Source organism: Diadema antillarum, unplaced genomic scaffold, assembly GCF_040938485.1.
Source record: "Diadema antillarum isolate AM-2024a unplaced genomic scaffold, OU_Dant_1.0 seq00001423_RagTag, whole genome shotgun sequence".
Lineage (NCBI taxonomy): Eukaryota > Metazoa > Echinodermata > Echinoidea > Diadematoida > Diadematidae > Diadema > Diadema antillarum.
In genome coordinates this window covers 351289-495467 of record NW_027272175.1, presented here as the reverse complement: position 1 = coordinate 495467, position 144179 = coordinate 351289, and the positions used below count along the sequence as shown (strand labels likewise).

The 144179-nt window shown below is 39.0% G+C and overlaps 3 protein-coding genes across 3 annotated transcripts; 2 read left to right on the top strand and 1 right to left on the bottom strand.

The window, feature by feature from the left end:
- Positions 1-25411: 25411 nt before the first annotated feature.
- LOC139709273 (uncharacterized) lies at positions 25412-31120 on the top strand. The gene has a single exon (XM_071621222.1). It carries the CDS (start codon positions 25412-25414, stop codon positions 31118-31120), a length of 5709 nt encoding a protein of 1902 aa, XP_071477323.1.
- Positions 31121-39409: 8289 nt separating this feature from the next.
- On the top strand, positions 39410-110973 carry LOC139709272 (A.superbus venom factor 1-like). Its single transcript, XM_071621221.1, has 40 exons — positions 39410-39574; positions 47940-48106; positions 49447-49647; positions 50452-50504; positions 56779-56931; positions 57453-57495; positions 58433-58520; positions 60936-61038; positions 63721-63957; positions 67556-67738; positions 68183-68308; positions 69760-69831; positions 70134-70334; positions 71133-71282; positions 73731-73805; positions 74993-75047; positions 76494-76541; positions 78265-78413; positions 79104-79246; positions 80703-80931; positions 82654-82866; positions 83966-84074; positions 85541-85645; positions 89079-89267; positions 90239-90257; positions 90390-90552; positions 94430-94516; positions 96757-96976; positions 97480-97691; positions 98657-98815; positions 99890-99955; positions 101274-101398; positions 103370-103457; positions 103910-103981; positions 105203-105308; positions 105943-106032; positions 106267-106344; positions 108071-108154; positions 109667-109808; positions 110572-110973. The coding sequence occupies exons 1-40, from the start codon at positions 39504-39506 to the stop codon at positions 110690-110692; spliced, it is 4995 nt and encodes a 1664-aa protein (XP_071477322.1). The 5' UTR covers positions 39410-39503; the 3' UTR covers positions 110693-110973.
- A 21821-nt stretch (positions 110974-132794) lies between these two features.
- Positions 132795-136113, bottom strand: LOC139709271 (cytochrome P450 2D17-like). The gene is given in 4 exon segments (XM_071621220.1): positions 132795-132985; positions 133355-133583; positions 134780-135013; positions 136027-136113. Coding segments are annotated over 4 exon segments (741 nt in total).
- Between the last annotated feature and the right edge of the window lie 8066 nt (positions 136114-144179).

The following is a 144179-nucleotide window of genomic DNA, read 5'->3' as shown; positions in this document are numbered from 1 at the left end:
CCGATCTCTGAATGTCCCCAAACCTCAAATGCACACACACACACACACACACACACAGATAGACATGAACAACAACGAAAAGAACGTAAAGAATTTCTATTTGAAAAGACAATTTTACATCGATTTGGACAACTGAATTAATCTCTTGTGAACAAAAATCACTGTTATTTTGATAATCTTAAAAAAGAACTAAAGATGATAAAAACACTTTCCAATCAAGTTGCATGTGAAAGGGACATTTAAACCAATACTCTGAATACCAAAAACATATAACATTGAACAAGGATGATGACATAGGAGGCTCAAATATTGCAGTAATGTAGCGATGTAATTCCACATCTTCACTGCCTGTCGCCATTTTTATTCATCATCCCAATTAAAACGTATGAAATTCTGTACCCAGGAATACCAATTCAGAAATGTCAAAATGCTTAAGCCTAAAAATTATCTGGAAGTCTCCTTTAATAAATGGAAGATGATATCCAAATCGTATCGACTCAATGTAACATATAAGACTGACAAAAAAAAAATCCGAATATAGTGTATAATTCGACTTTTAACCAGCCACCTGAGAGCTGTGGAGTCAGGATCGAGTCATGTGACAGGTTTCAAGTAATTTTTGCTTGTTTGTGACGATGCTCTTTGTTGGACTCAGGTTTAAAACATTCCTAAGTGAGATAATGAGAAGCCTTTTATCAAACATGAAATGGCATGTAATTTTAAGAAGGATTGAACGTTTATTTGATGAAAATTGGTATTCAAATGGCTGAGATATCCCCCAAAAAGTGGTAAAGGCGACAGGCCACGCCTCTTATTAGGATCTCTTTGTTTCACCTTGTTTTTTGATATCTTAGCCATTTCGAAACCGATTTTTATCAAATAAACTTTTGATTCCCCTTAGAATTGCATGCTCTTTGACATCACATAGAGTGGTCCATCAAATCCTTTTATTTCAGTTTTAAAAATGCGCGAAGCTTCGTCAAATGGGAGGGGCATCCCCCTCTTATACATCCCCTTCCCTCCCACCTCCATAAAATTAGTATATAGTGGCGAATCACACGTAGAACAATAGGTGGGAGATAGGACATCCACATTTTCCATTTTGTATTTATTATGTCTTCCTTTTTATCAGGAAAACTCCTAATCTTTCACGAAAAGTGTGCACCCTTCTGACAATTCAAAAGCTCCCATGTATACTACACACTAGTGGTACACTTACGAGTTGAAGGACACGATGAGAATTCAGGAGACTGTGGAGCAGATAGGCAAAGGTCGACAGGCGACTGAGAAGAATGGTCTTCCAGGTAAACTTAAACGCTGGTGCCTTCAACTTGGTCTGGTGTCATGCATCATAATGTGACCGTCAACCGTCTACGATGTTTATTGTCCCATGCTGGAGCTATGGAACGGAAGACTAATTGATGGCTATAGTCAAGAGGTGACTGAATGCAGTTCCCGATTGCCTGACTAATGTTGCCCTTCAAAGCAGTCAGATGAAGCTGAACTTTCAAGTCAATTTCTTGGTTGATAAGTTCAAAGTTGCAAAGGTTAGTTGGTTCATGGTGTTCCGAAAGTCTCACGATCTGGTCATCAAGAATTATCAGCCAATTAAGGTGAAGTCGGGTAGAAGGTGGCGTGCTCAGGATAGCAGTAGAGTAAGCTAAGTCAAGGCTGATGCATAAAGAAATGGCTTGTGCGACCCAAACAGGTCGTGTGAGTCTATGGTGTGGTGTGGACCTCATAACCAAGAAGTGGTCAAGAGCTTCAGTCAAGGATAGAGCAACGTGGCCTTGTTTTGCAAGAGATTCGTGAGGCTATAAGGAGAAGAGATTGCCCACAGCAGTAGGCCAGGTTCAACAGTGTTCCTGGACAGAATGAGAAGGAGTAGAAACTAGGAACCTGACATGATCTGTATTATGGCAAATGGAGCCAGTCCGAATCTCTTTCCTTGTTGGATCAGCATACGACCTTCTGTCAACGTACTGTTATCCTTAATAAGTGGTACAATGAGCCTGATAATTACAGTGTGAAGAAAGAGGAACCCTCCAGGACACTCTGAGTGCCTGTGAGATCAGTCTTGGATGTGTAATGTACACATGGAGACGCAATCAACTCTTGAAGATCATCGTAGAGGCTGTAGAGAAGAGGGTACCCTGCCACAATTCCACGAGTGGTACCTCCGATGTTGGTTGGTTCCAGTAAGATTTTGTTGAGCAGGGGACAGAGCCAAAGCATTTTGTCATAAACTCACGACTAGCAGGTGAAGTGTGATCTGGACAGGAAGGCTTTTTTGTTTGTTTGTTTTTTCTACAACATGTGGCGCTCACCTACCTGTGTCCAGACAGAGTACTGGTGTGGGCTGACTCGATCAAAGAGATTATCTTTGGAGTGTTGACTGTCCCACGGTAGGACAACATCGTTAACGCCAATCAGCGTAAGCTTAAAAGAGATATTCTGATTTGGCAGAAGAGTGCTCGGACAAAAAGTGGAAGGTTTTTCATGTGAGGGTGGCTATCGCGGGTTTATGGCTCGCTCGTTGAAGAAGTGGTTTTGGGATTAGCATTAATTCTTCAAACAGAGAAACTGTTAGTCCATGGTCCAAGACCCGAAAAATGGGTTATTGGTACCACCTGAGGTGGCAAACCCTTTTCGGTGTCATTTTGTTTGTCGGGCATAGATATGCTTATCAAGCTATGGTAGCATATCCAAATGAGTAGCTTAGTCATAATCAATGAATTTTTAACCATTTGCTCTCGTTGTTATATCCTCAACTTCTGAATCGAGACTAACCGCTATACAAAGAAAAGCAGTGTCCTCTGTATGTCCACAGGTGTTCTGTTGTAAACGCCGTGCGCTTAGTGTTTATTCAAGGCAGCGAAGGTAATATCCAAAGGGTTATGATGTCCACAGGTGTTCTGTTTTATAAATCGCAGGACGCTTAAGTCTTTATTCAAGACGGCGAAGGGAATATCCAATGCTAATGATACAGACTGTATGTCCCTTTATCTAAAAAAAAGGGCAATTCCTCGTGGATTTTGCCGTGTTTTTCAATTATTCATCCTTTTCCGGTGAAAACGCTACGGTGAAAATGCTATTGCCACGCCAATGTCACTTTATTTCCGTCCAACAATGAAAGATAATGCAAAAACAATGTACTGGTACACTACACTACATTCTAATAAATAATATTGTAAATGAACAGAGTGATATTTGTTTAAAACTGATGTATTTGTTGAGAGGGTAGTATAAAAACAGTATAGATGATCCCTTTTATTAGGAACTTTAGATATGATTACGGTACATTGTTTTGTTTTGTTTTTCTTTTTAGCAGTGTCTACCAGAATATTGTTGGTAATTAGGCCAAACACACACACACACACACACACACAGAGATACGGAACAACTTATGTCACATAATTAGTCCATGGGCCAAGACCCGAAAATGGGTTATTGGTACCACCTGAGGTGGCAAGTTGTAGTTGTGCATTTTCATAAGCTTTGGATATTCCCTTCGCCGTCTTGAATAAAGACTGAGCGCTGTGGACATCATAACCTTTGGATATTCCCTTCGCTGCCTTGAATACAGACTAAGCGCACCGCGTTTACAACCAAAAAAACATTAAACCAAAAAAAAAAAAAAAAAAAAAACAGTGAGACAATTTTTGCACTGCTTAAGAATGGATAATATTGGCTTAAATTATAATCTTTTTATTGCAGAAGCATGATACCGGGCTATGTGAAAGATGTGGAGTATCAGAAACCACGAAACATTTTCTAATCGAATGCCCTAGATTTATAATAGAAAGATCAATGTTGTTAGCTGAAACAAATTGTAAGGAAGTAAAGAACATTTTGAGACTTCTAAATTCATCAGAATATTTAAACCAAAAAGCATTGGTGGCCTTCGTAAGAAGGACACAGAGATTCTCCTTCCTATAATTATTATACAATAAATCGTTGAAGATAACAATTATGTACGTATGTATTTTATATGTAAGTGCACGTATGTGTATGTATGTAAAACAAAAATGTACGTAAGAAGTATATTATGATCATCTGCACCTCGAGAAGCCCAGAATGTCTGCTTTGATTTTATGTTATAATGGTTTCAAAATTATTATATTTTGTTTTTTGGTTTCAGTGATTCAACCGGAAAAGGAGACATTCACATTAACAGACATCATCCCAGTCTTGGCCGGTATTGGAGGGGCCTAGGCTTGCACGCGCGCATGCGCAAGCTGAGAAGCCTGTTCACGACGAACCGGGCTGACCAGAAAATACACAAAAACGGCCAATGATGGGTGGGTGACAGTCTGTTTATAAAATCTCCACAATTGCAGCAATAATGTAGCGGATAATTTTTGAATTTGTGTTGAATAATAATAATCACAAAGATATTTGTTTAAATTTTAACAGGCATTAGGCGTAAATATTCATAAATGAATGATACACGCCAAAAAATTGAAATAACAACAACAACAACAACAAACAACAAAGCGCACCACGTTTACAAATGGCGTGATTCACGCCATTAAAACCAAAATAATAACAACAACAACAACAACAACAGAACACCTGGGGGCATTTCATGAAGGAACTTGTCGGATAAAATATCTGACAAGTCAATTATATCCGACAAGTTTTGAGAAATTCTTTAGTCTGATTGGCTGATTTCTCTGAACTTGTCGGATATAATTGACTTGTCGGACATTTTATCCGACAAGTTCCTTTATGAAATGCCCTCCTGTGGACATGCAGAAGACAGTGCTCTTTTTATATAGCGGTTAGTCTCGATTCAGAAGTTGAGGATACAAAAACGAGACCAAAATGGTTAGAAATTCATTTATCATGACTAAGCTACTCATTTGCAAATGCTATCATAGCTTGATAAGCATATCTATGCCCGACAAACAAAATGACACCAAAAGGTTTTGCCACCTCAGGTGGTATACCAATATCTGGCCTGGCCCATGGACTATGTAGGCATGCATGCAGAGCTGCATCTGAGCAGGGAACTTACCTCCCTGATCTGAGGCAGCGGATAAAGGTGTGTGTGGATTTGTACCAAGTATACGTCCCAAAGCTAAAAGTGACCAGCATTTATACTTTCCTTTCTTTTCTGTTATTAGTGGGGAAGGTGGTGCATTGGACTGCTGACCTACCACCAAGAGGGAGTATCGTTGATCCGGGTGCACGTCACAAGACCGACACCCACAAGTCATACAGCCCACGAGTCATACAGCTCACAAGTCATACAGCCCATGAGTTATACAGCTCACGAGTCATACGGCCCATGAGTTCGACACTAAGTTAACAAGGCCCGCGAGACCGACACATTAAGTCCCGTGTTGTATCTGTCCAACCCGTGGGCTGTTTTTACCTAGTGTCGAACTCATATGGGTTTTATTTTCTTAAGCCCCTTTTACACTTTCACGGATCGCATCACGGATGAACACGGATCGTCGAACCGGGTTCATCCGTACTGTTTCCGGCATAACCTTGTTGACACCTTGAAGTCATCCGGCATTATCCTTGATCATTCGTAATGTCCGAGGAAAAAATTAAGCTTGCTTAATTTTTCATCCCGGACATCACGGATAAAAATCAATACGAACTCTTCCTTGCTGGCGCCGTCTACTCCGTGTTGCTTCCGTATTCCTTCCTTGTAGGCACCGGCTATTCCGTGTTGCCTCCGTACTCATTCCGGGACAATCCGTGAAGACATCGGGACGTCCGTATTAATAGCATCGGCTCCATCCGGGATGAAAAATACGTGTATTTTGCCAATACAAGCTCATAAAGCCCATGAAATGTGCTCACATCTTACCCCATCAGTGCAGACAGCAACCCCTCATACTGTTTGTATAATGGTCGTCTGAGAAGCTTCAGTGACCCACACACATTTCTTTGATGTTGTTTTTTTTTTGAGGGGGGTGTTTTGATTTATTTTGTTTTGTTTTGTATTGTTTTGCTTTGTTTATGTCATGATGTGAATGAGACTTTGCAACAAGAGATTTGCCTGATGTCGACAAGCCGAGGCGTATAGGCTGCTGTAGATTTTCTGGTGTGCTTGTTATTATTTCTAGAGGCATTTTGCCCGAGAATGATAAAAGTATCAAATGCAAATGTAAATGTCATCTGTCAACATTTTTGAGATATCCGTGTAGAGACCGAGAAGGGACCCAGTTGCATCCGTGCTCTTCCGTAATATCCGTGTTAGCTCCGTATCGTTTCTGCTGTGGTCCGCGTTCGTTCCTTGTCTGTCCGTGTAGGCACCGTACATGTCCGTGTAGCCTCCGTACTTCTCCGTGTAGACACCCAGTTAGGATCGTATTCACACCGGCGTAGAGAGGAAAATCGATATTTTGCATGCCGGAACACCACGGATGACGATCCGTGGTCATCCGTGAAGCAATCCGTGAAAGTGTAAAAGGGGCTTTAGTGTCGAACTCATGGGCTACAATGTATGACTCGTGAGCTGTATGACTCATGGATCTATTTTCAATTTCGAACTAGTGGTCTGTATGACTTGTGGGTTCGGTGTAAAAATGGCAGAGGTAAAAATGGCAGGGGTAAAAATGGCAGGGGTAAAAATGGCAGGGGTAAAAATGGCAGGGGTAAAAATGGCAGGGGTAAAAATGGCAGGGGTAAAAATGGCAGGGGTAAAAATGGCAGGGGTAAAAATGGCAGGGGTAAAAATGGCAGGGGTAAAAATGGCAGGGGTAAAAATGGCAGGGGTAAAAGTGGCAGGGGTAAAAATGGCAGGGGTAAAAATGGCAGGGGTAAAAATGGCAGGGGTAAAAATGGCAGAGGTAAAAATGGCAGAGGTAAAAATGGCAGAGGTAAAAATGGCAGGGGTAAAAATGGCAGGGGTAAAAATGGCAGAGGTAAAAATGGCAGAGGTAAAAATGGCAGGGGTAAAAATGGCAGAGGTAAAAATGGCAGAGGTAAAAATGGCAGAGGTAAATAATTATGTGGTAAAAATGTCATAGGTAAAGTTGTCAGTGGTCGAAATGTCAGTGGTCAAAATGCTAGAGATAAAAATGCCATTGATAAGAATTTAGTCGTTGAAATGCAAGAGGACAAGGTAAAAGTGACAGAGATTTTTTTCTTCATGTTTCTGACACCTTTCTCGCAATACGCGCGAAATGATACGCCTGAAATAAAGCACGGGGGAGACCGGGGAGAAATGGGACACGGGAAGAAATATGGGACACTCATGTAACTTGAAAAATGCTCGGCCAGTCAACAATCCAATTATATCAGTAAAATGATAAGCCTCGGTACACCTGAAAATGGACATATTAAACACTAAACAGCTCGACATGTATCTTGTCAGTAAAATATCAAACTTACTTTAGATCTGGTAGGGCCTATACTATGTTAATAAGTATTTCAAAAAGTGTGCAAGCTTCTGAAAATACAATTGCTTGATAACAGACATGCAGGTATGACAAATTGGCAGGGATCTTTTATTGTTTCTGTTACCACTGGGAGAAATCTAAAAGGGCAGTGTTACATTTCTCCCCGCGGCACATGTAAAGAGAGTCTTGCAGAGCTTCAGCGATCCTTGTGTAAATTGAATCGCGATCATTATGGTAGTCATGGACGGTGATTTCAATCTACATGGATGGGATTGGATTGGATTTTCTTACTGTTGTTGTATAACGAGGGAACAACGTTATTTTCGGTGGCTGAATCTATCAATCTTTAGCAACACACCATGTTGATAACATAATTGAATCTGACTTTGGAGCAACAGCTAAGTTTGAAAGGCATCAAACATTTACATTTTTTCGCCTGCGAATTCGTTGAACAATGGTTGAAAGAAATCCCAAGCAAACTATCAGTTTTTACTCTCACTAGTAGAACCGTTTATTGCTCTAAAGTTCGTCTCCAGTTTTAATAGGCATAAGTTGGTAAAGTGACCATAAAGTGTTCATTAAACTTCGAGATATTTGTTTTTGCGCCATGTGATACTTGAACAATGTAATACAATATTTCGCAAGAGCTTACTTATGTCTGCCGATACATCTGCTGTAGTTTGTTTTCTGTGTTTTGTATTTCTACTTCTACATTATGTCGTGATCAGGCCTTGTGAGATAAATAGGCTCCTACGAAACCTGAATGTGAGAAAATAATATTGAACAGGTGAAAAATTAGCGGTTTGCTTCGACTATGTCTCCTTCAGTTCTTTACACTAAACAGTTCAAAAATATGAAAAGTAATGACAATATACTAGCCTGGACGTGAGCGGAATTCGTTTGTGCAAGACTGTGTATGTGAGAGTATGTATAATTTGCGTATATGTTTATACCCAAAGTGGGTTCGTGAGTGTGTGTATGTGTGTGTGTGTGTGTGTGTGTGATAACTTCATTGGGCGAAACAACGTAAGATTATACTGTTTAAGGGCTTTGCAGCATTGTTGGAACCGCCTTATAATGATAGATAATAATAATAATAATAATAATAATGATAATAATAATAATAATAATAATAATAATAATGATAATAATAATAATAATAATAATAATAATACTGGATAATAAAAATAATTTCCCATAGGCCTACTAGGCTCTTAGCTGGTTTATTATTTCTCTGCACACAGACAGATTACGCCACTGCACTTGAATCAAACTCAGAATAATGAGAGAGCTCTAATCTTTTTAAAACATAATTAAATCAATATTCTTCAAATCTGCAATTTGGATTTGATAATTCCATAAATGCAGTTTGTTCTGACTAGGTTATCATTCAAAACCTCTTCATACGATTATATCTGACGAAACCGCTCTCATTACTTCTGACATTTTACTTCTGCCATTTTTACCTCTGCCATTATTACCTCTGCCATTTTTACCCCTGCCATTTTTACCTCTGCCATCATACCTCTGCCATTTTTACCCCTGCCATTTTTACCCCTGCCATTTTTACCTCTGCCATTTTTACCCCTGCCATTTTTACCTCTGCCATTTTTACCTCTGCCATTTTTACCCCTGCCATTTTAACCTCTGCCATTTTTACTTCTGCCATTTTTACCTCTGCCATTTTTACCCCTGCCATTTTTACCCCTGCCATTTTTACCCCTGCCATTTTTACCTCTGCCATTTTTACCTCTGCCATTTTTACCTCTGCCATTTTTATCTCTGCCATTTTTACCCCTGCCATTTTTACCTCTGCCATTTTTACCTCTGCCATTTTTACCTCTGCCATTTTTACCTCTGCCATTTTTACCTGGCACCGACTTGTGGGGGTCGGTCTTGTGGGATGACCCCGTTCATCCGGGCCGAAACTCCCGGCAAATGGTGGAGAACAACTGATGGTACCCCGGCAATGCATGTGGTTTTGGACACCCTACTAGCATCTCGTATTTACCTTAAAGGGTGTGTAGGGCCTACAGTTCTGGTCGAGGTGAGGATTTAGCTTTTAACGTTTTGCGAGATATTCAGAAACCACTCTATGAGATGTCAAAGAACATGCAATTCTAAGGGGTATCAAAAGTTTATTGATTTTGAGAAGGCCAAGATATCCAAAAACAAGGTGAAACAAAGAGATCCTAATAAAGTTGTGGCCTGTAGTCTTTTATTATTATCACTTTTTTTTTGGATATCTCAGGCATTTGAAAACCAATTTTCATCAAATAAACGTTGAACCCTTCTTAACATTGCATGCTCTTTCATATTTCATATGAGGTTTCTCATTATCTCACCTAGGAATGTAAAAAACATGAATCCCCACCTCTACCAGTACTGTACAGCCCCTTTAACAATCTTTATCCCTACACTCTATGTGGGGACTGTGTGATTCACCCTCACGTGCGCCCGCTCACACATACACACACGCAGTCATTGTCCGAGACAGGAAATGCAAACCTACCCGCACAACTACAGGCACGCACCAACAAACATCCTGTATTGTAAACAAGTGATGGGATATCGTACCCTGGGACATTGCTAAAACGAAAGTGTATGGTAGATGTTATACTCATCTCTGATATTACCTTACTTAAATTAAGGTATACTCACCTCGGGAAACACATATCCCTCGCATTTATTGTTACGGAAAAAAGCTATTCGTATCATTTGCAATGAATCATGGAGCAGTCACACTGATGTCTTATTTCATGAAAATAGAATTTTAAAGAGAAGGATTTGTATTTTTGACGTTTCGGACAATTATGTACAAACTTATCAACGATCCTCTCCCATCCAACTCATTTAATAGATGGGGCTATTTTTCCTAATCTATATTTTCTTTACCGGCCCTAAATTTTGGAATTCTCTTGATAATAGTATGAAAGAAAGCTTTAAGTTTAAACACATTTACATTCTTATTGAGGAACTTGTTCATAAATTCTTATATAGCGGAATGAGTTACTTTTTAGTTAGTTTTAACTTTGAGCTCTCTTTCATATTCGTCATACTCATTATTTTTTATCTATTTCTTATATTCATATCAGTGATCCATCGCTTCTTGTTCCTTGCGCGTGTTGGTATAGACCTTTCATCTCCTCTTTCTTCTCGCCTTTACGCCTTTCCCTGCTCTCATGTCTCCTTCTGTTCCTTCTTCCCAGAGATTCCTTCTTTTCTTTTATTTTTGTTGGTTTTCTCTCTCTCTCTTTTTCTCTTTAACAGGTGCGCTTACTTGTGTTTGACTGTCCGTCTGTTTGTTTATTTGTATAAGTAGGCCTATGTATCAATATGTGCGTACGTGTTTCTTTTTTTATCTAAAGCAACTGATCTCTTGGTGTTATTAGCTTTGTTCAGAATTTAGTTATATCGTCCACGAGGAGACTGCAAAATACAAGCTTGGCTTTTGAGTACGTCTCCTCCATTTCCTGCAATTTTAATTTTATGTCGATATCATGTGACAGCGATGCATAGTATTATCAACTTCACGTATTTTTCGTCGTTACTACGTTGTATTGATTTTGTGTATATAAATATTTTTTGCATTGTTGGAAATGATATAAAATAAAATTAAATTAAATCATCAAAGATTACATATATACACAATACGTATATCTTTATATTCTGTCCGTCAGCCGTAATAGTAGGGTGGTAATTTATGCAGATTTGTATATTAGCACTTGTTACATTGGCTCATTTCTAAATTTGTGAATGTATTTTGAACGATATTTTCCTGATGTACGGGATATTTGGAAGAGCAGTTTCGTTTTACAGTAGTTTATCGCATTTCTCTTGTTTGTTTGTTTGTTTGTTTGTTTGTTTTTTGATAAAAATGAAGGCGTCTGGCATTGGACGATAGCCAGATGGAACTGTAATTTAATGTACAATGTAGATTGCCAGATGGGGATACTTTCTGAACTGCCCGCGTCTCCTGCTGATCTATTAAAAAAAAAAACACTTAAAACATTTGGATCCGGATTGTGTTCCAGACAAATACTTACAATTTTAATTCCTTCGCCCATTTGTGACTTTTGTGTCAAAAATTCGCGATATTTTTTTTTTCTTCTTCTTCTTTTTTTTTTTTTTTTTTGGGGGGGGGGGAATGATTTTCTCATCACCCATAACGTATTACAGAAAAAAAATAACCTTTAGTAGTATGACAGTAGCTGTTTTTTTTCTCTTACATAGAATTATCTCGCTGTTAGAAAACCTCTTTTCCATGCACTGTATTTTGTTAGCCGTATAACTGACACAAAAACAATGTGAAAGTTATGCTCAGTCTCTTATTGAGAAAGGACCATTCAAAGGAGTCATCCCATGAGACCGACAACCACGAGTCATGCATAGAAACTAGGCCCATGAGTCATACAGCCCACGAGTTATTCAGCCCACGAGTCATTCAGCCGCTTAAGTTCGACCGAGGCAAATAAATCCCATGAGTTAATTAGACATCCGGCAAAAAGAAAAAAAGGCTCATGAGACCGACACTATATGCAAAGAAGGCTCACGAGACCGACACTACGCAAACAAAGCTCACGTATATATAATAGGCCTAACATATTGTAGGGCTACATAATGCTAATTACGTGATTGTGCTAATTAGGCCAATTACAAAATAAAGCTGTCCAAGGTTGCCAAGGTATAGCAACCAGGCTAAATTTATTTCAATACTCATCTAGTACAAACAAAAACAAAAACAACACCAACCACAAGAACAGTAACAAGAACAACAAAAACAATAACAAAAACAACAATACCTTGTACATGTACTTAACAGCCTTTCCGGGTCTGAAAAGTCTTTATATTGATTGTTAGGTATCATGGAAGTTCATGTTAACTTTGTGTATAAATAATTATTTTAAAAATGGTGGTATTATTTATAAGTTAAAGCAGTTTTTCCTAAGCATATTTTGCATTCATTGTACTATTCTTTTTTATTTGCCTTATATAAATTATGGAATTCCGGCCTAGGAAAACTGCGGTACATTACAAGACTAAATTTTTATCACTGATGCAGAAAAGACCCATATGGATAATATTGATCTCGCAACCTTCCTGGAACACATTAATGCTTTTTTCAGTTAAACACTTTGAAGGTCCAGTATTTGTTTTATTTCAATATTGGATCATTTATGTTTCAGTTGAATACATGTCAATGATCCCCAGACTTGTTTTCATCGATAAGAATTACCTGAAGAATACCAAAGTAAATTCTTATCTGTATACGAGACAAGAACATGTTTGTATTATTATTTATTGTTATCACTATTATTATTATCATTACTATTATCATTATTATTATTATCATTAACATTACTATTATTATTATTATCATTATTATTATTATTATTATTATTAATATTATTATTATTATTATCATTATTATTATCATTATTATTTTCTCCTGTACGGACTGTATTTGCTCTTGAAACAGTAACCTGTATACCACAGGAGCGTAATTCTGCATTGACCTGGATAGACAAAATTCATTCTCAGTCTCTTGAATCATTTTAGCTTATTTCGCACTATATAGCACACACTGAATCATTGCTCCATGATTTAAAGACACTCAAATCGCCTGATATACTCAATACACATAATATGGAAAATTGCAACATTCATGTGTAAACACACCTAGGTGGCCTATAACAACCTCCCTTCAGTGTTTAAAGATATATCTATCTCAAACTCCAGCATTCACCAATATCCTACCAGTCATGCAGATCAATATCATTTCAAAAATACCAAATTTATTATTGCACAAAAATCCACGAGACATTGTTGACCTGATGTTTGGAACTCATTATCTGTGGATCTTAGACGCAGTGTCTCTCTTTGCAATTTGATAAAATCATCTTACAAAAAGTGTTTCTAAAAGAAGTATTATCGAATAATAATCCCACTTATTAATCTATTGTACATTTCAGTTATTTACCCCCTGTTGTTGCTCATGTTAACATTTGGGCTTGAATGTTCAATACATATAATTTATAGGTAATCAATTTGTTTTCTTGAATACGATTAGAAAGTAGCTCCAATCCTTCAAAAACTGTTCATCTCTTTTCTCCCTTCTCTCTACTCCTGTTATCCCCTTCTTTCTCCTTCGCATTCGTCTTGTTAAAGTCCTTAGTTTAACGTTTAATGCATTCTATTCACTGCACATGTAAAATTGTAGGTTATTTGCAATGATTTTTTTTTTTTTTTGTCGTTCCTCCTTCAACTCAAATTAGAACTCGATTTTCTAATGTATCAAACAATGTCATCCGAGGCCGTCATCCCAGAAAAGCACATTGCTTATTGACTGATGTCGGTCTCGTTCACTCGTACCTCGAAATGTGTAATTTTTCACACGTATAACGTCACTTCCTTTTGTGTATACCTGTATGTCTATGTCACGGGTAACATTAGCAGTTCCAGGTTTTGTCATTTTCATCGTGCATTTTATGTATTTTTCTACAAGTGGACAAATAACATCAAACTGAAACGGAAACGGAAACGGAAACGGAAACTGCACTCAAACTCATTTTTCTGAATTCATACCTGTATTGATCTTTTTTTTTATCTTCCTGGGCTTTCTACGTGCATGTACTTTGTATTTCCGTTATACTATTCGCCCCTCGCTCGGGTGATCACGCCACTATCTGGTAGTCTTGTGTAGCGGACATTGTTACGACCAAAATCACTCTGAGAATGATCGCACAAAAGAAACAATCAACTGATGTTCAGGCGGTTTATTAACAGTGATATTGTGGGTACAGACTGGTAATCGGTTTCACATCAGTACAATAATGATCAATAGAAACAAATATAGTCAGTAATGGAATCACTTACGTACGCATTACACGCAATATCCCTGGAAATGTCCAAATACGATGCTCGATGCACAAACGAATGATCCGCGATGCACCGATGACGTAACTCCAGAGGTACAGGTTACGATAGTCCACGGTATAGATCCGGGGTAAAATCCACGATATACGTCCACGGCGAAACGTGCAGAGTCCAAATGTTGTGACGACCACGTCCAGTTGATGCGTTGAATGATGATTCACTTAATATTGTCCAGCTAGGAATCCAGACCGTCACAGCTTTTCCGTAGCAATGTCCATTGACATAGAAATATGGAGTCTATCTTCAATGTAGGCAAATTAATTATCTGCAGGCAAAATGTCTCCCAGGCCTTATCTCCACAAACATAACAGGTCAGCAGGTAACACAGGACTGACTATAACAAGTCGCTTCAGAGCCAGAAGTGACGTAACTCTCAGAGCAGAGGTGTTGGGTACTCTGCCTACTGCAGAATTTCTCTGGCTTATATACTATCCATTCACCCCCTTCTAGCACATTCTATAACTCTCTCCAACCTACTAGCCAGTCTAAGTTCCAGGAAACCTGGATGACTCACTGCCTAACTATGTACAAAACATCACTGCCAAGAATAACTACCAATCACATTGGGCTACAGGGACAGTGCCTCACTCAGCCAAATATGTTAGCACTTCCCAGAACTTTCTGGAATGGGTGAAATCATTCTAGATTGAGTGAGCTATAATGTATTTCCTGTTACATGCATGTACTGTATAGCTACATTGTATACCACCTAGAAAATTCTCCACTTATCTGGTCAGCCTGTATGTACTATATCTATACCACATAGAATGTTCTCCATTAATCTGGTCAACCTGTGTACATACACATTAAAACAGCCATGCATAGGCCTACAGTACATCATACTGTACATAACTACTACACTCTAAGAAAAAAAGGTTCTCAAATGGTTCTCGTCGGCTCCAAAATGGTTCTCATCAGATGGTTCTTGCAAAATGGTTCCGATGAGCACCTATAAATGGTTCCCAATCGAAATGGTTCCGTTCGTCACCATTTGCTAGTATGCGACCCAGTCCCCGAGTGTTATTTGTGGTACTCCTGCAGGTCAAACAATATCTTTAGGTCCACTTTCATTTTTTCCCTTGCTGTATATATATTCGAATGCCAGATGTAAGAATCACCAAAAATGTGGTATTAGTACAAAAATATTGTATTTGTTTCTACTGCTGTGATAATAAAAAGTACATATTGTTTTTATCGTAGACTAATGACTTCTCTTGGCTGCGTGCCAACTGACATCTGCCACCATCCAATTTTAGCGCTCGATCAGATATGCGTACGCGTAAACGCACACATACTAGTACTGCACTGTTGCACCACCGCATGGGAATCTTGTGTATGTAACCGCCGCGATGTAGCCCTGTGCTGCCTGCCGCCTAGCGCCTGCCTAGCCTATGCAAACCTACCACCACATCAGCGGGCAGAGTGCCAATGCAATACCATGCATGCAGCAGCAAACGGCTAGTATAATACTCGTAGACCAAGACACACATACACAGTGAGACAGTAGAAACGTTCTAGCTCTATGCATCACACCCATGGGAAACGAACGGCACCTGGTAACGTTAGACATTAAATTTGTCAAAGTGGACTGGAAACGTGTCACTGTCAATTCCATTTTCGCCACTTCAGTCATCACAATTTAGGAGAATAGGTAAGATTTTTAGTTTTAATGTGGTTTTATCTCATTTTTAGATGACATTCGTTTGTACAAAATCAAGTTAGATTCATCACTCAGTTTTCGTTTTCAGTCAGTGATTAACCTTTAAGTAACGGTTAATAGATCCTAATGTTAGATCTAAATTATCGAAGCTGCTATCTTGTGTAATGTTTACCAGGTACAGTTGATCCAGATCTAACAATGTTAGGCCTAACGTTAACACTTTACAATTAGAAATTTGGCATAGCAATTAATGGGCTAGCCCGAACAGACGCTGTGCGGAGCATGGCTGTCACGTTTTTACAGCGACTGGGCCGGGCTAAGTTTAATGACTTAGTTAGGCCTGCATGTAACGTTTTATGCCTATCAAAAGTAGAGTCTACTATCTAACTCCGACACACAGCCCGAACGCAAAGATATAACTGTGTACAAGGAGAGCCCCGGGGTATTAAAGGCCTATACCGGTACATGCAATAAGGAAATTCTTTGTTCTATAAGTTTATAACTGTTATAATAGTGTTAACGTTAGAGCCAATAGAGGTCTGTCTACAGCCCAGTAGGCCTACGGTTGTAACATAGGTCAAAATCTCTTCAGTATGTTTTCAGGCTTGTTCTAAGTAAGGAGTCACGTCATGTAATGCTGTGTTCTGTTTATCGAATTATAGCAATGACTTTGTTTTATTAACGTGGTGTAGGTCTATTGTATCTTTCAATTCATATGTCAGGGAAGTGGACGCACCAACATGCACAGAAACCAGGGAACAAGTAACTCCGGCCGGGACGATAACCAGTACGGACGTGTTTGGGTCGCTGGTGCGGTTAGGGAACAAGGTAGACTCTACATTGATCTGAGAGACAGCCCGTGATAGACCGTTGACAACATCGGCCAGAACCGTAGGCTTAACACTAGCCAAGAATGAGCTGGGCGGCCACAAGAATTCATCGATCAGAATGAGAGCCCGGGATAGCCCATCCACAGCATCAGCCAGAACCCTGGGCTAGTCGAGAATGAGCTGTGTGGCTACGACAATACATCGATCAGAATGACAGCCCGTGATAGCCCGTTGACAGCATCAGACAGAACCCTGGGCTAGTCAATGAGCTGGGTGCCCAAAAGAATACATCGATCAGAATGACAATTTTAGCCCGGATAGCCCGTTGACAGCATTGACCAGAAACCTACACTAGCCAAGAATGAGCTGAGTTAAAGAGAAAATCCTGATGCTGCCAGAGACAACCTTTTAGAAATATGTAGATAGGGTAGGTAAGTCCGTTTGCATTGACTTATAGTGTATTTTATAGAGCTCTGCTCTTTCAGAATCTGCCGTCAACCAAAAATTCATGTCTGGCGACTTTTTGTTGGTTTGTGTGATGGAGGGTCACTTATGTTTTGTTATGATCCCAATACAGTATTTGCAACTTACAATGTACCAGTGATAATGTTTCACTATAATTTGCACTTAACAACTTTGAATCAACTGTATGGGGGGGGGGGGGGGGGGGGGGTAGACGTAATGAGATCAGAGCAGATGCCAATCTGAAAAGTGGAGTCATTCATAGTTTTAAACTTTAAAAGCACAAACGGAAAATGCTCTTTATACTTCTCCAGTCATTGTGTGGTCGATTTCTGCACACTTTTAAAGTTTGCACCTAGACTGGTAAAACTTATTGCATTTATACCCACGCAGGAATTACGTATTGTGTAGAGAATCGAAGATTATGTAATTTATTTCAAAGCACTGATGCACCTCTTGTCACCAGTTTATATTGTTTTTGCAGAAATACAAAATGTTTGTATGTACATGTACGTGGTGGTGGTGTTTAAAAGACTGTTGCCAAATTTGGTGAACAAAATGACAAATGCTAACAACATACCATTGTCATAGGCAGGTTATAGGACAAATTCAAACCTCAGCTTTAGGCCTGCATTGTATATAGTTTACTCTATAATGAATTTATGGCTCTGCTTTTAAAAAAGTGTAAATTTTTATTGATTCCCAATGTTATATATCTTAGATCATGGTTGAGGAATTTTGTTCATTCATGCTTGTGAAACTATGTGGGTGTGGTATCCTAGCTCTTTTCCCCTTGGGATTCTTATCCTTCACATTATAAAACAATGTGTTCTTGTGTGTGTGTGTGTGTGTGTGTGTGTTTTCGTAGGACATGCTGTAAATTGTCAGAGGTCATGATTAACCTGAATTGATACTCTTCTTGTATTTGCAGTTGTATAGATGTGTCTATGGTGCTTTCAAATTGCAGAACAACAAAAAAAAAAAAGGTCACTCGTATACAAACAAAGATAAGTTAATTCAAGTACTCGACGTTATAAATGTGAAGTGAAGTGAAGTGGAGAAGTGTAAAGCTTATCCTCTCCCAAGTATCATACCAGCAATATAATGTATGTTTTCTGTGACAATACCAAAGGTCCTGTTTAATGGAATTGTTTTCCTGCCCTTTGTAGTTGCTTTTAGGACAAGTATGCTTTAAAAGAAAAAAACCAACACCAAACAAACTAGCAAATATGTGGAAAAAGTTCCTCATACTACTTAAGTAATGTACTTGACTTCTGCCTATCTTAAGACTGACACAATTACTATATCTCATCCATACAGGAATTATTTCACAGAGAATTAGAAATTTTGTTATGTATTTCAAAAGCCTGATGCACCTCTTGCTATTTCATATCATCTGTACAGAGATGTGTGACAGTGTTTCAAGAACTGCTCGGTACACAAATGACACATTGTGGAGAAAAAAATTAGTGAACAAATGAAAATATTTTGTTTAGAATATTTGACAGATTATAACATGACAAATACAAACCTCACCTTTAGATTGTAAAAGTTTAGGGTGAATAAATACATTTCTGCAAATTTGTGAAAGAGCAAATTTCTATGATTTTCAGTTATTGAGTGATGTTTCATGAAAAAATATTGGTGAATTCCATGTACATGTGAAAGTTTGTTTGCAAAATCCGATAAGTCCTTTTTTGAAGATTTTGAAGTACGGTCTCTGTCATAAAGTACAAAATAATACCTTTTAAATGATATATTGGTCACTGCATATAAAAGGTACATTTTTGAAGTTATGGTCAAAAGGAGCAAAAATTTTCTTATTATTCTCTTTATTTTTCTTGACCTTTAATCGCAAATATCTCCATTTGGCAAATATGGACTTAACGGTTTTTGCGAACAAACTCTTCATGTACACGTTTGTATTCATGCTTGTGAAACTGTGTGTGCATGGGTGTGTTATCCTTGCTTTTTTTTTTCCAGTGTCAACGATAATGTATGACATGCTTATGTATTGCTAATATGTATGTTTTGTACGTACGTTTGACTGATGAGATGAAATTCAGTTCAATTCATTTCATTTCAAATGAGTTTGTGATGCACATTACCAATGCAGATATGTACAAATGTACCTTTAAGAATGGTGCCAGTGAAGCAACTTACCAGCACTGCGTGTGAAACACACCAAAAATACACAGACATCAATTCACATACTACATTCTGCGAAAAAAAGGGTTCTTTTGAGCACCATTAAATGGTTCTCAGCACTGTCACAATAGCGACACCTTTTTTGGAGCCTGTGAGAACCTTTTTAAATGGTGCCTGTCAGCACCTTTTAACATTGGTGCCCATTAGAACCTTTTCCAATGAAATGGTTCTCATGAGCACCTTTTGAAAAGAGTCAAAAAGGTGCCCATCTTTAGTCAAAAAGGTGCCCATGGGCACCTTTCAAATGGTACTCACGAGCACCATTTCATCGGGAAAAAGGTTCTAATGGGCACCTTTTGCAAAAGGTGCCGACAAGCACCATTTAAAAAAGGTTCTCACGAGCACCAAAAAGGGTGTCGCTATTGTGACAGTGCTGAGAACCATTTAATGGTGCTCAAAAGAACCTTTTTTTCTAAGAGTGTAGTGTGTACATTTGTGACACCATCCCCCATGGGAAAAAGAAAGCCTTGCTGTAGCAAGGGTTTCTTTTACCTTCACAATTTCTCATTGTTCTTTACAACGAATGTGAGGTAAAGTCCAAGTCAAGCAACAATAATCACATACTATCACATGCCTTTTGGATAGCTATATTAATTCCATGTTCTCTTTTCATGGATACTATTTACAATGATATTGCTTGGATTCTCGGAGCTTATACAATCATATCAAACTGTTTTGCACACATTAATGAATATGCTTAACACATACACTGGAAATGATATGCGGTGAAAACTTTTCACCTTTGATACTCTCTTCATGTTACACTCTTGACAGAGCGTCGGCAATTACATTGTTTTTGCCTGCCACATGTTTGATTTTGAGTGCATATGGCTGCGTCATCATGCTCCATCTGAACAACCTGTTCTTCTTCATTTTGAACCGGTCTAAAAAGACCAAGGGGTTGTGGTCAGTATAGACTGTGACCTCCCCTTTGCTATTTGTCAAGTACACTTCGTATTGCTGGAGGGCAAGGATGAGACTGAGAGCCTCCTTCTCAATTGTGGAGTACTTCTTCTGGTATGCGTTCAATTTTTTGGAGAAGTAGCTAACTGGTCGTTCAGTGCCTTCTTCATCTTCTTGGAGCAAAACCGCTCCCACTCCTACATCGCTAGCATCTATTGCCACCTTGAATGGCTTTGCGAAGTCAGGAGCTGCCAAAACAGGCTCATTAGCAAGGACTGCCTTTAGTTTCTCGAAGGCTCTTTGACACTCATCAGTCCAGGTGTACTTTGCCTTGCCCTTCAGCAGGTTTGTTAGGGGGGTGACTACAGTGCTGAAATTCGGTACAAATTTCCTGTAGAAACCAGCCATGCCCAGAAATCTGAGCAACTCCTTCTTGGATTGGGGGATGGGAAAGCCTAGTATAGCCTCTACCTTGGCTTCTCTTGGCAATACTTGTCCCTGACCGACTACATGCCCGAGATACACCACTTTGGCCTTTGCAAATTCACTCTTTGCCAGATTAATCACCAATCCGGCCTCCCTGAGTCGATCAAAAAGTTGCCGCAAGTGTGTAATGTGCTCCTCCCACTTGTCACTATACACAAGGATGTCATCAATGTATACTACACAGTGGTCAAGTCTGGCAATGATTTGGTTTGTCAGCCGTTGGAAGGTGGCTGGAGCATTTTTCATGCCGAATGGCATTACTTTGCATTGGAACAAGCCATCTGGTGTAGCAAAGGCAGAAATCTCTCTGGCTTTGTCGGTCAAGGGCACCTGCCAGTATCCCTTTAGAAGGTCTATTTTACTGACATATGCAGAATTTCCGACCCTGTCAATGCAACCTTCTAATCTGGGAATGGGGAAAGAGTCTGTTTTCGTCACGGCATTCACCTTTCTGTAATCTATACAGAATCTTTGAGACCCATCCGGTTTGGGCACCATGACGATTGGGGAGCTCCAACTGCTTTTACTCGGTTCTATTATGTCATTGTCTAGCATGTATTGAACCTCTTCCTTTACTTTTTGCAGTTTGCTCGGGTTTAACCTGTAAGGGTTTTGCTTGATAGGGTCAGCATCTCCTACATCAACATCATGTATAGCCAGAGGGGTGCAACCTGGTTTGTCTTTACACAGTTCTTTGTACTCATGTAACAGACTAGTCACATCTTTCCTCTGATTTTCAGGTAGGTAGTTCAGTGCCTCATCTACTTTCCCTAACATCTCTGAGTTAGACAACCTGGCACTAGAGGGCTCACTTCCATTCTCATCTTGAGCTTCTCCCTCTTCATCTACTTCTTCTACTACCACCTGAGCTACGCCTACCGGCTGACTAGCCTTTCTCTCGTAGTACTCTTTCAGCATGTTTATGTGACACACCCTCTGATCTTTTCGTCTATCTGGCGTACTGATCACATAGTTCACATCATTGAGTTTCTTTTTGACACTGTATGGGCCACTGAACTTGGCTTTCAGTGGTTCACCTTGTATGGGCAGCAGTACAAGAACTTTGTCACCTGGGTTGAAAGTTCGGGCTTTGGCATTTTTGTCTGCCTTTCTCTTCATAGAGTCTTGTGACACTTTCAAGTGTTGCCTAGCTACCTCACAAGCCTTTGAAAGCCTTTCACGAAACTTTGACACATAGTCAAGTAGGTGGACCTCATCATCCTCAGTCATGAATTTCTCTTTGATGAGCTTCAGTGGGCCCCTGACTTCATGACCGTACACCAACTCAAATGGGCTGAAACCCGTTGACTCATTTGGGGAGTCCCTCGTTGCGAACAGTAGGAAAGGGATGCCCTTATCCCAATCCTCGGGATACTCCTCACAGAACGCCCTAATCATTGTCTTTAGGGTCTGGTGGTAGCGCTCCAACGCACCTTGGGATTGGGGATGATAAGCTGATGACTTCAGCTGCCTCACACCCAAACGATACATCACCTCTTGAAATATGCCTGACATGAAATTTGACCCTTGGTCAGACTGCACTTCCTTGGGCAACCCATACCTAGTGAAAAACTGCACTAGAGCATCTACCACTGTCTTAGCAGTGATATTTCGCAAGGGGATAGCCTCTGGAAACCGTGCAGACATATCCATGATTGTCAAGAGGTACTTATGACCCGACCTAGTCCTAGGCAAAGGTCCAACACAGTCAACTAGAACCCGACTGAATGGTTCTTCAAACGCAGGTATCGGAATCAATGGCGCCGGCTTCACTGAATGCTGTGGTTTACCAGCCACCTGACATGTGTGACAAGTCTTGCAAAACTCAGCCACATCCACATTCAACCCCGGCCAATAGAAATGCCTCATGATCCGATCCTTTGTCTTTCTGACGCCTAAATGGCCGCCAACAGGTAACTCGTGAGCAATCCTCAAGATCTCACCGCGGTAACTAGGAGGGACAACAACTTGACGGACCACCGTCCAATCCTCATGAGCTGGCCTATGGGGAGGTCTCCACTTCCTCATCAAAATGCCATCTTTGACATAATAGCACTCAGGGACCTTTTCAGCCTCAGCCTCAGAACACGCCGTCTGAGACAAGCCTTTCAACTCAGAGTCTGCCTGCTGTGCTTCAACCAAGGAAGACTTGCTAAACAGCCCATCACTGTTAGCCTTGGAGCCTAATACAGCAACCCCATCATTCAAATCCTTGAAAAAGGTTTCTGCCAACCAAACACCGGAATTCTCCTCCACATCAACAGAATCCGCATCATCTTGAACAGCTCTACGAGCCTGAGACCTAGTCACAACACAATCTGGGAAAATTCCAGGAAACTCCTCCTGCAACTGCTCAGTTTCAGCAACCACCACTGGTTTATCCGAAACAACTGGAGACGCAACCACCTTGTCCCCAGCCAAGTCATTCCCCAACAGGAAGTCAATGCCTGCCATGGGCAACTCAGGAACAACTCCAACAGTAACAGGACCAGAAACTAGGTCACACTTCAAATCCACTCTATACAGTGGCACTGACATATAACTGCCATCAACAGTCTGAATCAAGACTTTTGCATTCACTGCACTATCTGGTGGAAAAGTCATACCACCACCCACCATCAACGACTGAGAGGCCCCCGTATCCCGCAGGATGACCACTGGCTTACCTGCCTCACCAGAAGTACATGGGGTCACCTCCCCATCGAACAAAAAGCTACGATAGCTCTCATCCACCTGCTTCATCCTATCTTTGAATTTGGGAGATTGACTTTCAATGGCCTGTGTTTCACTGAACGGGACACTGTTTTCGGGTAGGACACTTTTTGACATAACAAATCCCAAGTCCTTCTTTGTTTTGTTTTGCAACTTCCAACACTGTGACTTTACATGCCCTGTCTTATTACAGTGAAAACATTTGATGACATTTGCACTTGTACTGGACCCTTTGTCAGTGTAGCGGCAGTATTGATTTATTCAAGAAATATTTGATTGGAACAATCTAGACTGTTACACCCCCTTTAAGGTGCAGATCGTTACCTTGGATACACCGTCAAGTGCGCATTCCTTCGGTTGCTTGCGCACTGATTTTGCTTTACGTACTAGTATGCTGCATGCGTACTGACATGATAGCTAGCCACGCAAAAGACATGGGCCAAGATGCAAGACACGATCAAAAAAGAATGAGTTCGGATCTGTGATTGATTTACTTTAGGAACCTAAACAGTTTGGTAAGAGAAATTATGATGGAAAACAGACGAATATTTGATTGCTGTAGCTTTGTTTAATTCTTTATGTAGTGATATGTGTTGTGTCGTCAGCTTGTAATTGAGTTCAGAATTTAGGTTGACATAATGATTCGATACGGTGTTCGTATAGAAAGTGATTACATGTAGAACAGTACGGTACGCTGTAGGTATTGATTATCGTACTTGATTCCTGCTTAGCAGGCAGGGAAGAGAAATATTGGAAGTGTGAGTGTATGATTGAAGCTTACAACACTGTGCATGTTTATTTAGGAATAATATAAGACTCCATATTCAGAAGAATATTGTGTCATGGTTATATAGGAATGAGAATCAGATAAAGGGATTCAACTTTTGTCACTTTCACAGAGCTGTACACAGTGTATACTGTTAGATTTACACAAGTACATGTACGTATACCGTACGGTTCATACAGTCCCATACATTACTGCAGTTAGAGGGCTAACTTATTCAATGTTTGTGAAGGGTTAGTTTCTTTTTTGATGTATCATATGGGTGTCGAGGCGTCAAAAGGAAAGACATTCAAGGGTTTAAAGGAAAAGATGACCTTGGATTTATTTTATTGTAAGAAAGGCAGGCTGCATTTCTGGATAGTGTTGTAGGGATGCAATTGCATCATTTGAACTGAATTATGTGAGTGATAGAGATAAAGGTCACTTCATAATATACACTTTGTTTGAATGATCAAAGTAAACAAGTGTGATAGAGTCAGGTCATTTATAGAACAATATCATTATTTCATGGTGCAGTGTATTTGTACACTGAGAAATGCAGTACCATACATCAAGATATTGAGTCAGAATATGTCTTTACAAGACATTGATGTGTTAATGTTTAGGACTGAACACCGAACACTTGCATATTTAGTGCACTGCATATGATTGCATGCATTTGGGTTAACAGTGTAAGGTTGTTACTGTTGTTTATGTTAGTTGCACAAATCGAAAGGTGTTTCGATTATTATAAGTGTTAAGTATATTTGGAAGACACAGAAATAATGACACTTGACAAGCTGTTCAAGGTAGTGATAACTAAGCATTTATTATTTCCTTTCTCTTTTTATAGCGAACCACAAGTTCCGGTTCGACAGCAGTATGCAAGCACACAAGTACACAAGTTGGTGTGTTCCACAAGTTTTGGTTCAACACAAGTTCGTGTTTGTTACAAGTACACGAGTCCAGCTGGTATTGATGTCTTCAATAAATGAACGAACCTGTGCGTTCCAACTGTGACTGACTGAAGTAAACTTTCACCTTTATGTAGTACGTGTCTACATACAGTTCGCAAACTGGATCCAAAATGGAAGGTCCACTGCATGATAGTTCCAGCCCATCTAGTGACGTTGCTGATGAACAACCGGTCGTCAGTGATCCTCCCCAGGAAAGAGCTACCTCAGGATTGGTGGGAAACGCCCAGATTGGTGGTATTCTACCGGAGCAAGCTATCCCGAGCGTACCAAGACGTAACCCTGACGATTCGGATGACGACAGGTCAACCACGCTATCATCAGCATCACGACGAAGCAACAGGTCCACATCATCTAGAGATAGCGGAAGGACCGCAGCGGCTTCCCGACTGCGTGAGGCCAGAATCAAGTTGGAGCTAGCGAAAGCAAGAAAGGAACAACTGAAAAGGAAACAAGAACTAACAAGAGAACAGTTGAGATTGAATGAAAAACTTGCAAATCTTGAGTTAGAACATGAAATTGAAAACGCAAAAATTGAAACACGTGTACTAGCATGTGAAGTTCATGATGTTGTTGGTAAGCCACAGTACGAAGTTAATGAAAAGAAGGATGAAGTGAAGTCCTCAGTGTTAAATCCTGATGCTCGAGTGTGGTCAGGAGCAAAGGGTAATGGTGTCACATCTGACCCGGTAGAACGTAATTGTACCACGCCAAGTAGTCCAGTTGAATATGGCGAAGTTCGTATGTCATCTCATAATTTGTCTCATGCACCTAACGTTGCTGTAGATGATTGTGTGAGAAGCAGTGATGTGTATAATTCTAACATGAATCCAATATTTCATGCCATTAATGTTGCTTTTAGCTTGCCAAAGCCAGATTTGGTTACCTTTGATGGCAATCCGACTGTGTATCGCAGCTTCATTAACAGCTTTGAGGTTAATGTGGAACAGAAGGTGCTGGATGACAGGACCAGACTCACTTATCTCATCCAGTACTGCTCGGGTAAGGCCCGCAACAGCATCGAGAACTGTGTTCTCATGGAACCACGTGAGGGTTATGCTGAAGCGAAGAGGATTTTGAGAGAGCAGTTTGGACAACCGCACGTGGTAGCGAATGCTCACTTGGATAAGATCCTGAAACGTTCACAAGTCAAGCAGAACGACCATGCAGGACTGTGGGATCTTGCGCGAGATATGAAGCGTTGTGGGATGGTTCTAGCCCAGATGGGATATCTTGCTGATGCAAACGGCTCTGAGACACTACTCAAGATTCAACGTCTGTTACCCGTTCACCTTCAAGCAGAATGGGCGAGGAGAGCCCATGCCATGATGGTGAGATGTGTTGTGCCCAACTTCGACTTGATGACAACGTTTGTAGAAGAATCCGCCCAGTTGGCCAGCAACATCTTTGGACGAAACATCGGGAAAGCGATTCCTAAGAATGACAAGTCGATGAAGAAAGAAACACGACCCAGAGGGACAGCGTTTGCAACTCAGAGGGTCGATGAAAACACACCACGTCCCGTCCAAGGCAGTCGAGATCGTCCTGAAAGGAAATGTCCTTGCTGTCAAGGAAGGCACAATCTCACGTCCTGTGAATCCTTCAAGAAGAAAGGGGTTGACGACAGACGAGACGTAGCTAGGAAAGCGAGACTGTGCTTCAATTGCCTACGACCATTTCACTTGGCTGTAGGCTGTCTTTCCAAAGCTCGCTGTGAAGTAACGGACTGTGGTAAGAAGCATCATGCTCTCCTGCACACAACATACAATCCTAGTCGGAACTCTCCTCGGCCAGAGAACCGAGAGGACAGTACAAGGCAAGAAAACCAACAAGGGGTAAAGCAAGATAACCCAAGCTCTTCAAGTGGTAGTCAAGGAGATGAAAGGTTGGGTCGGTCATTCACCGCTCATTCCTCAAGAGGCAAGATCTGTCTGAGAGTCGTACCCGTAAAGGTTGGAGGAAATGGGAGACAAACTACAACCTGGGCCTTGTTAGATGAAGGCAGCGACGTTTCGCTGTGCACCAAGAGTCTTGTCGACAAGCTAGGTCTCACTGGGACGGAAAGAAGCTTCAAGCTGTCTACGGTGGACCAGACAGGAGCAAGCAAACGTGGCCTTGAAGTTTCCATGTCAGTCCAAGGAGTTATGGGCCAGGAAACCTTGACACTGGACAATGTTTGGACTGTAGACAGTCTTCCAGTCGCCGACGAATGTTTCCCCCACTCAGCAGATGTAAAGGAATGGTCACACCTAAATGACATCGCCCTTCCTTCCATGGACCAAGGAGAAGTGGAGCTACTAGTGGGAGCAGATACACCAGAAGCGTTCTGGAATTTGGAACAGAGAGTCGGCAATCCGAAAGAACCCTATGCAGTTCGAACTCCACTAGGATGGACGCTTATGGGTCCCGTGGCCGGGAAGCGACAATCCACGACAAGTTTCCATGCGAATTTTACTCGCCTTCAAGACGACTCCCTCGAACAACAGTTGAAGCAGTTCTGGAGGGTGGACTTTGGCGGGTATCTCAATCAGGACAATGTTGGAGATTCGGTTGAAGATCTTCGAGCACTGAAGGTGATGAAGGAATCTGCAGTGATGGTCGATGGTCACTATCAAGTCGCTCTACCGTGGCGCAGTTATCCACCTGTCCTGCCAAACAATCGTCGTTTGGCCGAGGCGCGACTTGGGTATTTGAAGAAGAGGTTGGAAAGGAACGAAGCCCTACGTGACAAGTACGTAGAGACAGTCAGCGACTACATAGCCAAAGGGTATGCAAAGGAAGTCGAGTGCATACCGTCGGATGTATCAGCTGAGAGCGCCACCCAAGAAGAAGCTTCAAATGAGCCAGTTTGGTATCTCCCACACCACGCTGTAGTTCATCCTCGTAAGAAAGACAAAGTCCGCGTTGTGTTCGATTGTGCGGCGAGATATGGAGGAACTTCACTCAATGAACAATTGCTCCAAGGGCCGGACCTTACCAACAATCTAGTCGGCGTGCTTACGAGGTTTCGTCAGGAACAAGTTGCCATAGTCGCCGATATTCAGTCTATGTTCCACCAAGTGAAGGTTCCGCCCAGGGACAGAAAAGCCATGAGATTCCTTTGGTGGAAGGACGGTGACTTGGCTCAGGAACCAGCCGAATACTGCATGACTGTACACCTATTCGGCGCCACGTCTTCACCTAGTTGTGCCAGTTTTGCTCTACGGAAGACTGCTGAGGATAATCGCGGACACTTCAATGAAGAAGTGATCAACACAGTGAAAAGGAACTTCTATGTGGACGATTGTCTTAAGTCTGTTAAGGATCGAGCTGAAGCAGTGACTCAAGTAGAAGACATTCGTGACCTGCTCAGTCGTGGTGGATTTCGGCTCACGAAATGGTTGAGCAATGACCGCGACGTCTTAGGTTCTATACCTGAGGAAGAGAGGGCAGCATCGGTGTCGAGCCTAGATATCGACGAGCTTCCTGCAGAACGCACTCTAGGAATCCTTTGGGACGTTGAAACAGACTGTTTTGGCTTCAAGGTGCATCTCCGTGAGAAGCCTGCAACGCGACGGGGAATTCTGTCGATAGCCAGTTCCCTCTATGACCCCCTTGGGTTCGTTGCTCCCTTCGTGCTGCCAGCCAAGATTCTCCTTCAAAAGTTGTGTAGAGTAGGATTAGGCTGGGACGAGCCTGTTGGAGCCGAGGATGAGAGAGAATGGCGAAGATGGATGGAAGACATTTCCATGTTGACTGACTTGAAGATAGAGAGATGTTTCAAACCGAATGGTTTCGAAGTCGTGTCAGCTGAAGTGCATCACTTCTGTGATGCCTCCGAAGTTGGATATGCGTCCGTTGCATACCTACGCCTGACTGACAGAACAGGACGGATACATTGTGCCTTTGTTATGGGGAAGTCACGACTTGCTCCAGTGAAAGTAGTATCCATCCCCAGATTGGAGTTAATGGCAGCAGTGTTGGCCGTGTCCATGGATCATTTCATCAAGTCAGAGCTTGACATCCAAGTCAAAGGCAGCGTCTTTTGGACTGACTCAACGTCTGTCCTTCAGTATATCCGCAGTGAAAGCAAGAGATTCAAGACGTTTGTAGCCAATCGTGTGGCAAGGATTCATGATGCCTCAGAGGTGTCTCAGTGGAGATACGTAGACTCAAAGTCTAATCCAAGTGACGACGGATCACGTGGCCTGAAGGCACAGGAACTTTTCCAGAACCAGCGTTGGCTCAAAGGACCAGATTTTCTGTGGAGAGACGATGACTGGCCCATTCAGCCAGAAGTCTTGGAGTTAAGAGGAGACGCTGAAGTGAAGAAAGCAGTACCAGTATATGCGACATCAATGAGAGCTCAAGTCAGCGACCTCTTGCATAGGTACTCTTCGTGGAATCAGTTGAGGAAATCCACAGCGTGGCTTCTTCGTTTCAAGAAGCTTCTCCAAGCCAAGGCTAAGGGGGAATCCACGGATGATCTGAAGAAGCCCACTCTATCTGCCGACGAATTGAAACAAGCAGAGAAAGCAATCGTGACTCTGGTGCAACGCGATGAATTCGGCGCTATCCTCGAAGGAAAGCAGATGAGCGGTACAGTCATGTCCAAGCTGAACCCAATTCTGGTGGATGGCATCATTCGAGTTGGCGGAAGACTAGAGAACGCACCACTGGATGATGAGACGAAACATCCTATCATTTTGCCCTCCGATCACCATGTGACGAAGCTCTTGATCATTCATCACCATCACCTAGTAGGTCATTCGGGGGCCGGGATGACCTGGACAGCCCTCAGAGAGAAGTATTGGGTGTTGAAAGGAGGGGCAACCGTGCGAAAGGTGATAGGCAAGTGTTTCTCATGCAAGCGAAGAAATGCCAAGAAGATGGAACAATTCATGGCAGATCTTCCGAGTAGCAGGGTAACCCCAGACAAACCACCTTTCTCTTATGTGGGAATTGATTACTTTGGACCAATCATGGTGAAGCAAGGTCGTAGCCGGGTCAAACGTTACGGGTGCCTGTTTACCTGTCTGAACTGCAGAGCGGTCCACCTAGAAGTAGCAAACACTTTGGATACAGACTCCTTCATAAACACACTGAGAAGGTTCATCAGCAGGCGAGGTAAACCATCCAAAATCATCAGTGACAATGGGAGCAACTTTAGAGGTGCGGAACGAGAACTTCGTGAGAACCTGGAAAGTTTGAGCCAAACGCGTGTGACTAACTTCCTCGCAGAGCAAGGCATTGACTGGAACTTCAATACTCCCACAGCTAGTCATATGGGCGGAGCCTGGGAACGGATGGTGAGGTCTGTTCGCAAGATACTTACCTGCTTACTTGGACAGCAAATTGTCAATGATGAAGTTCTGTCCACGCTCATGGCTGAAGTAGAGTCAATCTTGAATGCTCGGCCACTCACTCAGTTGAATCTTGACCCAAACGATGACGAACCGTTGACGCCAAACCACTTGTTGATCATGCGAAAAGGCTCTAGTCTCCCTCCAGGTGTCTTTGATCAGAAGGACGCATATGGCAGACGCAGATGGAGACAAGTGCAATATCTCGCTTCTGTCTTTTGGAAGAGGTGGCAGAGGGAATATTTACTTCTGCTGCAAGAAAGGCAGAAGTGGAATGCCCCAAGACGGAACCTAGCTGTCAATGATTTGGTCTTGGTAGCGGATGAAATCACACCTCGCGGACAGTGGCCTTTGGGTAAAGTGGTTGAAGTGTACCCGGGAAAGGATGGACATGTTCGACAGGCTCAAGTGAGGGTTGGAACAAGATTCTTCAAGAGGCCAATAGCAAAGCTCTGTCTGCTCGAAGCCGCTGAAACGTAGTGATATAAGTGGATGACTTAATTGCAGTCATCATACTTGATACTCTAGCTTAAGAGTTGAATCGAATGTTTGATGTTTGCTTATTCGAAGGTTAAGCAATGCCTTTGAGATGTAAGTGCGTGTAAGCCAATTTGATAGTTATTTTAAACCGTAGTTATTTGCATTAAGTACATGCATTTGTTGTTGAATGGTTTGTATGTGTATAGGAAGAATTTCTGCCGCCTAAAGATTGAGGTTAAATGACCATCCTGTAGGTTGCTCATTGGGGGCCGGTATGTAGCGGCAGTATTGATTTATTCAAGAAATATTTGATTGGAACAATCTAGACTGTTACACCCCCTTTAAGGTGCAGATCGTTACCTTGGATACACCGTCAAGTGCGCATTCCTTCGGTTGCTTGCGCACTGATTTTGCTTTACGTACTAGTATGCTGCATGCGTACTGACATGATAGCTAGCCACGCAAAAGACATGGGCCAAGATGCAAGACACGATCAAAAAAGAATGAGTTCGGATCTGTGATTGATTTACTTTAGGAACCTAAACAGTTTGGTAAGAGAAATTATGATGGAAAACAGACGAATATTTGATTGCTGTAGCTTTGTTTAATTCTTTATGTAGTGATATGTGTTGTGTCGTCAGCTTGTAATTGAGTTCAGAATTTAGGTTGACATAATGATTCGATACGGTGTTCGTATAGAAAGTGATTACATGTAGAACAGTACGGTACGCTGTAGGTATTGATTATCGTACTTGATTCCTGCTTAGCAGGCAGGGAAGAGAAATATTGGAAGTGTGAGTGTATGATTGAAGCTTACAACACTGTGCATGTTTATTTAGGAATAATATAAGACTCCATATTCAGAAGAATATTGTGTCATGGTTATATAGGAATGAGAATCAGATAAAGGGATTCAACTTTTGTCACTTTCACAGAGCTGTACACAGTGTATACTGTTAGATTTACACAAGTACATGTACGTATACCGTACGGTTCATACAGTCCCATACATTACTGCAGTTAGAGGGCTAACTTATTCAATGTTTGTGAAGGGTTAGTTTCTTTTTTGATGTATCATATGGGTGTCGAGGCGTCAAAAGGAAAGACATTCAAGGGTTTAAAGGAAAAGATGACCTTGGATTTATTTTATTGTAAGAAAGGCAGGCTGCATTTCTGGATAGTGTTGTAGGGATGCAATTGCATCATTTGAACTGAATTATGTGAGTGATAGAGATAAAGGTCACTTCATAATATACACTTTGTTTGAATGATCAAAGTAAACAAGTGTGATAGAGTCAGGTCATTTATAGAACAATATCATTATTTCATGGTGCAGTGTATTTGTACACTGAGAAATGCAGTACCATACATCAAGATATTGAGTCAGAATATGTCTTTACAAGACATTGATGTGTTAATGTTTATGACCGAACACTTGCATATTTAGTGCACTGCATATGATTGCATGCATTTGGGTTAACAGTGTAAGGTTGTTACTGTTGTTTATGTTAGTTGCACAAATCGAAAGGTGTTTCGATTATTATAAGTGTTAAGTATATTTGGAAGACACAGAAATAATGACACTTGACAAGCTGTTCAAGGTAGTGATAACTAAGCATTTATTATTTCCTTTCTCTTTTTATAGCGAACCACAAGTTCCGGTTCGACAGCAGTATGCAAGCACACAAGTACACAAGTTGGTGTGTTCCACAAGTTTTGGTTCAACACAAGTTCGTGTTTGTTACAAGTACACGAGTCCAGCTGGTATTGATGTCTTCAATAAATGAACGAACCTGTGCGTTCCAACTGTGACTGACTGAAGTAAACTTTCACCTTTATGTAGTACGTGTCTACAGTCAGATTGAGGCTTTGGTGCCAATGAAGTTTCAGAACTCGTGCCTTTTTCAGAACCAACATTCTTTGGACTGCTCGACTGAATTTTGTCTCTCTTATTTCCAAAGAAATTCCTGAAAGGTGGTCTGTTGTCATTTCTGTGGGTCAGCTCATACTCATCAGCCATCAAGGCTGCTTTATGGAAACTTGTCACTTTGTGATCATCCAAATGTGACCTCACACTGAAAGCAACACTCTTTTTTTGAATTCTTCCAAGAGAACAACCTCACATAGGTTATCAAAGTCCTGATCCACTTTCAGGGATCTGTACCACCTATCAAACATCATTTCTTTTTCACGAGCAAACTCAACATGTGTCTGGCCTGGTTTGCGGTACGAATTTCTGAACTTGTGTCTGTACGCCTCTGGCACCAACTCATAAGCATTCAACACTGCCTTCTTGACTGTAGCATAGTCACGTGATTGCTCTTTTGAGAGAGATGAGTACACATCGGCTGCTTTGCCGACAAACACACTTTGAAGGAGCATGGGCCAAAATTCCTGTGGCCAGTTCAAACTGTCAGCCACCTTCTCAAATGACACAAAATATGCATCGACTCTGTTTTCTTCAAACTTTGGCACCAATCGAATGTTCTTGGCCAAATTCAAATTCAGAGGGAGCCCTTTCATGATTTCCAACAGTCTGTGCATGAGTCAATTCCATCTCACGCAATTTCAGTTGTTGCTCCATTTCCTTTTCAATTCTCTTCATTTCTATTCTTTCCTTCATTTCTAATCTCATCTTCTCTTTCTCCATTTCCAATCTAGCAAGTTCAAGCCGTGTTTGATCAGAAATTTGAGCTTGATCTGGAGTGTCAATTTCTTCTTTGAGCTCCATGTGACCAGCTACTAAGTCAAGAATCTCTGCCTTTCTTGCACCTTGTGGAACATCTACATTCAAATGCTGTGCAACAGCAGTCAAATCACATTTGCGTAACCTTTGCAAATCTTTGAGGGACAAATCTGTCCTCTGAACAAATGCCTGAACATCCATTGTACTGATTGACATTGTTACAATGTATAACACACAATATACAATTGAACAATCAACTCAACTGGTATTTTGTCTGTACCAATATTCTGGATTCCGGAACGTTCCAAATTCTAAGTTTTGGCTTAAATTCACTTCCCGGACACAAGCCCCCAATTTTGTTACGACCAAAATCACTCTGAGAATGATCGCACAAAAGAAACAATCAACTGATGTTCAGGCGGTTTATTAACAGTGATATTGTGGGTACAGACTGGTAATCGGTTTCACATCAGTACAATAATGATCAATAGAAACAAATATAGTCAGTAATGGAATCACTTACGTACGCATTACACGCAATATCCCTGGAAATGTCCAAATACGATGCTCGATGCACAAACGAATGATCCGCGATGCACCGATGAATGATTCCTCTGACGTAACTCCAGAGGTACAGGTTACGATAGTCCACGGTATAGATCCGGGGTAAAATCCACGATATACGTCCACGGCGAAACGTGCAGAGTCCAAATGTTGTGACGACCACGTCCAGTTGATGCGTTGAATGATGATTCACTTAATATTGTCCAGCTAGGAATCCAGCCCGTCACAGCTTTTCCGTAGCAATGTCCATGGACATAAAAATATGGAGTCTATCTTCAATGTAGGCAAATTAATTATCTGCAGGCAAAATGTCTCCCAGGCCTTATCTCCACAAACATAACAGGTCAGCAGGTAACACAGGACTGACTATAACAAGTCGCTTCAGAGCCAGAAGTGACGTAACTCTCAGAGCAGAGGTGTTGGGTACTCTGCCTACTGCAGAATTTCTCTGGCTTATATACTATCCATTCACCCCCTTCTAGCACATTCTATAACTCTCTCCAACCTACTAGCCAGTCTAAGTTCCAGGAAACCTGGATGACTCACTGCCTAACTATGTACAAAACATCACTGCCAAGAATAACTACCAATCACATTGGGCTACAGGGACAGTGCCTCACTCAGCCAAATATGTTAGCACTTCCCAGAACTTTCTGGAATGGGTGAAATCATTCTAGATTGAGTGAGCTATAATGTATTTCCTGTTACATGCATGTACTGTATAGCTACATTGTATACCACCTAGAAAATTCTCCACTTATCTGGTCAGCCTGTATGTACTATATCTATACCACATAGAATGTTCTCCATTAATCTGGTCAACCTGTGTACATACACATTAAAACAGCCATGCATACAGTACATCATACTGTACATAACTACTAGTGTGTACATTTGTGACAACATTGATTTCTTTTTTTTTTTCTTTTCTTATATTCCCAGACGTCTTCATTTTCCTCTTTCATACGTCTAATGGTCTTCTTTGCTGTATTCGACGATTCACTCAGGGTTTTTTTTTTTTGATATGTTTATTTTTTATTTTAAAACGCGGAATACATGTTTTTCAATTTCAATTTCAATATATTTTTCATAATTCTCGACGAAAAAGTACATCAAATAAAAAAGAATAACACATTATATCCAGCTAGGAAACAAAATATAACAGAATGAAATAATACATGATATCCAGCTGGGAGCCATAGCAGAGTATTGCAAACATATTATATAGAGGTCGATCTATGAAAGCTGGAAAATGAGAATGAATGCTAAAGAAATGTGATGGAACCTACTTAGAAGCAAGCTTGGAACATAATACATACAAATGGAACATAAAACATTCAAACAACAAACCCACACACACAGACACAGTATAAACACAGACGGACAGACACACACACACATCCACACATCATCATCATCATCATCATCATCATCATCTTTTTCAGGGCTCATTGAAGGCTGTAGACCCCCTTATCATTGTATTCCACACAATGACAAGTAGGCCAAAGTTTCCCTAAACCGACATACTACAATAAACTTATAACGAACACACATCATGTTCGTCAGCTTCTGTATAATATGCCTACACATAGGCAAGCATGAGTTTGGGTGCTTCTGCACCAAAAATTTTATTTTTCACAGAGGTGTTATCTCCTTTCCCCAAAAGTCAAGGGTGCTGCAGCATCCCCAGCACCCACGGCTCTCAGCTGCCTGACCCGCGGGGGAAACGAGAAGAGGGGTCGGCCAAGAAAAAGTGTATTGACTGGGATGATGGCGGAAATATTTGCGATTGTGGTCTCAATAGGGAACTTCCCTAAAAGGACCAGATATGAAAAGAAAAAGAAAACAAAAGAAAAGAAAACAAAGGCAAACATTCCACAGCATCCTTGTTTGGATTCCTAAACTTATATCTTTCTTTCTACGTCTTTCTCATCTACTTCTTATTAAAGGAGAAGGAACTTTAATATACATGTGGATTCCTGAATGTAAAGAGATAACCATTAGAATTACGCAGTTGTCTGAGATTAAAACAGGGCATCCATAATACAGATACGTCCAAAAGTTACTTATTTTTGATACTAATTGCTTTCATCTCCGGATAAAAAGACCGTACCAATTCGTGATGTTACAGTAGGGCAACGGGATATAGGGTAAATCATGTTTATGTCCGATTTCCCTCAAACTTCACAGAACATGTACAAGTCTACATTAAGTTCCTGAATCCCCGCACATAATTTTAGGTAGATTCCCCTTTCAGTTCCCGCGATCACAATCCGGATGTCGTCGCTACCCAGCACTAGTAAAATCTATCGCGAAGTTCGAGGGGGTCATGTGGATACGTCAATGACGTTTGAAAGTCAGCAGTGGATCACATTGCATCTTAAAGGGTGTCAGCATTAACTAGGTTGTGTGACATACACAGGACCAGCTCTAAAGAGAGCACGGTCAATACCTATGATGCTACCCTGGATAAAGAAGATCGTATTACATACCTGTTGAGTTACCTATTAATTCAAACCTATCATTAAATTTTGCACATACAGTGCAGTGCATGAACGGTATAATAAGTCATTCAGTTTCGTTGTTAGGGCAGCCAAAATCGCCTCCAGTCATTCAGGTTTTACAAAAAAAGAAAAAGAAACAAAAGATGCACGTACTCGAGTATCCTTTCACTGTGGTTATTCAAGCATGATTTAAGTAGGGGGAGGGGAAAGAGGGTAAAAATATGTTTAATATGTATCTTTGTGTTGGGGGAAGGGCACGCAAGCGAAGGTATTTTTGCCACAGCAGGGAGCTTTTACATTTTTAGAATTAAAATTCAACGATTTGGTGCACACTTTGATAGAATATTTGCAATTTTTTCAATCAAGTAAAGGAAGAAAAATAAGTATTTGCAGAAAAAGTGAACGGCTGATTCGTGATTTCAGTTATTTCGTCTCTTTCATGCACGTCTGCATCTGCTGGTGGGCTGGTGGGGGGGGGGGGGGGGGGGGGGACTAAACAACCGTCCCCCACCTTCGCATCCATCCCTTTCGGCTTCGCCACTCCACTATTATGATGTTGCAGGTTGGGAAAAACGTACAAAGAATGTATTAATTAAGATCTCACAATCACACAGAACATCAAAAACATAATTGCTAAATCTCAGTATATCAGACATGCCTTGAAATAAACATTTAAGAAACCAGGGCCCTGTTTTATGAAGGGTGAAGTTGATTGTATTGTTGATTTCGACTGTAAGTCTATGACAGCCTACGTGGTAAGGAAATTTAAAAGCGATTTTATCTTTTGATAAAACGGGGCCCCAGAAGGAAGAATTGCGCGTACAGAAATTACAACATTCATAAAGAAAATAATCTTTGAATGAGTGATGTAAAATATAAGTAATAATGATTATCATTGTAAATACTATGTCATACCGTGTACATGTGAAAATAGTGCGTTCCAATGCCCATCACGCTTTTTTGGATGCACGATAACGATTTTGAATAACTATGTCAGGGGCGGATCCAGGAATTCTGTAAAGGGGGAGGGGCGTGACTAATATTTTTGGTGCCACTTCTGGGTTTCATTTCATTTTTTTTCTTTTTATTTCTTTTGTTTTTAACGAAAAATAAAGGGGGGGCGTGCGCCGGTTGCGCCCCCCCCCCCTCTGGATCCGTCACTGTATGTTGATTTGTACTTTTTTTGGCACTTTGGCGATATTGAATCATCGATCTATACTCTTGAATGTCTGTACAGTGTAAGTGTGAAATTTGACGGAAAAACCTCCATTACATCGAAGGGATAGATGGAAGTTATGCTACAGGCCAATTAAGGGGGAAGGCGCATTCCAGTGTTATTTTACAAATTGTTTTTAGTACGTGTACTTTAGCAACAAAAATTGACATATGAGGTCACAAGTGATATTGATGTGGTAGATTATTACTTTTTGGTCGACGTATATATGTCGAAGTATTCTGGAGAAAATTGTGACAAAAAAATATTATACAATATATGAAAGCTGATTAGATTATTACTTGTCCACCAAATAGATGTCGAAAGTATATCACGAATCATCACAAGTCAACATGTGTTCGCATTACACCATTCTTTTTAAGACGGATAAAGACAAACTCTTTTAATAGCATATGGGGTTAACCCAAAAGAAAAAAAGTGGATTGAGTGAAAGCAGCAACGGTAGCAGAACATATCAGTGAAAGTTTGAGGAAAATGGGACAATCGATGCAAAAATGTTGAATTTTTAAAGTTTTGGTGTTGGAACCGCTGGATGAGGAGACCACTAGAGGTTATGGGGTCATGTTTGGACTACAATACCATGAAAATATAAAGGGAATACCCCCCCCCCCCCCCCCAAAAAAAAAAAAAAAAAAAAAAATCATGAAAATTGCTCATTGCATCAACTTGATACTGACATTAAGGGCAGCAATTACTCTTCCTGCTTTCTGAAAGCGGTTTGTCAAGTGCTCTTTCATTACGCTAGAAAAGTGAATTTTTGTGGAATTTTCTTTTTATTTCTGAAGTGTTCTACTAATGTTGCTGCTTTCACTCAATCCACATTGCTCTTTGGGTTTGCGTTTCCTATAACAGTGGATAACCCTGTCGACAGGAGTCTGTGCCAAAAAGCCTACATGAACCACTGGCACGTTGATTGGCCTTGCTGTCCCATGATGGTGCAGCTTCAGCGCAGGAAATATTGTGCATGCAAAGACGCAGTGAGAGGGATCATACTTTGACTGAGATCCCTTTCTACCAACAAGGTTTTTGCTTGCAAACTACTCATTATTATGCGTTGTAGACTTTGAGCTGATTTTTATTTTTTTTTATTTTTTTTTAACTCTTCCAGGCTAAGACTCAAGATTTCTAGGAAAAAAAAAATCATAGTTTACTGCGCAGGACCATTGCACAGATCCGGAAGGAGTAACCAAACATTTTTTTTTTTTTTTTTAGTGAGAGCGGAGCTTGCACTTACTTGAAAGCTGTTATATTGGCAAGCAATGACTGTCAGAAGTCAGTTCTCTTAGAAACCACTAAGAGAACAGAAGGTAAAGTTTTGGCAAGTTGGCACTACTCACCGCTGAGTCAAAAAGTCATCGTCATCCTACTACCACCGACATCACCCCGAGCGGCAGCATGGCGCCCTGGCAGCTTAGTCTAGCTCTGGCTGCTGCGGTAGTACTGATTTCACGGGGAGCTGCAGAACCGTAAGTATACATTTTGAGTGATTTTTATTCATCAACTTCAGATTTTCTTACTGGTTGATCATCATATTCAGAAGTTTTCGAGCATATTGTTTGAAATTTATACCCAGCGTTGCTAATCGGTGCAAAAGATAGGTATCATATACAAGCGCCATCGGCCGTTTTTATGTCAGGTTGAAGTCATATTTTGTTCTGTTCATTACAAATTCAACAGCAGACGATATCGTTACAATGGAGGCAAACATTATTCTAGATAAAAGCAGAGACATAATAACTGAACATTGATATTATAAAACATAAAAGGGGACCATAACAAACTGAAAAGGGATCAACAGGACGAAGCACTGAGCCTAATAAAATGCTGACACCTATAGAATGCTAAGGAAAAATTAGAGAAGAAAGAGAGAGAGAGAGAGAAACAGAGAAGAAAAAGAAAGGCAGATAGGAAGAAAGAAAAATGAATGGATAGGTATAATCAAAGTGCAATTGCTATATTCAGTTCGAATGAGAGTATGAATTTAATAATATAATTGTAAGCATACTTAAGAAAATTCCAAGATTTTTTTATGTATACACTCAGCAAAAAAAAAAAAAGACAGTGAACACTTTCTTGAGTTCAAAATTTTCATAGAAAATTTTCATGAAAATCAATATATTTCATACTACATTAAAGGTAATTTAATTGGCTATCAATCTAGTAGGTCAATATGAAGGAAAACTTTACCCATGAGTGAACGCATTTGTTTTTGTCCTCAAAAGGCACAAAAGTAAAAATCGCAAAAATTGACATATTATTGTCTGTCATTTGCAAATGCCCTTTAAGACAACAATGATAACAAAAGACCAGTTCAACACAATGAAAGGCACAAATAAATGGCAAAAATAAGTTTACATTCTCTTTATCTCTGTAAAACCTCAAACAAAATAAAAGTGGGAAACTTTTTCCCTCAACTCAAACTTCAAGTGACATAGGGAGTAAGGGCACGGAGATGATTAAATGGACAGAATATCTTTATTTCATTTCATTTCATTTTATTGTTTCTGTATGGTACAATATAATCAACTCTGATCACTTTCAGAAATAAACACATGATTCATAATAATTCATGGCTGATTTTGCACATGACAGGTTATCAGATCATTGTGACAAAGAACGAAGACATAATGATAATAAACAAAAAGTCAAGGTACCATACATGAGGATCCCCAGTAAGCCGAGCTTGATATTGGGGCCTCGTACACAGATAAATAACTACAACAAGACAAACTACTTTTACACAACAAAAACAGTTACACAACAAAACATACACGGACATGTACGCAGGTGATGCTAAGAAAGAAAAACAGAGAAGAAGGGATTCTTCATTGATGCAATGTAGTAATAGGAGAATTCATAAGAGAAATTCAAGAACCAAATATAATTTACAATTTTCCTAATTTGAATATTCAATTCAAAATTCTACCATTTTTGTTAATGTTACTTCTTCTCTCATTTCATGTGAATTTGGATTTGACAGAATATTCTTCATTTTCCTCCATTATTTTTAGCCTTCATTGCTCTTTTGGGCTTTAAAGATATTATAGAGATCATAGGTATGTTTTTGCAACTGAACCCATGTTCATTATTGTGTTAAATTTGTCTTTTGTTCTTATTGTTAAATGGAAGAGCATTTACGCATGAATGACAACTTGATCATTTTTGCAATTTTCACTCTTGTGCCTTGGAAGAGAAAAACAAACGTGTTCACTCATGCGTAAAGTTTCCCCTTTTATTGACTTACCAAGTTGATAGATAATTAAATTATCTTTCATAGGGTATATAATACGTTAACATTTCACTGAAAAATCTATGAGAAATTTAAACTTGAAGAAGTGTTTACTTTCTTCTTTTGCTGAGTGACGATATATATATATATATATATATATATTATATATACATAATATCAATGATACGTCGTTCCATAATTTATGAGGACCTGTATTCTTTGAAACATTATATTGTTCTAACACAATCATGTTGGTTAATGGGATTTCGGGCGCTATATACGGTCATGTATTTATATCAGAATTCAATGCATTTAGGGTGAAATTTGAAGGAGGTTAAAGTATCTTTGAGCAATTTAACGTAGAGATATGTTTATAACGGTTTTAAAGGAGAATACCAAACTAGTTTAAAATAATTAAAAAACAAAGAATACGATTCCATGAGCACAAAAGTGAACATTTTTGCTCAACTTTGCATAAAAATTAGTTAAAGTTATGAGATCATGAAGTTTTGCTGATTTTTATTCACAAATATATACTTTTGGCATAATAAATGTGAGCTGATAATGTCATTTCTGTACAATTTTTGTTGATCGTTCGTACAAAAGAATGCAGTAAAATTGTCGTCACACTCGTACACAATTTATTAAATGTAAACGTTTCACATCTTCCAAGAAACAGCTATGCCTTGCAGAAAGTCATGCTTAATGTTAGATATAGGTAATGCGGTGATGTCAAAATAAGAAGAACATGATATTTTTGAATTTTCACCCTTTTGTTTTAAGATTTTTGTGTCATAATTTTTGTGTGTTTTTTTTTTTTGTTTTTTGGTTTTGGATGTTGGGTAAGGGTGAATATTGAAATTAGAAATTAGGAAATCAGTGAACACCGAGGGAAGTTGATTGTAGTTGTATTTGTGCACAAGAATTGCCGTTTGGAAGTCGGAGTTTGGGGTGCACATCACAAGACCGACACCAGCGAGTCATATACAGCCCGCGAGTCATACAGCTCACAAGACATACATCCCATGAGTTTTACAGCTCACGAGTCATACAGCCCATAAGTTCGGCCAACGAGACAGACACATTAAGCCCCGTGTTGTATCTGTCGAACTCGTGGGCTGTTTTCACCTATAAAGTAACTCATGGGCTGTATGACTTGTGAGCTGCATGTATTACTCATGGTCCTGTTTTCAGTGTTGAACTCGTGGGCTGTATGACTCGTGTGTGTCTGTCTAGTGGGATGACCCCGGAGTTTTTAATCAGCCACTTTCCTCGTTTTTGTAAAAGCAACATTGAGTTTGTTTTAGATGTACCACAATTTCTCCATACGATGTTACAATACATAATATCAAAACATTACACAAAATAAACAAAGGTATCTGACAACCAAGTTTCTCAGGTGGTATAAAATTCCGATGCGTCAAGAAACTGAAGTAGTAACATTGTGTTAATGATCATTTCAAGACAAATGCGAATTAATAATAATACCTAAGATTTAAGTAGATATCTTTTTTCAAAAATTAGCTGTCCCTCAATATAAATACAATAATCAGTGTAGTCCATATTTTTATGAGGAATTATGGATCTTAAATCTGACAAAATTTGTCTCAGAAATACTTGGTGACAACTTATTGCATATAACCCATTGGTATACTTTTCTTATCTCCGAATTGAATGTGGTAATAAGACTTTCAAATACTTTATGAGAGTTGAAAAAAAATGTTTGTATCAGAAGCAAAAAAAAAAGTATAAAACTGAGGATGAATATGATATCATTAGTATGAATCAGAAAAAGCAGTGGACTCAGTATGGATCCTTGGGCGTGTTGGGGGACACCACAAGTAATAGGGAGCTTTAGATCTTGACGCGCGGACGTTTGAGACGACGTCACGACGAGTGCGCTGGACGTTCTCCTCCCCCCTGCGTCGTGCTGAAAAGTAGCTTTAGATTACGCTGGGACGCAACGTATAAAAAATAAAATCGCGCCCCCACATGATCAGTGCATGAAGTAGCTCTCTACGTTGCAAACTGTGCGGACGTAAAAATTGCCCAGTACGCGTAGTGAAAAACTCAGGCGACGCAAGCTAAAAATAGATCGACTTGACGCGTGCTTCTGCGCACGTTCAGAACATATTTTTTTCCCTCTGAACGTCCGCGCGTCTAAAATCTAAAGCTCCCTAATATTTGGAGGACTCTGATTAGTGAGATACTGCAAATTATTTTCTGTTGAATAAACAATCACTCATCCCTGATAAGGCTATACCTCGGACGATATATCTCATCAGTTTATCAGTCAAAATGCAAAGATTGATGGTATCAAATGCCTTTGATAAATCAATGAAAACGCCAATCAGATACCCCTTATTCGTAAGACATTCTGTCACCTTGTTCAATAACTGGACAATAGCATAATCAGCGGAGTGTGTTTTTACTAAATCCGAATTGGTTAGCGACAAGCAAATGATTAATATGTAAAATAAAGAAATAGACAACCGTTTACGAATAACTTTCTCCAGAATTGTAGACATACGGGGTGATATGGAAATCGGTCGATAATTTGTCAAAAGTGAAGGATCGTCTTTTTGAAAAAGTAGAAACACTTTCGCTATTTTAAGGACGTTTCTCAGTTAAAGTAAAGTGCATGTCATTTTCTTCAAACTTTCTTTACCGTAACTTTGACCCACCCGAAGCCCAAATTTATCAATAATACCACACGTTCATGTGCTTGTTTTTCTTCTACGGGACTTTGAAGAAAATGACATTCTACCGTCCAGTACCAAAAAGATAGCGTTACAGGATCAAGATCATGATTGGGAACAAAATCTGCAATGATAAACTTAAATCCCCATAATTCTTTCGAAATCCAAGGTATTTTCTCCAAATTTGCAAGAATTGTAAAGAAAGGTACCCAAAACGAGGAAAAGGTTAAAAAATTGGGGTTCACACTCTCATTCTTGAGCAAGCAGCGCCCTCAAGCGGCAGAAAACACCGAAATCTCTCAAATCTTTGTCAGGGACGTTTTCTGTTAGGGGTGAGCTAAAGGACAGGGTTCATAAAACTTATGCAGTACATTCAAAACCCATGCCATTTTCACGAAACTTGACCAAATTGTAGAGGGAGACTTACCGACTCCAGAAAAATAGTCAAAAGTGGGGATTCAAGTGCTCATTTTTGAGCTGACAGCGCCCCCATGCGACATATATTATCGAAAGACCCCAGTATCTGGTCAGGAACCAATGCAGAGATGCCCTGACAGGGTGGGTCCATCAATCTCACACTTTACATTCAAAACCCATGTCATTTTCACTAAACTTGACCAAAGTGTAGAAGGAGGCTTACTTATTCCAGAAAAAACAATCAAAAGTGGGGGTTCATGTACTCGTTTTTGTGCTAGCAGCGCCCACATGCGACCATTGTCATCGTAAATCCCCCAATTCTGGTCAGGAACGTATGCAGGGATGCCCTGATAGGGCGGGTTCATAAACCTTATGCTGTACATTCAAAACCCATGTCATTTTCGCGAAACTTGACCAAATTGAAGAAGAAGGCATACTAATTCCAGAAAAATGATAAAAAGTAGAGGTCATGTTCTCGTTTTTGTGCTGGCGGCACCCTCATATGATAGAAATCATCCTAGGACCCCAAAATCTGGTTATAAACCTATCGTGGGCATGGTGGGTGCCCTGATTAGGTGGTTCATGAATGTCATGCTGTACATTCAAAACCCATGTCATTTTTAACGAAACTTTATCGAATTGTAGAACTAGAAAAGCACTCTGAGAGTGCAGACCCCCGCCAAGCATCTACTTTCCACATTGATCTTGCTCTTCCATAGAGATAGTGAGCAAGTGATAGAGAGTAAGTGTGGAAAACTCCACAATGGCATGTTTGTTTGTTTGTTTGTTTTGTAATCATGTGCAGAAAGTGATAATGGGGAAGAAGAAAGAATATAAGGAAATGGGAGTTTTGGCATTAGTGTGACGGTCCTCCAAAGGAAAAACAAATATTAACTGAATGACGTTGATTGTAGATTGCATGTGTTGGTTGTTGCAGCGGTTGGTAAAGTGCATGTTGTAAACTATGGAGATGTACCTTGAGTACCCCCCCCCCCCCCCCAAAAAAAAAAAAAAAAAAACACGAAATAATTCTTTGATTCTCCTTTTGTTACACCATATTTGGTAATAAAAAATTACTATCTGAATGGTGAAAGTGACAAATACTCTATTGTTTGATATTACTTTCGTGTCCTTTTTTTTGTAACCAAAATTTAAAATAAAAATTGTATTAGTAATGACATGTTTAGATTTAATTTAGATTTTAACTGAGACACTCAGATTATTTTAGTTGTTACACCTTAAGATGAACTGTATATCATATGTTTGTTTTGTTGTTGTTGTTGTTGCTGCTGCTGCTGCTGTTGTTTTTAACACCTAGTCTAGTGGACTAGTAGTCCCCGACTATAGGGCCTATTGGCACGGCTAGGTACCTTAGCACTCGACTTGACCATGTTGATGAACAGATAGTGAACTGCATGTCACAAAACAGATCTATGGATTGAAAATGTAAACAGCTCAGTTCCACGTCCAAGCTTCCCGATTCCGTCGATCAGTGTTCTGCTACCATGACCATGCGGCTCGGACGGCTTAATTTTGCGTAGTGTAGGGCCCAGTGCACTGGTAGGGCCTACAGATTGTAACGGTGGGGAGCTGTCGGGTTTCCGTACGTACCACACTCTAGCTCGATCTACTAGTAGCTGCTCAGCTAGCTCAGCTCATCACTCGTGAGTGCGTTTCTACGCTCTTTGTTACGTCACTGCCATCATGCGCAACTAGGATGCGCACAAACTCAACTGAGGAACGTTAAAAGAACTGGAAAATTTACCCGTACATATAGATAAATTCAAAAAAATAAAGGCCTACGTAAGAGGTTTAACTATACTCGAAATAATTTTCTTCAGTAGACGCACGCTAAGTCCGTCATGGCCGGGTGACCTGCTATAAAGGGTTCTAACAATCTGAAAATTTTCTTCCTCTTCTGCTGGAGTAAGAAAAAAGTGTCATTAGGTAAATATGTCGATATGTATAAAGCTTTAATTTTGATGATGAAACATAGACTCACGTTAAGGTAAAGCATAAAGTGAAAGAGGGAAAATCGGGGAAAAATCGAGTTTGGAAGGGAGAATAAGATCTCACTAAAGAAAAAGGAAAAGTCGGGAGGAGGTACCTTGTCATACCCAGGAAAAAAAAGATATGTTCTGCGGTTCTAGGGCAATGGACTTTTGAACAATTACCCCAAACCCTTCCCCTGACCCATACCCTAATCCTTGTAACAAACCTTTTCCTAAACCTTACCCCAACTCTACCTCTAACCGCCAACCCAACCCCAAGCCTAATCTGTTAATAATACCTCATCATTAACCGGTATTTAGCCGGAGGGTAAATTGTCCTCAGGTGTAATTGTCCTGATACGAGGTTCTGCACATAAACCACGGAGATGTCTCCCTCCAACGCTTCCCTTCATACACGATTGTTCCCTATATCGAAATCCAAACTAATGTTTGACATGATCCTGACATTCAATTGAAAAACTGAGAACACACTCATACAGCCCATTAAAAGTGTCAGCTATGAACAACATTATCAATATCTGGGAGAAATTAACCTAAGGACAAATTATCAGCGGCTATAGTCTGGGTGCCAAAGACAGGTTTAGGGGTAACCTTGTTTTGCCGTCTGCCCGATGTTTTTGATGGTTGTATCCTATCTCGGGGGTGCTGAACCCGAATCTAGATGACGGAACTTTTGTTATCATTGAGTATTTTTAGCTATTCAAGATGGCCGCCAAAAACGGAAAGTCCAAAGTATTTCCTTCTAAATGGTTAAAAGATAAAGATAATTCGTGGTTCTACACTATTTCGACGGTGATAAATCTTAATCGGCAAGATGCAAATCTTGATCATTGCTAAAATAGCCATTAAAACGGATGTCCTAATGTATTTCCTCTAAAATGGTAAAAAAAAATAAGAACACGGTTTTGCCCTTTTTCGAGGGTCCTGCAGCCGGATCGGGCTGAAGCAACTTTTGCATTCTTGAGGATTTTGAGTTGTTCCAGAGTGGGATCCCCCCCCCCCCCAAAAAAAAAAAAAAAGAAGAGAAGGGATTCATATTTAGCGCCCTCGAAATAGGGTAAAACCAGCAATTGTTTCAGATTTTCACGAATAACATGTAAATACTAACAGGAATTTCAGTATTTGGCTGCCATCTTGAATATCTCAAAACTCTCAAGGATACAAGAGCTGCATAATATTGATTCGGTTTCAGACTCGAAATAGGGTAAAACCTTCATTTTTTTCATTTTTCACCCCTTAAAAGGAAACAAATAGGAATTTCCATTTTGGGCGACCATTTTGGCGGCCATCTCAAAACCTTCAAGTATGCAAGAGTTGAATCATTCAGATTCGGTTTCAGTGCCAGCGAAATCGAGAAAAACGATTCTGTTTCACTATTGAAAGCCATCCATCCAGGTGAACACTACTGTAGATCGCTGTTAAAGGTCAAAGTAGAAATGCCAATAAATTATGTCACTTCCCACTTTATTGTCAGAGTTTTCTTCGCCACTGCACCCGAAGTGTTTCGGGTCGGCGTGGACGAGACCGTGTTCTTGAGCGTGGATGGAAACGTGGCTGATGATGTCCCGATGTTGGTGTATCTGACTCTGCCGAATTCAAACAGGCAACTTACGAACACGACGGCTGTCATTCCTCGATCAGGTAAGATGCTGTACTGGCAAATAATACTACTTACTGCCTAGGTTACAACGCTATGTATCTGGGTTGTTTTTGTGTGTGTGTGTGTGTTGTTTTTTTTGATGCATATGAAGACCTACATATTATTTATACTTACAAGTCGCATCATGATAGAAAAATAAGGGGGTGCAAGAAATGCGATTTATACTTTTCGTATGGATATTCTGAGTCTATCAGTTTTGTCAATGTATTTTATTCGTTTTTATGTTTGGTGAGCCGGTTCATGGTCCGGATGTAGGAAGCTTTTATAGGACGCGTGCGCAGCTGTAGGGCGGTAGCCTTTGGACAAGGCCTCCGCTGTCTTGAATGTAGACTAGGCGTGTCCTCCTGAGTTGGCGTTTGCAACAGTGTTCTACGGCGCGAGCTGCGTCATCCTGAAGTCCTGCGTCGCGAGGAAAGTCCCACACCGCACTAATAGGGAGCTTAAGATTTTCGGCGTGGATGTTTGACGTTCTCCTCTCCCTAGATTGCGTCGTGCTGAAAAGCAGCTTTAGATTACGCTGGGACGCAACGTATAAGATCTAAAATTGCTCCCCCATTTTATGATCGGTGCATGAAGAATCTCTCTACATCGTGAATTGAGCGGACGTAAAAATAGCCCAGAACGCGTTGTGAAAAACTTAAGAAGCTACAAATAGATCGATTTTGATAGGCGATTTTGCGCATGCTCACAACATGTGTTTTTTTTCCCCTCTGGACGTCCCCGTCGCGAAAATCTAAAACTCCCTTGTATGCCTCGTGAACGCCGCGCAATTGCCCCCACAGCTCGGAGACAGGTGGTGGTAGTGTTGACGGTTAATCGTGTAGTATCACCACTAGATTTCTCCTAACTGTTCCATAGTATAGTCTGAACATGGGTTATACTAAGAAGCATCGTTGCTAGGTCATCCTTGATTAAGACTTTAATTCGAAGAATGCAACTTTAAATTGTATTATCTGTGAAAAACAAGAAGATCTCTAGAAAGGTCTACATGCGAGACTTGTCAAATTAATGAAGACATAAACTCCTCTAGTTACTTGCTAGTTTTGACGTATGTAATGCATATGTTGTATCACAATTTCGGGAAAACGTTTGTGTTTGTGTTTTTTTTTTTCCTTTTGTTAGTGTTGCCCCGGTATCTATAAAACCTCTACTCTTCTGTTTAACATTTTTTAAATCTAAGCCAAATTGAACATGATATTGTATTGCTCTCAATATACCAGTGCATGAGTAATCACCCTCTTCTTAAGAAATTTTGACGTGAATTCAAGAAATAAGGGACAGTGAGTTCATTCGAATTTCCAACATGGCCTCTTCTGACCAGGTTCACAGGCGGTGACAACGACCATCAGGGTTGAGCCCAGGTACCTCCCTGCCCATGTGGCCCAGCACCATGTGAAGCTGGGAGTTAGGTCTCAGAGTCCGAGCTACCCATTTCAAGATGAGCAGAGAGTGCTAGTCACGTTCAAGTCTGGATTCGTGTTCATACGGACAGACAAGCCTATCTACGTACCGAACTCAGAAGGTACTCTTTAACCTTTATATGACGCTGATACGAAAGTTGGAAACGTGCCTGTCACGTATGCTTAGGTTGTTAAGAAGCACCAAAAAAGTATTGTTAACCTTGAAAAGCACAAACTATATCCGGTCTTATGAGAGTTAATTGAAAATGGTGATAATAAACACGGTAATTTATGTTCGTATTTCATAGTATTTACTCCGGGATGTTGATGGATGAATGTCAGTGATTGTCCGCAAAACCTTTTGATAATGGGATCCCCACATATTCTGTGATGAATCATTTCAGAGTTTTCGACGAGCGACAGCTCACTGTACTCAAGGCTTAATTGAAAACAATGGAATGAATCAACTATTCTGTCGGACGCCAAAGAAGTATCTTTCATCCACATACATGTATCTTTTGTTTGTAGGGATGCGAGCACATCAAGCACTACTTTGCTTGTAGCTTGTATTTGTATGTTTGTGCAAATGTTTTCAGTATGCTCTTCGTTTGTTTCCCACTCTTTTTGTATACACAGATGTCACATTTCTTGCGACTTTCTGTGTAATATTTTTGACTTTCTACAAGTAGGCTTCTGCGAAGTAATGAAACAGGGGAACCACGGAAGAAGTGGAAAAGCTAACTATAATTTGGCAAAGAAATGAATGCACTCGAACGCATGCCAGAACATTATTTATCATGTTTTCTGTTTAATCTGGAAAAATTGTGACAAGACACGATTAGTGTTACGATTTGCATATTCAAAACGTTTAGATTCATCATACACTATTATTATTATTAAGATACCTTGCTCACATTCATTTCCAGTTAAAACCCATGTGATTTCCTTGGATCAGAATATGCAGCCGTCCTCCCGTAAGGTAAGTGGTCAGATTACAGATACAGTGGCATCACAATACTACTTTTTATAAGTGGATTAGGCCCTATATATTGGAGTATTTAAAGATTAGCTTAAATAAATGAATAGCATCTATCCTATAGTCAAGAAGCTGGTTGTATCCCCCAAGGTATCAACCATTGTCTGGTGACTGTCCGACTGTCATTGCCTAGAAAGTGTAGGGATTATGCCACAATGATCAACGCCTACGCACCCACAATGACCAGCCCCGATGGTGTCAAGGAAAGGTTCTATGAGGATCATGCAAGGGACCATTTCTGCAGTGCCCACAGCAGATAAACTCATCATCCTTGGTGACTTCAACGATAGGGTCGGCACCAACTACGCATTCTGAAAAGTAATCCTAGGGAAGAATGGACTTGGCAAATGCAAATGCAATGGTTACTGCTACTAGAAACCTGCACTGCACACTAGGAACTAATTACTAACGGTCTTTCGTCTCATTCAACCGTAATAAGACGTCATGAATGCATCCTCGCTCCAACCACTGGCACTTCCTAGATTACTGGAAATCATCGTCAGACAAGGGGACAGAAAAGACCTTAGAAGCTCCAAAGTCATGTGCGGTGCAGAGTGCTGGACAGATCACTGCTTGTTGATTTCAAAACTCAGTATCAGGATTCAACTACTCAGACGCCCGCAAGGAAAGACAGCAGCATTGAAAAGTCTAGATGTCGACTCAAAACTGGAGAGGGAGAGGGAGAGGGAGAGAGAGAGAGAGACAATAAGCTGCAGCAAGAGAGTTCAACTCCCTGGAGGTTCAGTCCAGCTGGACTCTCTCTCGCAGCATTGTTTATAGCGTTGCCTCAAAGGCGGTAGATCTCACGAAGGCACTAGGACTGGTTCGATGACAACAACGACGAACGCATCCAGTCTTTGCTGGAAGAGAAACGTCACCTTTACCGACCGCACCTCAACGACCTCATCGTCCAAGAAAGCTCCTTTTTACATCATCATCAGAAGAGTACAGGGGAGCTACGCCAAATGCAGGAAGCGTAACTGAACGATAAAGCCGATGAGATCCATTCTTATGCTAACCACAACGACATGAGAGACTTCCACAAAGTGCTCAAGACTACGGACAAACATCGTCGGGATTGTTTCCCCTACTCATTGCAGAAGAAAACATTCTGACCACGGACAAGAAAAAGGTTTTTGAACTCTGGGCAGGACACTTAAGAAATGTCCTCAACCATATATTTTCCATATCATCACAAGGCTAGCTGCCCCAGGTTCCAGCCAATCACTCTCTTTCTGACATCCGTATTGAAACTGCAGTGTAAAATACAGTGAAGCATTATGTCCTGTGGAAAAGCACCTGGTGCTGACTCCATCCTTAGAGAAAACTACGCCTCTGATGGCCAAACCCTCACTAGAAAGTTTCTGAGCTAATCCAGTCCATTTGGAACCAAGAGAAAACCCCAAAGGAACTTAAAGATGCTTCTAGAGTTCACTTGTACAAGGGGCAAAGGAAATCGAAAGGCGTACGACAGCCACCGCGGCATCTCGCTACTTTCTGTTGCCGGAAAGATTTTGGACAGAGACTTGCTGAACTGCCTGAATGACCATTCGGAGGAAGGTTTTCTACCAGAACGTAAATACGGCTTCTGCAGGGTTCTGCAGCGCGTAAACTCCAGGAAAAATGCCAGGAGCAAAATGTCGGTCTACACAATCTTCGTAGACATGACCAAGACTTTCGACACCGCCTGGCGAGAAGGGCTCTGGAAGATCATGGCGAAGTTCGGGTACCCTGCAAAGTTCATTTCACTGACCAGTCAGTTTAATGGCGGCATGCAGGATAGCCTGCAAGTTATACGGAAACCACTCAGCGCCATTCCCTGTCACTACGCTGCCCCACACCTCGCCCCAACCCTGTTCACAGCCATATCGACATATGCTTTCCATGGTGACATCAGAGTCTGCTTCAGAAATTCAGAACTGATGGAAAGCTCTACAACCTAATAGAGACAGCAGGCAAAATCGAGAGTGCAGAAAGACATCCCCGTGACATTCTCTTTCCTTTCGACAGTGAACTGTATATGAGTATAGCCCCTACCTAGTCAGACATGCAGGAAAGCTTTGACCAATTCGCCAAAGCCTACGACGACTTCGGTCTAACGATAAGCACAAAGAAGACTGAGGTCATACATTGAATAGCCAGCTCTTGCAATTCTCTGCACGGAGCCGACCATCACGGTCAACGGCGAGAAATCTAAAGTGGCCGACAAATTAATTTGTGTACCTTGGCAGCACATTGTCACGAAATATCAGCATCGACGAAGAAGTCTCCTGCAGAATTGCCAGGGCCTGCTAAGCTTTCGACAGACTCAGAGATGGGGTGTGGGAGAGAAGAGGAATAAGTCTTCAAACCAAACTTAAGGTGTACCGCGCAGTCAACCTGCCCTATGCGAGATCTCTACATGTACCCCTGAGAAACATGGACAGTGTACAACCGGTATACCAGGCAGCTGTACTCTTTTCTCATAAAATGCCTGATCGCTGCACATCAAAAGGCAGGACAAAGTGCCAGACACAGACGTACTTCGGAGAGCCCGAATGGACAGTATTCATTATATGCGATGCTCAAGCGCTCCCAGCTCAGAGGGGAAGAACATTTACTCCGACTGTCCGACGATCGAACCTTTGTCAAAGAGACTGCTCGACGGTGAAGCGCTCTCACGGAGGTGAGAGGAAGCGCTACAAGGACACACTAAAAGCTTTCAAGTACAAAATACCGCAGCATCCGCTCTTACGAGTGGGAAGCAACGGCTGTATACGCGTGTAATACGGAACCGCCTTGCCATCAGTAGTCATCTCTGCTGTGTCAGGCTGCGAAGTGAGACCTGCGGAGGAACAGGGACAGAGATGTCAACGTCGAAAAAAACCCCAACAACAACAACAGAGCAAGCACCACCTGCGCTAGCCTGGCTAATGCCTATACGGCATTTGCACGTCCACATTGCACTATATAGTAGTGAGGATCGGACTGACAGAACCATCTTGGCACTCACGTAATAAGAAATATGAGAAGTTGTGTGTGTGTGTGTGTGTGTGTGCGCGCGCGCGCGCGTATGTATATATATGTATATATATATATTACTATATATATACATATTACTAAATATATATATATATATTACTAAATATATATATATATATATATATATATAACTAGGTGTTTCAAAAAACATTTCCCACTTTTGATCGTTAATAGTTCAATAACTATTCATTCAATAAAACTGTCATTAATAGGAGTAATAGCTGAATAGTGTACAATTTTGTTGAAGGTAATTAAAATGTGAAAGCATAAGTCAGTATCATTAAATCTAAGATTGATATTGAAGTAAGGTTTCAGATTTTGGTCAAATTTTAACCCTCTGTACAAAAATGAACTTTGCACAGGAACCAATGATGTGTATGTGAGTGTGTGCTGACAATGGCCCTGAACAATGGACATGCCTGAACCACCTGTTGACTAGGCGTCAGTCTCGCGCTCCCAGGCACATGAATGCCTAATCAATAATTCATGTGGATTGCCCTCGGCACTGCTAGTCTGAATTAATGCTCGGTAAAGGGTAATATGCATGCACATGGAAAAAGTAAGCACATGGAAACTTGCAAACACCACATTTCATTCCAGCTGGCAATCATTTTCAAATTTTGCTTCACATATCACTAAATTTAGGATATAAATAAGCATAAATGATCGAAAATTCCTAATTTTAGTACAACTGTCTCCTAATTAAATAGTCTGACAAATTTGTCGCTATTTCGATAAAAAGAGATCATTTTTGGTAAAGAGTTCAGCAGCATTTATCAATGGGGCGATTTGTTTCACAGTAGATTAAGGCTCCATATACACAAGTGTATACTCTAATTGATTCTCTTCGCTTCCTGTCACCATGTTTACGATAGAACAGAAGTTATTCATTGTAATTTCGTTTTCCAGAAGTAGAGAGAGCACTGTCGCGACTCAGTGACGGTATATCGGCAGGTGTTTGACTTTACACAGATACTGCCAGAGGCTGAATAAAGACTAGTTGTGATAGTGGAATTTCTCATGAATAAATAATGAAGCATTCAAACCCTGGCCATTGTTCAGGACCATTGTCAGGCTGTTAACCACACACTCCCATACACACCCATTGACCCCTGTGCAGAGTGAAATTTTGTACAGAGGGTTGAAAATGGAGCAAAATCTGGAACCTAACTGTAAAATTAATCATTGATTTCATGAAACTGATATATTCTTTCATATTTAAACCGCCTTCAACTAAATTGTACACTATTCAGCTATCACTCATATCAATTACAGTGTTATCCAATGTATACTTTTCGTATTATTAAGAAACAAAAGTGGAAAATGTTTTTTGAAACACCTAGTATATATATATAAAACTACATTGTATATATATATATATATATATATATATATAAACTATATATATATATATATATATATATATATATATATATATATAATTATAATTATATACAGGGTGTCCAAAAAAAAACCAAACAACTATACACTTTTGAAATGGCTGCCGAATAAGAAATATATGATTCTGGGGGAAAATGTTTATATGTATGAATAGCTTATGGACTCAACTTTCATATGACACCAAAAAGTCTACAAATAAATCATGCTTGAATGAGCACAGCTCACTTTTGTAAAGGGTATGAAATTTAGGCTGCGCAGGAATTAGCCTTTTAAATTTTGCGACAGGTGAGTCCGTTGGAGCTTACAAAACTGAAGTTGATATAATAAATTTATGATCAAGTGCGATCAGTTTGGGTTTGCTGAATGAATTTGATGGCTTTTTAAACCAAACCATTTTGCATGAGTGAACCGCAGTTGCAAATTGTTTTATTGTAGCATTGAAAATTTCCCTGGTAGACTCAGTAATGTGTTCATGTGAGTCAGGATGAGGTGATGATACATTTTGCAATTTCCATGTTACACACTCTTATTTGTTCAATGTGGGGTGGAGGTTTTTATTAAAAGTCAGTGATGTTAAAAAACTAACAGTGTGTAACAGTGTGTCACTTGATCATGATACATTAAGAATGAATTAAGAGCTGTAAGTTGTTAGTCAGCCCTCATTCATCTTGGAGTCTTGGACTGACAACCAAAGATGGAGAGGCCTCAGTTCACACCGCAGCAGCGTTCTTTTATGGTAACAGAATACCACTTAGGTGTCATATGAAAGATGAAACCATATTGTAACTATCCTTACAAATACATCTTTTCCCACAGATTGCAATTGATCGTAAATTTAGGCCTATCATATCAACTTCAGTTTTGTAAGCTCCAACGGACTCACCTCTCGCAAAATTGGAAGGCTATTTCCCGCGCAGCCTAATTTTCATACCCTTTACAAAAGAGAGCAGTACTCATTCAAGCATGAATTATTTTTAAACTTTTTGGTGTCATATAAAAGTTGAGTCCCTAAGCTATCAATACGTATAAACATTTTCCCCCAGAATCATATATTTCTTATTTGGCAGCCATTTTAAAAGTGTATAGTGTTTTTTTTTAGACACACGGTATATATGTAAATATGAATATATGATATATGTATATAGGGACGAATCTAGGAATTCCGTAAATTGATAGCCCCTTCACAAAATCAAGGGGGGGCGCACGCACCTCCTTTTTTTCTTTTTATTTCTTTGCTTTTAACAAAAAAATAAAGGGGGCGCGTCCCCTCTGGATATGCCTCTATTTATATAAAATTCTTCGTTTTCATCTCTTTACCTATAATTGTTTGTAATCTATAATGTCATATTTTCTAGAAATGCTCAGCATCATACGTACTTGAAAATTGAAAAAGCCACCTTTACTGAACGTATTATCTGTTTCGTTACATCATTCTGTTTCTATATATTTCAAGACTTGGTAGTATAATGCATCTATTTTTGCTGGTGGTCAAAAGAGTTGGACATGTTACAAGTTGATAGACACTCCCTGCTGGAAAGAATACAGTGTCACTAAGTGTGAAACACAGTGTGAAATCTCTTCACACTGGTTTATAAGAACGTTTTCACAAAGTTAACTACAGATGTGTATGAACAAACTTGTGAACACCACTGTGGGACACTATGTTCTTTGCGCCAGGGAGCTGCGACGCGTAGGAATTGATATCATGTTTGTTACTGAAAGTACATTGTGACGTCACGCGATGTATCATCATCTGTTAAAATGTGACTGATATGCCCCATTTTTCTTGGTATAGCTTCACGTTGAAATAAAAAATCCAGAAGGAATCAGTGTGAAGAGATTCATGGATACAAAAGCCAGGCCCAATGGGTTTATTCAAGATACATTCACCCTTTCAGCGAGGCCAATGCTCGGCATCTGGACTATCATGGCTTTTTACGGACATAATGTAAGCACATGTTTCCAATTCGCTGAGGATATTAACAATTTATTTGTTGTTGTTTCTGCTACCGATATCAGAATTACCAATGACACTTCGTCATTGACACATCATTCGATATTACAATTATGTTGAGGGAAGCTTAAGAGGATATAAAATAAATATCAAAAAAAAATCGTTTCCACTATAATATGAAAATCGACTATTCACTGCTATTGGTATAACTTTTTCAAATGACCTTTTCTTTGCTTATACATTTTGTCAACAGTTAGAGATTTGTTAGTTGTCCAAGCAGATGGAGAGTGAATGCATTTGTACGGCTACTTACACAGATAATGTTATTTTGAAAAATGTTTTGCTGAAAATCAGGCTTACAATTGCGTGGAAAAGAGACTCCTGAAAAGATAATTACAAGTTATTTTAACAACCGAAAGGATTTTATTATGATTTCAAGCTTTTCTGTGCCCCTACCATGAGAGCATTGAAAGCCAACTGTTTCTATTATGCTTTTTACCAAAACAATGACACAGCTTCAGCTGACGACTAACGTGACCTTTGAAGTCAGAGAGTATGGTAAGTGTGCAAAAGACCTGAAATATTTGTCTTTATCCACTGTGAACCCAAACTGCATAAACTACGGGCATGGTATCATCAATAACATGAGAACCAGTGTCTCAAAATATGCAACTTGATTCTTCCTTTCTCTTTGCAACTTCAACGCAAAATACGACTTTATAAGAATCAAAATCTTGCCATCAACAATACCAATTTCTCTTATCTCGAGAAATGCATGTTAGCCAGTTTGCGTAGACAGCGTTTGATTTAATGTATTTCTGCGTTCAATCTAATACATATGTGACCCGCTACAACAAAATGGTCCTAAAGTCGCGCACGGTCGAAGCCGTGAAAATCGAGTTTGAAGTCAGAGCATCAAAATTGGTCAAAACTTACGATTTTCTGAATTTGACATATTATTAGAATCTGACATGTCTTCTATAATCTGTCGAAATTTTGAAGCAAAATGATGAAAGGAAAGACCAAAAAATAGCGTTTTTCTGGGCCATGTTTTTTTGGCGTTTCAACGAAGCAGAAACTGGTTCGAACATTAATTATTGAATACAAGTTTCAAAAAGACAAAGACAAAGAATAACAAGGGCATTGAAATAAAACGATAACAGTACACAAATACAAACACATAATTGCATTGATAATTATACATACACAGAAACATGAAATGAAATATACAGTACTTTTTATCACATAACAGAGATAACTGAATAAGTGAAGTTTTCAAAGAATAAATAGTTGAACAAGATTTTATGTTGTCCTGGAGATTATTCCAATTGTCCGGACCCGAATGTCTGATAGATTTGTGTGTCACTAATAATTTGGAATTGGAAAGATGGAAATTTCTACATTATATACGAGTATAACAGAACAGAAGTATCAAACCTAACCATGTTATGAAAGATAGTAGAAGTTGACCATGAATGCATTTAAACATTTACAGTGTTGCCGACGTTCTCCGTGACTGTACATCCAAAAAAGGGATACATTCTGCAGGATTCCCAAAGTCTCGAAGTAGACATTGAGGCAAAGTGAGTATGTTTTACACTCTTAAAACATCCGAGTCAGAACTGAAGAGTCATGAATTGGGTCAGGGTGACCCCTTTCGGGGTCGTCATGACCAGATTCCAAGTCATTTTTGACCCGGAACGGTGTGTGACCCCAACGGACCCAGTTCCGGGTCAGTTCTGACTCGGATGTTTTAAGAGTGTATACTTTAAATATCGTTTTGATGTTGTTGTTTTTAAAGCTGTGGCGGAAGAGCATTTGCCTGAATACCATCCATTACTTTGGCGGCATAATGAAGTAATGTGAGGCAATTATGCATTTTTTTTTTTTTTGCTTCTGTATTTGAGTATTATCAAAATGTATTTAACTTAAACCTCGTTTGTGATTGTAGGTCTGTGCAAAAGCAATCTTCGACATAGCTCTTCCTCCCGCTTTTCCTGACCATTCTGACTACTACGACAGTCATTTGCAAATTTGTAGAGTAGAGGACCTGCACGTGCAAATGAAAATCGGTCGCGACAGTGGCAGTGATGTTCCAATTTGGCACCTGGGGTGGTTGCAGGATGCGATAATTAAACTAAATCAAATTAAACTAAATCTGTTTCATACTTCTCGTACATTACAATATTATATCAAAAGTAATAGCACAAGTTCTTGTACCTTGTCCATAGTGTACAAAAAAACAAACGAATATACAATGTACATAGCCTACATGGTATAAACAGTAGCTATTATGATAACTGGTCGAAATTTCGGTTTAGGTTGTACAAAGAGATATATGACGGGAGCCACATGAAAGCAAGCTTTGTTTGGCTATGAGCCCTGAGTAATCAGTGTTTATGAAAGATAAACCAAGATCACATAAACATTAAGACCAATTGATTTAATTATACCCAGTAAGGAAACTGGGAAATGCTTATATGACTTTAAAAAGGCTCCAAGGTTTAAAAACAATGTGAAGCGAATAATGGTGAAACAAAATTTGCCAAATCTCGTTTCACAAACCCCAAAATATAGCTGTTGTGACCCTTGATTTTGCAAATTTCATTTTTATACAATGATATTAATGATAACAATATTGATAATTCTTAATTCGATAATGATAATAATAATAATGGCAATATAATAATTTGAATTTCATATTGCGCGAAATCCACTCAGTAAGAGTGCTCAGCGTGCATACATACTACCATTACCTCTGGATACATTTTTCCCCGCCAGCACTGACAGTGCACACTCTCCACTCCGTTGGGTGCATCTCAGCTAGCCAGTCGCCATTTTACAGGCGAGCATATATGCTGCACTGCAAAAAGTCCCGTGTTAAATAGTGAACACCGAGCTGGTGTTAAATTTTCGGTGCTCATTTATGGTGTTAAACTAAAACCTCCGGGTGTCATTTCCAAATACAAAACTGTTTTTTGAAGAGTTTCTTAGTAACTGCACTTCTTCAAGAATTTTACATTAAAATACTAGATTTTTGAAAAAAATGTGAAAATAAATTTACACCACAGTAACACCAGCTGGTGTGGTCTCTTATTGAAGCTGGAAGGGTGTTAAACCATTGATATTAACACCAACAAATATCAAATCAACACCATGTGGTGTCATTTTGTAATTAACACCAGTACAGTGTCAAAATATCACCAGGTACAGTGTCAAATTAATACCACGAAGTGTCAGGTGAACACTTTTCAACACAATCACAGTGCATTTTCTACACCTGTGGGTGTGGTACTCTATTGAAGTTTGATCGGTGTTAGATTTTACACCCATGGTGTTAAATCTAATACCGATGTTTTTACAGTGTGATAGACTAATTATATAAACACTGTCACACTATCGGGTACCCATTTGTACTTCTCGATTGGGAGCAGCAATGTTTTGTGGATAAAGCGCCTTGCTGAAACACAAACCTGTTGGACTCCGTGGGGCTCGAACCCACGATCCCAAACCACGCTCATGTGATTCAGAAACATGCGCTCTTACCAACTCGGCCACTACATCTGCGGCAGATACGGACTAACAAATTTGATAATTGAAATGTTTGTGAGGGTCTTAAAAAGGCAATTACAATGCAGCGATAACATATAAATGTAAGAGAAAGAGTCTGTACACTAAAATGAAATCAGGTGTGTATTGTCCAACTTTATACAATTGCTAGATCTAGCGAGCACGAACATATAATCTCTCTGTGTTTTTTAATAGTATGGGGATACTCCAGGAGAGCAGCGCTAAATTGTAACATTGGTATAGGGGAGATTACTTGGTAACTGAAATGATTCACATGTCATTATTGTCCATCCCTTCTCCCAAATTAACCTCAACTAAAAATAACAACATCAACAACACCAAGAGTGGAGACCCAGTTTACTGTTTGATTATGTTCACTGTTTCCTCTAGGCTACGTTTGAAATAAACTTTAAACCATTACGTTTCAGGTACGTGTATGGAAAGTCAGTTAACGGGCGATATGTCTTCAAGTACGGCTTCGTTAGAAGTAACGGGACGATCGAAATGATGGCAGAAATGAAGCGGGGAAACGTAAGTTCAGAGTAGTAGTCCAACCTATTGGAATTTACGTGGTTTTTTCTTAACTGCTAGTGCTGCATTTCTCTCAGATGCACCTTGAAACTTAAGAAACTGATTATTAAGATTACGATTAAAAAAAAAGCACACGAACATTTCATATTCAACATTCAAATTAATCACTTGAACCCATCCAGCTTATATCGCCAAGTTCGTTCTTTAATGAAAGTAACTTAGATTCATTTCGATTCGTTCAGAGGTTCAGATATGATTGTGTGTGTGTGTGTGACAGTGCGTGTGCGTTTTGATCAAAGCATCTATGATTATATCGACAAAGAAATTCGAGATCCTTAGACTAGGAGCCCAACGTAGAGGGTTTCAATTTATGTAGTTTACAAGGTGAAGTTTACACCTAAGACCGTCAACCGGTTTCTGATTTTTGTTTTTTAATAGACAACCTGTTCTTTTACCGACAAGAACCTGAAAATCATCTTTATTTATTCTTACATTGTACAAAGGTACAATCATTATTTTTGACATTTTCAAATGTTTGGATTAAGACTTATGGATTTAAAAGATATTTTCGATGGATTTTTAAGAAATAAACAGTTTTCGTATCTAAAACATAAAAAGGCTGCAGTCAGCTGGATTTTTCTCTGAGTTTTTCTTTGAGTGGTTCACAATATACAAGCTTGCTTTTTAGTGGACCTCTCCATTTTTTTCTTTCAACTGAATCATAACTTTGTGTTTGTTTGTTTGTTTTTTGCCATTTTGCATGCAAACCTTTACCTTTATCATTTATCCTTTGCAAAGTTGAATGTATACGTTTATGATATAATTCCTGATTAATTTTGTGTTATGTTTTGTTGGAAAAAGAAGAAAGAAAATAAATGAATTGAATTGAATTGAATTTATTTTATTTTAAGAAAATTTACAATTTTTGGACCTAATAACAAGAAATGGTAAGAAATTATTTTTTTTTTTGTCTAACAGATGAGGAAGAGAGTTGCATTTACATTTCCCAGAATGGGAAGTTTCTGTTGAATGAACCAATATAAAATTCTACTTAATTTCAAATTCAAATTCAAATTCATATTAATATTCAAATGATGTTATATCCGTATAAAGTAATACAAAGCATTATACTAGTACATAACGCTTATACTTGAGTATATAATATTTCAAGGAACTTTGAATCACATATCTTCAACAAAAACATGGATAAAATTGTAATGATATAAACTTTGTTTTTAGATAAACAAGTGAGCAAATACAATTTCATTTTCCAACTCTATATGGAAAAGAGGAATTTACAAGAGAAGCACAACTTGTACATTTTGTGAATCACTCTGGGAAGTGAGGGCATCTCAAGATCCGTCAAGGACTCCATGTATGAAAATTTTTATATCAAGACGAGAGGCGAAACAAACAGGAAAACAAACCACAGATAGGCGTAACAAAGGAGAAAGGGAAACAAAAACAAGTGGTCTACAATTCGGCTTTTAGGGAGGGTCGCTAAGGCATAGGTAGAAACTTGAAGATCAATAAGAAAAATTGTCAAATGATGATATACTCACTCTTAATATCTAAGAGAAAATTCTTATCAATTATCTACTTATTTCGTTATTTGTCTCTTTTTTGAGGATTAAAATAACAAATATACAGTGGGATCACAAGCGGTGACTGTGACCTCAGTTACAAAATTGGTGTGGGAATAGTTGGGGTATCCAATTTTTTACTAAGAGTATAATGCTTACTGCTTTTCTTGTTTGTTCATTTCTATATGTCGCTTCTCCTCATACGCCTTCTCCTCTTTCTCCCTATTTCTCCTTTCGTTCGTCTTTTTTTTTTCTTGGCGCTCCACTATCTGGAGGAATGACTTTTAAGATTTGAAAATCTATGTTGGCAGACTGATATTAGCGTGGGCGTTAGCAATAAACCTATTTGTAATAAAATGCAATCAGGTATGTGTATACGTAAGTGTGAGTGTGTGTGTGTGTGTGTGTGTGTGTGTGTGTTTTGTATGTAGGGGATTGACAGGCGTAAGGAAGGAAAAAGACAGGGAATGTGGGGTACCACAGAATGATGCAGAGAAATCAGGGTTACGAGGGGCAGTTTCGGAGCGCTGCAGTGATTGGGGTGGAGAGGGGAAATAAGGGCTAGATAAGTCTGTTATAATTAAATATGCAATATGTTTGCATTGTGTTTACTGTACCACTACACTTTTATTTTAGCGGTCACACTATGAATGAATTAAATTCATGGGTTTTTAGTTTTACGATTAATTTCTACTTTTACTGCTTAAGAAAAACTCCACTTCAAGGGATATTTATAGTCAATTGTTTCAAGATCAGTGAGTATTCTGTTATTTTGTTCAGAAAGAATAGGGAAGATTACAATAATTAGGACCTACATTATTCTAATGAAACGAAACCATGGACAGAACCAAAAATGATAAACGTCTGTTTATAATAACCAGTTATTTTACCCTGGAAATGAACATGACACTTATTTAGATACGCTTGAATCAAATTATAAATTATATGCAACTTACACAGTTCCACACGAAATAATAAAAAAGTATCAATGTATCAAGTGCAATCTCCAAGAAAAATTGAACTTACTTAAAAATAGCATTGATAATTATCTTAATTGTGGAAGAAAAATGAGATCCAATGAATGGTTTTCATATTTCAGTTGCAAGAAGGAAGAGCAACAGTGGTCATAGATTCCCTGGATACCGCCTTTGGTGAGGACTGGTTTGAGGAATTCTACGATTGCCGCTTGCACGCTGAGGCTATTGTGGAGGAGAGAACAACGGGCCACACTGAAGCAGCTATCGACACTACAGCCATGGTTGTGTCCACGCCCTTTAAGTTTTCCCACAAACACAATAGGAACTTCTTCAAGAAAGGTCTCAACATTCATGTCAGGGTACGTCACTTTTCTTTTCCGCCGTTTTGCAAGTTACACTGCATTTAGTGGAAAGAAATACTCAAGAAAAGATAAAATGAATCTTCTGTAAAAAAAAAAATAAAAAAAAGATATATATATATAATATATATAATATATATGATATATATATATATATATATATATATATATATATATATATATTGATAATTGTCGTCTCAAATGTCTGACTCTGACCTGATAGTCGACCAACACATGTCGGACCAATCGGACTGCGATTCGATTTCAATAAACTTCGGTGGGTGGCCGGGGAAGTGATTAACTTGAGTGAGTGAGTGATTCATGAGTGACCGATGAGAGAAAATCTCTGTGGAAAGGCAACTTCTTTTTCTTGCGCCCAATATCCCGTTGTCTTTATACAAATTTCCTCAAAAGTAGGAACAACACCTCCGACCTTAATGATTAATATTTCGGAATGAAAGTTATTGTATCACAACTTTTGTCAATGTCCTGTGGTTCTAGATCACAAGACATTGGATCTAGAACCACAGCTAGGTTCTAGGAGGAGTGTCTAGGAGGAGGTTTGGAGACAGTCGCAACTCCGTACACATAGATGATCACTCATATTACGCATATCCATATTCCAATATGGATATCGTTCCACTCTGCATTCCGAATGTCTATCATTTTCTGCCACAAAGGCTTAACGTGATGTTTTTATAATTGTACCATATTTTGATTACAAAAGAAGCAAAGATTATTTATTAAAAACTAAACTTGAAATGAGGTGCGTTTCTATGAATAACTCCATAAAATCATGATTTATTCTGAAAATCACTGACTTTGGTTAAAAACGTTATACTTCTTGGTGTAAAGAAAATACTTATATTTTTTACACACACACACACACACAGACACACGCATATATATGAATATGATCTAGATACATATGTATATATATATATATATATATGTATATATATATATTATATATATACACATATATATACATATATAAGTTCCTATTGTAACTTGTATGATTACTGTAGATTTGGTATAAAAATTTCATACCCCTTTCTGGATGGGACGTAAAACTTAAAATGAAATTATATTCTGGATAGATTGTCGAAACACTAAAATCCTCTTTGTCAACAGAAAAATAAATAAACTCATGTATTCCCCTCATATTTTTTTATAGTTCTTAAAAACTGCATTTCATTTTTTTTTCAAATGTTAACTTTCGCGTTACCTATCTAGTCCTAAATAAGGAAGGCGTGTGACTGCTCCTAATGATCCCAAATTTGCTCCACTTCATAGATATTTTTTTCCTATAACAATCCTAGTATAAAAAAAGAAAATTCCTTCGCGCGAATAATTTTTGGGATTAATAGGATTAATCTTCCCTTTTTTAACATTTCTACTATTCTAGATTTTTTTTTTAAATAAAACACCGATAATCTAAACCTTAATTATCTGGTTTCATAGTTACCCAGAAAAAAAAAATCTCCCCCTTCTTTCATATAAATATAATAAAAACAAGTGTCTATCCCATTTTCTTCATGAAAAAGCCTTTTGACCCACATATGTCTGGTTTTGTTGTCCCCGCCGAACGAGTTCGAGCAGGGGACTATGAAACGGGCTCCGTGCGTGTGTGTGTCCGTGTGTCCGTCCGTCTGTGCGTCCGTGTGTGATCAAAATGTTCAATTTGCTACTTCTCTGTCATTTATGAGCCAATTTTGATTCTGTTTGCTTTATATGATAGCACTACATGGGAGCTTTGAAACTTCTCCACAGAATTTCAGTTGTGACCTTTGACCTTGACCTTTGACCTATATTGTACATTTTGCTTCAAAATGCTACTCCTTCGCCATTTCTAACCCGATTTCGATTCCGTTTGCTTTATGTGATGGCACTAGGTGAGGGCTTCAAAACTTCTACACAGAATTTTGACCTTTGACTTCTTTGACCTTTGACCTTGATTTTTGAACTGTATTGTACATTTTGCTGCAAAATGCTACTCCATCGCCATTTCTAACCCGATTTCGATTCCGTTTGCTGTATATGATGACACTAGGTGAGGGCTTCAAAACTTCTACACAGAATTTTGACCTTTGACTTCTTTGACCTTTGACCTTGATTTTTGACCTATATTGTACATTTTGCTACAAAATGCTACTCCTTCGCCATTTCTAACCCGATTTCAATTTCGTTTGCTTTATGTGATGGCACTAGGTGAGGGCTTCAAAACTTCTACACAGAATTTTGACCTTTGACTTCTTTGACCTTTGACCTTGATTTTTGACCTATATTGTACATTGGCTACAAAATGCTACTCCTTCGCCATTTCTGACCCGATTTCGATTCCGTTTGCTTTATGTGATGGCACTAAGTGAGGGCTTCAAAACTTGTACACAGAATTTTGACCTTTGACTTCTTTGACCTTTGACCTTGATTTTTTGACCTGTATTGTACATTTTGCTCCAAAATGCTACTCCTTCGCCATTTCTAACCCGATTTCGATTCCGTTTGCTTTATGTGATGGCACTAGGTGAGGGCTTCAAAACTTCTACACAGAATTTTGACCTTTGACTTCTTTGACTTTTGACCTTGAGTTTTTACCTATATTGTACATTTTGCTACTAAATGCTACTTCCGGCGGGGACATATATTACGCACTGCGTAATTTCTACTTTTCCTTGTTTTGTTTTGTTTTGTTTTGTTATTTAGTTTTAGTGAACAATTCAAAATCTTTTATCTTGGGACCACAACCACGTATATTCCTGATTGCAATAACCCTTTCAGTTCATTCTTAATCGTTTTACATAAGTTCGAAAGAAATCATCCCTCTCTGCAAATTTATACCCACTTTGGAATAGCTAGAAACGAAGAAACATAGTTCAGTTTATAGGTCCTATTTACCATTGGGAGTAGTGATCATAAAAGATTTTAAGATATCACTTTTGATGCATATGTGTAGGTCAGTTGTATCACAAAACACCCTACAACAAGACTAGTGTAGGCCTACAACATAAAATTTTTGCTATAAAGCCTAAAATATAAGGAGATATTATTTTTTTCATTAAACCATAGCTGTAGAAGTTTTAGACAGGAAACATTTTTGTTATAACTATTGTTCACATTTCGTATCTTTAACAATACTTAACATTGATTATACTGGTTCAAATTTTTGCATTGGATTTTTCTAGCCGTAACTCACATTTTAGAACTATTTTGAAGCACTATTACTGGGTTTTTGTTTCATCTGCAAATGGTGAATTATGCCTCTAAGCAAAGGGTATGTTTTTAGCAAAACTCCGTGCGCTCCCCCCATGGCAAAAGTCTTTTTTACTATTAAGTACACACCATACACGCACACACACACACATACACACACATCACTCAAAATGTCTTAATAAAGAGAAAGATGAATTTGTCAGTGCTGAGGTGGTTTAGCAAGGGATGAGGTTCTAAGTGCATTAAGTGCAATCCTTAAGATCAGATGGACACTTTTATAATTTTAGAACTTTTTAAAACTTTAATTGATGTAATAAACCCGAATTATAGAGAGTTTTGACAGACTACTTTTCATAAAGCCGATTTTTCTTTGCACACCAAACAGATTGATCTACATTACGCGAATAGAAGCATCGCATCAGAAGTGCCCGTCACAATTAAACTAGAAGCATCACGTGCAGACGGATCGAAATATGTTTTCTACGACGAACCACGGGAAACCGATACGGAAGGTCGGGTAGCATTGACAAAAGATACTTCTTTTAACTACACGTCAATTGAAGTTCTGGTAAGTACGTCGTCAAGACATCACATCAAGAAACCCACCCGTGAAGACTGTGAAATCATTTTACCTACATTGTGATTGTGTGCTGCTTCAAATTGGAACTTCCCCTTCATGCAGTGTCATGCACGCTTGGGAATACCTGGGTGTAAAATCCTCTTATCATCAAGTTTCCACAGTCATTCATAGTTATGGTCTTCTTTGTTTTTATTCCTTTCCTTCTTTTTTTTCAAAGGGTGGGGAAAATAAGAGAATATATGTATAAATGTTTAAAACGTTTGCAGTTTTTCATTGCGCATGACCGTTTCCATGCAGAAGACATTTTGTATAGTAATAAGTGTGTAATCGAGATAATATCATATCTGCTTGGAATGAAGCGACATCAGCGTTGCGATCTACATGGACTAAGAACTCTCTCTCTCTCTCTCTCTCTCTCTCTCTGTTTTTCAGTGTCAAACTAATGTCGAGGAGTTCGGTGAGAACCAAGCTCTACTAAGATTTGAACTGATGCCCTACGAACCCAGCGTTGGAAATGAAGTAGTCACCATCATCAAAGACGACTTGGGGCCTTTGCAAGTACTATCATAAAACAAGAAAAATACCATGTCAGTGAAACCATACCAGTGAGAGTTCTTATATTTCATTGCAAGTTTGTTTGTTGCTAAAAGTGGTTATAACCAAAACATAAAGAATGAAATAAAGAAATTTTGTCCATTTATTCACCTTTATGGCCGTATGTCACCCAAAGTTTGAATTGACAAAAAAAATCCCCCTTTAGTTTCCAAATTTCATTTCATTTCATTTCATTTTATTGTTTCGACAAGTACCTTTAATCAACTCTGATCACTTTCAGAAATATACTCATGGTTCATCATAATTCGTGGCTAATTTTGCACATGAAAGGTATGCAGATCATTGTGACAGAGAACGGAGACATAATAAAAGAAAAAAAAATGGTACCATACAGGAAGATCCCCAGTAAGCCGAGTTTAATATTGGGGCGTCATTGGATGCACATAGAAATAAATAAACAGTTTTAACTAACTATCGACTTACTTGACTACAACAACAACAACAAAAACTATTTCACACAACAAAACATACACGGTCGTGTAAATCTGTTTTTTTTTTTGAGGCTATAAAGAGATGCAGAATAACGAAGGCTTACTTTTGCTATTTAATCATGTCTCTCATTGTGTTAGAGTAGTATTTTGTTATCACTGTCATCTTCAAGGGCATACACATGAGTGACAACATGTCAATTTTTGCAATTTTTTTAATTTTGTTCTTCGGAGGACAAAACCGCATCTGTTCACTCATGCATAAAGTTTCTGTCAACCTGTCAGGTTGATGGCCAATTGACCCTGAGTTACCTTTAATAATTATGGTATATAAGACATTGATTTGTATCTGAATTTTCAATGAAAATATGAACTTGAAAAAACATTTATCCTTTCTTTTTTGCTGAGTATTGGTTGTGATTGCTACTATATAGATGACAATTGAAAGTGTTAGTGATCATCAGAATTATTGAATTAATCAAGTTTGCATACTGCACAATCCAAATTTCAATAGCAAATTGTCCATCTCGTTACGCTTATATTCTTTGTTGTTAAAAATGGAAATGAATGAAATGAAAAGAAATGAAATTGAATGAAATTAAATTGAATTAGATGAAAGCTGTGTGTATGGTTTTCGTTGCCCCTTTTTTTCAGGAGGCTGCCATCGTTATATTATTTCAAGCATTGCTTCAGATGGCAGACTTCTACATTTTTCTCCCTCCACAAATGGAAAAAGATTTCTTGATTTCATGGTATTTGTTAAAATACTTTAAACGTTATGGTGACTATTATTGTGATACTGTGAATTTATTATGCCCATTTATGTTCTAAATACAGTGCACTTGTAACGTCATGTATGGTTTTTATGAAAAAATGCAGAAATAAGATCAAACTGAAACTGAAGAACAGGGTTAGTTCGAAGCAGCCTTATCGATTGCTATCAAATCATAATCTTTCCTGACTCAGGTTAGTGCAACACGAGAATCTCTGAACATCCACAGATCAGGGTCTTCTCAGGTCAGGGCTTTGCATTATATGGTAAGTACTTTACTTCACGATGTACAAACTGTGTATGATTAATCCCAAGGAAATCTAAATTGTTTGGCGAACTGATGTAATGTATCGCACTCCAATGCGCCGTGAATCCGAAGTGATAATACACAAAACAGAAAGAGGGATGCTGTTGATAACACATCTCTTCAAAGCGTGTAAAGGAAAGAGAAGATTGGAAATGGAGACATTTAGAGTCGACATGTTTTCACTCTTTTGCAGATAGATCCACGTGCTAAAAATGTCATCGTTTGCTGTTTTTTTTTTTCTCCTCTTTATTTTTCACATAGTGCGTGACAGCCGGTCGTATCGTACAATCAGATACACTTCGTAACGTTGGCACCACCCCAGTTCTGCACATAACCGTTACACGAGACATGGTGCCGAGTACACGGATCATTGTATATTACTTCACTAAAACACCAGCGGGTGAGACCTACGTCACAGCGGACTCTTTGCTGGTGGACGTGGAGGAAAACTGTGGCGACGATGTGAGTTTTTGTATTCGAAGGGATTGTGTGGTGGATTCATTGGTGAACGCACAATGTATGGATTTTTTTTTTGATCAACCTTTTGACTGCTCAAAGATCATTTATTTTGTGTGGTTTGTGCTGCCGATCAAACTCAAGGTATATAGGTTGACGGTGTTGATGTTAGTATTGATGGCAAGAAACTCGATTAAATGGTGTTCAAGCAACTTAAAATCGCTTTAAAGGATATTTAAAAGGGTACTTCAAACGATGTGCCAATTTCTCCGGTTGAATGGGGAAGGGGATGAGATAAAGCTTCCATTTGATAATAGTAATGATGATTATAATAACGATGATAATAATAATATTAATAATGATAATAATAATGATAACGTCTTCTTTGTCCAGGATATGGTCTTTTCAGTGTTGCCACTGTTCTACCAGAGGGTCCCGCCATTATTATTACACTGGTGTTGCCAATTACCCATTTATACACCTTGGTCGAGAGGGGCGTTGCGGGTAAAAACATCTCGTCCAAGGACGATTTGTGTGACCAAGGCCCTGTTTTATGAAGAGTTAAAATTGATTATTAAATTGATTTCAATTGTAGGTTTATGGCAGACTGTGTTGTAAGGAAATTTAGAATCGATTTTATGTTTTGATCAAACGAGGCCCAGGTAACTACGATCACACCTAAGATGCATGGCAAGCATCATCTCCTGCATTATCATGTATTGGCTGGTTTAGGTGAAAGGGACAGGATGAATTAAAAAAAGAAGTGAAACCAAATCACGTGTGTTTTTCTTCTAAACACGTTAGGTGACCATTACTAGTGGCAACAGTCAGTACTTGCCCCATGCTGCAGTGAACGTAAGGATTAGAGCACCAAGGAATGCTACCGTAGCATTCATGGCTGTTGATACGGCTGTCTATCTCCTAAGAGACAAGGACCGCTTGACCAGACGGAAGGTATGTATCACCACTTCATTCAGTTTTCATTATCCATTTTGTTAAAGGACAAGTAGTTCAACCACGTGTGGATTTAGTGAGGGCAACAATTTTAGACAAGCACATCAATGAAAGTTTAAGGATAATCGGAGGACATTTCGTTCAAAAGCTATGAATTCTTAAGTTTAAGTGTCGTCATCGTAGGATAAGAAGACTCCAAACAGTTTGTGACGTCACTGCGGGACAATGATGTAAAGAAAATATTTACACGATTCTTCATATTTTCCGGTAAAGTGAAAGAGCGCTTGCCGTAGGCCTACATCTTTCAAGAAGCAGTGAGAACAATTCTATCACCTTTTACTAGTGTCAGTAACGAGTCGAGGGAATGCGTTCTTTTCATTAAAACAAAAAGTGAAATTCTGTGGAATCCTATTGATATTTCATTTTCATCGTTGCCGTATTACCAGTGGTGTCACATGCCGTTGTAGTTTTCTTATTCAGCAACGGTGGCTCTGAAACTTTACAACATTCATCACTTTTGAACAGGATGTCCCATTATCCTAAAACTTCCACTGATGGGTTCAACTAATATTGCTGCATTTATTCAGTCCAAATATGTGTGTATAAATGTACATACATGTATATATATATATATATATATATATATATATATAATTGTGTGTGTATATACATATAAATATATATAATACGTATATAATATATATGTATATAATATATATTATGTCATATATATATGTATATATAATATATATTATGGACAAACTTATCCTTAACTTTAAATCACATTCTAAACATACTTCCACAGATCAAACAACATTACCAGACATGTGAAAATCCTAAGATGGTATAACAAAAGGATCTTTTCATATTTACATTTACAGAATGCACTTGACTCAGCTTAGAGTAAAGTAAAATAAAGATAATGTCTAAAAGGAGAGCCTACAGAAAAGTATAGATACTTGTGAAGGTAGGTCCCCGGAAGTGAAAACACGTCATACATGCACATAGTTAATATACGCCTAGCAAATAGCATGCGTGCACACACAAACACACTTTAGAAAGAAATAAACAAGAAGTTAATTCTCTGTTAAATCCCTCTCAGTCACAATGTCTATCGATTTTGCTTTTCCACCATTATCGTTACTTTAATTTTGACGGCATTTTGAATGCACTGTACACTTTTTCTTTTGGAACAGCCGCATGAGATCTGAGGTCGAAAATTTGGTTTCAGATTTCAGGAAAGAATACTAATGGGAAAATTACAATGTATTTTACTTCTCATATACAGCCCCGTGAGCTATAATGTTGAATTCATATAAATTAAATTCCGTTAAACTCAATTCTATGCGATTCAATTCAATTTGATTCGATTCAATTTTAATGTCCGTTTCTTGTAATTTGTTTTGATTGCATGCATACACAGTACATCCGTATACTAGACTGCATAAATAGTACAGAGCATAGCAGGACCGCGGAACCACCATACATCACTTTTTTATATATATAATACATAAGAATAGGAATACATAGGATCTTACCATTTACCCCCCCCCCCCCCCCCCCCTCACTTACTTTTGGCTCAGAAATACCATCAGAAAAAAAAAAAAAGTGGTTTAGATTTTTTGTGTGTTGTATCACAGGGCGTAGCCAGGAGTGCGGGGAAGGCTTATTTGTTTTGTTTTGCTTTGTTTTGTTTTGTTTTTTGCTTGTTAGGTGATGACAACCGGAAGTGGCACCAGAAATAAAAACTGCCCCCCCCCCCCTCCCCACACACACACACACACTTGTCAAAACGTGGCGCCGGCCGTGCACAGGCCATGCAGGCAGCCGTCAGGCATAATATAATATGTAGGCCTACATAGACAGGATAGACATGTGAGAGATATACAAGACAATATCAATATCTATATCAGCGATACATTAAATTACATAGCATTGGAGGAAATATCAATGTATTTAGTGTATGAGTCAACATGAACATGGTGTTTGGTTTGATGTGCATGTTTTCACGTATGTAGGCCTAAATGTGCATCAAATGATAATGACTGTATAAGAGTCATACATGATAAAAGTGAGTGTGAATGTGAGTTTGCATAAAAATAAACGTTGTGTATGTGTGTGTGTGTGTGTGTGTGTGTGTGTGTGTGTAAAAGAAGTTGGACGTATACATTTTAACAAATGTATGTCACATCACGGTTGTACTCATTCTCCTGAGTCAAAATACAAAATGATCATATCCGACTTTCAAAACAATAGTATCAATATGCAAATAATGATGTTATAATGCTATATCGGGTAGAATTCATACTCTATGGCAACGTGTGCTGGTGGACAGCATTATGATTCATATGTCATATCGGACCATCGTGGCGCCCCATGCACGAGAACATAACCCATCATCCATTATCTTTAAATTGTAGTCTTATTTCTGTCCTTATCCCCGTGTAGATGTTAAACCGAATGAAGGGGTATGACGTTGGCTGCGGACCGGGTGGAGGACGTACGGTGTCAATGGTCTTTGAGGTGAGTTTATATAACAACTTTGATGACATAACGATCACCCACCCCCTCTCTTCGGTTCATTTTATACGACAATTGGGTAAGAAAGCACACACGCCAGAAGCCTAATTGTCTGAAATATTCTCAAGCACCTTGACGTCTTGTAAGTGTCCAAGATGTCACCTGTAGCGCATTCAATACTAGCGCTGAAAACCAACTTCAACAGTTCGATCAAGTCCCTATGTATTCTACTTCCTCTGGTCATGTAGGATCCATGCTCTGACAGAGGGTATCCCCCTCCCCTGATCCTAAAAGGTTTGCATCGAGACCAGTACTTCCTCCTGCATAGCGTATACCAAAGAGGCTCTGTGATTTAGTGTTCTTGTGTGACGTTATGCAGACTCTATACTGAATTTTACTCCTATAGCTGTATTTTGAAGGAGTTCAATATGACAATCTTGATAGATCAGTATTTAACCAACTTTGTGGACCAAAAGGCGCATTTGAATTCCTCCGATATGGGACACACTATAAGGGTTCTGTTTTATCATAGGTGTGAAGACAGCCGTTCTTGGTTGAATATAACAACTTCCCGTATAGCACAGCCAATCAGAAAGATAAATACCATAATATTTGCCGCACCAACAAGAGCTGCTATCGTATTTTTATTTATTTATTTATTTACGAAGTAGGACCCTTTTCCTCTGTAGATCATGACATGCCCGTACACACGAAGAGTAGGTGTACACAGGGAGATCAGAAGAATTTGTCTCACCACCCTCCCCCCCCCCCATACAGCACCACCACAAGCATGACAAGCTGATCAGTTCAAAATTGCTATCACACATTGTCACACTAGAAATTACAAGGAGATGAAAATGTAATGCTATTGCAGATATACCACAGATTATATTACCGACGGTGTATTGATCGTTTAAGTTTCTCTGCAAAGACAGATTTTAATCTTTATTTTTTAGGCAATGGAAATCGTGTAATTGACTGCTGGTATAGGGGCCAAGCTCCTCATACCATGCACACATGCTTACACTTTACAAATGAGATGAATTAGGATTGAACGTTTTGAACGATTTAACCAGTGTATACGGACTTTATCAGGAAATTGGCTCCTCACTGATTGAGTGACAAAATCTTTTTTAGAAGCATCCACATTTTACTCCAACACATGTCAGCTTTGATTGTTTTGATAACAGGACTCAGGAATGACGGTACTTACAAACGCGCAACTCGATGTCAACCCACGCGAAGGTTAGTAAACATAACCAAAGGAAATTCTCCCCTTGTAATATTTAAAGTAAGGCGATTAACACTTTGTCAAAGGTCATCCAAGTTTGGAATCTGACGGACAAAAAAAAAATTGTAATTATTTCTACCGACAAACTTCCGAAAACCGTTCTGTTAATGCACAATATGCATTATTCTAGTTCAACATTTTTTTTTCCTTAAAATATGGCGGCCAACAAAATCAGCAAGGCATTTTCGATGTCAAAAAGCGTTTAATGTTGTTCATTTTTTATCTTCACTGTCTAATAACATTCCCAAATACTGTTGTATAGTGTATTTACTTAAATTAAACTTTCTTTTCTTTGGAAAAGGTATTTCAATGACCGCACTTGCGGCATTGCTTTCCATTTTTATAACATCCCATGCCTATGTCTGTACGGTATGTGTTCATAGAACATAATATAGGCCTAATAAGTCAATATGCCTTATTATTACCCGTATCAGGCATCTGAGCTGTGATTCTTCGAAATTGTATTCCCCTCCCCAGCAGCGAGAAGAGGAGCAATTGTCCATATTCCCCGCTTTGACGAACGCCAATGGGATTTGCGTGTTAAAAACGAGGGGAATATAGGATCCGGGCACTTGAGCTTCCAGTGAGGAAAATTTGCTGTTGATGACATTAAAGTTTCTCGCGGAGTGATTTTGCGACGATGGGAGAATTGCCATAGGTTAACACGTAAAACTAAACGACGATCGCTTTTACTGTGTTAGCTTGCTGTTTTGTACGCGCGCCGCATACCCAAGTTTCGCGACAGAAGGCAAATTTCCATAGGTTAACTCGTAAAGATAGGGGACGATTCCTGTGCCTGTGTGAGTTAGCTGCTTTGGTTAGCTGTTATACGCGCGCCGCGTACCTGAGCTGTGTATAGGGATGCAGCGCGCAGTGTGGTGTAGAGCTCGAGCTGGTGCCGAGTGGAAAATTGTTAATTTTACATTGTAGTGTTTTATTTTGCTGCGCTCAAGATGCCTGAAATGGGTAATTATAATGACATGGACTGTCTGTTTTCGGGGGATACGACATTACTTGCCCTCACTAGATATTGTATTGCCCTCGTCTTCGACTCGGGCAATACAATTCTAGTTCAGGCAATAAATGTTGTATCCCCCTCAAGGCCAGTCCATATTATATTAATGGATGTACATGTTCATGAAAAGATCGATCCACGACGCTGGAAAATTGATCAAATGTAGTGGCCTATACGGTTAGTTCTCTAGTTGAGTGTGTCGTGTAATTTTATTAAAAAGTATCTATCCATATAAACGGTTTTGGTAATTATTGTTAATTCCAAGTGTCGCGCAGTCACGGCAATGCGGATTATCGTTTTCTTTCCTTCTTTGTCTAATTCCATGTATCTTCCTCTTGGCAAAATGACGCGAGAAAGTGAATAAGTGTTTCTATCATCTTTTTAGAGCCTCAATGCAGACGAGAACCTTCGCGAAAGCGTCGAAATGTTGCAAGTAAGCATTTTTCCTCCCTCTACCACTACGAGCCATTTCTTTCATTAAATGGTTGTTTGTATCTCTGTTTATTGTACTATACATTTCTACAAGCTTTTCTTTTACCTGTGTCTCTCTTTTCCAACAATAGAATTATTTCGACCATTAGTTTCATATGTATATGTACATATCTATTGTTGTATACTTTGTATTTTTTCCATTGAAATTGTATAAAAATGTACTATTGGAAGTAAAATCTCATTTCATATTGAAATTGAAATTGATATCGAAAATTGTATTGGTTACCGAACCTCCGGAATAACGCCACAAATGTTCGGATTAACGAACCCTTTTTCATTAACGAACCTCAATGTATAGGGAATTTGTGTGTTTAGGATTGACGAACCTTTGGAATAACAAACCTTTGGAATAACAAACATCACCCGAAATTCTCAAGGCCAACACATGAAAGACTTATTTTCGTTACAATATAAAGGAATGAGACTTATATGATGTATTGTTTGGGATAGGTACATTGGTATCACATTTCATATTTATATAATATTGGAATTTTGAGTTAGTAGATAGATAATATTATAATCAATGATTAAAAAATGATACTACAGGTATAACTTGGGTGAAACATTCAGATTGACACGAAATAAAAAGGGGAAAGGTTCTGCAAAATACTGCATTTTCATTAGCTCTGTAATGTATCCATTGTTTGATGCTTATGTTTGAGTCTGAGCTTATCTAAAACAACAACATATGTAATACAAGACAGTTTGAATACATGTTTATACATAAACATTAATACATAGCACACATAACTGTCTAAACGATCTAAAAACATATTGAATATAATTTATAATATAAAATGGATAAATTATTAGGTAATCTAAAACTATTAGAAAAAGAGATACAGTATGGCAATGATGTACACAATGAGGTTACTAAAAGAACCGAGAGGTAGAACAGGTGCAAGTAGGTGTTGGTCCTTTAACATGTATTACATAATGAACTAATAAAATACAAATGAAATACTGTTATAACGTTATTGATTGTAATACTATAATTGTCTATACATATGTAGTGTGTTTTGCTAAATTACTTCGGAAATTTTTCCTGGTATACTCCTTAATTTTTTTGGCAAAAATTTGTATATCAAAGTGTTCGTGAGAGAATTTTAGGATAAGTCACCAAATTTGGTTGAAATTGCGGCAGGAGTGGCAAATGAAAATGTGGTAGGGGCACAATGTGCACCCGCCCCCTTTGGGTTTAAAGGGTTAATGAAAGAGGTAGTGTGCAAAACCCGATATGATGTTGAATTGCACTTACGAAATGAAATTATGTTAAATTTGATGAATGCATTTAATTATTCAGTCAACTGATATATAAACTCATTCACCCGTTACCGTGTAATTGGCATGTGTGCGATTATGACCAAGTTCACTGTGTTTGCAAGCTTCGGACATGTCTGTATTATATACCAGACATTCGCCGATGTGTCTGAACTAACTATGCTTATGACATATTATCCGTTCCATACTGAATTCCGAAATTCCCATAGACTTAATACACGGGCCACCAGGTTCCCGTATGGAATGGGTTAACGTGAACGCGGTGTGGCGCTTCTTCTAATGAAGGGAATTTGATCCATTCTTGTCGGTGAAACTTCATTGACTGTGTTCAACTTGTATATACGGTCTTTATTTCTTCCCATCCCATGCATTTTTCATTAAAGCTTGCTTGACGACCAGGATACAAGAGTTATGCTTGTCCACCCGCCCACGCTTGCAAGCCCTACTAACTAGCGGGCAGAACCCTGACTGTACACGATGGACCAGTCTATTGAGAAGGAATTGTGCTTCAATCACACGAGATGAGAGAATAGTAAGCATTTCACTCCCTTTTCTTTATGCTTTCCATTTGTTTTTAGGTGGAGCCTTTTATTGCTCCAAACGCCACGCAATGATACCTAAATATGCGCCTTCGTAAAGCGGCGTTTATCATGCGTTTTTACGCGACATTCGTTTTTGCCTGAGCAAGCGGCGAGAGGATTGATACTTCATAAACCTCCCTCCAAAAAAAGAAAAGGGGGATTGTAAAATATAATCGTAGCGTTAAAGGGAAAACGCGTTTGCCAATAATTTATCCACATGTGTACCTTCTCATTGCAGCAAGACAATATATCGCCAACAACAAAGAGAAATAAATCATTTTAAATGGGAGGAAAGTTTGACGTCTTCACCATCAAGACCTAAACAAGCTTGCACACTCATTATATTCCAGATCATAAAGTCTTTTAAATCACAGCTGCAGTATAATCATGCTGAAAAGAAAAAGTAATACAAAAAATTAGTGGAAACTATGAGATCTTTGAATTTGACAATCAAGCTTATGTTGAAAAACAAAAAAGGTATATAACTGAAAGAGAAGAAATATGCCAATCCTTGATATTTCACCTAACATTTCGGAAACTTTTAATAGAAATATTACAGCCGAACAGAACAAATGAATAGTGCGGTTCTACAAGAGTAATGATGAAATGAAGAAAAATAATAATGTTCTAACACAATGCAGACGTACAGAATATGCTGCCAAAGTAGGACCCAGAACTTCCTTCTTCGTTCATCTGCTGACGAAGACGTAGGGGAGGTGAATACCAACGTGGAAGTTCGGAAGGATTTCAGGGAGACGTGGTTTTTTGAGCTACAGGAAATGGGGTAAGACTTTGTAAGAAGTGATGCATATCCAAGATTTGTCTGATTAACCCTATTAAGCCCAAGCTATTTTGACCCTTCCCAGGCCCAAGGGGGGCACATTGTGCCCCCCCCCCTCATATAACTTTGTTATTGTTTGATGTTTCATCGTCATATTTGGCATATGGGTAGAGCAAGTCATACTCTACATGACCGCATACTTGAATTTATTTTTCAAGGTCACCCATAGAGGGCGCTATTTACCAAAATATAAAGAAATACATAGGAAATATGCTAAAAACATGATTTTTCTGTATAATTTCTTTATCTCCAGTATGCATAGACCAATATCCTTCATATTTGCCACAAATGATGTGCAAGTCAAAGGTCATCATTTATTATGGTTGAAATTTCTCAAGGTCACTGCATGGGGTGCTATTCACAACAAAATAAAGAAATACATTATGAGACCTGTGATGTATTGTTTGGGATAGGTACATGCATATATTCCCATAATATTGGAATTTTAAGTTTGCAGATTGATAATGTGATAAACAAATGATATCAGAGGTATAACTTGGGTGAAGGAATCAAAATGACACAAAATATAACGGCAATCTTGGGAAAATACTGTTATTTTCAAATATCTCTATTATATCTATTGTTTTATGCTGCTGTCACAGAAAAAACAAAGGAAATAATAGGAAAAACATTTCAGGGCCATAATTACTTCACATTTTGCTTCTTCAGCAAATTTCAGCCAAGAAATGCCCATTTCATACATTGTAATATTGTAAATTGGAAGTGGAACAGAAAAATACTCAAAATATGACTGACATGGTTGTCAGTTTATGGTTTCCATGGCAACCAACAATATCAAATATAGCTAAACTATATAACAAAATGTTCAGAATAAGATTTTAGGAAAAGTCACCAAATTTGGTTAAAATTGGATTAAGGGCGAAGGAGTGGCGAATGGAAATCTGGTAGGGGGCACAATGTGCCCCCCCCCCCCCTTGGGCTTAAGCGCCTTTATTACTCCAAGCCATGCATGAGCATAATATATACATATTTGTGGACAGGGCAAACAAAAATGGAGATATTCACGACTCACAGTGTAGTGACCATAAGGATTTGATTGGGCTTTTATAAACTTTTTCTTTATTACGCCTATATCAGGTGAAATACTGAAAATCAAATTAATGATCTAAATTTTATGTTGCCGATGAGTCAATATTTATTGCACATTTATCGTTGGAATACATTGTACGTTTTGTTTTTTCTGAATCAAACGTGTATAATCAAAAATAATATTCCATTTCAATTGAATTGAATTGAATATCTAGAATTTTCGCCTTGAAAGCCCCTTCGTAGCGTGGAAGGAGAGTTTGTGTTAAATGAAGGGTGATGTAAGGAGTGAGCCATGGACTATATAAACACATGGAAACAATTACCGTCGGTTTTTTTTTCTGTCTGTAAGTAACGAGACGGAGCTCGACTACATAACGTCAGCACCAAGCAGCATTACCAAGTGGGAAATGGCCGCCGTCAGCGTGTCACAACTCTATGGGATGTGCGTGGCAGCTCCCTCGTTCGTCACAGTGTTCCAGAACTTCTTCATTCAGCTTCACCTGCCGTACTCAGTGGTCAGGATGGAACAGATGCAGGTGTTAGTGACGATTTTCAACTACGGGAGAGTACGGCTGCAGGTACACACATGATAACAAACTCAGAGTACTCAGAGCGTATTTGTTATACCTCCGCCAAGAAGTGTCGCCGGAGGCATTATGTTTTGGGGTTGTCCGTCCGTTCGTCCGTCCGTCCGTCCTTCCGGCCGCAGTCAATTTTGGGACAGCGTAACTAAATAAACCGTTTGAGGCTTCCTGATGAACTTGGCATGTATAATATGTATGAGTGAGCAAAGTTGTGCCTATCAACTTTTTGGCGCATGTGATCAATGTCAAGCTAGGTCAGAAAGTGAAGGTTAAATGCTCGAAATTTCACTATATTCCCCCATATCTATGCAATGCCTGAAGTTATTTTCTTGAAACTTAGTATACACATGAAGTACCAAATAAAGATTCTTCAGTGTTCATTCTTCTTCTTCATTCTTCTTGTGTGTGTGAGTGTGTGTGTGTGTGTGTTTTAATGTAAGCTATGTATGTTTTGGAATGTGTTTTAGACATTAGAGATTTTTCTCACCATAAATACTCATTGAAATAAGCTCTTTGGTTTTGACATATACGTGAACATGTTATTTTTGTTATGCCTCCGCCACGAAGTGTCGCAGGAGGCATTGTGTTTTCGGGTCGTCCGTCCGTCCGTCCATCCCTCCGTCTATCCGTCCGTCCGTCCCTCCTTTCGTCCTTCCGTCCTTCCGTCCGTAGTCAATTTTGTGGAAACCGTAACTAAAAACCGTTTGAGATATCCTTATGAAACTTGGTATGTATATGTATGAGTGAGTGAAGTTGTGCCTATCAACTTTTGGGTGCCCATGCTTAAGGTCTAAGGTCAAAAGGTCAAGGTTAAATGCTCGAGAAAAATCACTTTTTTTCCCATATCTTTGCAATGCCTGAAGTTATTTTCTTGAAACTTGATACATACATGAACTACCAAACAAAGATTCTCCAGAGAGAGTTTTGGGTGGTGAGGTCGAAGGTCAAAGGTCATAGGTCAAGTGAAAATGTTAAAATTTCACTTTCTTCTCTATATCTCACAAATGGTTCAATGTATCTTCATGGAACTTGGCATATATGCATGTACTGACTGGCAGTTATTATCTAGGTAATATAGGGGTCAGGGGACAAAGATCAGGGGTCAAAGCTCAGGGTAAACTCCTTAAAATTTCACTATTTCCCTATTATCTATGCAGTGCTTTCATAATTTTTCTGAAATTCAGTGTATGCATGTATTACCAAATAGAGATTCTCTTGGAGGTCAAAGTTCAAGTGAAATAAGTGCTAAATTTTACTCATAAAAGGGTAAGAAGTCTAGTAAAAATCCTAAAATCCCCAAATACCTGCACTTTTAGATAATACATCCATTCATTAGAATAAACCTGGTTCAAGGGAAGTGAGCATTCAACACATTTGTGACAAACATTTCATTTTTAATAGTATTTTGTCCATTATGCGAAGCTGTCATCACACATTGTCAAGACATTGTACTATAGACCTATTAGGAGAACCATGCATTATGGCGGAGGCATACCAGTCGCCATAGCGACATTTCTAGTTACAAATATGCATGTCTGATATCCGTCAGTGCTTTGTATATTATTCTATTGCAAAAAAAAAAGAGGAAAATCAAATTTGGATCGAATTGACATTGAGTTGAAAAATGGTTTACAAAATGAGAACGCGAGCCATTTACCTGCGATATAAACATTCTGTCTCTAGATTTCGTATACTCATTAATTCTTCCTTCCAAAGGTTGACGTAAGCTTCTCCACTCCGGATGGTCTGTGTGCAGGAAACGGAACGAGGGGAGCCATACAGCGAACCTTGATTGTCCGTCCCAACGATGCCAACACCACCACCTTCCTCGTTCTACCAATAGAGGTGGGCGAGCACCCAATCAGGGTGGAGGCAAGGGCGAGGTCTGGCAGTGTTAGGGACCAGGTCGAAAAGAAGCTCCGAGTCGTGGTACGTTTCGAGCGCTATCATTTCATTTTCATTTCATTCATATTCCACACTAATAAAACGGGTAAATCACATCTACAGATCAATGAAAATATTATAGATTGATGAACATTGATGAAGAGAAAGGTTAAGACGGGAGTAGTATTGCGCACCCTTCATCAGGCAGAATTAATGAGAGTCTACGTTTTACAATGGAGAAGTAGCAATGCAGTATTTTCGCTCACAAGGAAATATAACGTAAGTGTAGTAGGGACATTTTCAGCTGAGTAAAATTCTAAGTTGTGATGAGCACATTAGCACGTCATCTCCCAGTGGGGGCCCTGTGCCATAGTGGATAAGACTCCCGACTCTAAGTCGAAAAATGCCGGAGGACACGAGTTCGATTCCCGTCCAGTGCTGTAGTCCTTGGACAAGATATTTTTAACTACCATCCCTCTTGACCCAGGAGTATAAAATATGGGTACCTGGCAACGCTTGGCCATTCATGATGGCAGGGCCCTCTGGTAGAAAAGTGACAACACTGAAGAGACTACTCTGAAAAACGACTAAAGAGGACCATATAATTATTCTTATTATCATCATTCACCACAGTCTGACGTGGTATCGTGGTATCAGTATCGAAAGCCGGTTAATATTTTAAATCATGTTACATTCGAAATTAGCGGAGACTTAAAGGAAAGTCAAGCCAAAAGAGCAATGTAGATTGAGTGAAAGCAGCAACATTAATAGAACACATCAGTGAAAAATTGACGAAAATCGGACAATCGACGCAAAAAATATGAATTTTTAAAGTTTCTCTTTGAGTTTGGGTATCCTTTAAAGTGGGAGAATTAGATTGATAATTACACTTAGCCATGTACGTGGACTATGTTTTTTTTTTATTTGTCTATCTTCTATTGTTATCAGGCGCAAGCAGTGCGGAAGAAAGCTATTGAATCCTTGACCATTTTTGAGGAAAATCGGACAATCGATACAAAAGTTATGAATTTTTAAAGTTTCTTTTTGGGTTTGGGTTTCCTTTAAAGTGGGAGGATAATATTGAATAATAGTCATGTACCTTGATTGTGTTTTTTTTTTTCTTTTTTTTTTCTATTTTTATCAGGCGCAAGGAGTGCGGAAGACAGCTGTTGAATCCGTGACCATTAACCCGAGCGAAATTCTGCTGGATGAGGGAAGTAGTACCACCACGCAAGCCCCGGCCAATGTCCGCGGTATGTGCCACATACTGGTATACCTGCTCTCATAACAGGCATGACAGTGCAGTGAAGTTTAAAAAATTATGAGATTCGACTTGCTTATCAATTGTGGCAAATATGAAAATGATTGGTCTTAAATGAGACATATATACATGCACTGGGGATAAAGAAATTACTAGTATACCGAAAAATCCTGTTTTGGGCACATTTCCTATGTATTTCTTTATATTTTGGGAAACAACACCCTCCATGGATGACCTTGAGAAAATTCAAATGTACGGCCGTATAGAGTTTGAGTTGCTCTACCCATGTGCCAAATGTAACGATGATACATCTGACAATAACAAAGTTAATAGAGCTTTGGGCCATGGAAGGGTCAAAATAGCTTAGGCTTTATAGGGTTAATACGAATAAGCATCTATCTCAGTATACCACTATCCAGTGCCGTATATTAAGAGAGTCTGGCCAACTGCTACAGTCAGACCGCAACGTCCTGAAAAGCCTTCGCATTTATCGTACGCGTATGCATGGACCTCGCGGACATGAATACGTAATGAGCTGGGAGACCACATTTTTAGAGTCTCTGTAAATCTAAACGACATTATCAATCTTCATGATTTATACATCGATGAAAAGCTGAAGAGTTGTACTTTGATGAAATTCGACCACTTAAAAGGTTATGACATATAAAATATACTGAACAAGGAAATTATAAAACACAAAATTTGCATATTTTTCATTTTTCTTAAGGGGTACACTAGACCAACGAAATTAAGGTGGACCAAAATGGAAGAGGTATAAAATGAAAGAGGAAATATCATTCTATGAAAACATAATGACTTTATGTGGACTGATCTTATGAACGGGTCAGGTTGGCGAATAAATCATCGCGTTGTACAGTTAATTTTTGACGAGATTTCAGTTTGCCGCGAATACGCGTTTCTGATTGGTTAATTCCCTCTCTTAAGACTCTCTTAATATACGGCACTGCCACTATCCTAGAGTAAAGACGGTTAGACACTTGTGACTTTTGGATGTGATGTGATGGTGAGGTTCAAAGAGTTCAATATCCTGCCGAAATCATAGCCTTCATATTAAAACAAAATTGTATCATGAGCTTCGTTATTGGAATGGCAACAATGTGCAGGATTCTTGCTTCAAAGTTTAGTGATTTCTCGCCCATCCACAGACTCTTTCCACCTCTAACCCCTTTCCGCTTTCAGAATTAAAGTTGTTTTTTTCTTCACGCTGTCTGAGACAAGTTTCATCACATTGATGTACCAGCATACATGGCATAGGCTGTCATGTGGATTGATAAAAACTTATTTGCGATTATTTCTGAATTTCTTCATTTAATGATTGCTCAATGTTTCCTTTATTTCTTTGCTTCAATCTGGATTTTTTTTCTTTTCAATCCTGAGGCATACATTTTTATGAGAAATCCTTGTTCAATGATTGTACCCATTTGATCAACTTCACAGTTGACAGTTATCGGCCCAACCGCGAAAATCAAGTTTCCAAAATGAACGTGTCTCTTCCACGATACTCCATTATGGGTACGGAGACGTGCCTCGTTAGTATGATTGGTGAGTCTTATATTTCTTTTTCTTCTTTATAAAACACCTAGATAGATCCTTGTCATTTGATTGGTTGTTAGCCATTGATCGTTCGTCCCATTTCATTATGACGTCATCATTCGTGCAATTGTGGCTCCATCTACCGTGCCATTTTGAGCCATACGATTTGCTCCATTGCACACATGCACAGCGAGGGTCCAGTACACTATGCATGTAAATGCTTGAGTTTGCAGTGTGTGTATGCGACAGCGCACTAGCGTAAAGCGCTTAGTGAGCATTCTCTCGATCTCAGATCCCGCACATTCTCTCGTGTTTCTAAATTCATAAAATATAAAATGACAAGGATCTATTCCAGGTGGTGTGTAGAACAAATGATAAATGTTTTTTATTCTTACAATGGACAGAATATTTCATTCGGTGAAAGATAAAATTATTTGATCTATTCAACGAGGCGCAGCGAGTTGAATGGATCTTTTCATCTTTCACCTCATGAAATATTCTGTACACTGCATTCATAAATATGCATTATTTGAATTCATATCATTTTATCTTTAGTTTCCAGTTGCTGCAAATTGTAAAAGACTAACAGCTACAGGTGTGGTATACTACTTAAGATGCTCTGCTGTCGTTTGGTGTTACACTTTATCTTATAGGCAATCACAAATTATATGAGTGATGTGTTCTAACTTTTCAACATAGCTTTAAGTTCCATTTGACACTTCGCCACAAAGTGCATTTTACTTTGATATTGATTATAGCGGATTACTTTAACGCAAAACAAGAAAATCTTCAGCCCTCCCCACTCAGGTGGTCATTTCTGTACTGCATGCATGTTCCTGATCTGTCGGAAAAAGGGGTACTACATGTAAAAAAAAATATTTAAAAATGTATCTAAAATATGAAATAAAAATAAATAAATAGAATAGAAAACATCTGAAATCTCCTTGAAATAGGGGTCTTTTAGTATTCTTTCCCAACATATTTTTGTTTAGAGGTAGTTTTTATTTTTACCAGCACAAAATCTAAAATAAGAAATTGGAATAAAATTTGTTTCAACCCCCAATGTGTTTGTCTCGATCCTCCCAAACATTGCTTGCTGTGCATGTTCTGCTTCAACGCAGGCCGCACTGGCCCTCTTTTAGTAAGACATTGCAAAAAAAAAAAAAAAATATGCGCAGCACATAGGCCTACATCAAGCCATTTTGGACGTACGGACGCTAGCAGGCTTCAATTCCTAAGCCCATGATAGGGGTCGAAATCCAAGGGTTATCCACGACCCACGAGTCATACAGCTGAATATAGCCTCGACACTAGGCAAAAAGGCTTACCAGTGACACTAAGCAAAAAGGCTCACCAGCTCGACGATAGGCAAAAAGGCTCACCAGCTCGACACTAGGCAAAAGGGCTCACCAGCTTGACACTAGGCAAAAAGGCTCATCAGCTTGACACTAGGCAAAAAGGCTCACCAGCTTGACACTAGGCAAAAAGGCTCACCAGCTTGACACTAGGCAAAAAGGCTCACCAGCTTGACACTAGGCAAAAAGGCTCACCAGCTTGACACTAGGCAAAAAGGCTCACCAGCTTGACACTAGGCAAAAAGGCTCACCAGCTTGACACTAGGCAAAAAGGCTCACCAGCTTGACACTAGGCAAAAAGGCTCACCAGCTTGACACTAGTCAAAAAGGCTCACCAGCTTGACACTAGGCAAAAAGGCTCACCAGCTTGACACTAGGCAAAAAGGCTCACCAGCTTGACGATAGGGAAAAAGACTCACCAGCTCGACACTAGGCAAAAAGGCTCACCAGCTCGACACTAGGCAAAAAGGCTCACCAGCTCGACACTATATAGGCAGATAAGACCCATAAGCTCGACGGTAGGCAAACAAGATCTGCGAGTCCCACACGTGAACATTAAAGGCATTATTTATTATTTGCAGAAGAAACAAAAATCCAGCTTTAGTGCTCTAAAGTAGTTCTAAGACTTGAGTTAGGGATTTGATTTGATTTATTCATTCTCGGTATGGCATCATTTACAATTTTTTTTCAAGATAATCAACATAATGATATACAAATATGAAACTCATTATAGCTGGTTTCAACAATTTCAAAAATTTTGATTACAAATACATTTAAGAACATAGGTACAATGTGATAATTCAAACATTTTCCAAATGGTAAACAGTGGCTTAGATCCTCGTGATGAGCGGTCTCGTGGGCGTTTTCGTTTGTTTGTTTCGGTTTTTTTTTTTGGTTTTTTTTGTTGTTTTTTGTTGTTTTTTTTTTTTTTGGGGGGGGGGTTGTGTCCTTTTTTTTTTTTTTTTTTTTGCCTGGTGTCGGACCCGTCATGGGCCTTGTTCGCAAAGCATCGAGCTTGTGGACCGTTTATCTCATGGGCCTATTTTACTTGGTGTCGAGCTCATGGGCCTTGTTCTCTGTAGTGCCTAGCTCATGGGCTGTGTGACTCCAGGGATGTATAACTCGTGGGATGTTTGACTCATGTGAAGTGTGACTCGTCGGCTGTATGACTCGTGGTTGTCGGACTCGTGACGTGTTCCCAAAATTCTAACCCACTTCTATCCTTAAATGGAGTATCTCAGAATCTGTAACAAGCATGTGCATGGTCGACCGCCTTATGGGGTGGCCGTGGGGACTTCAGGTGGTGATGGCTAAGGTAAACTTGACGTTAACCGTGTAGCCTATTACTTCACATGACACGCGTGGCAGTTTATCAGGGTTTTTTTTTCATTTTCACATGTGAATAACGTGAAATAATACTTTCTTTTTCTTACAGTTTGCAAATAAAAGAAACACAGACCGTGTATATGTTGTAAATTATAATGATGCGTATTTTTTTCTAAATCCAAGCCTGAAATATACCATTATACCACATTTTCCTTAAAATCTGATCCTCACCCAGCCCTAACCCTTACCTTAATCTTTACGTTAAATACATTTTACCGTTTGCAGATTGAACAAAAACCCAGCTTCAGTGCTTCAAAATAGTACTACAAATATGAGTTAGGGATACAAACAACCAATGTAAAAATTCAATCATTATAATTAATGTCATGCATTGTTAATACATACAAACGTGAACAATAGTTATACCAAAAATATGTTTCTATAAATAACCGTCTATAGTTATGGTTTATTGAGAAAAACAGTGATATCTCCTTAAATTTTAGGCTTCATTGCAAAACTTTTGTATGGTAGGATGTTTTGTGATACTTGACCTACACCTATGCATCATAAAAATGTGATAACTCGATTCTTTTTTAAATCACTGCTCCCAATGGTAAACATACCTTTAACCCACTCACTAACCGCATAATTGTGTGTGTGTGTGTGGGGGGGGGGGGGGGGGGCTAATTTTCCTGATACGACCACTTCCCTCCTCGAGGAGTTTTCTCACTAGTACTCTTGCCGAACTCGTATACCCGAAGCTGATCCACTGGGAACGATAGCCGCAGATCCAATTCGAGGACTCGAGGGCCTCGTCATACGCCCTACCGGATGTGGAGAACAGAATATGATCACACTCGGCCCTACTGTCTACGTGTCCAAGTACCTTCGAGTTATCGGTGCAGAAACCAGTGAGATGGAAACGAGAGCTTATAACTTCATATCAGATGGTAAACGCATGCTTGCATATCTTAATCAAAGTCAAATTCAGGTCATTCCGAGTCAATTTGAAAGTATTTACAATAATGATGATAAAGGACATTTATATTGCGCAGCTACTGTAACGATATACTCTACTGCGCATTTCAATGTAATAATCACGACATACTTTTAATCAAACGTAAAATGCATTATTCAAAAGATGAGTTTTTTATCTGGTCTTAAACAATTAACAGCTGCTTAGCTTACAAACAAATGGAGCTTATTCCATCATTTCGGTGCAGCATATATACTAGAATTCCCTGCCACCAAGGGTATAGCTTTTGATTTCCCCGATGGATATTTCAATATTGTTTGATCCCGTGAATTTTCGGAGAATGTAGAATGTTTTGAAAGATGATTTTAATCTACAAGTTCCTGTATGTGCACTGAAGTAACTAAAGGACCCCGTTTGAAGTATCACTGTAATATGAAACTTGCCACTGAATTAAACAATCAGGTTGTAATCGCCAGGCTTGAAGCCGACATAATGCGCACTGGTGGAAAAGAATAAAGGAAAGTCTTGAAATGTACGGACTGAGCGATATTGTAACCATACCATCCCGTCTATAGCAAGAGACAAAATATATATATTTTCTTGGGGGGGGGGGGAGAGGGGCACATGCAAAAGTACAGATGATTAAATTTTCTTCTCTAAATTGGTTATCTGTTAGAATATTAATTAGTAGAGCAAACCAATGTTTACTTCCTTTAGATTTTTTTTTTTTTTACTTTCAGTGATTCACGGCGCAGACGACATTGACAAAATAAAATCTAGGTTACCTTAAAACTTTTGCTTCCATGTATTCTCACCATGGACGACGATGGGGGTTCTCGGGTGTTCTCTGTTTGTCCAGTTTGAACGTGCGCTTTGTCATGACCGTTTGTTTTGTTCCGTCTTTTATCGGATTGTGGCCCTATCATTTGTCGTTTACCCTTCTAGGAATTGCCAAGCAGATGAGGTTCCATCTTGATAACAGGCGTACCTGTGCTTTGGCGTCTTGACCGCTACCGGCAGTTTCACGCTGTGGCGACCTTCAGTCAGTCTGCTGGAGGATCGATACAACGTTTTTTGTTTGCTTGTTTTCATGCAGGCTCACCGCTTTCGTAGTGAAAGTGTTCAGTCAGGCTAACAGGATTGCTCCAGTGAAGCGGCAAGACGTTCTCAAGAGTGTGCAGTGGGTGATACGGCAAAACCAAAATGTAGACGATGGCTCATTCGAAGAGAATTATGCCGTCCACCACAAAGAAATGATTGTAAGTCATTATTTCAAATCATTTTATAAATGAGAGTCCTCTCTACTGGTTATTCTTTAATCGATTTACAGTAAGCGGGTGATTTTCATTTGAATATAGACAGAACATTAATATCAATGACGGTATATGAGTGTTAGAATGATTTTATTATTACTATCTTAGTAGATTGGGCTCCCCTTTATTCAATTTCATTAGTGCATTTAAATTATTTTTCCCCCGAGTTAAAAGGAAATGATAAGAATTAATGCCGCTGTTTGTTCTATCTCTCTTCGTATGTATCCCCTTTTTATGCCTCCGCCACGAAGTGGTGCCGGAGGCATTACGTTTTCGGGTTGTCCGTCCGTTCGTACGTCCGTACGTACGTCCGTCCGCATTCGTTTACGCGATAACTTGAGTAACATTGACTGGAATTTTACCAAACTTGGTCCAAGTATAAAGTATGATAGGGCAATTACTTGATTAGATTTTGGGTGAAATCGGTCAAAGGCCAAAGGTCAAAGTTCAAGGTCAAATCATGAAATTGTATCCTTTTACGCGATAACCCAAGACTGGATCAAGTAAATTTCACCAAACTTTGTCCGAGGATGATGTATGATGGGAAAATTACTTGATTAGTTTTTGAGTGAAATTGGACAGAGGTCAAAGATCAAAAGGTCAAGGTCAAATGCTAATAATGTTGCTATATCTCCCATATCCATGCAATGTCCGAAGGTATTTTCTTGAAACTTAGTGTAGACATTTACTACTGCATTAAGATTCTCCAGAGAGAGTTTCATGTCATTAGGTCAAAGGTCAAAAGGTCAAAGGTTAGTTGAAAATGTTACAATTTCACTTTCTTGCATAATGGTTCAATGTATCTTCATGGAACTTGGTACATACGCATGTACTGACTGGCAGGGATTATCTAGGGAATGAAGGGGTCATGGATCAATAGTCAGGGGTCAAAGGTCAAGGTCAACTCCTCAAAATTTTACTCTTTCCCTCATAAACTAGTATATGCAATGCTTGCATTATTATTTTTAAAACTTGATATATACATTATTACCTAATGGAGATTCTCTGGGAATTTGCCAGCCAGAAGGTCAAAGGATAAGGGTCAAAGACCAGGTTTAAATGCAAAAAAAAAAAGAAAAAAATCTATTTTATACTGTAATTCACTCTATCTTATACCTTGAAAATTACTCAATGCATAAACTTACATAAAAGGGTCAGTCAGAAGTCAAGTAAAAATCCTCAGTTCCCCAAATACATGTACCTGCACTCTTAGACAATTATGGCAAACCTAGTTCAAGGGATGTGAACATTCAAGATGTTTCTGACAAACCTGTCATTTCGATATCTTGCCAGTCATCACACATTGTGAAGACATTGTACCATACACCTATTGGGAGAATCATCAATTATGGCGGAGGCATCAGTCGCCATAGCGACTTTTCTAGTTATTTATATATTTATTCATTGACTTATCTATTTATTCATTCATTTATCTAGAGAGTATTAAAAGAATGTTCTCATTCGATTGTTGTATTGAGAATACGATAGATATTAACCTGATGAATTCCATGGTTATTATAGTGAGTATATTGTCGGTTCATTCGTACACTCATATCATAGCCATGCTTGCGATTGATTATGTCACTGCCATGTACTGTAGGCATGTGAGTGTAGGAATACTCTAGCTCTATCTCCTTACTGCAATTTCAGTATAATTCATAGTAGTGTGCCTGCACGTTGCGTTATCAGAAATGTTGGTCCTGAAAATGATGGGGGAAGGGGTAAACACATCATTACGTCCCCGCCCCCCCCCCCCAAAAAAAAAAAAAAAGTAGGTCCGGGATAAGAAAAAAAAACAACAACAATTAATAAAATGTCAATGACAAATTTATAGCAAACGCTGCTGCTAGCGATCAAAAAATTTATGCCAATCTTACAAGTTTTCCGTCGCGTGTCTTAACAGGAAAATCCAGCCAAAAAATAAGTTAGTCTAATAAAAAAGAGAGTAAAATCTTACGAGTTCAACGGTAAATTTTTTTTTAATGAAATCGGATGAAAAATAAAGAAGTTGTTACATTTTAAAATTTTTGCTAATTTCTGTAAAACAGTTCTTGTACAGTGGATATGAATATGGAAATGAGTTAGCTAACCATGTCATAACGTCACAAGTTTCCATAAGATCGTGAAGAAAAAAGAAAGATAAATAAAAAAATGGTTAATGTTGTTGTTATTACAGTCTGGAACATGATGTTATTCGTGGTGAAATAACTACAGAATATAGTGATCAGTAAGATATACCAAGATTTAAGCTTTGGGCATAATTGCGTTTGAGTGAAAAGATTGAAAATTTTTAATTCAAAAGTCTTATGTACAAACTTTATGCGAAGTTGCGATGAGATGACATGCTCACTTTTCCATTTGCATATATTCATATTGACCGTTCAAGAGCTGTTTCCTGACAAAATAAAAATGCGAAACTTCAAAATATCATTTTATAACTTCCTTTTTTTTCACCCGATGTCGATCAAATTTTATCGTTGAACTCGTAATATGTAACTCTTTCCTATTGGTTAAACGTATTATTCAGACTTGATTTCCCCTTGAATATGCAAAACCTCCCTCGTATGGGAAGGAGTCCACCTTAATAGACTTTGTACACAGTGATGTCGCACACGAGGATAGAGAAAGAGGAAACTGTGATTTAGCTCTCACAGTTTCCCTGGAATATTTACTTTTCTCATTTTTTTTCTTCAAATTTATACCTTCCAAATATTTTACCGAAAAAGTCTACCAGATTGTTGAATTTCAATTCTGTGAATGAAAAAGCTCCCACGTACAACCTTCCCCACTCTGTCGCTTCGCTCCCTCGCAAATACTAGGTTGACCCTCCCCTCCCCCCCCCATTTCCTAAAGAGGATCGACGCCCCTGATTATTAAAAGAATGTGTTTTACTATGTTTGTGAGTGCACAGTAAAGGGGATTAAGAACATTTCTGTTTTGTTATGTAGATTTTGTATTTTGCTTGGAAACATCATACGCTTGACATCCGCATTTTTTTTTTTTTTTTGATTTCACGGTCTCTTTAGTGTCAATGTAGTAATAATCCGGGAAGGAACAGTCCTGCTGGGAAGAACACAGTGTCTTCACACTCACACAGTGTCTTCACACTGTGCCCACATAGCCGACTATGTGAAAACGCTTGAATTTAACGGTGTGAAGATTATTTCACACTGCGGGAGATTTTTCACAAGAGATTCACATATAGAAATATTCTGTTTCACACTGTGAATCAATTATTCACAGAGTAAATTGATGATCCACAGTGTGTATACACTGTTTATAACGCTCTGATTTAACGGTCTGCAAGAATCGTCAGCCTATTGAAGGAGGCAGACTTAATTAGAAGAAGAAGAACAGTGTGAAGAGATTTGACTCTGTGTTCACACTGTGTTCACACTGTGTTCACACTGTGTTACACTGTGTTTCTTCCAGTAAAGAGTAAAAGATTTTCTTCCAGTCAGAGAGTAAAAGATTTTCTTTATGTATCTCTTTACCTGGGACCATCTTCCTCGTCAAGCTTAGCTTATGATGATGGTCCCCTACATTTCATTTTTATCATTTCGTATTGCTTCCTTTTATATATAATATTCGTTCTTGAAAAAAAAAATGTATGTATGATCCAAACATTACGAATATTAGCTCTGTAAATGACTATGTAAGTATTTTGTTGATTTGTTGATTTGTATTGATTTTGAAATGCAGAAATAAAAACTGAACTGAACTGAACTGAGTAAAAAAGGAAAGTTAGATGACATTCAAGTTGTCAAGTCGGAGAGGGTAATGATCAATTATTGTATCTGCGCCCTTTATGTTTTTAACACAGGGTGCTGTCAAAGGCCCAGTAGCCATGACTGCCTTTGTTCTCATTTCGCTTCTGGAATCTCGACAGTTTCTGGAACCTGAAATTGAGGTAAAAACAACAATGTTCTACGTTTTGTGTGTACTTTTACATTCGTATAGTTGCATAATGTATAATTGTTAATACAGCAGGAATGTACATTTATTATATATATACATGAAAAGCTTGATGGCAAAGTGGATAAAGAGCCATGTAAACTACGTCCATCATCAGACAGAGCAAAACTTAACGTTTTCAGTCATACTCTATGTTATGCTATAGTTGAGAAAAAATAAAGAATTGAGAGATCCACTAAGAAGCAAGCTTGTATGTTGTGAACCACCACCACCAAAAAAAAAAAAAATCTTATGAAATACTTATTATATACTTATCTAATAATTTCCTTTACGCTAATACATGTACACATCAGTAGTTTTCGTTTTGTCTTGTTTTGATTTGTTTTGATTTGTTTTGTTCTTCTTCTTTTTGTATTGTGTCATAATTGTTGCTGTTTACTAGGGAGAAGCCTTGACAGGTCAATGGCCTTTGCTTCTTCCTCCACACCCTGTATTGCATATTATGATTGACATGTTGTCCTGTATTGTTCATTCTTTTTTTTTAACCAGTTGTGCAAGTTGTGGAAATAAATGAAATGAAATGAAATGAAATTAGCACAATATCTATAATGATATATATTATTTAGGACAGGACGGAACGAAACAGGAGAAACACAACAACGTAATACGACTTGACAGAATAGATGGAAAGAATAGAAGAAAAGAAAAAGAGAGAGAGAGACACTGTCCCACAGCTGATAAACAAAGATTGACACAGACCAGTTGAAAAACAGCCATGGGCTGAAGCAGGTTCCGTGCTAAAATAAAAATTAACTGAACTGAACTGGACACACGATGAAGGAAATTCTCAAATTAAATGAAGGGAATTTTTCAAGGGAATTTTCAAATTCGACTCTGATTGTATGAACATAGGCTCATTCGTGAGGGCATCGTAAAGGCATTATTTACCCTTTAAAGTTAAAGATGACAAAACCCAGTTTTAGTGCTTCAAAATAGTTCTAGAATAAATGTAAGTTAGGGATATGAAGCAACTGGTATAAAATGTTAATTAGGTTAAGTAATGTTGAATATAGAAAATGTGAACAAAAATTATAATAACACTGTTTCCAGAATAAACCGTCTACAGTTATGGTTATTGAAAAATATAGTGATATCTCGTGATATATATATATATATATATATATATATATATATATATATATATATATATATGTATGTATATATATATATATATATATATGTTGCGAATTCACGCATTGGCTCCAATTTAACGAAGAATAAACCGGTAATGCAATATTTCGCCAATATAGAGTTTATTGAGCAACTCAAATTTTCGGTGGCTTCCATCCACCTTCTTCAGGAGTCTCGACATGGGTGGCTTTATTGTGAAATTTATATGATTGGATGTTTTCTGATACGAGTGACCTAAACAACTGCATCAAATGTGGGAACTCAAGCAATTTCTTTTTAAATCACTGCTCCCAATTAAGTTAAACGATACCTTCGAAGACTCATGTCTCCAACAGCAACTTCGTTAGTGTGTCCATCGCATAACGCTTCGTGATAATGCAGGTGTACAACATTGTCCCGAAAATGAGCAAGGATAGACGCAAGACAACTGAATTACGTCATATATTAACTTCGAATATTCCATATTCTTATGGCCGTCATGCGTCAATTTTGGGACGGTGTGACGTTACCCTAAACTCATTCACACTAAGTTGAACAAATTCGGGCCAACGTTGAACGAAATTGAAAATCCCATGTTCGTATTTCCATTTTGTGTCAATTTCGGAACAGTGACACGACACTTCTATCTGGCAGGGCCATGGCTTGCAAGAGAGCATAGGGTACCTTTACACAGTAGGCAGTGAACGCATTTTCTGTTATCAAACTGTCTATGCATGGCTTCGTGATTATGGACACTCTTGAAACTAGACAAAGTTATGTTCTTACTCGTGTGCATTAATTTGCAGGACTTTCAGAACAAGTATGCTGCTCTTCAGAGATATCAATTCCCAAATAGTTGCTATTCTGCGTGAATCTATGCAATATTCGAGATTTTTCATTAACTCACCAAAAAGTGTCAGAAACCTAAACAAACTCAACAAAACTATGCAATCCCTTTTAACACGAAGAAATAACATTTATCAACGATGTACATGTATGTTCGAAGATTATGTTCTTACTCGTGTTAAGGGCATGCAGTATTAATGTCTCCACATTTTTGTGCAGGAAGAAGAAATGAACGAAATAGACACGGCGATTGATCGCGCTGTCGATTTCTTGGAGGGGAAGATTCAAGAAATGCAACGGTCGTACGACAAAGCCATCGTCGCCTACGCGCTGGCCCTGGCGAGCAGTGGGGGTGTTGCTGGAGTAGCGGACGACAGCTTGATAACAAGTGCTAGACAAGCGAACGACAGACTGAAAAACGAATCAAAGTCTATTGAACGTAAGCAGTGAAAGTCAACGAGTGTCGCCCGTGGAAAATCATCTGCGCGAATAGATAAGTGTTCGCTAAATAAACTTGTGTCAATGTATTGTGAGAGGAAATTCTCTATCACAGGTTATATCGTTTTCTTATACTATAAACACTACATGTTGATTAAATGAAAGTTAGAAGGACGATGTGAGCAAGAGAAATTTTCGTGTTTTGTTCCTTTTTTCTTTGTCATTTTCATACTACTTTTCATGCTATAACCACGTACCAAACATTAACATAAACATTAACATGTAACATTTAGCACAAGTAAATTTGTAGAGAATATCCAAAATAAATTGAAAACCTGCGACTTCCAAACGCCTTATGTCTAGATTATTTTCAACTGTGATAATGATAAAAAACTCTATTTATTCAGTCATTTACATCATAATTCCTATTTAGAGTAAGCAAACAACAAAAACAGAACCAAGATGGAAATTATACCGCACTGGCCATGTCTCTACTTGTTACAGACACTAATGCCGTATACTGGGACCCAGATGAAGTAAACTACGCGGAGAACGTGCCCTTTTGGTTCCGCCATAAACCCAGCGCAATTTCCATCGAGACTACTGCCTACGCTTTACTCGCCCAAATCACCAGACAGGATTACAGCTACGCAGGCAGGATAGTTCGATGGCTGAGCAACCAGGGAAATTACAAGGGTGGATTCGTGTCGACTCAGGTTTGTTGAAGGGTTTTATTTCCATGCAGGAACGCATCATCATCATCATCATTATCGTCAACATCATCATCATCATCACCATCATCATTATCAACATCATCATCACCATCATCACCATCATCATCATCATCGTCATCACTATCGTCATCACCATCATCATCACCATCATCTTCACCATAATTATCACCGTCACCATCATCATCATCACCACTACCACCACCACCATCATCATCATCATCACATCATCTTCATCACCACATCGTCATCATCATCATCATCATCACCATGATCTTCACATCATCACATCATCATCATCATCATCATCATCACAATATGGTTGTTTAAAAAATGCCCCGGAATATGTTCTTCTATACACGTCTACCATGCACGTCTGTACTTCTATAACATTGAATAATCGTTTACCATCCCTACTGAACTCACACCCAGCCATGAATCTCCACGTTAACCTTCATCTCTTTATCTCACCGTCCTCACCGGGTAAAGATCCATCCTCAGTAATGATTTCTTTTCCTCGTCATATTCACGATCATACACTTGTTCATGCTTACGCCAAAAAGCAGCAACTGTCGCCAACCACATTCGGGGTCGAAGGAGGATGGTTTCATAAACGGAGAAAGAAGAAAAGTCGACGAAGAAGAAGAAGAAGAAGTAGAAGAAGAAAAGAAGAAGAGGAAGAAAAATCACCGCGCTACACGCTCTCTGACATTATCCTAGAGTCTTAGCAAAAAAGAAGAAGAAGAGTAGGCCTACATAGATCAATAGTACACGACATCTTTTGTATATGGCTTTCCTGGTGTATCTAGTTCAGGTACAACTGTCGAGCTTGGTAATTGCATTCGCAAAGTCAGCAGTCCGCGATTATTTTGTGCATCTCCACAGACCATAGCTGGTAAGCTTTCCTTGGTAAATAAAGTCATGAAAACATGTTAATTTACTCTCAATAGGATACGGTTGTGGCGATGCAGGCTTTAGCCGAATATTCCTCGAACCGTCCGGCGGAAGACAGGGTCAGGCTTACATGCGGCGTGCAGTACAAGGATCGGGAGAGGACTAATAGGTACACGTTTTCGAATGACAACGCAAGGGTGCAGCAAGAAGAAGATGTAAGTCAGATTCGAAGAGATTTTTTCTCAACACCACCGACTCATTCTAAGCTCTTTGGTCAGATTTGATAATGCTTATATTTGATAATGCTATTAATCTATACTCTAATCACTGTTCTTGATAGTTGAAAGATATGTGAAAGATATTTTTATTGATTGTGTTGTCTCCTATGAATACTTGAATAATGTTGAAAATATAACATATTTTATGCAGTGGCGTATTCTTGGTATACATGTATTGTATCATCACATCGTGCATACAGTTGGGCGAATAATGAAATGATCAAAATTCCCCCAGCCAATGCCGAATCGACATCACAAATTGTCTGTTTAGAATGAGCTGAAATTCTCATCTTGACATGGAAAACATCTTGGAATCGAGATGCTATGAGCAGTGAACACATCATGTGAACACTGTATAAGAGAAACGGTCGCCCTTGATCAGTCAAAAGCTCACAAGTAATTTGCCTGAAGTAGGAGGAAACAGATAAAAATTGATTAATAACAGATACTCTTCATAAAAGGCCCGAATTCACGAAGGTGGTACAAATGAAACCATAGTTTAAACCATGGACAAAAACTATAGAGCGCCAAGTGTCGCATGGAATATTCCGTTACGAAATCAGTCATTTCGTCGATGAAATGATTATTCTGTAACGAAATGACAACATTTTGTAACTAAATGAACATTTCGTCCACAAAATGATAATTTCGTTAACGAAACGGTCATTTTGTCGACGAAATGACCAATTTTGCAACGAAATACTTGGCGCTCCATGGTTTTGTCCATGGTTTAAACCATGGTTTCATTTGTACCACCTTCGTGAATTCGGGCCAAAGAGGGAGAAAGAGGGTGCGTGTGTGTGTGTGTGTGTGTGTGTATGTGCTGTGTTTTTTTAATACTGTTATGGTTAAACACATTTAGCTGCTGTTATCCTCTATTTGTTTGTTATGACCATTTGATCACGATAGGCAGTGAAGCCTGTGTTCGTTATAATGAAAGAATGGGTGGGTAGATTACGCTTTCTTAATTAAGCCAATGTAGTATAACATTTGTGATTATTGATGTTACAGATAACTCGCGCTATCGGTGAAGAATTAACTCTCACTGGGACTGGACAAGGAATAGTCAAGGCAAAGGTAAGTTTTCAAGGCGAATGAAGCCGGAATGGTTTGTGAGTTGAAGGAATACTTATATTGAATATTTAAGCATTCATTTTATGGCATTATGAAAGAGCACTTGAAATACCTCGACACAAAGGTAGGATTTTTACCTTATTTTCAGTAACAAGTTCCAGTTTAACTCAGTTTGATTCATTTCAATTTATTTCCACCATCAAAAAAAAAAAAATACATATTCATATATATGTATTAGTTCATGAAAATGAGCAAGTTGAAAAAAAAAATATACAGATCACGGAATATAATGCAACAAAAACTGTATCCATACAATTGTATACATGTATCTGGAAACACAATGCACACTTTAAGATAGAAACCTCGAAAAAAAAAAGCCGACGGAATAATATACAGGTAACTTAGGGGCGTAATTAATGTGGCGGCCGCATATTGCTACTCATCCCCACCCACCAACATTATTTCATTTTTTAATGAAAAATACATATTTAATATTTACTTGTCAGAAGAATGAAACGATGTGATTATATTATGTACCTTTAATAAAAAATGTGAATGGTTGAGCAGATGTGTAGCACTCTGCTGCAGCAACAAGTTAGACACCAAAGAACAGTATCTACAACCGTCCTTCTGGGTTAAAGGGTAAATCCAGTCCAAATAAAAGTTAGTCTGATAAGAAAAGTGAAATATTACGCGTTCAGCAGTAAAATCGGGTGAAAAATAAGGAAGTTATATAACATTTTCAAGATTCACAAATTTTTCAAGAAACAACGGACGGTCAATATGAATATGCAGATAGCAAAGAATGCATGTCATCTCCTCACAACTTGGCATATAGTTTGTACACTTTCCCGTTTTTCACTCAATCGCAATATGAACTATCTGTATATAGGCTCAAATCCTGGTATATCTAACTGATCACTATGCTGAAGCTGAAGTTATTCAACCAGGAATAACATTCATGTTTCAGAGTTCATTGACAGAAACATTGAGTTTTTGTCTTATTTTTGTACACCTCAGTGGAAAATCATGAGGGTATGGCATGGTTAGCTCACTCATTTGCATATTCATATCCACTGTACAAGAATTGTTTTGCTGAAATTAGCAACACTTTAAAATGTCATGACTTCCTTGTTCCTCGGAGTTCCTCGGAGTTCCTTGTTCCTCGGAGTTCAGTTTTCACCCTTGAACTGGTAAGATTTTACAATTTTATCAGACTAACTTATATTTGGACTGGATTTCCCCTTTAAGAATGACGTGCCTCTAAAGATAATGTCCGTCTTACTCCACTTTGCCCCTATACTTCTACATTGTTTTGCAGGTCGAACTATCCTTCAACACGGAGGCATCGGATATAGACACCTGTCCGTTCATACTGAATGTCAGCGCCTCGGAAGTAAGGGAGAGAGGAAACCTGAATCACATTGACATTACAGTCTGCACAAGGTATACTAGTGTAGGGAGTGCAGTGATTTACATACAATCATCTATAGTTCTCGGAGGGTAAAAAGAAGATCATTGCACAGAATTTCTTTGTTGGCATGACGCCCGAGTCGGCCACGACAAAGACAGAGCATGTCGCCATGTGTACGCAAATGATGATAAAGATAATAATGATAGTATTAGCTCATCATCTGTGAGAAGAAATAACTGCAAGGAAGTTGTAAAAAAAAATGCGTGAAGTTCACGCATGTAAAGCGTGTTTCTTGTTCAAGAAAACGTTCAGGACAGAATGTGATATGCTTTTTTTTGTCGGGTCCGCCGAAGGTGAGGGGAGACTAAGGGGATCGCCTGCGGCGTCTGTCCGTCCGTCGTCCGTCCGTCCGTCCGTCTGTCCGTCCGTCGTCTGTCCGTAACGCTACAAAAACTTCAATAACTCTTTACTCTTTTCATCAATTGCAATCAAACTTCGAGGGAAGAGGGGTCATACAAAGTTTCACATTTTACCATATATTGAGGTCACCTCAAGGTCAAAGCTCACAGGCAGGGGTCAATGAACTTTAGGGCCCAATGTTAAGTTTTATGGCACGTTTCTATCATGGGTCATAACTTTTGATCCATAGGTCCGTTTGTGACTTAACTTGGATGGTATATGTCCCTTGGCGAGTGTATGATCACCACAAGGTCAAAGGTCACAAGCTGGGATCAACGAACTTTTAGAGCCTAATGTTAAGTTTTTATGGTGCAGTTCTATTATGGGTCATAACTTTTGATCCATAGGTCCGTTTGTGACTAAACTTGGATGGTAGATGTCCCTTGGGGAGTGGATGATCACCACAAGGTCAAAGGTCACAAGCTGGGGTCAACGAAGTTTTAGAGCCCAATGTTAAGTTTTTATGGCACGTTTCTATTATGAGTCATAACTTTTGATCCATAACTCCATTTGTGACCAAACTTGGATGATAGATGTCCCTTGGGGAGTGGATGGTCACCACAAGGTCAAAGGTCACAACCATGGGTCAACGAACTTTTAGAGCCCAATGTTAAGTTTTTAAGGCGCATTTCTATCATGGGTCATAACTTTTGATCCATAGGTCCGTTTGTGACTAAACTTGGATGGTAGATGTCCCTTGGGGAGTGTATGATCACCACAAGGTCAAAGGTCACAAGCTGGGGTCAACGAACTTTTAGAGCCCAATGTTAAGTTTTTATGGCACGTTTCTATCATGGCTCATAACTTTTGATCCATAATTCAATATGTGACCAAACTTGGATGATAGATGTCCCTTGGGGAGTGGATGGTCACCACAAGGTCAATGGTCACAACCATGGGTCAACGAACTTTTAGAGCCCAATGTTAAGTTTTTATGGCGCGTTTCTATCATGGGTCATAACTTTTGATCCATAGGTCCGTTTGTGACCAAACTTGGATGGTAGATGTCCCTTGGGAAGTGGATGGTCACCACGAGGTCAAAGGTCACAGGCAGGGGTCAACGAACTTTAAGGGCTCAATGTTAAGTTTTTATGGCACGTTTCTTTTTTCCATAAATTTTTGCCCTTTTATATCTCTTTTTAACTGTTATATCTCTTTTTTTATGTTATATCCCATTCGCGTACAATTTCTTGTACGCGAATTTGCGAGACACATTATGGCACTTGCCTTGTTTCTCTCTTTTTTCATCGTAGTTATAAAGTCCCCCCTCACCGCCGAGTGCCGTCAACCCCGGTCAAGCCATGCTTTTGCTGACGTTATGGAGTCTTATGTCGCCGAGACTATTCTGTTTTCTCCTGTTTTGGAGTTACAATGCGTATACATCGATGTATCTGTCATAAAATTTTGATGTATAGATTTATGCATGAAGTCATCATGTACTACTGTGTATTGTACTTATCAGTTGTTTTTTATCACTTTGGGAAAAGTGATCTTTTCCAAATGATGTAATGTTGATATTTTAGAATATTTTGTTTACTGTCAAGGTACCTCCGCGAAAAGGAGACCCACATGGGAATCATAGATGTTGGAATTTATTCTGGTTTCCGCGCTGTGATTGAGGACCTGAAAGCGGTGAGTGCCCAGAAAAACAAAAACAAAACAAAACAAAACAAAACAGCCCACAATGAATCCCCATGATCTTTCAAGAGGAATATGAAATTCTGACTCTTGTTCTGAACGTGTGGTATATAGTTTCCATGCTGATAGCACTTTCCGTACTGATTACCAGGTACACTTTCTTTGCGAAAAAACAAACAAACAAAAACAAACGAAAACAAACGAACAAGAACGCAAGAGCGGTACATCACTTGCAGGTGCTAAAGAACTGAACTGATTTCCAGTGTCCTTTCGGTTCACCATCCTGAGCACAATGTTAGGAATGGTTTATTAAAGAGCAAATATGTGTGTGAGCTTCATGGAAGTGTGTTATTACCATGCAGGGAGGACGGTTTGTTGTACTATGTCCATGAGAATGATTGAAACACACTGAATGGATTCATCCCTTTTCATTCGTCTCTTAATAGGTCACGAACAGTAGCGACCTTATCGCATCCTACGAAGTAAACGACCGATCCGTGATCTTCTATGCTGACGCGGTAGGATACATACGTTTCAAGGATTGTTATGCAGTATCAAGAAGCAATGAACCTTGAAGGAGAAATCCAGTAGAATATAAGTGTTAGTCTGATAAGAAAGAGTAAAATATTACGAGTTCAATGGTATAATTTTGATTGAAATTGGATGAAAAATAAGGAAGTTATAACATTTTGAAGTTTGGGTATTTTTGGGGGGAAACAGTTCTTGAACAGTCAATATGAATATGCAAGTGGCAAAGTGAACATGTCATTCCCTCACAACTTGCCATATAAATAGTTTGTACATCCAGTTTTTCATTCAAACGGAATTATGCCCGAGGCTCAAATCCTGACATATCTTATCGATCACTATTCTGAAGTTATTCAACCATGAATAACATAATGTTTCAGACTTTAATGACAAAAACACTGAATTTTTGTCTTTCTTTTTGTACACGATCACTGAGAAAAATTGTGAGGGTATGACATGGTTAGCTCACTCATTTGCCTATTCATATTCACTGTACAAGAGCTGTTTTGCAGAAATTAGCAACACTTCAAAATGTCATAACTTCCTTATTTTTCATCCGATTTCAGTCAAATTTTTACCAATGAACTCGTGATATTTTCTTCCTTATTATCAAGCAAACTTATATTTGTACTGAATTTCCCCTGTAATGCAATCTATGACATGACGACGAGAAGAGAAGCTACATATCTTATAGTAGCAGTTTTCAATCTGATGATATTATAAGATTTAATACAATGTCGAAATAAACACAGAATATGGACGCAAACTACATTGCAACACGACGCAGGGAGAAAGTAGAAAGGCCAACACAATCGTCATCTCGAACGTCAGCGCAAAACTCCCTTTTAAACTGGGAGGGGTGGGGAAAGAAAGCCCCGAAATTATGGAGTCATTTACAAGTCTTCTATATACGCCAGAACCACACCAGATTAGCTAAGATTGTGCAATCAATAAGTAATTTCGTATAGATTGGTGACTGTACTTTCAAGTTTATTATATGAATAAAGAATATGAATGAAATACATGGAAATATAAGTTTGCAAGAATGCATAACAGGTGAACTTGCGAAACTCGGTAAGCGCGAGACACACGGGTCTCTTGTTTTCAGACTATAGGATAGAAGTGTTTTGTCTGCATACTATCTGAAAACAAAAGTGACTGTATGTAGAATACAAACTAAGATGGAAGTGTAACGCTCTATTAACTGACAGATTCCACACGACGAACTCCTCTGCGTCAACTTTAAAGTGATTGCAGATAGCATTGTTGGAAACATCCAAGCCGTGCCTGTTCATGTGTATGACTACTATGTTGGAGGTAAGAGCTCCAGAGCATGATCCGATTGCTTATTATTGTATCTATGCATGTATCACTGTCTTACCTTATTTGATCACACGTTTAAAGCCCGCTAGTTTAACACTTCAATTTGCCTAGCGCATATTTCAAAGCACCTTGGACCTGCAAGTGACCGTTTTGATGATGATTATCAGTTTTATATCAGATTCGTCTTCCTAGTCTCTCGGAGGTTATAACACGAGTTCGACACCCACCCACGGGTCATAATTATATCACATGATCATTAGCTTTGAATGTATTATCATTTGGAGAGATGAAGAAAACATACAGAAAACGTGTACTTTTGATTGCGTACAAACACATTGAAGCATGTGAAACTTAAAAAAAAAACAGCACACACACATCAACACTATATTCACCCTCTACCATTAAAAGGGGACTTTTAGCACCTTTTGAAAAAGAAATCTTCATAATCTATGCAGATGTAAGATTGTGTAAATATTGTATGGAATGAGACATCTGCTATATAGAATAGAAATTGCTTTTCGTGTGAAGTTGAAATTCGTGCAATCATTTTACTTATTCAAATTGAGTTATTTTTGACATATTATATTATTGGGTTGTTCTCGTATTTCTTTCTAATAACACACTATAGAGGAAACATGCACAGTCTTTTACAAGCCTGGGAACGAGAGCCCGCTGCTTTCAACTCTCTGCGCTGCTGATGAATGCGTCTGTGTTCGAGGTAAAAACAAAACAAAAAAAGAAATATATATCGTATATATATATATATATATATCAAGGCTCAACACTAACTCCTAAAATCTATGACTTGAAGTTGTGGTGGTCCGAAATAAAAGAAAACATAATAGTCCAATCGATGTGACCCTGTTTTTAATCAGCTCATCATTTTTCATCCTTCCTGTTGTTGCTCTTTTGTCATGTTTGTGATGTTTGTGTATTTTTGTGCTTGCTCTAGATGCTTGTGGTGGAGCCGGGGAGCGATTCGATGCAACACAGCTGCGGACAGCGGCCTGTGAGACTGATGAGCACTTTGGTAAGTGTTTTTCTTGTGTGTGTATGTGTGTGTGTGTGTGTGTGTGTGTGTGTGTGTGTTCGCGTAATGCGTTTGATAGAGTGTTTGAAGAGGAACAGATACTTAATAGTTTACAGTAATATTGTATTCTGTCATACATGTTCAGAGATACAAGTAGTTTCCATTATTCCGTAAACTTATATTTTACTATATATTGTGATGTAATTTATGTGTTTGATTTCTGGAAAATATTTATACGTTTCTGTTGAAAACATGGAAAAAATGAATGAATGAATGAATAAAAAGTATAATCAGCATATTCTTCACTGTTTACATTTTCAACGAGAAGATTTTGTGATGCGGATGCTGAAAATCTCTTTTCCTCAAATGTATTGTTGACTAATGTTCTGTAATGTTATAAACTGTTTGGTTCTTTCTCTGATTTGAAATCTAGATACACCTTCCATTTCCCCATCAGTTAACCCTAAAAGGGCGGGGGGGGGGGGGGTTGGGGGGTTGAATCAACCCCCCAACCCCCCCCCCCCCCGACATTTTTTTGACTGCGCCATTCACCGACTTTTTACTTTCAAGTCTCGCGCAATTTTTGACACCATTTTCGCAAAAATCGTGCATACCGTTACGACGCTGCACGACCTTTCATACATGCCTGTCAGACCGAAAATGGCTTTAAAACGTGATTTTGTGTATAAAGTCTATGCAAATGGAGTTTTCTCACCTTATTCATAAAGATATGATTATTTTCACTTTCATAAGCTGAAATCAATTAATTTCAGCATGATTATGCTTGAAATAGATTCTGTCCTAAATTTTGCTAAAAAATGATTTTTAAAAAATCGAAAAACAAAGAGATACATAAGAAATTCATAAAACAGTAAAATACATTAGAAATTAATTTCTATACCAGATTTCTTTTTTGCAAGTACATTGTTTGGAATGCTACAAAGAATGTCATCACCAAAAATTAGGATTCTAGGAGCTTTACTTTCTGATTTAGAGCAAAATATATGATTTTATGCATATATTAGCATAATCAATTAATATCATTAAAATTTCCATTTCTTTTTGCGTAGTTAGGAAGATTACGCCACAGGTGATGCGTGTGTCAATTTTCATGGCAATTGCACTATGAACGGCCGAGATCTGGGGGGGGGGGGGGTGAATCAACCCCTCCCCCGGCCACAGGACACCCAAAAAGCCTGTAATGAAAGGCCGTTCTTAGGCCGTACTCAGAAAACATATCGCATGGACGAGTAAAGGAAACCAAAACCCAAATACATTTGTATGGTGTGGATTGAAGGAAAGTAGCAATAGGCCTGTATATGGGTAATCATAATAGAATATATCGAGAGTTTGAGACATTAAATTCACACACACAAAGTGTTTTATGATATTGGAAAGGTTTGAATTGCTAGGTATTTTTAGACTGCCAAAGTCTGGCAGGATGCATTTATGAAATATGTATCAATCTGAGAAGTTGTTGGTTAAACAATTAGCATTTTTTATAACGTTCAGCCAAAGCATACTATATTGTGAATTGTGAATTATTTACGATATTTTCACGTTCGGTGGCTGGGCTGCGTGGTGATAAGATGTTGGATGAAGTCTTTCTTTATAATTGGTGAAGTGGATCGAAAGTATTACCTTTCATTACTTTGTAGGTACGTTTAGAGAGATATCGTTTTCACAAGGTAACGTGAATAATGTTGATTATATCCGTATATTTCAGCGTTAAAGATAAGAGTCAACGCAGTAGTCGAGGAGACTGGGTTCTATGTCATCACCGCTACCGTTGTAACACCAATCAAAACAGGTTGGTTTCTAGTTCTCAGAAAGACATATTACACACAATGGTTGCCATTGTTGCAGGATCAGGTGCTTGGATGATACCGGCAGAAGACATGCAGTCTTTCTCTTTTTTATCACTTTAATAATGTTGGACATACATGACGTCACAAACTGATGTTGTCTTCTCATCCAGTGATGGCTGCACTGAAACTTTTATCATTCATAACTTTTTACGGATTGTCCGATTCCTCAAACTTTCACTTGCGGAGAACTTGTAATAAGCCCAGGGTCTTCGTTAAGATTATGAGCAATTATTATTACATGTATTTTCATTTGCTTCTGTTTTGACTTAAGAGGAGATTGTTATACTTTACATTCCATATTTCAAGGGAACTGCAATCTGTAAACCAAGCTTGTTATCGTATATGCCTCATCCATTGTTCCAATGCTCAAAATGTACCGTTTATTTATCTATTTAGATATCTATCTACCTATCTATCTATCTATCTATCTATCTATCTATCTATCTATCTATTTTGTTTGTTTTATCTATTCTATAATGCTGGGTAGGCCTGTTCAGTTTCAGTTCAGTTCAGCCTGTTCAGTTTCCAAAGGTGCTCTGCAGTAATATCAAATATCATGTTACACGAACACACCAAGCTATATGTAATATGAAATCTGCATTTCCGAAACGTACAATGAAAGAAAAACACATTCTGGTATTATGTATCCACGGGTGACAAAGCCAACTATTCTAAGTACGAAAGAGTATGAAATAAAGACTTACGTTGAGGACACTTTCTCTTGCCTTGTGAAGTATTGTTTGACGGCTCTCTCGCTTTCTACTTGTCTATGATAATATAATGAGTGTGATTAAAGGGTGTCACACATTGTGGTAGCAGCAAGTGTAACTAGGGTAAGTGCCACTAGCCCCATTCGATGCTGCACACGTGGCAATACCCTTTTGAAAAGCAAGTAAAAAAAACCCAACATATATATACATATAATTAAATATCTTTATATATATATTCATACACATACATACATGTAAATATAGGTTTAGTGTGTGCTTTATCTAACGTTTTCGACGCTAAAGCTGTGTTTATCGTTTTTTTCTCATCGCAACTCACTACGCACTGACTGATTATTCAGTAGCCTACTTTTATTTATTGTTTGATTTATTTTGTTGTTTTTTTTTGGGGGGGGGTGTCTTTATGGGAAATTGACATTCATCCTGTGGACTGCAACAGGCAATGTCAGTGCAGATGATAAGAGATATATTATATTCAGTGATTTTTGACAAGTTAAGAGGAATTACACTTTCCCTTCGACCGCGTGCAACCTACAATCCGTATCTATTCGTAAATGTATCTATTGAGGCAGGAGAGAAATCCTTAGTCCAAGTTGACTTTGAATTTTGATATTTTGATACGCTCGGCTGACCAATCCTATATGTCTCTATTAATCATGAACACGATCAAAAGGTCGATATTCTTGATCGTTGTTTTTGTGTCTTTTCACTATACCGGCTACTCAGGAAACGATAGGGTTAGCCGTCAAGAACAACGGGAGTTCTACTTGTCCCAGCACTGCACCCGTGTCGATGTAAGGCCAGGTTGGCATTATCTCGTCGTGGGCTCCAAAATCGTGACATACACTACGGAAACTGGAGAAGAAGGGTTAGCTAAAGCCTAAAATTTTAGGCATTTTCTTTTCTTTCTGTGCCTGTATACCTTTTATCTGACATTGTGTACACGTAAATCAACCGAACTATACTGTTATAGCATTCCAGCATGTGGAAGGACCAACATGCGTATACCTTATTTTCCAAGCCCTCTGATCCTATTTCCGCTCTACAGACATTTCAGAAGACAAAACATGTACAAGAAGAAAAAAAAAAATAGCCATGACACGTAAGACAAATCCTTCGTATTATCTTTATACTTTTTTTATTGCATCTACCAATTGATATCATAAATATAATGTCGTTGTTCTAGGAAATTTATTCTGCAATATAGGCCAAGAATTGTATTCCTTAAAGCATTCACCTTATAAAGCAGATGTTTTATACAATGAAGATTATTCGAAATTACACAGCATTTTATAAAGCTCAGAAGAACTTCTAATAACTTAGACCAGCTAGCTGTGTATGTTTAACATTATATCTTCTAGTTCGTATTTCTGTATGGTGCATTTTGTCTGATTTGCTCGTTCACTCATTCACTGGTACTTACTTCTGACTGCACTCAATGAGTTTATATGTTATGTGTAAGTCTAAATTGGAAAATACTCGCAGAAACTAAAAAAGAAAAAGGAGACTGCAATTTGTGGTTTGGTGTATATGTTACGCGATATGTTTTCTATACCAACTAGACTGCACTAACGTACCAATTTCCTGCTTTATTAATTCCCCGAGCTTTGCCTATGATGTGTCACTCACAGATTCCGGTATTTGATTGGCTCTGGGTCAAAGTTCACAAAATGGCCGCCAGGAAATCGTGGGAAGGCGAGGATTCTGAATACGTTCAGCACGACGTTGACAGGATCGGGCTGCGAGGGATAAAGTGGAAAATAATGAACCATACATTGCAACTGACAACTTCGCCACGTATTTCTGATATATAATAGACTTATTTGCAGATTATCTTAGCACTATGCTACGTTAATATGCTAATTACGCTGCATGAATATAATTAAGTAAACACTGTGTATCCTATTCATCTAGACTTGCATTTGTTAGAATACGACGTCAACTCGTGGGTCAGTAATACAACTTATACTCAGTTTTGAGGCTTCAAGAAGTCGACAACCTACATGAACAATGCAGGGCCGGCGGCGGAACCGGGGGCCGGGGGCCGGGGGCCGGGGGTCGGGCCCTCGGACCCCCACTTTTTTGCATCAGCTGGAGAAACCCGCAAGTGACACCAGTGTCTTAAAGGGACACAGTCCTCACGAAATTTAAAAAAAATATGTTGTTGTTGGTACCTCCAATGAACTACTTTCACCAAAAACAAACTTTCAAATCACCAAATAAGCTCGTACATTTTGGTTGAAAAAGTGTGATTCTGCATGGTGAATATGCTAATGAGCAAGTCTTGGCGGAGAGTCATGCGTCATCGATGCACAACTCTTCCCAGCCGTGTTCTGCTCGTTATCCGTACGCTCCCTAGTTTACCCGGATGCATGAAGACGTCGGTGGCTACTCCGACTCGTATTTGACATTGTTTCTACGTTGTGTGTGTGTGTGTGTGTGTGTGTTTGTGTGTGTGTGTGTGTGTGTGTGTGTATGTATTGTGTATTATATTCGCACGTGTGGACGGTACAACTAGATGATAGATCTACGGTAGATACGCGTACGCACCCCGTACGCGGTTTGCCCTTCGCACTTTTCCAGTCTCAAGCGCAGCTGCAGCCCTGTCGCCGCTCATGCATGTTCTATAGTACGTACAGAGTGTACATATTTGTAGGTAGAAACGATTCTACACAGGCCTGCTGCTAGTACACTATAGGGGCGACCGCATTCAGCGTCGTCTGGTCAGGCTATCTTACATCAGTAGTTTTGCTCGAATAGTGCAGAAAATTTCCCAGGAAAATCCTTTTTTCCGTCCCAGACCCACAAAAGTATCGTGAAAGGTGAGCTGTATGGCTCGGAAATATCGGTACAATGATGCCGAACATAAGAAACTTAGGGCCTACAAAATCTCGAAATCGTGTTGTGACCTACCTGTGCGTGGACAATTTGAGAAGCGATGTTTTTACGTGGACCGGCAGGCTGTGGCCCTCGCGGTTATAAACCGAGAAAACTCCTGAAACCAAATGCAATCCCGACCATTTGCTCACATGAGTTATAAAACACAGAAACACCTCGAGCATCGACTTCGAAGAGAACCGAGGGAAAAAAGCGTAGAGAGGTAAGGAAAGTGGCTAGCTATGTTTAATTTACCGTGGGCCTGCAGCCGGGGTTGGACTGCAGTACAGTGCCACTGAGCTAGCTGCTGCCAGTGCCGACTGGACATGCACGGCAAAGTGGAGCGAAATCATATCCCTACGACCCCCTGTGTTTACCCTTCCCGGCTCACGTCATATTTTTTTTATTCGAGGAAAGGCGATTATCTGACTACTTACAGAAATATTGAGATACAAACAATATTTTCTTTGAAGAATTCGACTCTCTCATGCACAGGTTATCTTCGGTTTGAATGCCAAAATCGACTGGACGGAGTCGAGTGTACTGTGTATACATTGGTATGGTAAGGATTTGCGCGCGAGAGTGTTTTCTACGCTAGGAAGTATGCAACACGGACGGAAGCTAGAAAAGGACCGTGCCTATTTGATGTCAAGTTCATGGAATATTTGGTTTAAAAATACATATAAATTTATGTAAACAATATTAATTTTTCGTGAATTATATATATCTAAGCTTGAAATATTTTGTTTGAAATTATAAGACCACAAACTTTCACATTATGTGATAAAATTGCAACTAATCATTTGAACACTTAAATTGGTTTTTAGAGGCACGGTTGTCAACTTGGTGAGTAGGGCATGCACTACGTAGCATCTTTTTGCCGGCTCTTACACGATCGCTTGCAGGAATTATTTTTCAAAAATCGCGTACGGAGACAATTTTTGATGTCCAAGCGTATAAATTGGTGAAAGTTTATATTTTTTACTCTTCTTAATTATCAGTACAGTGAAAATCTCAGGACTGCTTCCCTTTAAGGTTTATTTTTGACACTTTTTGCCCCACTTTTTTAAAACGTGGCGCCGGGGCCACGCAATGATGTACGACCGAATCTCAATATTATCTATCATAATCTATCACCAGGTGAAATACTAGCAGCAAATGGCAAAAATTGCAACAAACAAATGCACTGTCGAAATGGATCAGTATGATCAAAAATATTATCAGTATAAACTCTTGCCGCCATAATTCCACCTCAAAAGCAAGAAAATTGAAAAGACACGATGATACTAAAGTATGAGATTCAGGATTACCTATCGAAAGTGTAACCGCGATGCTTTATTGAGTCGTGGCAAGCTACAGTGAATAAGTGGCTTTGTACGACCCAGAGTAGTTCATTCACAGATGAAGAGGGTGAAAATACACTGAAGTATGAAAGCATGCATCATCATTTCCGTTGATTTATATATACACACCCTGGACTTGACCTACACACCCTTGAAAAAGACTTTTCAATTAAAAAAAAAAGAAGTAGAAAAGAACATGAGGAAAAGTTCAAAAACGCCACGACGCTTTTAATTATGATTGCTCGACATCATGCTCTGACAACTATACTGTACAAGTTTATTTTCTTCCCATATCCAACATTATAAGCAAAAGCACATACGTACAGGGGAGAGAGATGTCAACATAAGTAATCAAAAAGGGTACGATATACCTTTAATGAGAGTTGGAAGTGAAGCATTAGTTGAGTGATGACTAATGTAGTGGCTGAAGATGGGGGACCCACTAAAAGCATCACGGGCAACATATTATGTACAAAATGTGTCCATCGACACATACAAATATTTTGTAGCTTATGTATCCATGTGATAGTTTACCAGGGCCCTGTTTCATAAAGCTGTTCGTAAAGTTACGAACAACTTACGAGCGAATGGCGATCAGTTCTGATGTGCTATACTTATCAGAATTTCCATAATTCAGCATAACAACTGATCACCAGTCCCTCGTAAGTCGTTCGTAACTTTACGAACAGCTTTATGAAACACCCCCCAGAAGTGTTCCTTGTGGTTTCTTTCGCAAGGCGTATAATCATTAGCGAAGTACCAACTCACAATTATTCATCTTTTCTTCTCGCAGGTATACTGTGTTTGTTTCTTTTCATTTAACGCGTTTCGTGTAGTTTAGGACTCTCTTCACGGTATTATAGAACCGTCATGCTTATACCAGTCATGTCGTACACAGCAGGTGTGCGTAGTTGAATTAATCAAACATCAAGTTGCTCAGAATAAGTAGGTATACTCTCATTGGCTGTGTTTATGATGTGTAATAAGCTTATATCTAGAAGAAAAAAACACGTAATTCAGTTAAGCAATCACTTCATTCATTTCCACATATTGAGTAAAACGACAAATGACATTCATAGATATAAAGGTACATGAATATACTGTACTAAAAGAGGAGAAATCAACAACAAGAATAAGAGCTTTTCAAAGGCTAATCTCTGTCAGACAAGTTAACAATAACACACAAAAAAAATTCTTAGTCATTAATCATCAGATCTTACAGTAAATTCTTGACATTTTCATGTGAGCTTGCGCTTCTGTTTGATCACAATAAAGAATGTATACTTTTTCTTCATCATGAAATAATCCACTTGAAAAGGTTTATGTTTCGTGTTTATATGTATGTTATATATAGATATGTATAATCAAACATATATATATATATATATATATATATATATATATATCTACACACTAAAGAATTAAGGTTCAAATTTGCACCCAATTTGTCCCTATACCAGCACCCGCACATTTGTACTTTTATCATGCAAGTAGAAAATTAAACCTCTTGATATTTATATTTGTTCCTACAAAGACGCGGACATATCCATTAGAGTTTAAGTTTGATCTTACGAGTAAAACCTTGGTACTCGTGGTCCAAATGTTTGATTGATATTGTATTAATGTTTATGGTGCATGTTTGCACCCTTGATTAGCACAAAACTGAGGGTGCAAATGCGCACCCATGCGGGTTCAAAATTCAGCATATTGCACCTCTAAGGATGCAATTTGCTTATTGCGGTGCGAAGTTGCACACATTAGGGTTGTTGTATAGGGACAAGTTTGGGGTTCAAATTTGAACCCGTATTTCTTAGTGCATTATATATATATTTATATATATAAAGATATGTGTATGTATATTTATATTCATATTATATATATATATATATATATATATATATATATATATATATATATATATATAGTGTGATGATGCTGATATTCCTACCGCACGCCTCTGTCATCTTAAGTGAAATTATAGTTGAGACAAAGTAGATAACAGAAGATGTCGCATGAAACCGGCAGAGTTGTGAAGCTTTCGACCGTGGTCTTCCTCAGCTTTAATGTCTGTTCGTGAAACGAAATATATGTTTTTGAGCATAACAAATCTGAAGTCATAAACATTGAATATAAGTTGAGCATGAGTTAATAGTTACATGACATACTTGGCAACATTTTTTGGCACTTTGCAACACATTCAACAATGTATAACTGTAAATGAGTGTATAGTGAGTATATATAGCATACAAACATATCATACAATAAAATTATCAAACATAATCATAAATAAACTAAATAATATAATTACCTGCTAAGCAGACGTTTGCGTTGCCTGGATGTCTTGTGGCTGTCTTGTGGCGGGATGTGAGTGATCATGTGATATTGGGGAAGGTTTGTGTGCGGTGGTGCATGTCAGGCAGGAGTGGGGGAAGTGTAAAGAATTAGGTTGAGTGTTACAAGTGTGTCAGTCGTGTCAGTGCAGATAAAGAATTGTTAACAATTACGATACAATGAACATTCTCGTGGTCATTAACCCCTACAGCTGATTTTACCAACAATCAAAATAGCAGGCATGGAACCCGGGTACAGATAGAGTGTGGATAGAGAGTGGATAGTGTGTTGCCACTTGTCCCTAGGTACATAACACAGAAATATACAATATACACATCATTTTATGTACCAAAATTATTGCTGAAACAATCTTCATACTCCAGCCACATAATATAACAAAATTGTGTCGCACAGTATAATTTTTCTGTGTACACCACTATCAATCTATCTATTAATCTATTCATATTTCATATTATATATATTCATATTGAGATCGTATATATATATATATATATATGTATATATATACATATATATCCATATACATATGCATGCATACATACACATAAATATCATATACACACATACATACATATATGATTACATAATTCCTTCTGTCCACATTATATCATAACTGAGTATATAACAATACCTATCAGTATAACCAATACCAATATCAAAAAATCGCAATCCTTTACAAAACATTCTATCTTTTCCATAAATACAGTCTCATTTTACATAAAACCCGGGTACAGATAAGGAGGGGATGATGTTTTGGCCACTTATCCCTAGGTACACAACATAAAAATAAAATATATACCAAAATTATTGCTGACAAAATCTTCATGCTATTCCCACGTGATATAACAAAGCTGTATCGCACAATATTATATATACTGTTTCTCTGGTGCACAACTCTACCTCTCTCTATCTATAATCATCATTTCTTATACATAATATATAATATTCATGCACCCATGTTATGATTATATACACATGCATACACTATATACATACATATATACATAGAAGAGCCTGCTTGCAAAAACCGACAAGTCCATATTTGCCAAATGGAGACACATGCGGCTAAAGGTCAAGAAAAATAAAGAGAACAACAGGTAATTTCTGCGTCTCCTGACCATAACCTCAAAAACATATCTTTATATGTAGTGACCAATATATCATTCAAAAGGTATCACCTTGTACTTCATGACAGACATCGTACCTCAGAATCTTAAGAAATGGACTCATCGGCCCCTGCAAACAAACCCCTCATACATATATACATATATATATATATATATATCATTACATATAAATGTACATATACATGCACATATACATACATACATACATATACATGTATGAACATATTATATATATATATATATATATATATATATATGTATTTAATTATTTGATAACTTGATATATAACAATGACAATGACTATCAATCATCCAATGCAACATCTCTTCTGATGAATACAATATCATCTTTCATATACATTTCCTAAATACCATTCTATATTACTCATCTACATTAATACCATACGGTGTGAGTGTTTTAAGTTTCAAGATCCAGTATGATTCCCGCCTTAAAGTGACTTGATTTGATTTTTTGTGGATAAGTTCAATGCCCGTGACCCGTACATCGTCGATTGTGTGATCAAGTGTGCTGAAATGCCGTGCTACCGGAATTTGTTTACGTTTTTCTGTGTTATATTTGCGGATGTCAGAGCGGGTGTTGTTCATGCGTGTGTATAACGTTGTGGTGGTTTTTCCGACATATTGTTTTCGGCATCGGGCGCATGTGATCAAGTAAATTACGTAACTTGATTTACAGTCAATATGTTGCAGTATGTGAAACTCCTCTCCCGTGACGGTGCTGGAGAATTTATTTGTGTTCTCCATCAGTGGACAGATACAACATTTTTTGGCATTGCATTTGCTTGATCCCCTTGGTCTGTTTGCATGTACATCAGCCTCCTCATGCACTTTGGCGGAGACCGACCTCGGCGAAAGGATACAATAGGAGGCTCAGGGAATATTTGTTTCATGTCCTCTGACTGACGCAAAATTGGGAGGTGTTCACGCATGACCTGAGAGAGTTTTCTTAGATTTGGGTGAAATGATACAACAAAGGGCGTCCTTTTCAGTGGCTTTTTGATTTTGTATTTCAGAAGGTCTTCTCGGGGGACGGTGGAAGCTTTATCTACAGCTTTCTGGACATCTGTTTTGTTGTAGTTGCGCTGTGATAGATGTTCTTGTAGTTGTGCTATTCCCTGTGTGGCATTCACCTCTTCTGAGCAAATTCTACCAATGCGCAACGCTTGACTATATGGGATACTCTGCAAAGTATGGGAGGGGTGACAAGATTCGGGAATTAGATAAGCATGACTGTCAGTGGGCTTAGAGTAGAGGGTAGTATGGAGTGTTCTGTTCTTAATGTAAATCAAAACGTCCAAAAAGGGAACCTGAGTAGTGGATGTTTCAAATGTGAGTTTGATAGTGGGATGAAATGAGTTTATCAAGGAGATGAAATCATCAAGGGGAGATTGATCATGACACCATTATGAAATTGATGTCGTCGATGTATCGGCGCCATGAGTCTTCGTACGGTTTGTGTGGTGATGCATGAAGGATTTCTTCCTCTAAATCGGCCATGAAAATATTGGCATAGGAGGGAGGCATTGGTGTGCCCATGGCTGTTCCTTCTATTTGTAAATAGTGGGTGTCAACAAATTTGAAATTGTTCAGTTTGAGAATCAATTCAATTAGGCGGGTTAGGTGGTCTGTGGGAGGGGATTTGTCGTCCCGTTTATCCAGAGCCCTCTTGCATGCGGCTAAGCCTTCTTTATGTGGTATATTGGTATGGAGGGAGCTAACATCAGCTGACACTAGTATGGCATTCGAAGGGACTGGCCCTTTTCTGTTGATTTTTTCAATGTGACACAAGAAATCTGTGGTATCTCGGACATAGGACGGCGTGTTAGCAACTAATGGCCGGAGCATGGTATCCACAAATCTTGATATCTGTACTGTGGGACAGGAGCATCCCGATACGATTGGACGTCCGGGGTTGCCTACTTTGTGAATTTTCGGCAGAAAATATATATTCGGGCATTCAACATTGCTGGGTATTAGTAGTGGTTTGATGTCCTTAGCTACATCTAAATCTTTGATCACTGCTCTAACTTGCTTAACATGTTCATCAGTGGGATCTATCCTCAATTTGTTGTATGCTGGGGTGCAAAGTTGCCTATTACCTTCAGCAAGGTACTGTTCCTTGGATTGAATGACTACTGTTGAGCCTTTATCAGCCGGTTTGATAATTAGGTTCCTATTGGTTCGAAGTTCTCGGAGAGCTGTCCTCTCTGCCGGTTTGAGATTGTCTTTGTATCTTTGCTTACTTAGTTTCTCCAATGATTCATCAATTTTATCCAAATACAACGCTAGCGATGGGGGGACATTGTGTTTGGGCAGCCACACATTGATTTGTAATTCCCCTCTTCAGGTGTTGTACCACTTCATGGTGGGGTGGGGGACCTACGGTTGGTGTTGAGCCGACACTTTGATCCGAGTTATTATTCTGATCTCCCACTACATTTTTATGCCCAGTATTAGGAGAGTTGTAATGATACTGGAGAATCATGCGTCGTTTGAATACTCGGAAATCACATTGTAACTGTAGGGGGTCTATTCTCGGAGGGGTCGGGCAAAATCCAAGTCCTTTCGAAAGAAGAGTAAATTGATCAGAGGATAAATCACAATCAGACAAATTTACAATTAAATTACTTTGTGGTCGAACATCAGTGTGGGATTCAGTCTCACAATTATCTCTCTGAAAAATTGTTGGTATGAGAGATGTTCTGAGATGCAGAGTTTGTAATGAATTGTTGTCTTCTCTTAACATATCTTCTATGGTTATATCTACGATTTCTAGATGTACAGGGGGTTGTTTGATTACACTGGTACACATCATGGTTGGCATTAACATAATCTTTCATACCTTAAGCATGACGATCTGTGCTGTTTACTGGAGTAAAGTTCGTATGCAGATATCTGTCTCTGTTCAATTTCCTTCGCTTAATTCCAGATAGTTTTGTTCTCTCTATACACACATCTCTGTTTATGCCGTTGAGTATTCCTCGATATTCATCTCCATTGCATAGTGAGCGAAGTTTGTTTTTAAGACGTTCTATTTCCTCCTGAATTGTGCTAATGTTTGTGTCAGTTGCCAAGATGCTTATGTTGCGCAGCTCTGCCGATGCCTCGTGAAGAGTCGACTGCCATTTCCTTTGGATATCCTCAGATGCGTTTAGGCGACACGCTTTCTTGATGCCGAGACCTCTGGGGGTGAGGCCTTCTTCCTTGTATAAGTGAAGATAATCCCTGTGGAGACGGTATCTCATGAGCTTGGAGTATTGGCGATGCAGTCGTTGACTTATCTGGCTGCAGGTCATTGGAACGTGTGTCTCGGGTGTATGTGACGACATATCTGCGTGCGATATCGGGTTCATGGTGGTTGGTGGTCGTTGTGGCGGTCGTAGTCCTGCCTGTTGCCAATGTTGTGAACGCGGTGTCGTTCGATGCGTGGTGTTTGCTGGTGCCGGGATCTTGCCATCCATAGCGAACGGGATCAACAAGTAGTGATGCGATATCAGCGCAAGAAGTGTAGCATACAGTGTGATGATGCTGATATACCTACCGCACGCCTCTGTCATCTTAAGTGAAATTATAGTTGAGACAATGTAGATAACAGAAGATGTCGCATGAAACCGGCAGAGTTGTGAAGCTTTCGACCGTGTCTTCCTCAGCTTTAATGTCTGTTCGTGAAACGAAATATATGTTTTTGAGCATAACAAATCTGAAGTCATAAACATTGAATATAAGTTGAGCATGAGTTAATAGTTACATGACATACTTGGCAACATTTTTTGGCACTTTGCAACACATTCAACAATGTATAACTGTAAATGAGTGTATAGTGAGTATATATAGCATACAAACATATATCATACAATAAAAATTATCAAACATAATCATAAATAAACTAAATAATATAATCACCTGCTAAGCAGACGTTTGCGTTGCCTGGATGTCTTGTGGCTGTCTTGTGGCGGGATGTGAGTGATTGCGTTGCCTGGATGTCTTGTGGCTGTCTTGTGGCGGGATGTGAGTGATTGCGTTGCCTGGATGTCTTGTGGCTGTCTTGTGGCGGGATGTGAGTGATTGCGTTGCCTGGATGTCTTGTGGCTGTCTTGTGGCGGGATGTGAGTGATTGCGTTGCCTGGATGTCTTGTGGCTGTCTTGTGGCGGGATGTGAGTGATTGCGTTGCCTGGATGTCTTGTGGCTGTCTTGTGGCGGGATGTGAGTGATTGCGTTGCCTGGATGTCTTGTGGCTGTCTTGTGGCGGGATGTGAGTGATTGCGTTGCCTGGATGTCTTGTGGCTGTCTTGTGGCGGGATGTGAGTGATTGCGTTGCCTGGATGTCTTGTGGCTGTATATATATATATATATATATATATATATATATATATATACATTTATATATACATATATTTGTGTGTGCATGATAACTTTCAGAAGGCTCTAGTAACGCTCCTAAGCGTGATTGTCAGTGAGTTTTCGACGAAGTCTCTGACAATGACTTTATGTTTTGGAGGATGTGCATGATGGAAGGATACGGTTCTGATGCAGAGTGTTTCTACCGAGCAAAATATGTGAATGATGACATTTCATCTTCAAATAAGCATGGGGATAAAGGACAAGTTTACCTTCATGAACATGTGGATTGAGAGCCTGCAGCATTGTTAGTAGAACACATTGGTGAAAGTTTGAGTAAACTCGGACAATCCCTTCATAATTTATGAATTTTTGATGTTTCTATAGTTCCAGGATCGCTAGAAATAAAAACTACTAAAACTTGTGATATCTATACATAGAACGATATGAAAAAATGTAAAGAAAAAGCAATATATTTTCACTTTTCTCGCATAATAAAAGAGCACATGACTTGCCTCTTTCAATAGGCAGGGGAATAATATTACTCACACATAATATATGTTAGTTTAAAGGTGGGGGAATGTGCACTTTTGTCATGAAATGAAATTTAGTGTTATTCTCTTTATATTTTTTTACTGTTTTACGCATGTGACATCATCAACTGTACAGTAGTCTTCTCATCCAGCAGTGACTACACAGAAACTGTAGAAATTCGTAACTTTTTAACAGATTGTCTGATTTTCCTCAGACTTTCACTGATGTGTTCTACTGATATTAATGCATAATTACGTGTATAAGGAGGTAAACTTGTCCTTTAAGTGCAGTAGAGCCACAATGGTGTAGTCAGAGACAACAGTCTTATGACATCACTGTTTTTGTATTCCCCTACAAAAACAATATAAAATGCTTATAGTAATGGCCTTCCTTATCCCGTGTAGCCTCTTCAATGTTGTTACTGCTCTACCAGAGGGCCTGCCATCATTATTCCCCTAGCCAGATACCCAATAAAACCAGGTCAAGAGGGACACGGTGGGTGAAAACATCTTGTCCAAGGACGTGAACTAGGGTCCGCCGATTGGGAGTCGGGAGTCTTATCCACTACGCCACAGCGCCCCGCTAGCATCACACAAATGGCAAAAAAAAATATATAACAGACGGCTGGCAGTAACACGCTAAAATACCACTCTTTCTCGCATTCACTGTAATAAGCAATGGTATCACGCTTACAGAGAATATACATTTTGCTGCTGCGTAAAAGATAGTACTATACCCATCGAAATAAGTTCTGTAATTGAAGTTCGATCTGATATGTTTCTCATATCACGGCATTATCTTAATGAAATATGACATCATCATATATACACTCTTAAAACATCCGAGTCAGAACTGACCCGGAACTGGGCCCATTGGGGTCATACACCGTTCCGAGTCAAAAATGACTTGGAATTTGGTCATGAAAACCCGAATGGGGTCACTCTGACCCAATTCATGACTCTGAATGGGTCATATCTGACCCGGAACGGTGTATCACCCCAACGGACCCATGCAGTTCCGGGTCAGTTCTGACTCGGATGTTTTAAGAGTGTAGAAAGAATGATTACATGTACTCATCTTCAGAATGACATCTCACTTGCTAAAGATTGTGTGTTCCTGGAATGTGCAAAGCAGCTGAGTATAATGGGGATAGATCAAAGTAAAAAGTCGCAACAATTCTGCTATTTATAATGTACTGTTTCGATGAAAGAGAAGGACACTGGAACAACGGCGTAGCCAGGATTTCATCTTAGGGGGGGGGGCGGTCAGTCTGCGAGGGAGCGAAGCGACCGAGCCCGAGCGAGCGGAGCGAGCGAGGGGGGGGGGGGGAAGGGTGTGGGAGGGGGGTGTCCCCCCTCCCACGGTAGGAACTTTTTGCATTTTGATGTTGTAAATGGTGCAATTTGATGCATGTTTTTGCGCGTTTTATCGACGTGAAACAGTCCCACTTGTTTAAGGTAGCAGTTTATTTTGTAAACAATTTGCCTGTAAAATGGTATAATTCAGATAAACATCATTAATTCTTTTCACTGAATATCATGAACGCGATTGAACCCGAGCGAGCGGAGCGAGCGAGGGGGAGGGGAGGGTGTGGGAGGGGGATGTCCCCCCTCCCACGGTAAGAACTTTTTGCATTTTGATGTTGCGAATGGTGGAATTTGATGCATGTTTTTGCGCGTTTTATCGACGTGAAACAGTCCCACTTGTTTAAGGTAGCAGTATATTTTAGTGTAGATTATTATTGGACAATTTGCCTATAAAATGGTATAATTTAAATACACTTCTAGTATTAATTCTTTTCACTGAATAGAAAATCATGAACGCGTCTGAAGCCGAACGAGCTTAGCGAGAGAGGAGGGAGGGTGTGTGAGGGGAGGGTGTGGGAGGGGGACGTCCCCCCTCCCACGGTAAGAACTTTTTGCATTTTGATTTTGCAAATGGTTCAATTTGATGCATGTTTTTGCGCGTTTTATCGACGTGAAACAGTCCCACTTGTTTAAGGTAGCAGTATATTTTAGTGTAGATCATTATTATTGAACAATTTTGCATCTAAAATGGTATAATTCAAATACACTTCTAGTATTAATTCTTTTCACTGAATATCAGGAACGCGACTGAACCCGAGCGGGCTTAGCTAGCGAGGGGAGAGGGGAGGGTGTGGGAGGGGGTGTCCCCCTCCCACGGTAAGAACTTTTTGCATTTTGATTTTGCAAATGGTGCAATTTGATGCATGTTTTTGCGCGTTTTATCGACGTGAAACAGTCCCACTTGTTTAAGGTAGCAGTATATTTTAGTGTAGATTATTATTGGACAATTTGCCTATAAAATGGTATATAATTTAAATACACTTCTAGTATTAATTCTTTTCACTGAATAGAAAATCATGAACGCGTCTGAAGCCGAACGAGCTTAGCGAGCGAGGAGGGAGAGGAGGGTGTGTGAGGGGAGGGTGTGGGAGGGGGACGTCCCCCCTCCCACGGTAGGAACTTTTTGCATTTTGATGTTGTAAATGGTGCAATTTGATGCATGTTTTTGCGCGTTTTATCGACGTGAAACAGTCCCACTTGTTTAAGGTAGCAGTTTATTTTGTAAACAATTTGCCTATAAAATGGTATAATTCAGATAAACATCATTAATTCTTTTCACTGAATATCATGAACGCGATTGAACCCGAGCGAGCGGAGCGAGCGAGGGGGAGGGGAGGGTGTGGGAGGGGGATGTCCCCCCTCCCACGGTAAGAACTTTTTGCATTTTGCTGTTGCGAATGGTGCAATTTGATGCATGTTTTTGCGCGTTTTATCGACGTGAAACAGTCCCACTTGTTTAAGGTAGCAGTATATTTTAGTGTAGATTATTATTGGACAATTTGCCTATAAAATGGTATAATTTAAATACACTTCTAGTATTAATTCTTTTCACTGAATAGAAAATCATGAACGCGTCTGAAGCCGAACGAGCTTAGCGAGCGAGGAGGGAGAGGAGGGTGTGTGAGGGGAGGGTGTGGGAGGGGGACGTCCCCCCTCCCACGGTAAGAACTTTTTGCATTTTGATTTTGCAAATGGTTCAATTTGATGCATGTTTTTGCGCGTTTTATCGACGTGAAACAGTCCCACTTGTTTAAGGTAGCAGTATATTTTAGTGTAGATCATTATTATTGAACAATTTTGCATCTAAAATGGTATAATTCAAATACACTTCTAGTATTAATTCTTTTCACTGAATATCAGGAACGCGACTGAACCCGAGCGGGCTTAGCTAGCGAGGGGAGAGGGGAGGGTGTGGGAGGGGGTGTCCCCCTCCCACGGTAAGAACTTTTTGCATTTTGATTTTGCAAATGGTGCAATTTGATGCATGTTTTTGCGCGTTTTATCGACGTGAAACAGTCCCACTTGTTTAAGGTAGCAGTATATTTTAGTGTAGATTATTATTGGACAATTTGCCTATAAAATGGTATATAATTTAGATACACTTCTAGTATTAATTCTTTTCACTGAATAGAAAATCATGAACGCGTCTGAAGCCGAACGAGCTTAGCGAGCGAGGAGGGAGAGGAGGGTGTGTGAGGGGAGGGTGTGGGAGGGGGACGTCCCCCCTCCCACGGTAAGAACTTTTTGCATTTTGATTTTGCAAATGGTTCAATTTGATGCATGTTTTTGCGCGTTTTATCGACGTGAAACAGTCCCACTTGTTTAAGGTAGCAGTATATTTTAGTGTAGATCATTATTATTGAACAATTTTGCATCTAAAATGGTATAATTCAAATACACTTCTAGTATTAATTTTTTTCACTGAATATCAGGAACGCGACTGAACCCGAGCGAGCTTAGCTACCGAGGGGAGAGGGGAGGGTGTGGGAGGGGGTGTCCCCCTCCCACGATAAGAACTTTTTGCATTTTGATTTTGCAAATGGTTCAATTTGATGCATGTTTTTGCGCGTTTTATCGACGTGAAACAGTCCCACTTGTTTAAGGTAGCAGTATATTTTAGTGTAGATTATTATTGAACAATTTGCCTTAAAAATGGCATAATTTAAATACATTTCTAGTATTAATTCTTTTCACTGAATATCATGAACGCGACTGAACCCGAGCGAGCGGAGCGAGCGAAGGGGGAGGGGAGGGTGTGGGAGAGGGCGTCCCCCCTGCCATGGTAAGAACTTTTTGCATTTTGATGTTTCAAATGGTGCAATTTGTTGCATGTTTTTGCGTGTTTTAACGAGTTGAGGGGGGAGGGGCGGGCGAGCAGGGAGAAGGCGTGGGCGAGTGTTATCTCCACCCTTCCCTTCCGATGGAGCTTTTGCCTTTTTAAGGTTGAAATTGAGATATCTCGTATACGCATGAATCAACATTTGGGAAAAAACTAATGGGGGGGGGGGACTGAGGGAGGAAAGGGTCGATTAAAAGGGGAAATTCCCCTTATACATGATGAGGGAACCTTCAGTTTTCGGAATATAAGTGATAAGTCTTGTTCACTCAGAATTATTCATAATTTTTTGTAAATCTGAAAAGTGTACTTAGTATACTAAGGGAAAGAGGCACAGAGGGGGAGGGTTTGGGAGGGGGATACCCCCTCCCAAGCACGAGAGATTTTGCATATTTTGAATTGAAATTCAACGATCTGGTGCACACTTTGAGTGAAATATTCAAAAAAATATCTTATTTCATGAAAGGTTGCAAAGGAGACCCGCTTCATGTGCATGCATACAGTATATACACGCATTTTTTTTTTCCGCCTCCCAAATCCCCGGTCCAAATCTTAGGGGGGGGGGGGGGGGGGGGGGCGACCGCCCCCATCGCCCCCCCCCCCCCCCCCCCCCCCCCGGCTACGCCAGTGCACTGGAATGACCATTGCTTAATGTGAGCACTTTTAAAGGCGCTAATTTCCTAAACATTAAATTATCGTTATAACTTTGGCAAACGTTTATTTGTATAGGCATTCCCCGCTTTTGTTATTTGGTATCTGCACCTGGTCTGAACTTCTATCCGTTCTCCTTTTCTCTTTCAGAAACACTGATTATTCGGGACTTACAGCCAAACAAGCTTGCTTTCACGTAGGTCCCGTCGTTATATCTCTTTGTACAACCCCACTTCGATTTTGACCAATTATCATTATAATTACTCTGTATATCATGTATGTATACTGTTTTGTTTTGTACATTATTGACAAGGTACAAAAAAGTACTATTACTTTTGATGCAATATTGATATATGGAATTTATGAAATAAAAATAAGCTTGTTCGGTCAACCTTATGTTTAACTAGCTCCGCCAAGGGAGGAGGTTATGTTTTCGTTACCGTTGGTTTGTTTGTAGTAACCTTCGTCAAGGGAGGAGGTTTTCGTTACCGTTGGTTTGCTTGTTAGTTAGTTTGTCCGTGTGCAAAATAACTCAAAAAGTTGAGCGTGGATTTGGCTGTTACTTGCAGGGAAGGTTGAGAATGACATAAGTAACAAATTATTGAATTTTGGTAGTGATCCGTGAATTTTGGGGGAATTTATGAAGGATTTTTGATATTTTGACAGGTAGGGGTCAATGAACTTGGGAGTTCAAGCTGCGCATTTTTGAGGTTTTCAAACGCGCACCAAAGTGCGTTTTCTTCGATAGTAAGGGCGAGTTTGGGGAAATCGGGCGATTTTTCAGCATGTATAATTTTAATGTTTGGTATATGACAAGCTGGGTTTTTTTTATTTAGTGTCGTGGAAAATAATTGCTGGCGCAAGATTATCAATATTTGATTCAAATACTGTCCCTAATCTTACAGGGATCTGGGATCTCATGTGACTTGTTTGGAACAAAGAACATAGGGATAATTACAAACTATTCGTAAAATTCGTCCTGCAATTAAACGATTCTTCCCACCAGCTTGCTTCCGCAATCTGTTTTTCTTTCTCTGATTATGAAAAAGCGCGACGTCCCTTGCTGCCGGAGGCAAGTGCTCGCTTACCTGATCAGGTGAAGGGCCCTATAAACTCTAGGGTCACTATATGTGCTGTTTAGTGCTATTTTTGTGTGTTTTGAACAATTTTTCACCAAGCTATGCTGGGAAGGAGATATCTAATGTCTTGATAATTGGGAGACACAGATAATACAGAGCGGGAGAGCGGCATACCGTACATTAAAATCTTCCGGAAACGGTCTCAAAGCCTGACACTTAGAGTCTTTTCAAACCTTTTTATTTTCCTCAAATCGTTCTATGACTATGACATTTGAATTCCTTATAAAGTCTTTTTATTCAGTGATAATGGTACATGAATTCTCAGCAAAAGCTTTACAAATAGACTAGTATGTGCCAGCCATCAGTCGGTGATGCATATAAAAGGGGGTAAATGGGTGAGTCGTTTGAGGTCGCATCGATGTTGCATGGCCAATCACTGCATTGGCTATTGAGGGTCTTATTCTATTCTATGAGTTGTTGTTTTAAAAGAAGAAATAAGAGAGAGAAAGAAAATTCTACGAGACCGAGCGCGAGTGCTGAACGTCACTAAACTAACGCAAAGGTGTACATAGATCTGGTTTGTGTCATTTCAGTGGAAATCAAACTAATCACCATCCAACTCGACAGACACACAGTTTGATCACTGGCAGTCATGTCAACTGCGTAGATAATACTACCTCATGTGCTACCCCAAGGTTTTTAGTTGACGCTAAAATGACTTAACGCCATGATGTGAACAAGTCACATTTGACGCTTTGGAAAATTTATATCCCCTTCACACAAATTTTTGCATAATTAGACCTGAAATTTTGCGATTTGGTGCACCCTTTTGCAAAATTTTTGTATATTTTCTATTTAAAAAAAATCACAAAAAATAACTGTTCAGGAAGATGTGAATGTTTGAATGGCGGTATATAACTTATCAATTTCGTCAATTCCTATAATTAGGTCTAGGGAGAGGCCAGGAAACGGTGTGGGAGGGGGATAGGCTACCCCTTCTGGCACGACGGAGCTTTTGTATTTTTAGAATTTGAGTAACACCATCTGATGCACACTTTTTGTGAACTATTCGAAAATGATCAGTCCCCAAAGTGTACTAAGTTAACTTTGGGAGCTCGTATGTATAATAAAACCTGCAGTATGTATGCATCTTGAGTACATTTGTATTCTACAGAGTGGATTTGGCGCAGTAGATAATTTTAGCACACACATTATCCTAATCTGGTGTTTGTTTGTTTTATTTAAACATGGGTAAAAAAATACTTGCACTCAGCCGTTAGGCTGTTTTTCAGCAAGTCCGTATGATATACACTGTACAAAAAACATAATGTGGTACAATCAACGTATAGAATAATACATAGACAATAATCGGTATAACGAAACAAAAAGATGAAAAAAATACATATATACACAACACTCTTTACAAAACAGTCAGACAGTAGAATGCAGTAAGAAGAAGAAAAAAATCTCGGAAAGGAAGTGATTTAAAAAAAAACAGATATTACTCAGAAATAGAAAAACTCATAAATCAAGTAAGAAAACAGAATCGATATCCTTCAGAAATTGTGCTAACCTTGTACATGTTCTCGTGGCTTCCGGTAATTGATTGAATAATTGAGCTGCTCTGTAAACAGTACTACTTTTGCAGAAATTGGTCTTTGGTTTTGGTAACAATACTTTAAATGCCGAGTTCCTCAGATTGTAATTAGATACTTTTACGTTCACTTGATAAGTCAGAAAATCACTTTTGTTGAATCTTGTATAAATTGAATTGAACTGAATGGAATTCAATTCAATCGACTTGAAGTGAACTGAATTGAGGGTGAGGGCGTGCTATGTTTGCCCCCATATTTTCGGGGGGGGGGGGGGGGCGACTGCTCCTTGTCCCCGCCCCCCACCCCCCCCCCCCCCCCCAATTGATGGCCCCTGTCCAAGACGGTTTTATACCATCACCATCAAAATTTGTGCGTATGTGTGTGCATGTGTGTGTCTGTGTGTGTATGTGTGTAATGTGTGTGTGCGTATACAATAATTTTTATTCTGAAATATATCATTTTTAGATCTAGGTCGGAGGGAAAAATTCCTACTTTGGAGGAAATTTGTAAAAGAATTATAAGTTTTCGGGATGAAGAAAAAGAAATTGCTATAAAAAGAAATAAGTTGGGATTACATTTGCTGAAATGGGAAAATGTTTCTGAAACGAGAGCTTAAGTATTGTTTTGTTTTCTTTTTCTTTTTATTAGTACAGTGTAGTTATCAGTGGTGAAGGCAATATAATGTGTCATTGGCCGCGTTCGGGGAGGGGTAAGTTTTTGTTGGTGTAAAGGTTATAGGATTTTGTCCGCAGTTAGGAGTTTGATGAGTTTTGTTTGATGAATTTGAATGTGTATTTGGAGCGGTATTTGGGTGCGGGCGGGCGATGCTTTTCTGCATACGGCCCATTACACGCTTGTATGTTGTATGTATCAATCAACATTTGGAAGTCGTTTTCATTAGGAAGGAAGGTGGTATCGCTTCGGGTGTGTTTGTGTGTGGGATGTATGTGTGTATGTGTGTTTTGGTGTTTGGTGTGTATGTGTGTTGGTGTTTGGGGTTTGTGTGTGGTGAATGTGGATGTATGTGTTTGGGGTTGTGGGATAGGTTTGAGTGCATCGGGGTTGGTGGGGATGGGGATTTGATTTTCAATGAAATTATTTCATTCTAGTTTTGTATAACGTATTTTTGTTGCTTTTTTGTGTATATACCCTTGTATATATATATATATACCCTACACTCGATTTACAATCGAGTTGTTATGTTGAAGAGAGATGATTGGCAGTATAAATATACTATAGTCAAAGATGTATATATATATATATATATATATATATATATATATATGTATATATATATATATATATATATATATATATATATATATTTGTACATGTCAATACTTTCTCATGAAGAAATGGTCAGTAGGATTGATTTATAAACGAGTTGTTATGTTGAAGGGAGATGATTGGCAGTATAAGTTGGTAATGGATTTGTCTTTTGAATGGCATTTGTACCGTTTTTATGTTCTTGTTACACCCAGAATGGGTTGATTTATGAATGATTTGAATGAAATCAATAAAATATCATTGAAAAAAAAAGTATGTGTACGTTTACAGTAACGTTGGCATTTGGGCTATAAAATCAAAGTACCCAATATTCAGTAGAAATGACAGCCAAAATTAATACACACTCACACATAATGCAGATGACGTATCAAAGCATGCGGATTTAAACCACATTTTAAGTGATATCATTTATGCCTTAAGTAAAAGGAAGAATGAAACCTGACAGTTCCAACATTTTGTTTCTTAGGATGAAACCTCTAATTTTTACTAAAACACTTTCGATTCTCTCTGCTCTTCGCATAAGGCACAATATGAGAAACATGGAAAACATATTGTTCTTCTGTATACACGCCAAGTAAGTATGGAATCATCGAATATGGTTTGTAACTGTGCTCGTGGCACAGTGGCACACAGGTATGTTTTTACATACTCTAATATATTTACAAAGTAAACATGCGTCGTACAATACACATGAGGTGTGAAAGACCAAGGAGGCTTAAGAGATGGAGTTCCAACTATTCAAACAGTTGTCAGTTTTCTATTGATGTACAAAAGAATTTTACAGATATGTCATGTATACATTTGATAATTTGAGTTCGATGCCGCCGTCTTGCTGAGCAGTCTGAAGACTCATTTTGAACATGAACATAAGAAAGTTAGCTATAATTTGCTTGCTGATTTATTTAATGAAATGGAAATTCATTTCAAAGCATAAATAAAACAAGTCAATCCTGTCCAGAAATATGTCCAAAGGTGTGAATCAGAGCTGTATCATAGTGAAAGTGTTGAAAACTTTACCCTCCTGCATTGAAAGGCGGTTTTCCGACAAAGAAAACTGACAGGAAATAATCTTCAAGTATAATTGTTTATGAAAAGATTATAAAATCAGTGCCCGAGTAATTTTCAATCTTATTTTATCATTTTTAGCAGTTTCTGGTCGTACATCCCCTTGTTTTTACCTGTATATATACATCACTTAGGATGGCATAAAGTAATTACCATCACAAAGACATAATTATCTTCCTTAGAAAGTGGCTGGTGATTATTCTATGAGACACAAGTCAATTGTTTTCTCGCCATGTATTTTGTTAATATAGTCACATTAATATCACAGAAACATGGAAGTTATGCTGAGTCGAGGGGAAGGTGCTTTCCAATGTCTTTTTTTTTATATTTCAGTACTTTAGTAATGATTGGCAGATGAGGTCATCTGAGGAATATTGGTTTGGAAGGATTTCTTTTTGTAGGCGTTCTCAAGTAATCTGAAGAAAAATAGAAGAAAGAAATCGCTAAAAATATGTGGAATGTTTCTAGATCGTCGTTTCACCGCAAAAGTGATGTTGAGGGAATCATAAATCAACACAAATCAACATGCATTTGAATTTCAGGGACCCTTTAAAGCAGCGAAAAGATATTGTTCAATAATTTCCCCTTCCCCCATCTTCCACTTCAAGAGATCCTTTTTTTTGTGAGTTTATGCTTTCAAGAATGTAATTTGATCGTCAAGTAGATTTAGCTTTCTAACTTCTAAGTTTCTATTTTTTTTTTCATTTAGCAGGTATGTATCCATGTTTCACATTAAACATACAAATATCGTCACAATTTGAAAGTTATTAAATCACAAAAGCGTTATCAAAGACAAAAAAGATAAGTGAAAATGTATTTTGGGGACAATTTTCATATAATTACCGACACAAGAATTACATAAATAATTGTTGTTTTTGTTTCGATGAAAAAGAAAAGCAATGTTAGCTAATTAAAGATCCTATTTACCTTTGGGAACAGTGATTTTAAAAAAATAATTCAAGAAATGACATTTAATGCATATGTGTAGGTCTGTTGTACCATAAAACATCCTATCATATAAAATTTTCGCTACAAAAATTGAAGCCTTAAATATAAGGACATATCTGTATTTTTCTCAATAAGCCATAACTTTGGATGGTTTATTCTGGAAGCATTTTCATTATAACTATTACTTACTTTTTGTATATTTAACAATATACTTAACATTGACGTTACCGATTCGAATTTTTACAGTGGTTGTTTATATTCCTAACTCACATTTTAGAACTATTTTAAAGTACTAATGCTAGTTTTTGTCTCATCTGCAAATGGTAAATTATGCATTTAAGCGCAAGAGATGTAGCAGACTATATCCTGCTAATATACCATGCATAAGGTTTTTGACTCGATTATTAGTCTTTGTATCATTAAAGTATAGCTATTCACGAGGTGTCTCTCTCGACGAAGCACGTGGTAAACGGTCCCGTGTTGAGAATGAGGCCGAGCACGCCTTCGAACGACAGTGGCGGCGAGTTGGCCGGCTTCTTGAACGTGAAGCGATGGAGGAGAGCGGAGAAGAAGAGGAAGAGCTCCATTCGCCCGAGCTGCTCCCCGAGACAGACTCGACGTCCAGACAAGGTGAGACCAGAATAAGGAAAGAGCCGAAAATTAGAAGAATGAAAAGGGAATACATCTTGTGATTTCATACGACAAAAATTATAATAATGACAAGCCTTATTTTCTTTTTCCGCTCTGTGTTTTTCTTGTCTTTAATTTGTAAATGATTGTTGAACATCATCGCAGGTTTCTTCAAAGAACCCAGGCTCTAAAAAGCTCCTATGTGTCCTTGTCGCAATACTGAAAAGGGTCAAAAGGTGAGTAGAATTTCTTTTGATTATAGCGTGTTTGTGTGTGTGAGCGTGTGAGTGAATGTGCGTGTGTGTGTGTTTGTTTGTGTGTACATTTGTTTAAGTATGTTTGGTCACTATTTTTCACCCACCTGTGCTGAATGGCACGAACTCGTCCACTTTGAGCAGTCACCCGTCAGGAGACAGGAACAGTTCGGGTTTGAACTTTTCGGGTTGATCCCAGTAGCGCTTGTGGCGGAGAATTTGCCAGATGTTGGCGAATAAGACGCCACCTTTCGGGATGGAGTAGCCGCCGAGTGTGGCGTCTCCGAGAGCTGTGTGGGCTACGCCCATTGGCGCCGGTAACGTGCCAAGTCGCATGCACTGAGTCACAAATCATGTGGAAGAAATATAATCCTGTTTATATCATAATGTAATTAAATTTGTGGCAGTCTTGTATTCATTTTTCCTATTAGTGGCTAGTAAGGAAGCAATAATCTACCCATACGCAAGCAACCACTGCTTGAACCGATGTTTCAAGTCCTCCCGTGGACTATATATTAATGATAAAGAGATACAGTCTCTCGCTATAATAATACCATTTGAATACTTGTATACTGCTGCAAAGTGTCATCTATATATTCGAACCGGGGACACAATATTGAAGGTCCTTGCTCTCATCCTCGTTTAGCTAAACGCTTCCCGATAATCAAATCTAGCTCACAATCTCAGGTTCTTGTCAACAGCTAATATAATAATATGCTCAGGTTAATTAATGCCCTGTAGAAAAGTACATCTCTATCTCTATCTATCTATCTTTCTATCTATCTATCTGTCTATCTTTCAATCCATCTATGAATACATACTCGTCACATACTGTACATATCTACGTCAACGATTTTAACGGATTGCTGTTATATAGTCAATAAGGGGTCTAGGGCAATTACCCCCTGGGCAATTACCCCGCACCCTTCCCCTGGCCCTAATCCTAATCCTAATCCTGAACCTAATCCTATCCCTAACTCAAACTCCTAACCCTAACCCTAACCCTAACCCTAACCCTAATCGTTACTCTAAGCTTACCACTAACCAGTATTTAGCCGGGGGGTAATTGCCCTCTCGGGGTAATTGCCCGGATACGTCAATAAGATATAGCTTTATCTGCGATTGCTTACTTGCAAAAAATATACACACAATCACACACGCATGTATAACACCTGTTTATTTGAATACGTAGTCATGTAATACATATATATAATTGATGTATATAATCTCTTATATATATGTATGTATATTTACAGATAATATATATATGAAGGTTTTATCGCAAAATGATCTAAGCGTCATTTTTAAAGATGTCAAAGTAAGTCCATCATCAGATGGAGCAAAATTAAACCTTTCCAGTAATAATGCACTTGTAATGTAACGAGGAATATTCTAGAATTTATGATAAGAATATCCTATATTTTCTTATTATTTTCTTTGTTTTTCAGTACCTTTAATCACAAATATATCAACTTAAGAAGAATGGAGTTAGCTCGTTTTGCGATAAAACCATTCATATGTATAGTAGAAATGACCTAAAGGAGCACGGCGTTGGTGTAGATCAAGTCTTTACGATCATCCAGGGTCGGCAGTCGACTGCGGCCAACGACCTTGTCGATCTCGGCCTGGACTCTCTCCTGGACGTCGGGGTTGTCCATCATGAACATCACTGACCACTTGAGTGACGTGGCCGTAGTCTCCGTTCCGGCCAGAAAGAGGTCAGTGATGGACGCAGTCAGATTGTTCGCGTCGAAGGATGAATCAGAGCCCTTCTCGAACAGAATGCAAGAAAATTAGTTTCTTCTTTGTCTTTGAAGTTTGAGATGTGAATTTTCTTCACACCAATGTTGTAAAATCACAGATCAGCAGTTGCAATTTTTGCAAATTTCATTTGTAGAGAGAGAAAAAATTGAAGAAAGTAGTTGCTTGTTTGTTTGTTTGCATTTCTGTTCCTACGTCAAAATAAACTGCAATTACATCGTTATAAAGAATCAAACACAAAACATTACTCGATTACAAAGGAGCAACGCAAAAGTACAACCTCGTGTAATATCACCACATCATTATAATAAAACATTTTGTGGTTCCATCAATCAGAAAAAGCAGATCATTTCATTTCAATTTCCGTTTATGTTAACATTTTCAGTGAAAAATATATCATATTTAACAAAATGGAATAACGATGATGAAAAAATAATGATAATAACATGGTCTTCTTTTTCCAGGGTATCCTCTTCCGTGCTACTACTGCTCCACCATCAGAGGGCACTGTTATTTTTATTTATCTAGCGATGCCAGGTACCTATCTTACCCACTATGCCATAACCCCCCCCCCCTTCCAACCCCAAATGATGCATGACATCCAGCTGGGATATACAATAAAATGCTTTCTGACGTATGTGTGGACAACAATTATAAAGAAAATAATACTATAGAGAAAATCAAAATATGATATCACTTTTGTAGCATTATGAAAGAGCATTTGACAAACCGCTTTCAGAAAGCAGGGGGGAAAATGATATGTCAGTATCAAGATGATCAATGATTTTTTGTGGAATTCCCTTTATGTTTTCTTTATATCGTTGTCCACGTATGACGTCATGAACTCTATAGTCTCTTCATCCAGCGGTTCCAACACAAAAACTTTAAAAATCCATAACTTTTGCATCGATTTCCTCAAACAATGTCAAACTTTCATTGATGTGTTCTACTAATGCTGCAGCTCAATCCACATTTCTCTTTTGGTTTTGGTTTCCCTTAAAGAGCCACTTCCCATTCTTACCTTGGTTCCAGCCATCTTCTTGAGGTAGAGATCGATGAAGTCAGGTGTGTCCGCATGATTGAAAGTCTGTTGGTGCGATTCTATCATAACGAGCACAAACCGGTTCAGGTTTTGGGTGCATTCCGCCAGTTCTCGGAAAGGACCAATAGGAAACTGGGAAATCCTGGGTATTGGCAGCTGAACCAAACTCCCTCCGGTTCCTATCAGGTTGAAAGTTTTGGTCAAGGCGTCCAGAACCTGAGGAAGAAATTAGACGATTTGTTGTTGTTATTGTTGTTGTCGTCGTCTTCGTCGTCATTTTTCGTCATCTCTTATGATGATAATAATGATAATAATAATAATAATAATAATGATAATAATAATAATAATAATAATAATAATAATAATAATGATAATGATAATGATAATAATAATAATAGATATGATTTATATAGCGACAAATCCACTCTGCAGAGTGCTGTAGGCGCGGAAGGAAGAGAAAGTGAAGGAGATAAAGAACATGCAAATTTCACAAATTTTGAGTATAAAAAGTAAAGTTCCACTTATAAAAGAGAAGACATGTCTTCTTTACATGGTTTGGGGTGTAATGATGCTATATAAGATACAGAGAATACAAATAGAGAAATCAAGATGATAAAACGAGTAAACCTTTTTGTAAATCTATTTCTTAGTTCCTCTCGAGTGTACTGTAAATATTATATATACATATATCTTGGAACTTTCCACGTGTTGGAGTTCGAATGTTGCAATTATAAGAAGAAAGAGTCTCAAGTACGCCATGGATCCAACGAGAAGTTTTTTATTACATAATTTTCGGTCTGCCTCAGACCTTCGTCAGTGTAAAGACAATGATAGACAATGTCTATCATTGTTCTCTTGCCTTGTATAGCATTGTTTGGCGGCTCCCTCGCTTTCTACTTGTCTATAATAATATAGTGAGTGTGATTAAAGGGTGTCACACATTGTGGTAGCAGCAAGTGTAACTAGGGTAAATGCCATTAAAGGGATCGTATAGTTTTGGTTGACACCTTATTTCAACATTTTCGGTCTGCCTCAGACCTTCGTCAGTGTAAAGACAATGATAGATAATGCCTATCATTGACGTTACACTGACGAGGATTCTGAATACGTTGAATACGATACTGACAGGCTCGGGTTGCTAGGGATAAAGTGGAAAATAATGAACCATGCATCTCAACGGACAACTTCGCCACGTATTTCTGATACATACACTTATTTGCAGATTATTCTATCACTTTGTTTACTAGTATGTTAACTCTATAAAGCCAAAGCTATTTTGACCCCTTCCAGGCCCAGGGGGGGGGGGGGGGCACATTGTGCCCCCCTGTATAACTTCTTTATTGATGTATGACCGTCATATTTGGCACATGGGTAAAGCAATTCATACTCTACATGACCTGATATTTGAAATTTCTCAAGGTCATCCACTGAGGGCGCTTGTTACCAAAATATAAAGAAATACATAGGAAATATGCTAAAATCATGTTCTTTCTTTTTATTTCTTTATCTCCAGTATATATGTTTCTATTTTATATCAATCATTTTTATATTTACTATAAAGGAAAAGCAAGTCAACCTTCACTATTTGTAATGGTTGAAAATTCTCAAGGTCAACATGTGGGGCGCTATTCATTACAATATAAAGAAATGATGAAACCTATGATGTATTGCTTGGAATGGGTACATATATTGGTATCACATTTCATATTTCCAAAATATTGAAATTTTTAGTTTGCAGATTGAAAATATGATAAATAAATGATATCACAGGCAAACCTTGTGTGAAAATAACCCAAAATAAAAAAGCAGTCTTTGAAAAATGCTGTCTCCTTTCGATTATTCCTATCATATCTATTGTTTGATGCCTATGTCGTATAAAAATAAAGGAAATAATAACAAGAGCATTTCAGGATAATTCACAACCATTATTATTTCACATTTTGGTCCTTCAGCAAATTACAGTTGAGAAAAAACCCCATTTCATCTATTATCATATACTGTTGACTGAAATTGCAACAGAAAATCATGCAAAATCTGACGAACATGGTTGTCAGTTTACGGTTGCCATGGCAACCAGCAATATCAGACATAGCTAAATTATATATCAAAATGTTTGCAATAAGATTCTAGAAAAGTCACCAAATTTGGTTGAAATCGGGTAAAGGGTGTTGGAGTGGCTAACGAAAATATGGTAGGGGGCACAATGTGCCCCCCCCCCCCCTCCTTGGGCTTTATCATGTTTATTGGGTTAATTACGCTGCGTGAATATACAGTGCACTGTGTATCCTAGTTGGATATGGACAGAGATTAGCGGAATCTGGTTAAATCATATAGATTTACATTTGTTAGAATATGACGTCAACTCGTGGGTCAGTAATACAGCTTACTCAGTTTTTTAGGCTACAAGACGTCGGCAACCTAAATGAAGAATGCAGGGCCGGCGGAACTTGGGGCCGGGGGCTCGATCGGGCCCCCACTTTTCTGCATGTCAGCTGGAGAAACCCGCAAGTGACACCAGAAGTTGCGAGCCCTGAAGTTTACTTTGCCCCACATTTTATAACGTGGCGCCGGGGCCATGCAATAATGTACGACCAAATCTCGAAAGGAAAATACATTTTATAATCTTAAGGATGAAATGACGAAAATTACAACAAACAAATATGCATTGTCAAAATGCTTTCCTTGATCAGTATGATCAACAAAATTATCAGTATAGACTCTAGCTGCCATAAGTCCGCCTCAAGAGCAAGCAAATTGAAAAGATAGTGCACACGATGATACTAAAGTATGAGATTCAGGATTAGATATCGAAAGCGTAATAACCGCGATGCGTTATTGAGTCGTGGCAAGCTAAAGTGGCTTTATAAGACCCAGCTCATATACAAATGAAGAGGGTGAAAATACATTAAAGTATGAAAGCATGCAACATCATTTCAGTGGATTTATATACAGCACCCTGGACTTGACGTACACACCCCTGAAAAGACTTTTGAACTAAGAAAAAAAAAATAAGAACAGAAAATGAATTGAGGAAAAGTTCAAAAACGCCACGAACCTTCTAATTATGATTGCTCAACATCATGCTCTAACAACTACTGTACAAGTTTATTTTCTTCCCATCTCCAACATTATTAGAAAAAGTACATACGTACAGGGGAAAGAGATATCAACATAAGTAATCAAAAAGGGTACGATATACCATTAATGATAATACATTTAATATAATAATACCTTTTACCATAATACCTTTAATAGTGGCTGAAGATTGGGGGGGGGCACTAAAAGTATCAAGGGCAACATATTATGTACATAATGTATGTATCGACACATACAGATATTTTGTAGCTTAATTAGTATCGATGTGTTAGTCTACCAGAATTGACATTTCCCTAGCGTTTACACTTCAAAAGTTTTCTTTGTGGTTTGTTTCTCAAGGCGTATAATCATACACGAAGTATAACACACAACATTATTCATCTTTTCTTCTCGCAGGTATGCTGTGTTTGTTTTTGTTCATTTAACACGTTTCGTATAGTTTAGGACTCTCATATTGTACAAAGTAGGTGTGCGTAGTTGAATTAATCAAACATCGTAGATTGATGCTTTAACACTTCAAGTTACTCAGAATAAGTACGTATTAGTCTCATTGGCTGTGTGTGATACCAGCCCTTTTTGGATATATAACATGTGTAACAAGCTTATATATAGAAAAAGACGCAATTCAGTGTAAATATCACTTCATTCATTCATTTCCACATACTGAGTAAAACGACAAATGGCATTCATAGATATAAAGGTACATGAATATACAGCTGTACTAAAAGAGGAGAAATCAACAGGAATAAGAGCTTTTCAAAGGTTAATCTCAGTCAGACAAGTTAAATATAACACGTGGCTCAAGTATGACAATACATAAATAAATCCGTAAGATAGCTGCAGCAGGGGAGTTGTTTGTCTTAAGGCTGCGTTTATCAACTTTCCCCTGTTTAAACGACTTTCGAAAGCCCTTTCGATAGCCCTTTCCATAGCCCTTTCCATAGCCCTTTCGAAAGCCCTTTCCATAGCCCTTTCGAAAGCCCTGTCCACTCCCTGTACTATTAATGTGCCGCTTGTTTTCGTCGGCTGCGTTTATCAACTTTCCCCTGTTCAAACGGCTTTCGATAGCCCTTTCGATAGCCCTTTCCATAGCCCTTTCGAGAGCCCTTTCTAAAGCCCTGGCTGCCTGTACTATTAATGTGCCGCTTGTTTTCTAAGAAGGGACGGCGAAAAGCAATTACCATCATAAAGACATATCTTCCTTTGAGAGTGACGAGTCATGATACAATGGCACATGAATCAATTGTCTTCCTGTCTGTGAGGCAGCTCCAGTTTAGCACATACTTCAAATATTTCTGAGTGGCGGCATGAGACATGGGATCAAAGGGAATGAGACTGTTGTTACTCTATTTCTCAAACCTTGTTGGTGAAAGAAACATCTCCTTGTTCCAAGCATATGCGTGCATTACACACAGCTGTATGTATACACCTGTGTACACGTACTCGTGTGCACTTTACGTGGCGCGCGTCTTTTCAGAAACCGGAAACGCATGGTTGCGTAACCGCAGTAGGGCGACCTAAAGGGCTTTCAAAACAGCTTTGCGTTTATCAACTTCGAAAGGCTTTCACAAACAGGTTTCTGATAACCTGTTTAGGAAACCTGTTCGGATCGCCACAAATTTGGGGCTTTCGAAAAGGCTTTCCTAAAGGGCTTTCAAAACAGCTTTGCGTTTATCAACTCGTGAAAATTCCTTGAAAGCTGTTTGGATAACCTGTTTCTGCCGAGAAAGGAGAGTTGATAAACGCACCCTTTCGTAAAAGGCTTTCCTAAAGGGCTTTCAAAACAGCTTTGCGTTTATCAACTCGTGAAAATTCCTTGAAAGCTGTTTGGATAACCTGTTTCTGCCGAGAAAGGAGAGTTGATAAACGCACCCTTTCGTAAAAGGCTTTCCTAAAGGGCTTTCAAAACAGCTTTGCGTTTATCAACTCGTAAAAATTCCTTGAAAGCTGTTTGGATAACCTGTTTCTGCCGAGAAAAGGAGTTGATAAACGCAGCCAAGGTTATCTTAGTTTTTTTCTTAGGCATTAATCATCAGATTTCACAACAAATTCTTGACATGTCATGTGAGTTTGCAGTTGTGTTTGATCATAATAAAGAATGTACTTTTTCTTCGTCATGAAATAATCCGCTTGAAAAAGTTTATGTTTCGTGTCTATTATATTGATAATATATATATATATATATATATACGGTTGTTAGCTCAAAATTTGCGCTATCTTCATGAGCGCAAAATCCTTAAATTCAATATATATATTGTAACCAATGAAGAATTGGTAGATTAGTGTATTAGTAAGAAAACGGTGAAAATTAGTCAAATATTGAGAGTTCTGTGGTCGAATATATAATCGATCGATTATTTTAGCAATCGATCATGAATCGATCAGTTTCAAGGAAACTGACGATTATGGATTGTTTTGTTAGGAATTTTAGAGGGGTAATAATTGTTGGAGATGCGATTATGTTCAGCAATAATCTTTCATACAGTTATTGTTTCGTTATCTAATCATTTCCGTATGATGAGGAAGGTTAATAAGCGTTAGTATGTGAGGAAAAGGTCAGTAAGTAAAATGCGTAACTGTTTCGGAAATATAGCGGTCGAAGAATAATAAGAGGTCGAAAATGTATCTAAACAGCTGGGTGGGCCTGGATACAGGCCGATAGAGCTGGGTGGGCCTGGATACAGGCCAAAGAGCTGGGTGGGCCCGGGTACGGGCCAAGGTGTGGATGAGTAGTGTTATTGAGTATTAATAAAGCGTTGATTGAAGTGGATACTACTGCCTGGACCGTTTCATTTGAAGTCTGCTGCAGTATAACACAAGTATTGGTGAGTAGTGCAGTGCAATTACGGAACTGATGAAATGATATGCGAGTGAACTGGTATTGGTATCTGCGATTGGATGAGCTGCACTGGTATTGGTATCTGCGAGTGGATGAGCTGCTCTGGTACTGGTATCTTCGTTGGATGAATTGTGACTGGTAGTATTCTGGTAGTAAGCAAGTAATGGGAATAGACTGGTAGTAAGTAACCCAGCAATATGGTACATTTCAACGCCGTTCTCCACGCCTGGTTGTATATTTCAACCAAACGGACCCCAGCCTAGCTCGGACCATCCTGACCCTTCTCCAGCTAGTTGCCGGGGCCGGATGGCACACAGCGTATAACAACATATACACTAGCGACAGAAGGAGAGAAGGCTACACGTGGTGTCACGAGTGGGATTGGCAGTAGACAGGGCAGCGCAACATGCATCACTCAGCAAGGACTGCTGGCGTGCGTCAGCAAACTCCAGCGGAAATTTGGTGGCAGCTAGAACAGGAGCTGGCAGACGTGGAAGCGATGATGACAGATCTTCGTGCAGCACTCGGAAGAACTCCAGCTCCGTCGCAGGGACCAGCTACCACCAGCCACCCCAGCTCAGGAACGATGAGTTCAGGAAGGGCAGGAATTAGCAGCAGCACACCACTAGACCAGGATGGCTTCACCACAGCACCAAATGCTGCAGCAGAGTCATCCGGAAGTAAAGCTCCCCCTGCTAGTTTTGCAAGGCGATCTGGTGGAAGCGTTGAGATTCCTCATTCGTTCCCCAGTAGTTTTGCAACACCTGAAAGCAGACCAGTCAACGATGGATACAGCAGGTATCGCAAACAACCAGTTACAGCGCAACGGCTTGGTGTCGGCATGATGACTGGAAGTCAGCAATGGCAGAGTGGTCCTACATGTGAAGGTAGGATGGCAGGCGGCCCCAGCAGGATCCAGCAGACCAGTTGGGAGACACCAGCAACGGGCAACCAGCCAGCACCAGTAAATGAAGTTCTGGTAGGTGCTGAAGGTAATTCATCAGCAGCGCCATCAGCAAAGGGTACACCGTGGCGAAGACCAGAACTGTGGGACGAAGGCAGTTACCAGCGCAGATATAGAGGTGGAGATAAGCTGCGGATGACTCCCGATAGATTCGACGGCAGGGGGCCGATTCTTGACTATCTGAGTCATTTTGAGGCCTGCGCAGGGGTGAACGGATGGTCCGAAGATGAAGCACTGCAGTATTTGGCTGCCAGTATGCGAGGCCCAGCTGTAAAGGTCCTTGTTCAACAGACAGGAAGGAGGTTAACGTACAGCGAGCTGGTAAATAGGCTTAAGCAACGGTTCGGCCCAGCAGGCAAATCCGAGGTCTTCTTGGCTGAGCTGCGGACCAGGAGGAGGAAACCAAAGGAAACTCTGCAGGAGTTGGGGCAGGGTATTCGGAAGCTGACTGCATTAGCCTACCAAGAATTTGACGAGGCGGGGCAAGATCGCTCAGCAAGAGGCCACTTCATGGACGCGGTCGTAAGAGCAGAGATACGAGAAGGTCTTTTCCGCGCCCAGCCCCGCACACTTGACGAGGCGATCGAAGCAGCATTGAGTACAGAGGCTTTCCTGAGGATGGAGACGGAGAGAAGCGATGGCCGGTCGCAGCGGTATAGCAGAGCACTGGCGACTGATGATGTAGAGCAGAAGAGCCCTGCAACCAAGGAGAAAGACGGCGCTATGAGGCGAATGACGAAAGCAGTGGAAGAGCTGATTTCCAGAGTGGAATCTTCTCCACCAACACGATCGAGAACCAACGCGACATCACAATTTGCAAGGGTACCAGCATCATCACTGCCTGGGGACCAGAGCAACAATTGTTTCAATTGCGGCCAAGCTGGCCATTGGAAACGAGATTGCCCACGTCTAGTGAAGCAACCACTTAGAAGTATGCCAGCAAACATCGATGCAGACAGGAGGAGGTGCTACCACTGCAATCAAGTTGGCCATGGTTGGAGGCACTGCCCCCAAGCATCAAATATCGAGCAGATACCAGCGCGCAGTCAGCCAGAGTGGGGACCAGCTCCACTTCGTAGTGATGTTGGTGGCGTGCAACAAAGGACACCAGAACAACCACAGCGAGCACCCCAGGCTGAACAAGCAGAGCAAGCACGGCCAGTTGGCAATAGCAGATATCATGGTCTTCATGTTGAGTCTAAGATCAACGGTCAGCCCATCACATTCCTAATT

Bases quoted from the DNA above. Each gene is read 5' to 3' on its own strand.
- LOC139709273 (XM_071621222.1), top strand. From the start codon at position 25,412: ATGGAAGGTCCACTGCATGATAGTTCCAGCCCATCTAGTGACGTTGCT.
- LOC139709272 (XM_071621221.1), top strand. From the start codon at position 39,504: ATGGCGCCCTGGCAGCTTAGTCTAGCTCTGGCTGCTGCGGTAGTACTG. The intron at 57,496-58,432 runs GTAAGTGTGCAA...AAACATTTACAG, and splicing joins CTTTGAAGTCAGAGAGTATG to TGTTGCCGACGTTCTCCGTG. The intron at 63,958-67,555 runs GTACGTCACTTT...CACACCAAACAG, and splicing joins GTCTCAACATTCATGTCAGG to ATTGATCTACATTACGCGAA.